Source organism: Haliotis rufescens, unplaced genomic scaffold (genome assembly GCF_023055435.1).
Source record: "Haliotis rufescens isolate VD_foot unplaced genomic scaffold, xgHalRufe1.0.p SCAF_19, whole genome shotgun sequence".
Taxonomy (NCBI): domain Eukaryota; kingdom Metazoa; phylum Mollusca; class Gastropoda; order Lepetellida; family Haliotidae; genus Haliotis; species Haliotis rufescens.
The window spans coordinates 9,528,689-9,662,771 of record NW_025963879.1 but is presented as its reverse complement, the minus strand read 5'-3'; the positions used below and the strand labels follow the sequence as shown (position 1 = coordinate 9,662,771).

The 134,083-nt window shown below is 40.8% G+C and overlaps 1 protein-coding gene and 1 long non-coding RNA gene across 6 annotated transcripts; one reads left to right on the top strand and one right to left on the bottom strand.

Annotated features, from left to right (window-relative positions):
• Nucleotides 1-19,076: 19,076 nt before the first annotated feature.
• LOC124113324 (ubiquinone biosynthesis protein COQ9, mitochondrial-like) lies at nt 19,077-89,801 on the bottom strand. Of its 5 annotated transcripts, none has more exons than XM_048398846.1 (9): nt 89,309-89,446; nt 79,840-79,930; nt 59,578-59,690; nt 49,637-49,787; nt 46,147-46,231; nt 26,890-26,994; nt 24,358-24,513; nt 20,724-20,777; nt 19,077-19,403 (listed from the first exon to the last, which is right to left on the bottom strand). In XM_048398846.1, exons 3-9 carry the CDS (start codon nt 59,651-59,653, stop codon nt 19,308-19,310), a joined length of 723 nt encoding a protein of 240 aa, XP_048254803.1. In that variant the 5' UTR covers nt 59,654-59,690; nt 79,840-79,930; nt 89,309-89,446; the 3' UTR covers nt 19,077-19,307. The 5 variants fall into 5 exon arrangements, with proteins under 5 accessions (XP_048254803.1, XP_048254802.1, XP_046329564.2 ...); XM_048398845.1 differs by having other exon boundaries at nt 19,077-19,408; nt 89,250-89,392; XM_046473608.2 differs by having other exon boundaries at nt 89,250-89,392.
• Nucleotides 89,802-91,655: 1,854 nt separating this feature from the next.
• Nucleotides 91,656-92,992, top strand: LOC124136406. The gene is made up of 3 exons (XR_006861353.2): nt 91,656-92,064; nt 92,168-92,270; nt 92,488-92,992. It is a non-coding gene; the product is annotated as an uncharacterized LOC124136406 (long non-coding RNA).
• Nucleotides 92,993-134,083: the final 41,091 nt, after the last annotated feature.

Below are 134,083 nucleotides of genomic sequence, written 5' to 3'. Positions count from 1 at the left end.
AAACAAACAAACAAATATACACCCCCCCCCACCACCCCCACCCCCACCCCCCCCACACACACATAATATGGTAACAACACATTTACACACATTGAATTAGACATTAGTCAACACACCACTGATTTTAAAGATTTGTTTTGGTGACTTGACTTCAATGCAAGAAAATGTTTCTGATATACCTCATATATGAAATCTAATATCGGAATACCGTCAGATGTACTAGAAAAAAATGAATGACACTGATAAGTTGAATTCCTTTAATTTAGAAGTAAACAGATCCTCAGAAGACAATGGTAACATAAACAACCATGGACACAGATTAATAATATTGATTTATGCAGAAACAATAATCAATAAACGGTCACTTTGGTGATGACACAGGTTTTGGTAAAGACATCAGTTTGGTTGACTATGCAGTAACCAGTATTGACAATGTTCCAGCTATCAACCTAACTTTGACCCAGTGTTATCAGAAGTTCACCTGACTGTCCAGCTGTGTGGATAGTACAACGAGCTGTCAATCATGTGAGCCTGCCACTGAAATGAACATCTCCACGTAACACACGTGCAGTGTGTGTCGATGGGACTCCCGACATGGCGATAGCTTCACTCATGCAATTGTCAAAAAGGCATGGACATTATAATGTCAGCACTCGAAATGGACACTGTCCCAAACTGTATTATGAAGACTGTTTATGACTCTGTTGACCAAATACATAACATATTTATTGAGGCTGCAAAAACAACTTACGACTTAAAACACAGCAGGTATCAAACTTACGGTCTGGACGACTGCTTTTCACAGGCATAAAGGTATCGGCAACAAACACAACTTATTAAATGCTAGCAAATCCTACAAGAAAACCTTAATCAAATATTTTAACCTGCATTCTTATAGTCCCCCAAATAACATCATTGTTAAAAATTCATGATTCAAAATCATTTTGGAATTTATTACGTTATAGAAAATGGAAATTCCGATCTGCCAAGTTTAGAAGCACTTTATTGTTATTTCAAAAATTTAAATGGCTATGTGCCTGCGTTTATTGATTTAGATCTTACTCACTGCAATGAAAGACTAAATAGAATGATTAATCAACAAGAAAGATAGTATATATAGGCCATAAAATCGCCGAAAATTGTAAAGGCTTCTGGGACAGATGATATCATAAATGAATATATACTCTTCAAACAAAGAAATGTTACATCAAGTTCCAAGGGGATATATTTTACTTTGAAAGGCAGCATCACAAAGAACAATAACAAATACATGGTCTGAGGTCATAAGCGAATCATGTCTCCAATAAGACTGATACCTTGATCACAAAATGAAACGGCAATGATAATGAACAGCACGAGGTGGTGTCAGATTGTTAACACCGGGTATGTCCACCATTAGCGTCTATCACTGCCTGACATCTCCTACCCATAGAAGCAATGAGATGTTGCACTGTGCGTTGTGGGATATTCTGCCATTCCTGGTGTAGGACCTGGAACAGTTCTTGGAGTATTCCTGGAGGTGGAAAACGTTGTCGAACTCGCCTGTCAAGAACATCCCACAAATGTTCAATCGGTGAGAGATCTGGTGATCGGGCAGGCCAGGGTAGCACATTGATGTTGTTTCTTTGCAGGTACTCCTGACACACACGTGCAATATGCGGTCTGGCATTATCATGTTCGAAAATCCCTCCATGACGGTGCAGAAATGGCACAACATGACGTTGCAAGATCTCATCCCTGTATCGTACGCCTGTCATTGCACCTGCAACTTGCACTAGATCTGTTCGGCCATTGTGAGTGATACCGGCCCAGACCATCACACTTCCGCCTCCAAAACGGTCGGCCTGTTGCACACAGTTAGCAGCGTAACGTTCATTACGCCTCCTGTAAACCCTGGCTCTTCCATCAGCCCTGTTAAGCATGAAACGGGACTCGTCACTGAAGAGAACTGTTCTCCACCATGTACGTGGTCGAACACGATGACGATTACTCCACTGAAGGCGTTCTGCGTAATGACGTGGGTGTCAAGACGTTGCGTCTAACAGGCCTACGTGCTCGGATTCCTGCTTCTCTCAATCGGTTGCGAACTGTCTGATCGGAGATGCGTCTCAACCCAGGTACGCTGTTTACTGTTTGTGAAGCTCTTCTAAAGCGATCGCGAAGATGCTGAAGTCGGATGTTCCTGGAGTGTCGTCCAGGTTGACGTCGAAGGCGCCGATCCATCTCATCCCACATGTGATCGATTGGTGAGAGATCAGGGAAGCGAGTCGGCCAGGGGATGACATTCACATTGTTTTGTTGAAGAGAATCCTGAACAATTCAAGCAATATGAGGCCGGGCGTTTTCATGTTGAAAGGTAATGCCTGGGCCATGTCGACGTAAATACGGTAGAACAACAGGGCTGATGATCTCGTCGCGGTAGCGCTGTCCATTGAGATTGCCCTCTACCACTACCAAACGGGTACTTTGTCTTGCTGTAATCCCACCCCATACTATAACGCTGCCGCCCCCGAACCGATCTTCTTCCACGACACAATGGTTGATGTAACGGTCACCTCGACGTCGGTACACTCGAATCCGTCCATCGCTGTGACTGAGGTGAAAACGAGACTCGCCAGTGAATAGAACTTATCCCCACTGTATGGCCGTCCTGTCAAAATGGGTCGCCTGGCGGGTCTTCTGGCGACAATCCCTGCACATCTGAGGCGACGACGTACGGTTTGTGAAGATATTCGTCGAAGGCCAGGGATGCTTCTTGCAGTCACTGTTGCTGGCTGGCCTCGATTTCATAGGTGTGTTGTTCGAATCCAGGTGTCTTGTCGATTATTTGTTACGGGTTGACTGCCACTCCGAGGATGGTCTGCAACTCGGAGGATGGTCTCTGACTGCATTCGTCTGTTGCCAACGTTGCAATAAACACCAAATGGTGTTTCTGTGGACGTTAAATTGTCTTGCAACATCACGTTGACTCGATCCTGCTTCAAGCACACCAATGACTCGCAGACGCTCATTTTCGCACAGGCGAAATGTTGAATAATTGCGTAATTTTGTTGTTTTTCTGAGTGGTTGTTGTCAGTACGATGCTAAACAATGCATATGGAATCCCGTTAATGCACATGTTTTTATACCCATTCTTGGGCTGTGAAATGCATTGGGCTTGCATAAAAGTCAACGTTTGCATGGAAAGCATGCTTTTCTGTGGCAGTTGCGTTTTTGTGACTTGATTCCATACAAGTACTACAATATTTACTTTACTTGTTTGAAAAATACACTTAAATATTGGTAACACAGGAACCTTTGTTGTTGAGTATAGATTTAGAAGAAGCTCCATACCAACGTTGTTAAGGACATCAAGCACATCCACAGCCAGAGATGATGACATGATAGTAGTACCAGATGGTCCTCATTTTACATGAAATTTCACCGCTTTGCTCGCTCCCAGAAATGGAATGAGGAGAATAAATTGGATATGCTGTGTCATTGTCTCATGGGGAAGGCATTTGACTTTTTCACCTTGTTGCTGGAGAGGGATGAGTATATCTCCTTCCAAGGAATGGTCAAGAAACCTGAAAGGCTTTTTGGGAGGCGGCCGACAGCAGAGAGCCCAGCTGCAGTTTCCAAACCTTCAACAGGCCCCCGATGAGTCATTGGAAGAATGGGCGGAGCGGGTACTCCAAGTAGCGATTGCAGCCTTCGTGGATTTGCCAGAAGATTTCATGGAGTTTTATTCCACTCTCAAGTTTCCTGACCACCAGAAAAGGACACACGACCTCAAGCCCTCGGGAAATGTAAACATCTTTATTCTACTTCGTCGTACATGCGGATCGTTATCATCAATCATTATCTATATCCGGCCTGTCTTTCGGAATTGCAAGTGTGGTACAATCAGAAGTTACCATGAAGGATAGCCATGCTAACAAATACGGTCAGGGAGTTGTGAAGTCTGCCTTTGTAATGAACTAGACCAGAGATTGTCAAACAACTATACATATCAGACTGAGTGAGCGAGATTGGTTTAACACCACTTTGAAAAAAGTATTCAGGTTAGTTATTCAGTCAGCATAATGTGGGAGAGGAAAGCCCTAAGTGATGCTTAAGGTGAAACCCACGGTTTGGTGCTGACAAACCTAGAAACATAGGGCTAACCAGGATTCGAACCTATGATCAAAGGATGCAACTCTGCTCTGCAAATTGTGGCACCTCAGATGACTGCTCTCTCGTTGATCAGACAACGACAGGTATTTGCTGTAGAATACGTAACTATAAAAAACAATGAATAATTGTGTCTTGATATGCTTTTGCAATATTGGCTTTCTTGGTTCCCTGAGCTACTCCACATACGTCTTCTATAGATTCCCGGCATATACCAGGGATAACTGTCGTACACCCTCTCAACCGCTGGTCTAGTTGTACACTTTCTCAACCACTGGACAAATTGTACACTCTCTCAACTTCTGGTCTAGTTGTACACACTCTAAACCACTGGTCTAGTTGTACACTCTCTCAACTACTGGTATAGTTGTACACACTCTCAACCACTGTTCTAGTTGTACACACTCTCAACCACTGGTCTAGTTGTACACACTCTCAACCACTGGTCTAGTTGTACACCCTCTCAACCACTGGACTAGTTGTACACCCTCTCAACCACTGGTCTAGTTGTACACTCTGTCAACCACTGGTCTAGTTGTACACACTCTCTCAAACACTGGGCTAGTTGTATACACTCTCAACCACTGGACTAGGTGTACACCCTCTCACCCACTAGACTAGTTGTACACCCTCTCAACCACTGGTCTAGTTGTACACACTCTCAAACACTTGTATAGTTGTACACTCTCTCAACGACTGGTCAAGATGTACACAATCTCAACCGCTGGTCTAGTTGTACACTCTCTCAAGCACTGGTCTAGTTGTACACTTTCTCAACCACTGGTCAAGATGTACACTGTCTCAACTCTCTCTTAACCACTGGTGAAGTTGTTAACTCTCTCATCAACTGGTTCAGTTGTACACACTCCCAACCACTGATCTAGGTGTACACTTTCTCAACTACTGGTCAAGATGTACACACTCTCCACCACTGGTCTAGTTGTACACTCTCTCAACCACTGGTCTAGTTGTATTCACTCTCAACCAAAGTTCTAGTTGTATACGCTCTCAACCACTGGTCAAGTTGTACAACTTCTCAACCACTGGTCTAGTTGTACACTCTGTCAACCAATGGTCAAGTTGTACGCTCTTACAAGAACTGGTCTAGTTGTACACTCTCTCAAAACTCTCTTAACCATTGGTCTAGTTGTACACACTCTCAACCACTGGACTAGTTGTACACCCTCTCAACCAATAGTCAAGTTGTACACACTCTCAACGGCTGGTCTAGCTGTACAGCCTCTCAACCACTGGTCAAGCGATTCACCCTGTCAACCACTGGCCTAGTTGTACAACCTCTCAGCAACTAGATTAGTTGTACACTCTCTCAACCACTGGGTTAGTTGTACACACTTTCAACCACTGGTCTAGTTGTAAACTCTCTCAACCCCTGGGTTAGATGTACACTCTCTCAACCACTGGTCAAGTTGTACACTCTTACAACAACTGGCCTAGTTGTACACTCTCTACCGCTGGTCTAGTTGTACACTCTCTCAACCACTGCTCCAGTTGTATATTCTCTCAACCACTGGTCTAGTTGCACACACGCTCAACCGCAGGTCAAGTTGTACACACTCTCTCAACCGCTGGTCTAGTTGTACACTCTCTCAACCACTGGTCTAGTTGTACACCCTCTGACCCACTGGTCTAGTTGGACACACTCTCTCAACCACTGATCTAGTTGTACACTCGCTCAAGCACTGGTCTAATTGTACGCTCTCTCAACACTCTTTTAACCATTGGTCTAGTTGTACACACCCTCTCAACCACTGGTCAAGTTGTACACTCTCTCAACAGCTGGTCTAGTTGTACATCCTCTCAACCACTGGTCAAGCGATTCACCCTGTCAACCACTGTTCTAGATGTACACCCTCTCAAAAACTGGACTAGTTGTACACTCTCTCAACCACTGGTCACGTTGCACACCCTCTCAACTATTGGTCAAGTTGTACACACTCCCAACAGCTGGTCTAGTTGTACACGCTCTCCACCGCTGGTCTAGTTGTACACACTCTCAACCACTGGACTAGTTGTACACACTCTCAGCCACTGGACTAGTTGTACACTCTCTCAACTACTGGTCAAGTTGTACACTGTCTCAACGACTGGTCAAGTTAAACACCCTCTCGACCACTGGTCAAGTTTTACACTGTCTCAACTCTCTCTTAACTCATCGACTGGTCAAGTTGTTCACACTCCAAACCACTGATCTAGGTGTACACTTTCTCAACTACTGGTCAGGTTGTACACACTCTCAACTACTGATCTAGGTGTACCTTTTCTCAACCACTGGTCAAGTAGTACACACTCTCAATCCCTGGTCAATATGTACACTCTCTCAACCACTGGTCTAGTTGTACACACTCTCTCCACCACCGGTCTAGTTCTACACTCTCTCAAGCACTGGTCAAGATGTACACTCTCTCAACTCTCTCTTAACCACTGGTGAAGTTGTTAACTCTCTCATCCACTGGTCAAGTTGTACACACTCCCAACCACTGGTCTAGTTGTACACTCTCTTAACCACTGGTCTAGTTGTAAACTCTCTCAACCTCTGGGTTAGTTCTACACTCTCTCAACCACTGGTCTAGTTGTACACTCTGTCAGCCACTGGTAGAGTTGTACACACTCTCAAACACTGGTCTAGTTGTACACTCTCTGAACCACTGGTAGAGTTGTACACAGTCTCTCAACCACTGGTCTAGTTGTACACGCTCTCAACCACGGGACTACATGTACACTCTCTCAACCACTGGTCTAGTTGTATTCACTCTCAACCAAAGTTCTAGTTGTATACACTCTCAACCACTGGTCAAGATGTACAACTTCTCAACCACTGGTCTAGTTGTACACTCTGTCAACCACTGGTCTAGTTGTACACCCTCTCTCAACCATTGATCTAGTTGTACACTCGCGCAAGGACTGGTCTAATTGTACTCTCTCTCTACACTCTCTTAACTATTGGTCTAGTTGTACACACTCTCAACTACTGATCTAGGTGTACCTTTTCTCAACCACTGGTCAAGTAGTACACACTCTCAACCCCTGGTCAATATGTACACTCTCTCAACCACTGGTCTGGTTGTACACACTCTCTCCACCACTGGTCTAGTTGTACAACCTCTCAACCACTGGGTTAGTTGTACATTCTCTCAACCACTGGTCAAGTTGTATACCCTCTCAACCACTGGTTAAGTTGTACACTCTTTCAACTACTGGGTTAGTTGTACACACTCTCAACCACTGGTCTAGTTGTAATCTCTCTCAACCACTGGGTTAGTTGTACACTCTCTCAACCACTTGACTAATTGTGCATACTCTCAACCACTGGTCAAGTTGTACACTCTTACAAGAACTGGTCTTGTTGTACACTCTCTACCGCTGGACTAGTTGTACACTCTTTCAACCACTGCTCAAGTTGTATATTCTCTCAACCACTGGTCTAGTTGCACACACTCTCTCAACCACTGGTCTAGTTGCACACACGCTCAACCGCAGGTCAAGTTGTACACACACTCCCAACCACTGATCTAGGTGTACCTTTTCTCATCTACTGGTCAAGTTGTACACTTTCTCAACTACTGGTCAAGTTGTACACACTCTCAACCACTGATCTAGGTGTACCTTTTCTCAACCACTGGTCTAGTTGTTCACTCTCTCAACCACTGGTCTAGTTGTACTCTCTCTCAACAACTGGTTTAGTTGTACACACTCTCTCCACCACTGGTCTAGTTGTACACTCTCTCAACCACAGGTCTAGTTGTACTCACTTTCAACCAATGTTCTAGTTGTATAAACTCTCAACCACTGGTCAAGTTGTACACATTCTCATCCACTGGTCAAGTTGTACACACTCCCAACCACGGGTCTAGTTGTACACTCTCTCAACCACTGGTCTAGTTGTACACTCTGTCAGCCACTGGTAGAGTTGTACACACTCTCAAACACTGGTCTAGTTGTACACTCTCTGAACCACTGGTAGAGTTGTACACAGTCTCACAACCACTGGTCTAGTTGTACACGCTCTCAACCACGGGACTACTTGTACACTCTCTCAACCACTGGTCTAGTTGTATTCACTCTCAACCAAAGTTCTAGTTGTATACACTCTCAACCACTGGTCAAGGTGTATAACTTCTCAACCACTGGTCTAGTTGTACACTTTGTCAACCACTGGTCTAGTTGTACACCCTCTCTCAACCACTGATCTAGTTGTACACTCGCGCAAGGACTGGACTAGTTGTACACTCTCTCAACCACTGGTCTAGTTGTAAAGTCGCTCAACCACTGGGTTAGTTGTACACTCTCTCAACCACTTGACTAATTGTGCATAATCTCAACCAATGGTCAAGTTGTACGCTCTTACAAGAACTGGTCTAGTTGTACACTCTCTACCCCTGGTCTAGTTGTACACTCTCTCAACCACTGCTCCAGTTGTATACTCTCTCAACCACTGGGTTAGTTGTACACTCTCTCAACCACAGGTCAAGTTGTACACCCTCTCAACCACTGGTTAAGTTGTACACTCTTTCAACCACTGGGTTAGTTGTACACACTCTCAACCACTGGTCTAGTTGTAAACTCTCTCAACCACTGGGTTAGTTGTACACTCTCTCAACCACTTGACTAATTGTGCAAACTCTCAACCAGTTGGTCAAGTTGTACACTCTTACAACAACTGGTCTAGTTGTACACTCTCTACCGCTGGTCTAGTTGTACACTCTCTCAACCACTGCTCCAGTTGTATATTCTCTCAACCACTGGTCTAGTTGCACACACTCTCTCAACCACTGGTCTAGTTGCACACACGCTCAACCGCAGGTCAAGTTGTACACACACTCTCAACCGCTGGTCTAGTTGTACACACTCTCAACCACTGGTCTAGTTGTACACCCTCTCAACCACTGGTTTAGTTGTACACTCTCTCAACCACTGTTCTAGTTGTACACCCTCTCAACCGCTGGTCTAGTTGTGCACACTCTCAACCACTGGTCTAGTTGTACACTCTCCCACTCACTGGTCAAGTTGTAAACTCTCTCAACCACTGGTCTAGTTGTAAACTCTCTCAACCACTGGGTTAGTTGTACACACTCTCAACCACTGGTCTAGTTGTACACCCTCTCAACCAATGGTCAAGTTGTACACACACTCTCAACCACTGGTCCAGTTGTACACTCTCTGAACCACTGGTCAAGCGATTCACCCTGTCAACCACTGGTCTAGTTGTACAACCTCTCAGCAACTGGATTGGTTGTACACTCTCTCAACCACTGGTCTAGTTGTAAACTCTCTCAACCACTGGGTTAGTTGTACACTCTCTCAACCACTGGTCAAGTTGTACACCCTCTCAACCACTGGTTAAGTTGTACACTATTTCAACCACTGGGTTAGTTGTACACTCTCTCAACCACTTGACTAATTGTGCATAATCTCAACAGGTTGGTCAAGTTGTACACTCTTACAAGAACTGGTCTAGTTGTACACTCTCTACCGCTGGTCTAGTTGTACACTCTCTCAACCACTGCTCCAGTTGTATACTCTCTCAACCACTGGTGTAGTTGCACACACTCTCTCAACCACTGGTCTAGATGTACACACGCTCAACTGCAGGTCAAGTTGTACACACACTCTCAACCGCTGGTCTAGTTGTACACTCTCTCAACCACTGGTCTAGTTAAACACCCTCTGAATCACTGGCCTAGTTGTGCACACTCTCAACCGCTGGTCAAGTTGTACACCGTCTCAACGACTGGTCAAGTTGCACAGCCTCTCAACCACTGCTCAAGTTGTACACACTCTCAACCGCTGGTCTAGTTGTACACTCTCTCAACCACTGGTCACGTTGCACACCCTTTCAACTATTGGTTAAGTTGTACACTCTTTCAACCAATGGGTTAGTTGTACACACTCTCAACCACTGGTCTAGTTGTAAAGTCGCTCAACCACTGGGTTAGTTGTACACTCTCTCAACCACTTGACTAACTGTGCATAATCTCAACCAATGGTCAAGTTGTACGCTCTTACAAGAACTGGTCTAGTTGTACACTCTCTACCCCTGGTCTAGTTGTACATTCTCTCAACCACTGCTCCAGTTGTATACTCTCTCAACCACTGGGTTAGTTGTACACTCTCTCAACCACAGGTCAAGTTGTACACCATCTCAACCACTGGTTAAGTTGTACACTCTTTCAACCACTGGGTTAGTTGTACACACTCTCAACCACTGGTCTAGTTGTAAACTCTCTCAACCACTGGGTTAGTTGTACACTCTCTCAACCACTTGACTAATTGTGCAAACTCTCAACCAGTTGGTCAAGTTGTACACTCTTACAAGAACTGGTCTAGTTGTACACTCTCTACCGCTGGTCTAGTTGTACACTCTCTCAACCACTGCTCCAGTTGTATATTCTCTCAACCACTGGTCTAGTTGCACACACTCTCTCAACCACTGGTCTAGTTGCACACACGCTCAACCGCAGGTCAAGTTGTACACACACTCTCAACCGCTGGTCTAGTTGTACACACTCTCAACCACTGGTCTAGTTGTACACCCTCTCAACCACTGGTTTAGTTGTACACTCTCTCAACCACTGTTCTAGTTGTACACTCTCTCAACCGCTGGTCTAGTTGTGCACTCTCTCAACCACTGGTCTAGTTGCACACACTCTCAACCACTGGTCTAGTTGTACACTCTCCCACTCACTGGTCAAGTTGTAATCTCTCTCAACCACTGGTCTAGTTGTAAACTCTCTCAACCACTGGGTTAGTTGTACACACTCTCAACCACTGGTCTAGTTGTACACCCTCTCAACCAATGGTCAAGTTGTACACACACTCTCAACCACTGGTCTAGTTGTACACTCTCTGAACCACTGGTCAAGCGATTCACCCTGTCAACCACTGGTCTAGTTGTACAACCTCTCAGCAACTGGATTGGTTGTACACTCTCTCAACCACTGGTCTAGTTGTAAACTCTCTCAACCACTGGGTTAGTTGTACACTCTCTCAACCACTGGTCAAGTTGTACACCCTCTCAACCACTGGTTAAGTTGTACACTCTTTCAACCACTGGGTTAGTTGTACACTCTCTCAACCACTTGACTAATTGTGCATAATCTCAACCAGTTGGTCAAGTTGTACACTCTTACAAGAACTGGTCAAGTTGTACACCCTCTCAACCACTGGTTAAGTTGTACACTCTTTCAACCAATGGGTTAGTTGTACACACTCTCAACCACTGGTCAAGTTGTAAACTCTCTCAACCACTGGGTTAGTTGTACACTCTCTCAACCACTTGACTAATTGTGCAAACTCTCAACCACAGGTCAAGTTGTACACTCTTACAACAACTTGGTTAGTTGTACACTCTCTCAACCACTTGACTAATTGTGCATAATCTCAACCAGTTGGTCAAGTTGTACACTCTTACAAGAACTGGTCTAGTTGTACACTCTCTACCGCTGGTCTAGTTGTACACTCTCTCAACCACTGCTCCAGTTGTATACTCTCTCAACCACTGGTCTAGTTGCACACACTCAACTGCAGGTCAAGTTGTACACACACTCTCAACCGCTGGTCTAGTTGTACACTCTCTCAACCACTGGTCTAGTTAAACACCCTCTGAACCACTGGCCTAGTTGTGCACACTATCAACCGCTGGTCAAGTTGTACACCGTCTCAACGACTGGTCAAGTTGCACAGCCTCTCAACCACTGCTCAAGTTGTACACACTCTCAACCGCTGGTCTAGTTGTACACTCTCTCAACCACTGGTCACGTTGCACACCCTTTCAACTATTGGTTAAGTTGTACACTCTTTCAACCAATGGGTTAGTTGTACACACTCTCAACCACTGGTCTAGTTGTAAAGTCGCTCAACCACTGGGTTAGTTGTACACTCTCTCAACCACTTGACTAACTGTGCATAATCTCAACCAATGGTCAAGTTGTACGCTCTTACAAGAACTGGTCTAGTTGTACACTCTCTACCCCTGGTCTAGTTGTACATTCTCTCAACCACTGCTCCAGTTGTATACTCTCTCAACCACTGGGTTAGTTGTACACTCTCTCAACCACAGGTCAAGTTGTACACCATCTCAACCACTGGTTAAGTTGTACACTCTTTCAACCACTGGGTTAGTTGTACACACTCTCAACCACTGGTCTAGTTGTAAACTCTCTCAACCACTGGGTTAGTTGTACACTCTCTCAACCACTTGACTAATTGTGCAAACTCTCAACCAGTTGGTCAAGTTGTACACTCTTACAAGAACTGGTCTAGTTGTACACTCTCTACCGCTGGTCTAGTTGTACACTCTCTCAACCACTGCTCCAGTTGTATATTCTCTCAACCACTGGTCTAGTTGCACACACTCTCTCAACCACTGGTCTAGTTGCACACACGCTCAACCGCAGGTCAAGTTGTACACACACTCTCAACCGCTGGTCTAGTTGTACACACTCTCAACCACTGGTCTAGTTGTACACCCTCTCAACCACTGGTTTAGTTGTACACTCTCTCAACCACTGTTCTAGTTGTACACTCTCTCAACCGCTGGTCTAGTTGTGCACTCTCTCAACCACTGGTCTAGTTGCACACACTCTCAACCACTGGTCTAGTTGTACACTCTCCCACTCACTGGTCAAGTTGTAATCTCTCTCAACCACTGGTCTAGTTGTAAACTCTCTCAACCACTGGGTTAGTTGTACACACTCTCAACCACTGGTCTAGTTGTACACCCTCTCAACCAATGGTCAAGTTGTACACACACTCTCAACCACTGGTCTAGTTGTACACTCTCTGAACCACTGGTCAAGCGATTCACCCTGTCAACCACTGGTCTAGTTGTACAACCTCTCAGCAACTGGATTGGTTGTATACTCTCTCAACCACTGGTCTAGTTGTAAACTCTCTCAACCACTGGGTTAGTTGTACACTCTCTCAACCACTGGTCAAGTTGTACACCCTCTCAACCACTGGTTAAGTTGTACACTCTTTCAACCACTGGGTTAGTTGTACACTCTCTCAACCACTTGACTAATTGTGCATAATCTCAACCAGTTGGTCAAGTTGTACACTCTTACAAGAACTGGTCAAGTTGTACACCCTCTCAACCACTGGTTAAGTTGTACACTCTTTCAACCAATGGGTTAGTTGTACACACTCTCAACCACTGGTCAAGTTGTAAACTCTCTCAACCACTGGGTTAGTTGTACACTCTCTCAACCACTTGACTAATTGTGCAAACTCTCAACCACAGGTCAAGTTGTACACTCTTACAACAACTTGGTTAGTTGTACACTCTCTCAACCACTTGACTAATTGTGCATAATCTCAACCAGTTGGTCAAGTTGTACACTCTTACAAGAACTGGTCTAGTTGTACACTCTCTACCGCTGGTCTAGTTGTACACTCTCTCAACCACTGCTCCAGTTGTATACTCTCTCAACCACTGGTCTAGTTGCACACACTCAACTGCAGGTCAAGTTGTACACACACTCTCAACCGCTGGTCTAGTTGTACACTCTCTCAACCACTGGTCTAGTTAAACACCCTCTGAACCACTGGCCTAGTTGTGCACACTATCAACCGCTGGTCAAGTTGTACACCGTCTCAACGACTGGTCAAGTTGCACAGCCTCTCAACCACTGCTCAAGTTGTACACACTCTCAACCGCTGGTCTAGTTGTACACTCTCTCAACCACTGGTCACGTTGCACACCCTTTCAACTATTGGTCAAGTTGTACACACTCCCAACAGCTGGTCTAGTTGTACACACTCTCTACCGCTGGTCTAGTTGTACACACTCTCAACCACTGGACTAGTTGTACACACTCTCAGCAACTGGATTGGTTGTACACTCTCTCAACCACTGGGTTAGTTGTACACACTTTCAACCACTGGTCTAGTTGTAAACTCTCTCAACCACTGGGTTAGTTGTACACTCTCTCAACCACTGTTCTAGTTGTACACCCTCTCAGCCGCAGGTCAAGTTGTACACCCTCTCAACCGCTGGTCTAGTTGTGCACTCTCTCAACCACTGGTCTAGTTGCACACACTCTCAACCACTGGTCTAGTTGTACACCCTCTCAACCACTGGTTTAGTTGTACACTCTCTCAACCACTGTTCTAGTTGTACACCCTCTCAACCACTTGACTAATTGTGCAAACTCTCAACCACTGGTCTAGTTGCACACACTCTCAACCACTGGTCTAGTTGTACACTCTCCCACTCACTGGTCAAGTTGTAAACTCTCTCAACCACTGGTCTAGTTGTAAACTCTCTCAACCACTGGGTTAGTTGTACACACTCTCAACCACTGGTCTAGTTGTACACCCTCTCAACCAATGGTCAAGTTGTACACACACTCTCAACCACTGGTCTAGTTGTACACTCTCTGAACCACTGGTCAAGCGATTCACCCTGTCAACCACTGGTCTAGTTGTACAACCTCTCAGCAACTGGAATGGTTGTACACTCTCTCAACCACTGGTCTAGTTGTAAACTCTCTCAACCACTGGGTTAGTTGTACACTCTCTCAACCACTGGTCAAGTTGTACACCCTCTCAACCACTGGTTAAGTTGTACACTCTTTCAACCACTGGGTTAGTTGTACACTCTCTCAACCACTTGACTAATTGTGCATAATCTCAACCAGTTGGTCAAGTTGTACACTCTTAGAAGAACTGGTCTAGTTGTACACTCTCTACCGCTGGTCTAGTTGTACACTCTCTCAACCACTGCTCCAGTTGTATTCTCTCTCAACCACTGGTGTAGTTGCACACACTCTCTCAACCACTGGTCTAGATGTACACACGCTCAACTGCAGGTCAAGTTGTACACACACTCTCAACCGCTGGTCTAGTTGTACACTCTCTCAACCACTGGTCTAGTTAAACACCCTCTGAATCACTGGCCTAGTTGTGCACACTCTCAACGGCTGGTCAAGTTGTACACCGTCTCAACGACTGGTCAAGTTGCACAGCCTCTCAACCACTGCTCAAGTTGTACACACTCTCAACCGCTGGTCTAGTTGTACACTCTCTCAACCACTGGTCACGTTGCACACCCTTTCAACTATTGGTTAAGTTGTACACTCTTTCAACCAATGGGTTAGTTGTACACACTCTCAACCACTGGTCTAGTTGTAAAGTCGCTCAACCACTGGGTTAGTTGTACACTCTCTCAACCACTTGACTAATTGTGCATAATCTCAAACAATGGTCAAGTTGTACGCTCTTACAAGAACTGGTCTAGTTGTACACTCTCTACCGCTGGTCTAGTTGTACACTCTCTCAACCACTGCTCCAGTTGTATACTCTCTCAACCACTGGGTTAGTTGTACACTCTCTCAACCACAGGTCAAGTTGTACACCCTCTCAACCACTGGTTAAGTTGTACACTCTTTCAACCAATGGGTTAGTTGTACACACTCTCAACCACTGGTCAAGTTGTAAACTCTCTCAACCACTGGGTTAGTTGTACACTCTCTCAACCACTTGACTAATTGTGCAAACTCTCAACCACAGGTCAAGTTGTACACTCTTACAACAACTTGGTTAGTTGTACACTCTCTCAACCACTTGACTAATTGTGCATAATCTCAACCAGTTGGTCAAGTTGTACACTCTTACAAGAACTGGTCTAGTTGTACACTCTCTACCGCTGGTCTAGTTGTACACTCTCTCAACCACTGCTCCAGTTGTATACTCTCTCAACCACTGGTCTAGTTGCACACACTCTCTCAACCACTGGTCTAGATGTACACACACTCAACTGCAGGTCAAGTTGTACACACACTCTCAACCGCTGGTCTAGTTGTACACTCTCTCAACCACTGGTCTAGTTAAACACCCTCTGAACCACTGGCCTAGTTGTGCACACTATCAACCGCTGGTCAAGTTGTACACCGTCTCAACGACTGGTCAAGTTGCACAGCCTCTCAACCACTGCTCAAGTTGTACACACTCTCAACCGCTGGTCTAGTTGTACACTCTCTCAACCACTGGTCACGTTGCACACCCTTTCAACTATTGGTCAAGTTGTACACACTCCCAACAGCTGGTCTAGTTGTACACACTCTCTACCGCTGGTCTAGTTGTACACACTCTCAACCACTGGACTAGTTGTACACACTCTCAGCAACTGGATTGGTTGTACACTCTCTCAACCACTGGGTTAGTTGTACACACTTTCAACCACTGGTCTAGTTGTAAACTCTCTCAACCACTGGGTTAGTTGTACACTCTCTCAACCACTGTTCTAGTTGTACACCCTCTCAGCCGCAGGTCAAGTTGTACACCCTCTCAACCGCTGGTCTAGTTGTGCACTCTCTCAACCACTGGTCTAGTTGCACACACTCTCAACCACTGGTCTAGTTGTACACTCTCTCACTCACTGGTCAAGCTGTAAACTCTCTCAACCACTGGTCTAGTTGTAAACTCTCTCAACCACCGGGTTAGTTGTACACACTCTCAACCACTGGTCTAGTTGTACACCCTCTCAACCAATGGTCAAGCTGTACACACACTCTCAACCACTGGTCTAGTTGTACACTCTCTGAACCACTGGTCAAGCAATTCACCTGTCAACCACTGGTCTAGTTGTACAACCTCTCAGCAACTGGATTGGTTGTACACTCTCTCAACCACTGGGCTAGTTGTACACACTTTCAACCACTGGTCTAGTTGTAAACTCTCTCAACCACTGGGTTAGTTGTACACTCTTTCAACCACTGGGTTAGTTGTACACACTCTCAACCACTGGTCTAGTTGTAAACTCTCTCAACCACTGGGTTAGTTGTACACTCTCTCAACCACTTGACTAATTGTGCAAACTCTCAACCACTGGTCAAGTTGTACACTCTTACAACAACTGGTCTAGTTGTACACTCTCTACCGCTGGTCTAGTTGTACACTCTCTCAACCACTGGTTAAGTTGTACAAACTCTCAACCACTGGTCTAGTTGTACACACGCTCAACCGCAGGTCAAGTTGTACACACACTCTCAACCGCTGGTCTAGTTGTACACACTCTCAACCACTGGTCTAGTTGTACACCCTCTCAACCACTGGTTTAGTTGTACACTCTCTCAACCACTGTTCTAGTTGTACACCCTCTCAGCCGCAGGTCAAGTTGTACACCCTCTCAACCGCTGGTCTAGTTGTGCACTCTCTCAACCACTGGTCTAGTTGCACACACTCTCAACCACTGGTCTAGTTGTACACTCTCTCACTCACTGGTCAAGTTGTAAACTCTGTCAACCACTGGTCTAGTTGTAAACTCTCTCAACCACTGGGTTAGTTGTACACACTCTCAACCACTGGTCTAGTTGTACACCCTCTCAACCAATGGTCAAGTTGTACACACACTCTCAACCACTGGTCTAGTTGTACACTCTCTGAACCACTGGTCAAGCGATTCACCCTGTCAACCACTGGTCTAGTTGTAGAACCTCTCAGCAACTGGATTGGTTGTACACTCTCTCAACCACTGGGTTAGTTGTACACACTTTCAACCACTGGTCTAGTTGTAAACTCTCTCAACCACTGGGTTAGTTGTACACTCTCTCAACCACTGGTCAAGTTGTACACCCTCTCAACCACTGGTTAAGTTGTACACTCTTTCAACCACTGGGTTAGTTGTACACTCTCTCAACCACTTGACTAATTGTGCATAATTTCAACCAGTTGGTCAAGTTGTACACTCTTACAAGAACTGGTCAAGTTGTACACCCTCTCAACCACTGGTTAAGTTGTACACTCTTTCAACCACTGGGTTAGTTGTACACCCTCTCAACCACTGGTTAAGTTGTACACTCTCTCAACCACTTGACTAATTGTGCATACTCTCAACCACTGGTCAAGTTGTACACTTTAACAACAACTGGTCTAGTTGTACACTCTCTACCGCTGGTCTAGTTGTACACTCTCTCAACCACTGCTCCAGTTGTATATTCTCTCAACCACTGGTCTAGTTGCACACACTCTCTCAACCACTGGTCTAGTTGCACACACGCTCAACCGCAGGTCAAGTTGTACACACACTCTCAACCACTGGTCTAGTTGTTTCACACTCTCAACCGCTGGTCTAATTGTACACCCTCTCAACGACTGGTCTAGTTGCACACACGCTCAACCGCAGGTCAAGTTGCACACACTCTCTCAACCACTGGTCTAGTTGCACACACGCTCAACCGCAGGTCAAGTTGTACACACACTCTCAACCACTGGTCTAGTTGCACACACTCTCTCAACCACTGGTCTAGTTGTACACACTGTCAACCACTGGTCTAGTTGTTCACACTCTCAACCACAGTTCTAGTGACACACTCTCAAACACTGGTCAAGTTGTACACACACTCAAGCACTGGTCTAGTTGTACACTCTCTCAAATACTAGTGTAGTTGTACACACTCTTAACCAGTGGTCAAGTTGTACAGTACAGTCTCTCAACGACTGGTCTAGTTGAACACATTCTCAACCAAATGTTTAGTTGTATATACTCACAAAACACACAGGGGGCACGGGTGGCCCAGTCGTCGTGATTCGCTGTGCAGAGTTGCGTCCCTTGTGCACGCCAGAAACTTTTGATTGTGGGTTGGAATCCTGGTTCGCCCCAATTCTGTTTCTAGGTTTGTCAGCATCATACCCGTGCTCGTGAGTTTCACCGAAGAGGTAAACATAAACTTTCCTCCCACATTAAGCTGACACGCCGTGATATAACAGGAATACTGTTAAAAGCGGCGATAAATCCAACTCACTTACTCACTCACAGCCATTGGATGCCAGGCCATTACAAATAGCTCAGCTGCTGAGCTGCGAAATAAGCAGATATACTGTTGGTTTTGTAATGCCTTGACGGCACTAGCAGAGTCACACTTCCTAAGTTGATTCCACATTCTTCTACATAACAAAATATGTCAAACATACCTGATTTGTTTATTAACTAATTCTGACTACATATACATCATTATATTCAAACACTTTAAATCCTGTACACCAAACATGGTTGCTCTTCACTACAAAACTAATCTTTTTCACAACAGACCATTAACAACTATGAAGACAACTTGCAGGTATTCAGACATCTTGTGATGAGACGGAACAGAAGATATTATTCATTTGATTCCAGAACCTGTATGTAGGTTTATGGATTAATCTATATATCCAAGATGGCTGGTGCTAGTCCATATGCCCTGTTCCTCTGCTGAGGGCATTACCTGTGTCTGGAGTTCAAGCCCAGTATGTTCCTACCCTGCAACATAGCCACAACATAGCAAACAACTAATACTCAATATCAATCAGGGTCCTCATTCGTTTTCACACTGTATTATTACTGATAGCTTCTGAGACTGTGGTTTGTCTAAGTTGTTTGGTCAGATTCAAATTCCATGAAAAATAGTGCCTTGGTACTGTAGCTCACCCGGGACTATAATCAACAGTCTAAAAAGTCAACAGACAGCAACTTAAAAATATTGCTGTCAGCACTGCTATTCAAAATATTTTCATAATGCAAATGTTAACAAATATGAAACACTGACTCGTTATTTGAGTGATTTGAGCCACTTTGACAGCATTCCAGTTATATCAAGACGTGTCAGCTTAATGTGGGAGGAAAGCCTTAGGTGATGTAGCTCTTGGACATTACCACTTTGGTGAAACCCACAAGCACGAATATGGTGCTGACAAACCTAGACACATAATCAGGGAGAACCGGGTTTCAGGTGCACTTATGAGACACAATTCTGCCACAGAATTTTAAAATTTGATTCACAAAAGTCACTGTAAAAAACAAATTGAACAAAATATGATGTCATCATAACCATGCCAAAGTACATTCTCAATATGGCTGCATTGTCAGTCATAACCAAGATTTGATTTAAACCTCTTCAACTAAATGGGGTGCCATCATTTCAGGGAAGAATTATGGTTCATTGGTACCCTTGGTTTCTGAGGAGAAACAATAGCACACAGTTGAGGCCGAACAAACAGGCCACAACATAGCCCACTTGACTTTCAGTCAGGGGAGCTAAAAATAAAAGGAAAAAATAAATAAAAAATGATTGCTGTGTTCCACAATGTTCAATCACATGTGCGATACTGTGCTTCTAGTATGTGTGGAGGATGTTAACTATAGACCTGAAGTTGACTAAAAAATCCCCATGTGGGGAAGCGACCAAGGTCTTTGCCGCTTTATCCACCATGCTATTCCCCCATTGCCCCCAACAATAATAACCTCACAGAGTGCTTATTTAATTAATAACATGGAATAGCTGTAGACAACGATACAAAATCAGTGACAACTTTAAGGGGAACAATACAACTCAAGCCCACCCACTGTATTATCTGCCAATCAGAAAACTGTAGTCCGCTAGAGGACAGGCCTAAGTATTATAAAGTTTATGGAAAAATAAACACAAAACAAATTGCTTGGTTCATCAATCAAATGCCATGGACTCACTTGCAAAGTACTAATTTTGTTAGTGGTAGGTAGTAGTAGGAATGTCAATGACAAAGGTAAAAATGATGTTTGTTGTGTATGAATATGAATGCATGAGAAACATGCTTACCACAATAAACATCCCGAGGAAGCCTTCAGACATCACTGAGCTGAGTTGTTCCATCTGTAACATAACAGAAGAAATGTATCTATTACACCCTGATAAGGAGACATGGTGCCATTACACCTCTACATGCTAACCACATCACTAACTGCACAACAGTGTACTTCACTTGCAGCACCTTCACTACACCTTTACATGCATCACTTCACTAACTGCACTACACCTCTACATGAAGCACCTTCATTAAGTGCACTCCACCTCTACATGCACCACTGCACTAACTGCACTACGCCTCTACATACAGCACCTACACTAACTGCACTCCACCTCTACATGCAACACCTTCACTACGCCTCTACATGCACCACTGCACTAACTGCACTACGCCTCTACATGCAGCACCTACACTAACTGCACTCCACCTCTACATGCAACACCTTCACTACGCCTCTACATGCACCACTTCACTAACTGCACTACACCTCTACATGAAGCACCTTCATTAAGCGCACTCCACCTCTACATGCACCACTTCATTAACTGCACTACGCCTCTACATGAAGCACCTTCACTAACTGCACTCCACCTCTACATGCAGCACTTCACTAACTGCACTACGCCTCTACATGCAGCACCTACACTAACTGCACTCCACCTCTACATGCACCACTTCACTTACTGCACTACGCCTCTACATGCACCACTTCACTAACTGCACTACACCTCTACATGAAGCACCTTCATTAAGCGCACTCCACCTCTACATGCACCACTTCACTAACTGCACTCCACCTCTACATGAAGCACCTTCACTAACTGCACTCCACCTCTACATGCAACACCTTCACTACGCCTCTACATGCAACACCTTCAATAACTGCACTCCACCTCTACATGCAACACCTTCACCATGTCTCTACATGCAACACCTTCACTAACTGAAATACACCTCTACATGAAGCACCTTCATTAAGTGCACTCCACCTCTACATGCAGCACCTTCACTAACTGCACTCAACCTCTACATGCAGCACCTTCACTACACCTCTACATGCAGCACCTGCACTAACTGCACTCTACCTCTACATGCAGCACCTTCATTACGCCTCTACATGCAGCACCTGCACTAACTGCACTCTACCTCTACATGCAGCAACTTTACTCAACCTCTACATGCAACACCTTCACTACGCCTCTACAAGCACCACTTCACTAACTGCACTACACCTCTACATAAAGCACCTTCATTAAGTGCACTCCACCTCTACATGCACCACTTCACTAACTGCACTACGCCTCTACATGCAGCACATACACTAACTGCACTCCACCTCTACATGCAGCACCTTCACTCCACCTCTATATGCAGCACCTTCACTCCACCTCTACATGCAGCACCTTCACTCCACGTCTACATGCAGCACCTTTACTCTACCTCTACATGCACCACTTCACTCCAACACTACATGCAGCACCTTTACTACACCACTACATGCAGCACCTTCACTCCACCTCTACATGCAGCACCTTCACTCTACCTCTACATGCACCACTTCACTCCACCACTACATGCAGCACCTTTACTACACCTCTACATGCACCACTTCACTCCACGTCTACATGCAGCACCTTCACTCCACGTCTACATGCAGCACCTTCACTCTACCTCTACATGCAGCACCTTCACTCCACCTCTACATGCAGCACCTTTACTACACCTCTACATGCACCACTTCACTCCACGTCTACATGCAGCACCTTCACTCCACGTCTACATGCAGCACCTTCACTCCACGTCTACATGCAGCACCTTCACTCTACCACTACATGCAGCACCTTCACTCTACCTCTACATGCACCACTTCACTCCACCACTACATGCAGCACCTTTACTACACCTCTACATGCACCACTTCACTCCACGTCTACATGCAGCACCTTCACTCTACCACTACATGCAGCACCTTCACTCCACGTCTACATGCAGCACCTTCACTCTACCACTACATGCAGCACCTTCACTCTACCTCTACATGCACCACTTCACTCTACCACTACATGCAGCACCTTCACTCTACCTCTACATGCACCACTTCACTCCACCACTACATGCAGCACCTTCACTCTACCACTACATGCACCACTTCACTCTACCACTACATGCAGCACCTTCACTCTACCTCTACATGCACCACTTCACTCCACCACTACATGCAGCACCTTCACTCTACCACTACATGCACCACTTCACTCTACCACTACATGCAGCACCTTCACTCTACCTCTACATGCACCACTTCACTCCACCATTACATGCACCACTTCACTCTACCACTACATGCACCACTTCACTCTACCACTGCATGCAGCACCTTCACTCCACGTCTACATGCAACACTTCACTCCACCACTACATGCACCACTTCACTCCACCACTACATGCAGCACCTTCACTCCACCACTACATGCAGCACCTTCACTCTACCACTACATGCAGCACCTTCACTCTACCTCTACATGCACCACTTCACTCCACCACTACATGCAGCACCTTCACTCCACCACTACATGCACCACTTCACTCCACCACTACATGCAGCACCTTCACTCTACCACTACATGCACCACTTCACTCTACCACTACATGCAGCACCTTCACTCTACCTCTACATGCACCACTTCACTCCACCACTACATGCACCACTTCACTCCACCACTACATGCACCACTTCACTCCACCACTACATGCAGCACCTTCACTCCACCACTACATGCACCACTTCACTCTACCACTACATGCAGCACCTTCACTCTACCTCTACATGCACCACTTCACTCTACCACTACATGCAGCACCTTCACTCTACCACTACATGCAGCACCTTCACTCTACCACTACATGCAGCACCTTCACTCCACCACTACATGCACCACTTCACTCCACCACTACATGCACCACTTCACTCCACCACTACATGCACCACTTCACTCCACCACTACATGCACCACTTCACTCCACCACTACATGCAGCACCTTCACTCCACGTCTACATGCAGCACCTTCACTCTACCACTACATGCAGCACCTTCACTCCACCACTACATGCACCACTTCACTCCACCACTACATGCAGCACCTTCACTCCACGTCTACATGCAGCACCTTCACTCTACCACTACATGCAGCACCTTCACTCCACGTCTACATGCACCACTTCACTCAACCACTACATGCAGCACCTTCACTCCACGTCTACATGCAGCACCTTCACTCTACCACTACATGCAGCACCTTCACTCCACGTCTACATGCACCACTTCACTCCACCACTACATGCAGCACCTTCACTCCACGTCTACATGCAGCACCTTCACTCTACCTCTACATGCACCACTTCACTCCACCACTACATGCACCACTTCACTCCACGTCTACATGCAGCACCTTCACTCCACCTCTACATGCAGCACCTTCACTCCACCTCTACATGCACCACTTCACTCCACCACTACATGCAGCACCTTCACTCCACCTCTACATGCACCACTTCACTCCACCACTACATGCAGCACCTTCAAACCATTTCATACTTTTAGCCATGCCCTCTTGTTCAGTAAAAATCAATCACCAATAACTCACACTTTTTACTGATTTGCTGAAGACTGCGATGTTATCGAGACGTCTGTCTAGGAAGACCCAGGTGTCTGTGAAGTCCTCAGATCGATCTTGGATCATGAAGATCTCTGTGGCCTTGTACACTACTGCCAGGGATGCCCGCTTTGTGTACCAGTTGAACTATAGTGAGAGAGAGTGAGACATTTCAGTTGGACTATAGTGTCAGAGAGGGAGACGTGGTGTCAGTTGAGCTATAGTGTCAGACTTACTCTACCACAGCCCTGACACAAGGCCTACTTACTCTACCACAGTCCTGATACAAGGCCTACTTACTCTACCGTACTCCTAACACAAGGCCTACTTACTCCACCACAGTCCTGACACAAGGCCTACTTACTCCACCACAGTCCTGACACAAGGCCTACTTACTCTACCACAGTTCTGACACAAGGCCCACTTACTCCACCACAGTCCTAACACAAGGACTACTTACTCAACCACAGTCCTGACACAAGGCCTACATACTCTACCACAGTCCTAACACAAGGCCTACTTACTCTACCACAGTCCTGACACAAGGACTACTTACTCTACCACAGTTCTGACACAAGGCCTACTTACTCCACCACAGTTCTGACACAAGGCCTACTTACTCTACCACAGTTCTGACACCAGGCCTGACACACGTCCTACTTACTCCACCACAGTCCTAACACAAGTCCTACTTACTCTACCACAGTTCTGACACCGGGCCTGACATAAGTCCTACTTACTCTACCACAGTTCAGACACAAGGCCTACTTACTCCACCACAGCCCTGACACAAGGCCTACTTACTCCACCACAGTTCTGACACAAGGCCTACTTACTCCACCACAGTTCTGACACAATGCCTACTTACTCAACCACAGTTTTGACACAAGGCCCACTTACTCTACCACAGTCCTTATACAAGACTTACTTACTCCATCAGTCCTAACACAAGGCCTACTTACTCCACCACAGTCCTGATACAAGGCCTACTTACTCCACCACAGTCCTAACACAAGTCCTACTTACTCTACCACAGTTCTGACACCAGGCCTGACACAAGGCCTACTTACTCTACCACAGTCCTGACACAAGGACTACTTACTCTACCACAGTTCTGACACAAGGCCTACTTACTCCACCACAGTTCTGACACAAGGCCTACTTACTCCACCACAGTTCTGACACAATGCCTACTTACTCAACCACAGTTTTGACACAAGGCCCACTTACTCTACCACAGTCCTAATACAAGACTTACTTACTCCATCAGTCCTAACACAAGGCCTACTTACTCTACCACAGTCCTGATACAAGGCCTACTTACTCCACCACAGTCCTAACACAAGTCCTACTTACTCTACCACAGTTCTGACACCAGGCCTGACACAAGTCCTACTTACTCCACCACAGTCCTGACACAAGTCCTACTTACTCTACCACAGTCCTGACGCAAGGCCTACTTACTCCACCACAGTCCTAACACAAGTCCTACTTACTCTACCACAGGCCTGACACAGAGCCTACTTACTCCACCACATTCCTGACGCAAGGCCTACTTACTCCACCACAGTCCTAACACAAGTCCTACTTACTCTACCACAGTTCTGACACCAGGCCTGACACAAGTCCTACTTACTCCACCACAGTCCTGACACAAGTCCTACTTACTCTACCACAGTCCTGACGCAAGGCCTACTTACTCCACCACAGTCCTAACACAAGTCCTACTTACTCTACCACAGGCCTGACACAGAGCCTACTTACTCCACCACATTCCTGACGCAAGGCCTACTTACTCCACCACAGTCCTAACACAAGTCCTACTTACTCTACCACAGTTCTGATACCGGGCCTGACACACGTCCTACTTACTCTACCACAGGCCTGACACAGAGCCTACTTACTCTACTACAGTCCTAACACAAGTCCTACTTACTCTACCACAGTTCTGACACCGGGCCTGACACAAGCACTACTTACTCTACCACAAGGCCTACTTACTCCAGACTGACTGCGTGGTCTAGTGGTAGAGCATCTGCCTGGACAGCGGAAGGTCCGGGGTTCGATCCCGGCCGCGTCATGCCAAAAGACGTCAAAAGATGGTACTTGTTGTTACCCTGTCTGGCGCTCAGAATAAAGGGGCTACTGGTCGACTTGGGAGTCAGTATACTGTGTCTGCGTGGGGCATTCATGTTAAACTACGGCATGGTATCTCAGTGAGCTAGCACTATAAATCGGCATTAGTCCGGACTAGTACAAGCAGCCAGACACACACACGTGCATGCACATCGCTATATAAGTGCAATAATCTTGGATGCAACGTTAAACCCAATTTCACCTCACCTCACCTCACCTCAGCTCACCTACTTACTCCACCACAGTCCTGACACAAGGTGTACTTACTCTACCACAGTCCTGACACAGGGCCTGCTGGGCCATCCATTATATTTGTCAGTTACCTTTCACAAAAAGCATGGGAAACTGAGGAATCAGTGAGAGTAAGAAACAAAGGATGGCTCTTACATCTGTGGATCTGTCTCCAACATGGTACCAGATGTCATCGGTGAGAGTTGCTAAGTTAGACCAGGACTCAGTTGCATTCTGGGGTAGAGCTTGAATAGCCATAGCCTAAAACAGGAACACAGCTCTTACCAAAGATGAACTTTGTACTCACCATACTATACTCAACAACAAAAGTTTCTGTGACACCAATATTTTAGTGTATTTTTCAAACAAGTAAAGTTTGGTTACCAATATTGTAGTACATGTATGGAATCAAGTCACAAAAACGCAACTGCTACAGAAAAGCATGCATTCCATGCAATAGTTGACTTTTATGCAAGCCCCATGCATTTCACTAACCAAGAATGGGTATAAAAACATGTGCATTGTATAAAAACATGTGCATTGTATAAAAACATGTGCATTGTTTACCATCGTGTTGACAACAAGCACTCAGAAAAACATTGGTATGCTTGAAGCAGTATCGAGTCAACATGATGTTGCAAGACAATTTAGACCATCCTCTGAGTGGCAGGCCACGCGTAACCAATAATCGACAAGACAACTGGATTCGAACAACACACCTACGAAATTGATTCCAGCCAGCAACAGTGACTGCAAGAAGCATCCCTGGCCTTTGACGAATATCTTCACAAACCGTACGTCGTCGCCTCAGATGTGCAGGGATTGTCGCCAGAAGACCCGCCAGGCGTCTATGCTGGACGGCCATACAGTGGGGATAAGTTCTATTCACTGACGAGTCTCATTTTTACCTCAGTCACAGCGATGGAAGGATTCGAGTGTGCTGACGTCGGTGAACGTCACATCAATCATTGTGTCATGGAAGAAGATCGGTTCGGGGTGGCAGCGTTATGGTATGGGGTGGGATTACAGCAAGACAGAGGACCTGTTTGATGGTGGTAGAGGGAAATCTCAATGGACAGTGCTACCACAACGAGATCATTGGCCCTGTTCTTCTACCGTTTTTACGTCGTCATGGCCCAGGCATTACCTTTCAACATGACGACGGCCGGCCACATATTGCTCGACTTGTTCAGGATTTTCTTCAACAAAACAACGTGAATGTCATCCCCTGGCCGGCTCGCTCACCTGATCTCTCACCAATCGAGCACATGTAGGATGAGATGGATCGGCGCCTTCGACGTCAAACACGTGTTCCACAGACACTCCAGGAACTTCAAAACATGCTCCAGCAGATATGGACAGATATTCCACAGGACTTTGTGAGACACCTGGTCCTTTCCATGAGAGGAAGATGTGTTGCTTGCATCGCAACCAGAGGTGGACACACACACTATTGATTTGTAAATTGACATTTTGGCATGTTGATGTTTTTTTAAGAAATCACACATTTTCTGAAGTCAGTCTGGCAAATTAAACCATTTGAACACTTACAGAAGTCTTTTATCTGTTGCAAACCGAAATTGTTTCTGATTTGGTAAAAAACATAACTTTGCATTAAATCTTATTCAATATCACAGGAACTTTTGTTGTTCAGTATAGTTTGACCTTGGTACTATCTCCCTCAGAGCATATAAACCATGCACAGCAATTATGGGAAATGCATCTCATCAGCGAGATGGCAGCACTCATTAGAGAGAAAATACAGAAGATGCAGGAGAATAAATTCAATAAAAATGGTTAATAAAAGAAAAACAAATGAAAAACTCCTAATTCAGTACGTCATTTTGGAAATATCAGATAAAGTATAACACTGGTAAATCTAAATGCCCTTAAAAGTGAGTGAGTGAGTATGGTTTTACGCTGCTTTTAGTTATATTCAAACAATATCACGGCGGGGGACACCAGAAATTAGCTTCACACATTGTACCCATCGAAGCCAGGTCTTCGGCGTGACGAGCGAACGCTTTAACCACCAGGCTACCCGACCGCCCTACCCTTAAAAGTCTCGAAAAAAGCAATTAAACACAAAACATTGTTTCTGCAATAAAATACTTAAGAAGAGTATTGTTGTAAGGTTAACAAAATGGGAGTTTATCACTCCACTCCTCCATTGTTGGCCTCTATTGCCACAAATACTGTGAACTTTGGGATGCACCACAGTGCCACTGTCAACCTCAGCTGACATACCTGCCCACTCTGGCTTGCCCGGCCTTTAACCCTGCCTATATTCAAAATCCGGATATGATCCGGGAAAAAACATAAACTATCACTAACAAAGAACATATTTCAACAAAAGAAAGTAGTTTTTCAAGCAGCCCACTGTACATGGAGTTTTCCTGAAGTGGAAGTGGCATCATATGACCAGACATACATATGACTGCATATGGCGAGGTCAAGTGTCACCAAATTGATCATAAGAAAAGTAATGGTGATACCTCACAGATCTGAGCAAATTCTAGGCAAGGTGGTCATTTGCCTGCCACCATTTTTTCATGTAAAGCAAACTAGTAAAATCATAGATATTTTTTATATTTTTTTGTACATTTATCCTGCATTACTCCTTAATGCATATTACTGCTTGTCCTTGACAGAGAAAAGGGCTGTGTGAAGGTCTTTGCTTGAAGAAGCTGAGAGACCAACCCATCACGCAGCTCCCACGTGACCAAAGGAAGTGACGTCACAGATCCTCACATTACTCTGGAGTCTGAAACATCGGAAGGCATCATGGGGAGGTAGATCTGCGATGGTTGGGTCCCTTTAGACACAGTAATGCAGGATAAGTATACAAATATCAAAAATATCTAGGATTTTACTAGATTTTTTTACTTATCCTGAATTACTCCTTAATGCATCTTTATCGGACGCAACCGGGGGAGGGCACACCCTCAGATGTGGACTTTCATCTTTATTTCCAGACTCTGTTCCCTAGCCAATCCTTGGCTGTGTGGTCGGCTTTGGGTGACCACTCCATGTATGGGAACCTCCAATTCCCTCAGCTCTCGGCTGTGTGGTCGGCATGAGGTGACCACTCCATGTACGGGAGGATAAGGTATGCGTTGTGGCCTGGTACTGTACAGCCTGACAATAACGCTCGGTTAGGTCGAGACTGGAGCATCGAGCCATATGCAAATGAGGCAACCTTCTAATCCAGGGCTTACGCCAGGGGAGGTTGAGGGACTTGGAGGCGTGGTCAATGACGTGTAGTAGTGGTGACCTGCTGGGCCACTACTTACGGACCAAAGCTGTGCGTGCCTTGCACATCCTCCAATGCGACGTCTCGCAGGTAGTGAGTGGTGAAGACCGTGTTGCCAGAAACATCCCTCCATGATGGCTCGTAGAGAGCAGTTGCTGTGTAGCGCCATGGTGGAGATGACTGCCCGTATCTCATGAGGGTTTTTGGAGCGTGGGGGGTCCAATACCACGGCCTCGTAGGCTTGGAGGATGGTGGCTCGTAGCCAGAGGGCGATCATGTTGCAGCTGACTTCCGCTCGCGAGGTCGCAGATACCGGTGTGAAGAGGCGTCGTCGTTGACTATGGTGTTCCTTGGATCGTCGGATGTAGCAACGAAGCGCTCTTACCGGACATAGACAGAGCTCTAGTTCATCTTCCTCGCCCACAATCGATGAAAGGGGAGTGATGAGGAACGATCTATCGGGCTGGCCTGGGAGCTGATTCTTTGCAATGAAGTCCCAGCACAGGCCCAGATGCACGGCTCCGTGTGCTCCCTCCTCAAAGTGGACCTATGTGACATCCTGGGCCTGTAGCTCACTGACATGGGCTGCTGTGGCGAGCACCAGTAGGAAGACCGTCTTTTTCGTCAGATTGTAGAATAACGACGTTTCGAGTGGCTCGAAAGGCGCGTCTCTCAGCGAGGTGAGAATGACGTTCAAGTCCCAAGCTGGGGGACGGAACTTCGCCTTTTAGTCTTCCAGCCTGAATGAGCAGAGCAGAGCATGGAGTTCCAGGATTTTCGTCATGGATGGAGTTGTGCGCCACAACATGATGGTACTGCCCTTGAACTTACCCTAATTATGCAGATGGAGCATGAACTCAGCCAGGAATTGAGGCAATCCAGATGTGGGGTCTTGTTGCTTGTCCTTGCAAAAGCTCTCGAAGGATTGCCATTTGTCATCATAGAGGCTCCTGGTGGTTGGGCGATTTGTGCCATCGTGATGGCCCTAGCCATTCTGACCAAGTAGCCTTTGGCGCTCAGTGCTCTCTGTAAATGGACCAGACGTGAAGACATGACCTGTCTGGTCCTGGGTGTGGCTGTCTACTGTGAGGGTGGATCAGCAGATTTGGCCAATCTGGGAGTGGCAGTGGGTTGGCATCGGACAGCTCTCTGAGGTCAATGAACCAAGCCCTTGCTGGCCACCAGGGTGCAAAGTCAGCTCAAGGTTCCATGTTGATCTGATCTTCTGGACGACTTTGGGAAGGAGTACAGGTGGTGAAAAAGTGTACGCTTTTAGTCCTTCCCAGGGGACGCTTAAAGTGTGGACTGCCCAAGCCAGTGGATCCGGGACCGGAGAGATGTAGGTCGGGATCTGGTAGTTCTGGCTGGTGGTGAATAGTTCTGGCTGGTGGTGAATAGGTCTATGTACGCGTCTACAAATAGGTGCAGAGAGGTCGTAAGCCCTGTCAAGGAGACACCGCCTAAGAAATTAGATTCCACCGTCCACCACCGGAGATGCTGCTTGAGATGGATATGGATGGGTCCTGGCGTCTGATGTAGGGAGCCAGGAACTTCTGAACTGGGCGCAGTTGGAGCCTTCCTCTGTAGGTCAAGTCCGACGCTGAGGTTAAGAGGCCCAGGAGTACTTGCCATTGGCGCAGAGTGTGTGGTAGGTTGAGAGCTGGAGTCAGGTGCGCCTGCATGCGCTCCCACGGGGCTCTGGGTACAGAGATGAGATCGAGGTCCATCTGGAAGAGGCCCCCAATGAACTGAAGGCGATTGGAGGGTGTCAACTCTGACTTCCTGAGGTTGATCTTCCAACCCAGCTGGTGTAGGAGCCGGAAGGTGAAGTCCCTGTGGCGGAGTAGAGTGATAGTGTCCCGATGGTTCAGTAGGCAGTCGTCTATGTACGCCTCGAACTGAATGTCCCGGAATGGAGGTACGAGGCTGTCGGCTTGGTAAGCCGTGTGAATAGCCACGGGGCTGAATAAATTCCAAATGGGAGGACCGCCCATTGATAATGGACTCCCATGAAGATGAAGCAGAGGAATTTCCGGTCATCGGGATGTAAAGGGACATGTAGGTAGGCGTCCTCGATATCCAGGCTGATGAGCGCCTCCTGTGCCTGGATCCGGGATCGCAGTAGCTTGAGTGTGGTCATCCTTAAATAAGGTGGACGCGCCATGTAGCGTTTGTTGAAAGTGGCGAGGTTGTGGAGCATCCTGAGTTTGTCCGAGTCCTTCTTGGGGACCAGGAGGACAGGTGAATAGAAGCCTGGTGTTATGGCTGGGGCGTGTACAACCTCTATGGCTTTATTGTCTAGCAGTGCCGTGTTTTTCCTGCTCAGTTGCTGCTGTTGGGTGGGGGGGTATGTGTCCACTATGGGGGACGACTTGAGTGGCGGATCTTCTATAAGCGTCAGCTTGTACCCATGTCGGATGATGTTGGTGACTCATTCTCCCACCTACTGGGGGGTTGACAACTTGGACGGCAGGGGGTGTGAGGTCCCAGTCGTGCCTGTCTGAAGATTCACTTGAGGTCCCTGCGGTCGGTGTTACCTCCCTTGGGGTGGCCGCGGCAGGACTGGTATACGATTTCCTTTCCCCTTGCCTCTGCCCCGAGAAGTTGAGGTGGAAGCCCAGCCCCTGAGTATGGAGGGTGTTGCCTCGTGGCTGGTAGGAGCCAGACTGTGACGCTTTAGCAAAGGCTGGCTGTGACACCCTGGCCAGGGCCTTGAGAGTGGTCTCATAATGGGCGAAGGCTGAGACCCGGGAGTATGTCTTGGATATCTGTCCATTAAAGAGGTCAGAGTTGGACCAAGGTTGACGCAAAAGGTCTCTCTTGAACTCTGGGTCCCAATTCGACAAGGCAAGGTACCCAAGGCATCTAGTGGTAGTGAGCTCGATCAGAGCGGCACCCATGTGAGAGCGCATCTGTTTCACTTTTTGTTGGAGGTGGCACTTTGAGCAGGAGGGCATGATATCTGCAATGAAGCAGTGTAAAATCACAATGCGTCCCCGCCCGATTATGTAGGCTATAATTTGTTTATCCCACTGTTTGGTTTTATGAAACAAATATTACGACAAACGTAAGACAACATACAACAAAACAAACAATACTTGCGAGGATACGCCAATCGTGGGGTACCAAGCAAAAAGAATATAGAATGCAAACCCGTACATTAACTGCTGGCCACGTAAAATATTCAAGATGGCTACTTGGAACAACAAGACACCTGGCATTATGGGTTTTTTTTGAGAAAACGCCAGTCACTGTCTAATAACCTTATGCACATGTTTATCAAACATAGAATGTACAAAATACAAACAAAAACAAACATTAACTCAAAGAGCAAACACAGGAGGGTTTGAATCAGTTTATACTACAGCAAAAAACAGGTCTTCACTCATCAAGGGACAAGAGTAATGTGAGGATCCGTGACGTCACTTCCTTTGGTCACGTGGGAGCTGCGTGATGGGTTGGCCTCTCAGCTAGTTGGAGCAACTTCTTCAAGCACGGACCTTCTCTGTCAAGAACAAGCAGTAATATGCATTAAGGAGTAATGCAGGTTAAGTAAAGAATAAAGCTGTTCTCATTTAAAAAGAAGGCTTTTGAAAAACCTAGGGCAGACGCAATGGTAAACCACAAAAGACCAAATAAGGTTTAAACAAGTGCAAAAGTGAGCGTGGCTCACTAATACCCCCGACCTGTCTAGTGTGTCAGTAGTTAAATAGCTAGGATAGGGTTAGGGAGGGTTCCCCCTAGACTCCAATATCTGAGAGTCACCTTGACTCAGCCTATGAATTTTTGGGAGTCAAAAATATTTTTTGAGAGTCAAATGTTTTATTGTATGATTAATGAAATTTAAAGTGTTCACTGTTAATGTTACACTTAAAGTTAAGTATCTTTTAAATTTTATATGTCTTTAGTTTAAGTTAACAAGTGTTAATTAATGTTCTCAGCTGATTGTACTACAGTGGAATAAAGGATATATGAATGAAAAACAAATTTTGTTGGTTTTATTTTTTCACAATCTTTAATTACTTCACAGCTCATGAAACAATTTACAGTGACACTAATACAGGATGAATAAATAACATTAGTCTCAACTGTGAGACATAATTTCTAATCATGGATGGATATTAAAATACATTTCATATATTATTACATATTAATATAATTTAATACCACTCATTTACATCTTTTATCTAGTTATCTTGTATTATCTATCAACAGTGAAGTTGAACTGAAGAATTGTGAACACTCGTAATATTTTCTGGTTGAATACAGTTTATTAGCAACAACAAACACGCCCAAAGCTTTACATTTCGTATATACCATATTTATATGCACCCCTAATTATGGGCAATTAAATCCTGAAAAAAGTATCTCTCGTGTATAATACGCACAGACTTTTCTTCAGTCTCATTTCAGGCTGTCATGATCCGTCGTCGGAAATAGCATAACAAATCCGAATTGAATTACCCAAGTTAATCCTGTTGTTACACTATCTGGTAATCAAAATGTGTTCTCTGTATATATGACCTTATGTTTGTCATCTATTTTATTCATTTTATTTGAACTCGAAGGAGGCATATGTCGTGCAACCAATCCGATTTGGTCCCTTAAGATATATAACATTAGTCGATTGGTTATGAAAGAAGGAGAACCTATTCTTTATTATCTTAAAGATGGACCGGGCAGGGCATTTGTACGAGAAGAGTTGCTCATAGTTCCCAACGATACAGTATTACCGCCCTAAATAACCATAAGCATAGGTAGTTACACCATCCTTATCAATCCATCTCTTTGTATCTAAGGGGGATAATGATGTCTTGTTCATTCTTAATCCATATATCCTATGATTATAACTTCTTAAAGAGTTCATCTCGTGTTTGAATGTTCTACCATTGAATAATGATTCTTTATACTGTTCATGTTTGATATGCTTTTTTACCACATACTTCTTAACACCCTTAGCTTTTCTTATCTCTCCATTATCAGATTTCTTTATAGAATACATCTTAGGTCTTAATCCGACATACTCCGCTATAGGAGTCCCAGCACATTCATCCTTCATCTTACCTAACACCTTTTTATTTACTACGCTGTGCAGTGGATTATCTTTGGGGTAATCGCTCGTGTCGTACATATCTTTTTTTTCTGCCATATCTTTATACACATCCTTGGTTTGTATTTCCATCAACAAAGAATCTGTGTCGGTATATAACACCTCGCATCTATCACCGTATTGCTTCTTAAGTTCGTTGTAATAAAAGTCATACATTAAGTGTTTTGACAAGTCGAGAATACTCATACCAACGTACACCGGTCTGTTGAATTTTATATGACTCTTCTGCATATGCAACGCGGCTAAGTCGTTATCGAATATCTTGCTTCTGTTAAAAGCCGGACTGGCTATAAGTTTCCTGAGTCTTTCTTCCTCATTAGATCTGACTAATTTAACATCACGTTTTTCTACGTTAGCTAACCTAGTATTACCCATCAAGGAGTGTTGATATTCCGACATCCAATCTTTATTCACCATTAATCTTTCAGGAGCTAGCGGATAACTGTTATGGTCTTAATGTAACAAATTTGGATATTCCAAGTCAACTTCTAGTATGTACCCTTTATTCGCATCATTCACATTGATATTATGGATATCATTCACTTTGATATCATCGACCCTCTCAAAACCACCCGTGGGTAAAGGTTGACTCATAGCCCATCCATACAAATTGTTGGCGTCGAGAGATAATATATGCGTGTCGGGTTTACTCGGATCATATCCTTCCACTAATTTATTATTAGCCTTAGAATACCTTTTCGCTACCATCGATATACCACCTCTTAATCCTTTCTCAATAAACAAGTGCATATCGTAATCGGTGAGTAGTTTTAGTTCTACACCGGTCTTCTTCAACAATGCATCCCATGGTAGTCCAGGACTGGAATAGTACCATGCCGGGTCCAAGCCGTATTGTTTTAAACATGTCTTTCTAAATATCTCGAATATATCGGCGAGTAACAGTACATCGGTTTTTAAGTACAGATCGTGATAATCACCTAAATTCTTACAACCTAATTTATCACACACCGTCAGAGCGTGTTCATAATCGGCATCTGTTATTTTAGATTCTGTTAAGTTACTATAGAATGATTCAAGAGGTGGTAATTTAATTTTGTTGAATCTAGACCAATCATCCATATATTCGTAAGGATATACACCTTTTCTCAGCAACAAATGACGAGTTAACCGATCGGTATATTGATTTGTTATCGCATAGTCATCGGGATTGTTCGCGGAAGCTAAATTGTCCAGGGAAGATAACAGAAAATGTACGGAGTCTATGAATCTAAGCCCATTACTTTGCTTTATTCTAGCTTTCCCATCCTTGTCCGTATAATGTATAGTTTTAGTCAACGAGAATGATATATATTTTTCCATATTATTAGGAATGCACGTTAAGCCACCGTCTGTCTTTGAGACAGCTTGCATAATGAGATGAGAATCGTATCCTCTAAGGTTATGAAACACAACGGGGATGGGTATTGTTTGAGAATTCATTTTTGGTTTCAAGTTACACTCGTTTTGCGAGGCTCCCTGATAATTACCCGTGACGTGGCAATGATCTCTTATGGAATCCCTATTCAGGGGTTTATTACAAACATGACAACTCGTTGACCTCTTATAGGCCCTCGTCATCCCTCGTCATACACATGGGTTTCTTACACGATAAATTTTCCCTGATTACTCTCTCTTCATTTTGTAGATATTCTAGGAACTTTCCCGCTGCATCGGGACCTCTATAAATCACAGGCGGGTTTGTTTTCCCATCATACCTTACAACTATATATCCTAACCCACAAGGAATATGTTCTTGAGTTTTGTATGTAAAACTACTATCAGTATTGCGCTCAGTATTTTCTATAGGTTTGATAAGCGCTTCGAAGTCGGCGTAAATTACGTATGGTACTGGCATTTAATTACAATAATGTTCAAATTTTAATATATTTTTCCCCTCTTTAGGCATATCAATCCAGATAGCATTCTGTCCAACACGTCTGCAGTCTGCTTTATGCGCTTCTTATAGATCTTGTCTGCTGTACCATGTAGGCATCTTTTGCAGAAATGTTTCTTTTCCTGCATGTTTTGTTTGATCGTATAATAGTCTGCTTAAACTCTTTATGCATGTATAATGATATTTACCATCTTTTTCGATCAGAAATGAATTGATTCTGGGAATATGAGTCCTGTGTACAACAATTCCTTTAGAAGAATGTCCGAAAACATTTATAGCTAAATTATTTTGCTTTTCCACCTTATCAATTTGTGAGATTGGTGTAGGTTCGTCTATACCATCAAGGTTGAGTCCGTCGTTTGGGGGATAGCTAGAAGGTCTATCCGGATGTTTGTCTATGGGGAACAATGCAGATCTTATGATCATTCTTAAACAGTCATCAGATTTATTTTTTACATTAATTATAGCTTTTTTCTTTTTATAATACGGGGGTAAATCTATATAAGATTCACCTTTGAAAGGCATATAATTTGCTATATCTAAATATAAACTATTGATTTTATCCACACCCCAACCCGAACCTCTATTAGTCCAGCGTTCTAAAGTTTCTTGTATCCTCTGAATTGATGTATCTAATGATGTGTTTATAATATCGGATTCGGTTATAACTTCTTGATTGCTACGGAAATATGGTTCAGTATATTCAGTGCTATCGTCTGCGCTACTTTTACTCAATGACATTTTAATCGTCAGTTGGTATTTTATACTATGTAAATCATCTAACTCCTTGTCAAATTTGCTGGATATGATGGGCTTAACATCATTAACATCCATGTTGGAATTAATATCCATCTTCCAACCTCTTAGATATTTACCAACGCCGGCTGTGGGTACAAATTTTAACTCATCAACGGTGGGTTTATCAACATCATCGGATTGATTATTATCTAGTAAAGCGATCAATTCAGCTTTTCTCATTCGAGAATAACCTCTCAGCCCACTGTTTTTTGCTTGAGCTTTGAGTTCTCTTACAGTCTGGGGTTTGTTGTCTTCCAAACCGAGTAAATCGATCAATTCAGCTTTTCTCATGCGAGAATATCCATGTAGACCACGTTGCTTTGCCAAAGCTTTCAGCTCTCTGACAACATAAGTCATTGTGATTTATAAATACATGTGAACTAATGTCTAATTGGTTTGAATTCTACCCAATCTATTTATCTCATTTCGGTAAGCCTTTTTCCTCTCATAAATAATTTGAAACCGTTTCTTGTCAGCACCGTCACTCTTACATGAACAGTAACTACCTTTTACCCCAATCCCACATACAGAACACGAATAATTAATGTGCCCTTTTCTAATGGAATGGATTCCACAAAAATCCGACATACAGCTCTTTCCACAAATTTGTGATTGGCCCATGCGTATGAATTTACATCTTGATTTGCCTCTCGCCATTGTGATAAATATACACTTCTAGTATCATTTGTCTAAATGCATGTTATCAGCTGAGTCCTGCCCAGCCTAACATAAAAGGTAAATCACATCTCCACTGGTTAGTCATAGCTGTCAGCACTATTTATAGATTAGCAGTCAGGGTGACATGGTTGATAAGACTCACCCTAACTAGGTCATGGTTTATGTGTAGTTATTGTGTAGCTAAAAATAGCAATGACTGATAACCCAAACACTATAAACGCTATCTCGCGGTCTTTTTGTTCCTCTGACGGTGTATAAAACTGACTTATTGTTGGTCTCTGTATTGGGTCAAGTTTTTTTCCATAAACGATGAAGTATTCGTGCATGGCAGATTCAACATCCTTAAACATTTGAATTGAATGTCCTTGTTTACGCAGTTCTTCATGAATAAAATCTAATCTCTCCATTCTGCGCCTGGTCCATTGTGACTGAGATGCTTCGAGTTGTTCTAATGCTTTATTATGTCGTTTAGGCTCCTCTTCAACTTCTTTAGCGTTTGATTCCCTCAGAGTAGAAAATAAATAATTACTCCCCGAAAAAGCTAGAGCATTACAAATAGCCCCACTGACCATCATCGCAATTGTTGCCATATTCAATAATATAAAATATTCAAATGTTTAATTACTACATTATGTCTTCTGGGATAAGCCCTTGTTTGATGAGCATATCTTTTGTAGCCATTGCTAATCCAATATCAAGAATGATCATACCGATATCATAACCATTAAAATCTAGCTTGGGTGGTGTGGCTTTAGTAATCATTTTAGCTATATGGGCATAGCCAATGGCCAAGCCGCTGACCACTGCTGAATGAAACGTTGCGTTTACCAACATTTTACCGTCTGTAACTGGAGTAGTCATGCTTCTTATAGCATTATATGGGGGCTAACCTCTAATTGAACTTGTGGTTGTGTAATCGGGGGTGACATTTTCTCTTCTCCGGTCTTATAAAACAACCATACCGCCGTTATAGCAACAACTCCTAGTGTCCAAGTTTTAATCGGACGACTATGCTCAATATTTGAATTATGCATTAGTTTTTGCCTTCCTTGCTAACGGAGATTTTTCTGGGGTTCTTAGTAACTCTGGCTTGTGATTTCGCAATTGCTGGTATTTCCTCATTCACAATCTGTTGTGATCGTGCAATCGGGGTTATTTCCTCGTTCACTTGTTGTTACGTCTCCACAATCTGTGGTGTCACTTGAGTCTCCATTATTATTAAGTTGGCACGTACGTTTAAATTGACAATACCTAGCCGTTATTAAAGCTGTGGTGAGTGGAGCTAAGAACATTCCGTATCTATGATAAAACTCACAGCTCACTACGCTTATAGCGTGTTCGATGAATGGGTCTTTCTCGAGAGATTCGCATAAATACATGTGATGTTCTGCTGGGATAAGAAGAAATGTACTAGCTACGACTGTGTATAGTTGTAACATAGCCGACCCTATTAATTTAGTCATGGTAGCTCCCATTTAGACTCGTAACGCGTGTACAGTTTTTTAATTTCTTCATCGGTCATGTTATCAATTTTTTCGATGGTATAATTTCCCCCCAAATATTGGAAACATTTTCCACCGGCTACCAAAGCTGCGAGTCTTTCTCTATGTTTATCTAAAGATTTATCTACATCTTGATCTGTATGTTGATCTGGTTCTTTGAGCATATTTTCGATGAGTTTGTCATATTCCATAATGTAATACCTAAGGAGATATCTAAGTCTAACATAATGGAATATGGCATATCCAATACAACCTGAAATAATAAACTGTTGCGAAAGAATAAGGATTTCAAGCCACATTATTACATAATAACCGCTAATGTTCAATATCGTATTTTTGCTACTTTTTGCTATAATTTTGCTATTTTTTTTGCTATAATTTTGCTCAGCAGTTGCTCCATTTGCTAAAATTTTGCTATTTATGCTATAATTTTGCTTAGCAGTTGCTATATCTTTGCTAAGCAATTGCATAAGCAGCAAGTTGATCGGTTTTTAATACGAGTTTACAGTGCTTTGTTGAAGCTAACAGTTTTCTGACTTTATCTCGTTCAAGCTTGGTATAAATAACAGTATTAGTTGTATTTTTGAGTAAGTACCCAAACGCTATGCTGAGTATGTTGACAGGAGCAGGAGGTGGCATACTGCCTAGTGATAAGGGTGGTTTAAAAGAGTGGATAAAAAAGCATTTAAAAGCATTAGGTTCAGTACTGGGAAAGCTCGTTGGGAAAGCCGCGTCTGCACTTCCTGGTATAATAGGGAGTATAGTTTCCTGGCTCTTGAATTCATTAGCTAAGACCACCACTTGGCTTAGTCAAAACTTGTGGGCACTGATCGTAGCAATTGCCGGTCTGTTGTACGTATCCGCTAAAGACTATTTAACCAAATCAGTTCATTAAGAACTATTTAACCAAATCATGAGTAAACCAGCCGCAACTCCACCTACTATAAGCGCTGTTTTTTCATCGATATGTTGTTGATTTTTAGCTGCAATATGTGGTGGCAATTGTGGTTGTGCATTATTAGATGGTTGTGAAACATGTGGTGGCTGTGGCTTGACTATTCCCGTTTCGCCTGTGTTTGTTTTCGTTAATAATTCGGTGTTAATATTTGAATTTATACCTGGTTTTTGTTGATCGGTAGCAATAACAATTTTATTATTATAACCGATCACTTGACTGATCTTAAGTTCCATATTATCTGGAGACATGTATAGTTCCGGCGCATAAACGTAGTCTACTTTGGATTGAGCGTACTGTAATACATCTTGATAACGTTTTATAGAAGATGGTATGTCAACTGATGAATTAATAGCATCCTCCACGTTTGCAACAAACTGTTTTTGTGCATCGAGCGCCGTCCCAGAACCAATAATGGACATTTGTGTTAGCGATTGTGCACCAAGAATTGCCCATACATAAGTTCTTATTGATTCATTAACTTTTACAACTCCTGGGTTAGTAAATTTATTTTCTGTTTTATCATTAAGAAATTCATTCCAAGCGTTTCCAGGTGGTTGCTCAACCTTTTGGACGGTGAAAGCAACACCACCCTTAAAGTTCATAAGATCGTCTCTCCACTCATTACTTGAGAGAGCAAAGCTCGGAAGAATCCGACCTCTTTTCAGTAAATCATCGCTGACTTCTTTAACAGAGTGTGCACCAGCGTACGGAATACCTAGGCCATGGTTAACTCCACTCAGACGCCAATCTTTACTCGTAGAAACATTTAATTCCTGACAAATACATTAGAATGCCCACCTATTGTACGGATTATTTGATGCATTCAATGCTCGATCCTGCGGTAATGGGAAACTAATTTCTTTAAGTATACGTCTAATCTGATAGTACACGTGATATGATAAAACAGACTTATTTAGTTCAAATCCTGGGACAAAAAGAGATACACCACATCCTGTTGTTGCACACCATACGGCAAAGTTTAACTGGTTCTGCCAAAATTGCATTGGATTGTGGAACCAATCGTGCACCATTTTATCGCTAGTTGCCGTGACCCTGTATTTTTCAAAGATATCAGGGAATTTAACAAAAAAATTAGCACCAGAGGTACTTACTAAAATCGACTGATTAGTAATATAAGTTGATTTCATATTTAAGTTATGATATAGTATCTTTGTATATTTAATATGTATGTTACACTCCCGGGAATAACAAATGGTCAGTCTATTCAACTGCTTCATACTATCGATAACTCGGCTGGACAACTTGAAGTCACTCTCTGTGATGTAACTTATTACCCACGGTGGACTAATATAAATGCTGTGAAAAGAAATAATAAGATGTTTATAATAGGTGAAAACAATGTTATTGACAAATACATTATTATACCTGATGGGTATTACAGTGTATGCTCACTCAATGAAGAAATTTTTAAGCCTAATGGAATTAGTCTCAAACAAAATGAGTCAAATGGGATGCTGATTTTAAGCGCTGAAGAAAAGGAAATATTTCTTGAAAAGAACTTAGCAATTACACTTGGATTTAGAGGAGAAATAACATTAGTCGAGACAACATTTGGGGGATATGAATTACCCTATTTAGTTCCCCATAAAGAGTTGTGCATCCATCTTGATCAAATAAGCACGACGGATAATATTCAACTAGAAAGTCCTTCAACTCTACTCAGAGATGTTCCAGTCAAAGATGAAAAATACAATAGCGGTAGAACGGAATCTTTCTCATCATTACAATATAAAAAATTAAAGCGTGGTATTATTTCAGACCTCAAAATTTCTGTATTAGATGTAAAACATCAACCTGTGCATATTGGATACTTGAGTGTAACACTCCATATTATAAATAATGGTTGATTCATCAGGCCCTGGAACACTCAGACAATGTAATACAATTGCGCTTTCCGATCTCGGAGACACAGAAGGATTCGGTAAACCCGGTACCGATGGTAAGTTATACGCTTTACACTTACAAGATAATGTATACAAGCGGAAAGAAGTTACATTCACAGGTAATCTAGGAGATTTAAGCGATGTCGACGTTAGTTGACTCCATTAAAACACTTCGTACAATCTTACTTGCAATGATGATAATAAATGGACTATGATCGAAGCAAAAATCGAGTGGCTACTGAATATCGTCATTACCCCACCTTATGCGATGATGGGTAAGGCACATAATTTAACTAAGATAATAAATAGTGGGGTCGTACTAGGGGCTTATATCCCATCAAAACGAAAAAGTGTGTTAGTCATCCCCCTGCCAGAAAACCCAGGTTATATGTTATTTAGTCGTCCGGCATAAAAATATGTTAGTTTAAATTTGGTTACTGAACTTTAATGATATTAAAGATAACTTGAGTGCAATACCTGATCTTTCTACACTTATTATTGAAGTCTTGTTCAGAGATGCACTGGAAGATGCCTTCGAAATATTACCAGGTCTATCGATTAAACGGCCCAAGAAACACCAAAGTCAACGTTGCAGTATTATTTATATGGGAGTATCACCCGTTGCAACCCTTTAGGGGGGTCAAATTATTAAAAGTGACAGCATTTCTCTTACTAAGATATTCATGCCGTATAATATACATTTAATAAGGTTGAAGCAAGACGAATTAAAGACTATTATATGATATAATAATAATATACACTATGGGTTTATATCCGGCGCTCGATGAAAAGATGGATACTGTTGATGGATTTCGATTACATCAAATAAGCGACATAAAACATCGAATTGAGAAGGAGAGGGAGTTGAGACTTGGATTGTATAAAAAGTATCGCAGAGCTGTGAATGCTCTCGAAGGAGTTGACACCGCGCTTGTAATGGCTAGCATGGGACTCGGTGTAGCCGGTGTTGGTTTATTATCAACTATAATCACCGCGCCTATCGTACTTGGCATGCAAATAGCGGCTGGAGTCTCAGGACTGGCAGGAATAGTGATAAAATTCATTTCTCGTAAGTTGCAAAAGAAAGCATTAAAACATGATAATATTCGGATACTCGCAGAAGCAAAGTTGAACAGCATTGAGGATCATATTTCAACAGCAATGGCTGATTGTAAAATATCCGAGGAGGAGTTTCGTTTAGTGTTGTCAGAACTTACCAAATACAACGTAATGAAGCAGGAGATTCGATCAAATTCTCGTAAAACCAGTGGTATTAGTGAAGACGAGGAAAAAAAGTTCATAGAACAGGGGAGACCAGAAACGTGTCAATTATTCCGTGCCAAAACCAAAGAACTTGTTGGAGATTAAAAATAGATTGCTTACTATCATTAGATCACATTTAAACGAATGCTTACATAAGTATATGATAATGGAGAATTACAAACCAACAAAGGAAAAACTCGAAAAAGCTATCGAAACATTTATGCTCAGGGACAAAATTATCAAATGGACAGAATTACCACGAGGTATATATTATATCAGTGATGTCAAACCAACCAAATACGGTCATCAATTGTTTCTTTCCAATTACTAAGAAGAGTATATAGTCTGGTCTCCTAGTAAAATGAACGAAGAACTTAGTAAAAATGTTGAGTATCACTTTGTTAAAAATAATGGTATACGTATGAATAAAAATAATAGAGAATATTTTCATTACAATTTAGTTTAATCTTATGACGATCGTTAAATCGCATCATCATTTACACATAAAAAATTCCCCCTGTAGTGGTGGTATAAATCCTGCTCCAGTGGAAGTGGTCCAGAACCCCCATTACCTATACTACTCCCCTTGTAATCAACTAAACGTGAAATCCCCTTGTAATCAATGAACAATGAAAATGTGATAAGATCAAATGAAATGGATTTGAAACTTAAAGTGAAGTTGCCGTATGGTAAAAATGTAAATGGGTAACTCTCTGAACTATTTCTCTTCTATTTCTGTACTATTCTAATTCACTATTTGGTAACTTAGAGAGAGATATCCATGTACTACTTGCCCATATGAATGCCAAAAGCCAGCTGAAATAAACTGTGTCTAGAGCATGTGAATTTGGCGCTCATTCAGCAAGAAGCACGTGCTGCATGCCAACTTTAACGCTTTCCGCGAAGCTGTTGTGTACCCATGAATCAACCACAGATTTCAGGAACATGACACTTGTTCCCGGACACTTCAGAACAAGGCTGGTATTATGGAGTTAGATTTTGGCTGGACTAACGAGTCTATGCATAGTCCAATCAAAATCGCGCACCGAAATCGAAATCTGGTTCGTAAAGTGTCATGCAGATTTCTGTTGACTGCAGGATTTGCAAAGCATGTATCCACTAGCTCGTTGTCAACAGATATTTTCTAAATCTTTTCATGTTTTTAATCAAGGTGCTCACGTGATTTGATGCACTTCGCGATGTAAGACCCGTTTTGTCACAATATAGATCTTGATTATCGATCAGATCGTCTTGATTGGGCGCCACCGTTTTGTTTGAAGCAAATGCAAGTGATACGAGAGGTGGAATCTGACTGGTCCATAGGAGAGGCAGAGAAGGGACATAACTCGTAATAGCCACTGGTGGTGCTACGATCGAGCCCAGGAATTCCAGCCTAGTTCGGCAAGGGTGGAAACTTGACTTTTAAAGTCAGTTAACTCCCTTGCCTCGGGAAGATGGAACTTGCCTTGAAACGAACATTAGTTGTTAGAGATACAAAATCTTCGGTCTTCCCATCTCTATATTGAAATTTCATTTTTAGTTGTGATTTTGTCCATGACAAAGTATTTTTAAACAAAATCACTCATAGATCATGGAGAAAATGTGTGAAAAGCTCATTGATATTTCCGGCTTATTTTATAAGACAAATACACATGTAATCTTAATTTCTGTGTACGAAATATTGTCCAGCATACAGTACACAAATACCACTGTAGTCGTAAATCATCATGTCTAGTGATGTTTAATCGTGTTTCATGTTTTCATTTACCAAATTTGCAAACGGCAAAACAAGCACACAAACTCCAATTGCCACCATGACCATAAAACAAAACGTTGCAGTAAAGCAAGGGAAGTAACTGCACGCTATATTGGATAACACTGGAGTCATGTATTTGAGATGCAGAATATTTGAGGTCTTTTTTATTTTTGAAAATGGAAAGAAAATGAAATGTATGGCGGACTTTGTGATGATGCGGAGATGCCTGAGAACCAAGACTTTTTTTAGCCTAATGCAGTGCTGTTAACTGAAGGCGTGCACTGCTCCAGCTGTCACCTGCGGCCAGTGTTCGATGTAGGGGAGTAGCATCCTTAGCCTGCTCTGGACAGCCTTTGCAATGAAAGGTCTTGTTTGGGGTTTCCTGTGAAAGAAACATTTCACAATGAGATATTTTTGCAGACAAAGCTCCTCATAATTTTTTCACGGTTTACAGATCCGCTGACCCTAAAAATCTGCTTAAAGCTAAACATAAGTTGAAAGCATTTTCATTGCTGTTGAGCCCTATCATCACATACAAAAAAAGAGAGTACAAATTGTTTCCCTGATTGTCATGGGCAGCGAAAAGAGGTGTAGTATCTCATAACACTCCATAAATTCATTCACAAATATCTTGTGCTAGAAGTCTGCAGTTCACCTGGATATATAGACAATATATAGCATACTTTCAACACCAATACTTAGGACACACAAATATCCTATTGATCCTATTGATTTGAACAACAAAATATGATGCCATCAATATGATCAAAGAATAAAAATACAGGGCAAAAATGGATTTTGAGAGAATTAAGGATCATGGTCAAAACGCAAACCTGAAAACTTAAAATATTGTTAAACATTGAACATGTATTGAATCCCTCTACCCAACTTAACATATACTGAACCAAATTAAAAACATCACAATCCTAAAATTTGAACATTTTGATCAGTTATCATTGTGGGCCCTTATTGTGTATTTAAACAGTAATGGCCACGTATTGTCTTCAGATAACACCTGTTTTTGTGCAGGTGAATCGATCAAAATCATGTGCACAGCACTATAGTGGCAAAAGTGGTTTTTCACGTGCAACTGGTCACGTGGCCATAATACTGCACGTTTTCAGCCATACTTATTAGCAGTCATTTACGGCCATTTGTCATGCCACGCCTTTCAAATGTGCAGACGGGAACATCCGTAGCTGAAGTCGCAAGGACGATGGGTTGTAGTCGACAGACTGTTTATGATTTTCAGACGCGTCCACCGCAAACGGGTACCACTGCTGATCGCCCTCAGCCAGGTCGACCACGTGTGACGTCACATGCAGAGGATCGTCAGATTGTCTTAGGTCACCTCCGTAACCGATTTTTGATGGCTACATCAACCAGAAATGAACTGTTTAGGGGTAGACTGAGTGCACAAACTGTTCGAAACAGTCTGAGAACTGCTCACCTTCAAGCACGACGGCCATACTGCGGGCCGATTCTGACTCAATTACACAGACGTCAACGTCAATTGTGGGCACAGCGACACTTAGGATGGACTCAGAGGAATTGGAATCAAGTCGTCTTCAGTGATGAATCCCGATTTAATCTTCGATTTGCTGATGGTAGGGGGAGGGTGTGGAGGCGCCGTCATGAACGTTGCGCCCAGTGTTGTGTACAGGAAGTTGACAGATTTCGAGGCGGATGTGTCATGGTGTTGGGTGCTTTCTGTGGCAATGCACGTTCCAGGCTTCTTGTCATCCGTGGCAACCTCAAGGCTGCTGCTTACCGCGACCAGGTACTGGCACCAGAACTTCTGCCTTTTATGGCAGCACATGGACCCGGTTTGATCTTCCAACACGACAATGCCAGACCCCACACAGCAATTTTGACATGGAATTTCCTTCAGAATGCGGGAGTCAACGTCATGGACTGGCCGTCAAGGTCTCCCGACCTCAATTCCATCGAACACGTCTGGGATGCTCTTGGCAGAAGTCTGCGCACTCTCCAGAACCAACCACAGAATTTGCAAGATCTTGGCACCATTTTGCAGCAACAATGGCGTCGTCTTCCCAATCATGTGTTCACAAGCATCACAAGGCCCATGCGGAGGCGTTGTGTGGCAGTTGTCAACGCACATGGTGGCCATACACGCTACTGAACTTGTGTGCCATCAGATTCTCGTGCATGGGACTTATGATTTAAACTGTTGATGTTATTACCGAATACCCTAGGTGCTTGGAACAAATTATGGTTACCACCGTTAATTAAAATCCTTCTTTGGACATTAATGATTAAAAATTACCTTCTCTGATACATTTGTCCGTTGTATATCATATATGGGAATACTTTTAAAAATGTGAAGTTTTTAATTTGACTCAGTATATTTCAAATTTCATTAAAGTTTTCATGGTTGTGACAGGCAATCGTTTTATCTAACATTGAAATCTATGCATTAGTTTTACACTAACACTGTATATTTATAGTTATGGTTGCTTATTTGATACTCCAGGATTTGATTTGTCTACATATTTAAGGTTATTTCATAAATATTTTATGCAGCTTATCTAGAGCTCTGATCATCATAATATTGTCTTTTTTTAAAAATCAAAGCTGCTAAATGTGGCTTGGGAGACAAGAAGGAATAGTTCAATCCTACCACCATGATTGTAAGGGAGAAATCCTTTTCTCTATATTTCTGACACACCTTATTGATATTGATTCAGATGAAGTATATATGTGGTGATCCATTTGTGCAAAACATTTAGATTTTGTCTTAGTTTCAGTTTAAGCTTGAGTTACTTCTATCTAATGTGAAAGCTGAGCCATGACATCGTACAGTCCTCATATCCTTAACAAAATCAGTACTGAAATCACCGCGAATATGAAAACCTTCTGAGGAATGATGGTGTTGACAACTGTCGTCTATCTAGTTGGCATATTGGTGTTGACAAATTGTCGGTCTATCTAGTGGGCATGTTGGTGTCAACAAACTGTTGGTCTCTCTAGTGGGCATGTTGGTGTTGACAAACTGTCGGTCTATCTAGTGGGCATGTTGGTGTCGACAAACTGTCGGTCTATCTAGTGGGCATGTTGGTGCCCTATGCTTCACATGCCGTCTTACTGGTGGATGTTGGTGCCAAATAACACAATCCTGCAGCCCTATGCTTCACATGTCATCTTGCGGGGGATTTTGATGCCAAGGTAACACAGTCCTGCAGCCCCATGCTTCACATGTCATCTTGCTGGGGATGTTGGTGCCAAGGTAACACAGTCCACCAGCCCTATGCTTCTCATGTCATCTTGCTTGGGATGTTGGAGCCAAAGTAACACAATCCTGCAGCCCTATATTTCACATGTCATGTTGCTGGGGATGTTGGTGCCAAGGTAACACAGTCCTGCAGCCCTATATTTCACATGCCATCTTGCTGGCGATGTCGGAGCCAAGGTAACACAGTCCTGCAGCCGTTGTATACGGGCCTGTGGCCTTTCATACAATAAAGAATTGAATTGAATTGAAGTGTTCAAGATAAAAGAAGAAGTAAAAATGCTGTATATTTCAGAAAATCAAAATATTGAAATCAAACTTCCCACTGCACCTTTCCTTTCAGAGAAGAAAAGTTTGAAAAGAATCTAAACAGTTGTTTTCAAAGTATAGGTCACAAACAAAAATGTCCTTGGAAGGATTGACAGACGAACAGAATTCCTTATAACATATACTCCATCCCTTTTATACATATATACTAAAGCTGATTCAGACAACCTAGGGCCAACAATCATACAACAGTGGCCCGGAAATTCTTACTCTGCTCCTTGGGTGTAAAGTTCCTCAACTTCTGCAGCAAGTGCATCTGCAAGCTGCCGGTTAGACCGTGTGTACAAGTAATGAACCAGCTCTGCCCCTCCTCTGGGGAACATACCATGAGCCACTGGTGGCAAACCCTCCATCTCTGCACCTGCAGTAATCAATAAGAAACAAAAGTATTGTAGCTAAGTGACTGCGATATCATGAGAAGAAAGTTGCAGCTTAGTGACTGTAATATCGTCAGATTTTGAAGCTTGGTGACTGTGATATGAGAAGTTGCAGCTAAGTGACTGTGATATCATGAGAAGAAAGTTGTAGCTCAGTGACTGCGATATCATGAGAAGAAAGTTGCAGCTTAGTGACTGTGATATCATGAGAAGTTGAAGCTTGGTGACTGTGATATGAGAAGTTGCAGCTAAGTGACTGTGATATCATGAGAAGAAAGTTGCAACTTAGTGACTGTGATATCATGACAAGTAAGTTGTAGCTCAGTGATTGTGATATCATGAGAAGTCAGTTGTAATTTAGTGACTGATATCATGAGAAGTAAGTTGTAGCTTAGAGACTGTGTTGTAGGAATTATGTTGTAGCTAACTGCCTGTGTTGTGAGAAGTAAGATGTAGCTAAATGACTGATATGAGAAGCAGTTGCTATCTGACTGTGTTGTGAGAAGAAAGATGTAGCTAAATGACTGATATGAGAAGCAGTTGCTAACTGACTGTGTTGTGAGAAGTAACATGTAGCTAAATGACTGATATGAGAAGCAGTTGCTAACTGACTGTGTTGTGAGAAGTAAGATGTAGCTAAATGACTGATATGAGAAGCAGTTGCTATCTGACTGTGTTGTGAGAAGAAAGATGTAGCTAAATGACTGATATGAGAAGCAGTTGCTAACTGACTCTGTTGTGGGAAGTAAGATGTAGCTAAATGACTGATATGAGAAGCAGTTGCTAACTGACTGTGTTGTGAGAAGTAAGATGTAGCTAAATGACTGATATGAGAAGCAGTTGCTAACTGACTGTGTTGTGAGAAGTAAGATGTAGCTTAATGACTGATATGAGAAGCAGTTGCTAACTGACTGTGTTGTGAGAAGTAACATGTAGCTAAATGACTGATATGAGAAGCAGTTGCTAACTGACTGTGTTGTGAGAAGTAAGATGTAGCTAAATGACTGATATGAGAAGCAGTTGCTATCTGACTGTGTTGTGAGAAGAAAGATGTAGCTAAATGACTGATATGAGAAGCAGTTGCTAACTGACTCTGTTGTGGGAAGTAAGATGTAGCTAAATGACTGATATGAGAAGCAGTTGCTAACTGACTGTGTTGTGAGAAGTAAGATGTAGCTAAATGACTGATATGAGAAGCAGTTGCTAACTGACTGTGTTGTGAGAAGTAAGATGTAGCTTAATGACTGATATGAGAAGCAGTAGCTATCTGATTGTGTTGTGAGAAGTAAGATGTAGCAAATGACTGATATGAGAAGTAGTTGCTAACTGACTGTGTTGTGAGAAGTAAGATGTAGCTAAATGACTGATATGAGAAGCAGTTGCTATCTGACTGTGTTGTGAGAAGTAAGATGTAGCTAAATGACTGATATGAGAAGCAGTTGCTAACTGACTGTGTTGTGGGAAGTAAGATGAAGCAAATGACTGATATGAGAAGCAGTTGCTAACTGACTGTGTTGTGAGAAGTAAGATGTAGCTAAATGACTGATATGAGAAGCAGTTGCTAACTGACTGTGTTGTGAGAAGTAAGATGTAGCTAAATGACTGATATGAGAAGCAGTTGCTATCTGACTGTGTTGTTAGCAGTAAGATGTAGCTAAATGACTGATATGAGAAGTAGTTGCTAACTGGCTGTGTTGTGAGAAGTAAGATGTAGCTAAATGACTGATATGAGAAGAAGTTGCTATCTGACTGTGTTTTGAGAAGAAAGATGTAGCTAAATGATTAATATGAGAAGCAGTTGCTAACTGGCTGTGTTGTGAGAAGTAAGATGTAGCTAAATGACTGATATGAGAAGAAGTTGCTATCTGACTGTGTTGTTAGCAGTAAGATGTAGCTAAATGACTGATATGAGAAGTAGTTGCTAACTGGCTGTGTTGTGAGAAGTAAGATGTAGCTAAATGACTGATATGAGAAGAAGTTGCTATCTGACTGTGTTTTGAGAAGAAAGATGTAGCTAAATGATTAATATGAGAAGCAGTTGCTAACTGGCTGTGTTGTGAGAAGTAAGATGTAGCTAACTGACTGATATGAGAAGCAGTTGCTAACTGACTGTGTTGTGGGAAGTAAGATGTGACTGATTGACTGATATGAGAAGCAGTTGCTATCTGACTGTGTTGTGAGAAGTAAGATGTAGCTAACTGACTGATATGAGAAGCAGTTGCTAACTGACTGTGTTGTGGGAAGTAAGATGTGACTGATTGACTGATATGAGAAGCAGTTGCTATCTGACTGTGTTGTGAGAAGTAAGATGTAGATAAAAGACTGATATGAGAAGCAGTTGCTAACTGACTGTGTTGTGAGAAGTAAGATGTGACTGAGTGACTGATATGAGAGGCAGTTGCTAACTGACTGTGTTGTGAGAAGTAAGATGTAGCTAAATGACTGATATGAGAAGCAGTTGCTAACTGACTGTGTTGTGAGAAGTAAGATGTGACTTAGTGACTGATATGAGAAGCAATTGCTATCTGACTGTGTTGTGAGAAGTAAGATGTAGCTAAATGACTGATATGAGAAGCAGTTGCTAACTGACTGTGTTGTTAGAAGTAAGATGTAGCTAAATGACTGATATGAGAAGCAGTTGCTAACTGACTGTGTTGTGAGAAGTAAGATGTAGCTTAATGACTGATAAGAGAAGCAGTAGCTATCTGACTGTGTTGTGAGAAGTAAGATGTAGCAAATGACTGATATGAGAAGCAGTTGCTAACTGACTGTGTTGCGGGAAGTAAGATGTGACTGAGTGATTGATATGAGAAGCAGTTGCTAACTGACTGTGTTGTGAGAAGTAAGATGTAGCTAAATGACTGATATGAGAAGCAGTTGCTAACTGACTGTGTTGTGAGAAGTAAGATGTAGCTAAATGACTGATATGAGAAGCAGTTGCTAACTGACTGTGTTGTGGGAAGTAAGATGTAGCTAAATGACTGATATGAGAAGCAGTTGCTAACTGACTGTGTTGTGGGAAGTAAGATGTGACTGAGTGATTGATATGAGAAGCAGTTGCTATCTGACTGTGTTGTGAGAAGTAAGATGTAGCTAAATGACTGATATGAGAAGTAGTTGCTAACTGACTGTGTTGTTAGAAGTAAGATGTAGCTAAATGACTGATATGAGAAGCAGTTGTTAACTGACTGTGTTGTGAGAAGAAAGATGTAGCTAAATGACTGATATGAGAAGCAGTTGCTAACTGACTGTGTTGTGAGAAGTAAGATGTGACTGAGTGACTGATATGAGAGGCAGTTGCTAACTGACTGTGTTGTGAGAAGTAAGATGTAGCTAAATGACTGATATGAAAAGCAGTTGCTAACTGACTGTGTTGTGAGAAGTAAGATGTAGCTAAATGACTGATATGAGAAGCAGTTGCTAACTGACTGTGTTGTGGGAAGTAAGATGTAGATAAATGACTGATATGAGAAGCAGTTGCTAACTGACTGTGTTGTGGGAAGTAAGATGTGACTGAGTGATTGATATGAGAAGTAGTTGCTAACTGGCTGTGTTGTGAGAAGTAAGATGTAGCTAAATGACTGATATGAGAAGCAGTTGCTAACTGACTGTGTTGTGAGAAGTAAGATGTAACTAAATGACTGATATGAGAAGCAGTTGCTATCTGACTGTGTTGTGAGAAGTAAGATGTAGATAAATGACTGATATGAGAAGCAGTTGCTAACTGACTGTGTTGTGAGAAGTAAGATGTGACTGAGTGACTGATATGAGAAGCAGTTGCTAACTGACTGTGTTGTGAGAAGTAAGATGTAGCTAAATGACTGATATGAGAAGCAGTTGCTATCTGACTGTGTTGTGAGAAGTAAGATGTGACTGAGTGATTGATATGAGAAGTAGTTGCTAACTGGCTGTGTTGTGAGAAGTAAGATGTAGCTAAATGACTGATATGAGAAGAAGTTGCTATCTGACTGTGTTGTGTGAAGTAAGATGTAGCTAAATGACTGATATGAGAAGCAGTTGCTAACTGACTGTGTTGTGAGAAGAAAGATGTAGCTAAATGACTGATATGAGAAGCAGTTGCTAACTGACTGTGTTGTGGGAAGTAAGATGTAGCAAGTGACTGATATGAGAAGCAGTTGCTAACTGACTGTTGTGAGAAGAAAGATGTGACTGAGTGACTGATATGAGAAGCAGTTGCTAACTGACTGTGTTGTGAGAAGTAAGATGTAGCTTAAAGACTGATATGAGAAGCAGTTGCTAACTGACTGTGTTGTGAGAAGTAAGATGTGACTGAGTGATTGATATGAGAAGTAGTTGCTAACTGACTGTGTTGTGAGAAGTAAGATGTAACTTAATGACTGATATGAGAAGCAGTTGCTATATGACTGTGTTGTGAGAAGTAAGATGTAGCAAATGACTGATATGAGAAGCAGTTGCCAACTGACTGTGTTGTGAGAAGTAAGATGTGACTGAGTGACTGATATGAGAAGCAGTTGCTAACTGACTGTGTTGTGAGAAGTAAGATGTAGCTAAATGACTGATATGAGAAGCAGTTGCTAACTGACTGTGTTGTGAGAAGTAAGATGTAACTTAATGACTGATATGAGAAGCAGTTGCTAACTGGCTGTGTTGTGAGAAGTAAGATGTAGCAAATGACTGATATGAGAAGCAGTTGCTAACTGACTGTGTTGTGAGAAGTAAGATGTGACTGAGTGACTGATATGAGAAGTAGTTGCTAACTGACTATGTTGTGAGAAGTAAGATGTAGCTAAATGACTGATATGAGAAGCAGTTGCTAACTGACTGTGTTGTGGGAAGTAAGATGTAGCAAATGACTGATATGAGAAGCAGTTGCTAACTGACTGTGTTGTGAGAAGTAAGATGTGACTGAGTGACTGATATGAGAAGCAGTTGCTAACTGACTATGTTGTGAGAAGTAAGATGTAGCTAAATGACTGATATGAGAAGCAGTTGCTAACTGACTGTGTTGTGGGAAGTAAGATGAAGCTAAATGACTGATATGAGAAGTAGTTGCTAACTGACTGTGTTGTGAGAAGTAAGATGTAGCTAAATGACTGATATGAGAAGCAGTTGCTATCTGACTGTGTTGTGAGAAGTAAGATGTAGCTAAATGACTGATATGAGAAGCAGTTGCTAACTGACTGTGTTGTGGGAAGTAAGATGTAGATAAATGACTGATATGAGAAGCAGTTGCTAACTGACTGTGTTGTGAGAAGTAAGATGTGACTGAGTGACTGATATGAGAAGCAGTTGCTAACTGACTGTGTTGTGAGAAGTAAGATGTAGCTAAATGACTGATATGAGAAGCAGTTGCTATCTGACTGTGTTGTGAGAAGTAAGATGTGACTGAGTGACTGATATGAGAAGCAGTTGCTATCTGACGCTGTCGTGAGAAGTAAGATGTAGCTACATGACTGATATCATGAGAAGTATGCTGTAGCTAAATCACTGATGCGAGAATTAAATTGTAGCTAAGTGACTGTTATGTGATGAGCAGATGCAGCTGAGTGAGTCAGTGTATCTATGTGAGAGTGACATGAGGAAGTAAGATGTAGCAAATGACTGATAAGAAAAGCAGTTGCTAACTGACTGTGTTGTGAGAAGTAAGATGTGACTGAGTGACTGATATGAGAAGCAGTTGCTAACTGACTGTGTTGTGAGAAGTAAGATGTAGCTAAATGACTGACATGAGAGGCAGTTGCTATCTGACTGTGTTGTGAGAAGTAAGATGTAGCTAAATGACTGATATGAGAAGCAGTTGCTAACTGACTGTGTTGTGAGAAGAAAGATGTGACTGAGTGACTGATATGAGAAGCAGTTGCTATCTGACGCTGTCGTGAGAAGTAAGATGTAGCTACATGACTGATATCATGAGAAGTATGCTGTAGCTAAATCACTGATGCGAGAATTAAATTGTAGCTAAGTGACTGTTATGTGATGAGCAGATGCAGCTGAGTGAGTCAGTGTATCTATGTGAGAGTGACATGAGGAGATATAGAAGAAGAGCGATATCACAATGAGAGTGCTGTAACCAAGTAACTGTGATATCATAATATATAAGCAGTAGGTGTCATGATGGAAGACTGCTGTAGGCAGGAGACTGTAGTGTCATGATGGAAGACTGATGTAGGCAAGCGGCTGTATAGTGTAATGATGGAAGACTGATGTAGGCGAGTAACTAATATCATGATGGAAGACTGCTGTCAGCAAGTGACTAAGTGTCATGATGGAAGACTGCTGTAGGCTAGTGACAGTGTAGTCATGATGGAAGACTGCTGAAGGCTTGTGACTGTAGTGTCATGATGGAAGACTGCTGTAGGCGAGTGACTGTAGTGTCATGATGGAAGACTGCTGTAGGCTTGTGACTGTGTAGTGTCATGATGGAAGACTGCTGTAGGCGAGTGACTGTAGTGTCGTGATGGAAGACTGCTGTAGGCAAGAGACCGTAGTGTCATGATGGAAGACTGCTGTAGGCAAGTGACTGTAGTGTCATGATGGAAGACTGCTGTAGGCATGAGACTGCAGTGTTATGAAGGAAGACTGCTATAGGCAAGTGACTGTAGTGTCATGATGGAAGACTGCTGTAGCAAGTGACTTTAGTGTCGTGATGGAAGACTGCTGTAGGCAAGAGACTGTAGTGTCATGATGGAAGACTGCTGTAGGTGAGTGACTGTAGTGTCATGATGGAAGACTGCTGTAGGCAAGAGACTGTGTAGTGTCATGATGGAAGACTGCTGTAGGCAAGTGACTGTAGTGTCGTGATGGAAGACTGCTGTAGGCATGAGACTGCAGTGTTATGAAGGAAGACTGCTATAGGCAAGTGACTGTAGTGTCATGATGGAAGACTGCTGTAGGCGAGTGACTTTAGTGTCGTGATGGAAGACTGCTGTAGGCAAGAGACTGTAGTGTCATGATGGACGACTGCTGTAGGTGAGTGACTGTAGTGTCATGATGGAAGAATGCTGTTGGCTAGTGACAGTGTAGTGTCATGATGGAAGACTGCTGTAGGCAAGTGACTGTAGTGTCGTGATGGAAGACTGCTATAGGCAAGAGACTGTGTAGTGTCATGATGGAAGACTGATGTAGGCAAGCGGCTGTATAGTGTTATGATGTAAGACTGCTTTAGGCAAGTGACTGTAGTGTCATGATGGAAGACTGCTGTAGGTGAGTGACTGTAGTGTCATGATGGAAGAATGCTGTTGGCTAGTGACAGTGTAGTGTCATGATGGAAGACTGGTGTAGGCAAGTGACTGTAGTGTTGTGATGGAAGATTGCTGTAGGCAAGAGACTGTGTAGTGTCATGATGAAAGATTGATGTAGGCAAGCGGCTGTATAGTGTCATGATGGAAGACTGCTGTAGGTGAGTGACTGTAGTGTCATGATGGAAGACTGCTGTAGGCAAGTGACTGTAGTGTCATGATGGAAGACTGCTGTAGGCAAGAGACTAGTGTCATGATGGAAGACTGCTGTAGGCAAGTGACTGCAGTGTCATGATGGAAGACTGCTGTAGGTGAGTGACTGTAGTGTCATGATGGAAGACTGCTGTAGGTGAGTGACTGTAGTGTCATGATGGAATACTGCTGTAGGCAAGAGACTGTAGTGTCATGATGGAAGACTGCTGTAGGCAAGTGACTGTAGTGTCGTGATGGAAGACTGCAGTAGGCAAGAGACTGTGTAGTGTCATGATGGAAGACTGATGTAGGCAAGCGGCTGTATAGTGTTATGATGTAAGACTGCTGTAGGCAAGAGACTGTAGTGCCATGATGGAAGAATGCTGTCGGCTAGTGACAGTGTAGTGTCATGATGGAAGACTGCTGTAGGCTAGTGACTTTAGTGTTGTGATGGAAGACTGCTGTAGTGAAGAGACTGTAGTGTCATGATGGAAGACTGCTGTAGGTGAGTGACTTAAGTGTCGTGACTGAAGACTGCTGTAGGCAAGAGACTGTAGTGTCATGATGGAAGACTGCTGTAGGTGAGTGTGTGTAGTGTCATGATGGAAGAATGCTGTCGGCTAGTGACAGTGTAGTGTCATGATGGAAGACTGCTGTAGGCGAGTGACTTTAGTGTCGTGATGGAAGACTGCTGTAGGCAAGAGACTGTAGTATCATGATGGAAGACTATTGTAGGCGAGTAACTAGTGTCATGAAGGAACACTGCTGTAGGCAAGTAACTGTCGTGTCATGATGGAAGAATGCTGTAGGTGAGTGACTGTAGTGTCATGATGGAAGACTGCTCTAGGCAAGTGACTGTAGTGTCGTGATGGAAGACTGCTGTAGGCAGAGACTGTATAGTGTAATGATGGAAGACTGCTGTAGGTGAGTGACTGTAGTGTAATGATGGAAGACTGCTCTAGGCAAGTGACTGTAGTGTCATGATGGAAGACTGCTGTAGGTGAGTGACTGTAGTGTCATGATGGAAGACTGCTCTAGGCAAGTGACTGCAGTGTCATGATGGAAGACTGCTGTAGGCGAGTAACTAGTGTCATGAAGGAACACTGCTGTAGGCAAGTGACTGATGTGTCATGATGGAAGACTACTGTAGGCAAGTGACTGTAGTGTCATGATGGAAGACTGCTGTAGGCGAGTAACTAGTGTCATGAAGGAACACTGCTGTAGGCAAGTGACTGCAGTGTCATGATGGAAGACTGCTGTAGGCGAGTAACTAATGTCATGAAGGAACACTGCTGTAGGCAAGTGACTGTTGTGTCATGATGGAAGACTGCTGTAGGCGAGTGACTGTAGTGTCATGATTGAAGACTGCTGTAGGCTAGTGACTGTTGTGTCATGATGGAATACTGCTGTAGGTGAGTGACTGTAGTGTCATGATGGAAGACTGATGTAGGCAAGCGGCTGTAAAGTGTAATGATAGAAGACTGCTGTAGGCAAGTGACTGTAGTGTCATGATGGAAGACTGCTGTAGGCAAGTGACTGTAGTGTCATGATGGAAGACTGCTGTAGGCAAGTGACTGTAGTGTCATGATGGAAGACTGCTGTATGCTATTGACTGTTTAATATCAGGATGGAAGACTGCTGTAGGCAAGTGACTGTAGTGTCATGATGGAAGACTGCTGTAGGTGAGTGACTGTAGTGTCATGATGGAAGACTGCTGTAGGCAAGTGACTGTAGTGTCATGATGGAAGACTGCTGTAGGTGGTCTACTGTAGTGTCATGATGGAAGACTGCTGTAGGCTAGTGACTGTAGTGTCATGATGGAAGACTGCTGTAGGCATGAGACTGCAGTGTCATGATGGAAGGCTGCTGTAGGCGAGTAACTAGTGTCATGAAGGAACACTGCTGTAGGCAAGTGACTGTTGTGTCATGATGGAAGACTGCTGTAGGCGAGTGACTAAGTGTCATGATGGAAGAATGCTGTAGGCTAGTGACTGTTGTGTCATGATGGAAGACTGCTGTAGGCGAGTGACTTTAGTGTCGTGATGGAAGACTGCTGTAGGCGAGAGACTGTGTAGTGTCATGATGGAAGACTGATGTAGGCAAGCGGCTGTATAGTGTCATGATGGAAGACTGCTGTAGGCTAGTGACAGTGCAGTGTCATGATGGAAGACTGCTGTATTCTAGTGACTGTTTAATATCATGATGGAAGACTGCTGTAGGCAAGTGACTGTAGTGTCATGATGGAAGACTTCTGTGGCGAGTGACTGTAGTGTCATGATGGAAGACTGCTGTAGGCAAGTGACTGTAGTGTCATGATGGAAGACTGCTGTAGGCAAGTGACTGTGTGTAACTGTGACCACACCTGCAGCCAGTGTCTTCCTGCTCCAGCCATGCTGTGGGACAAAGGCAAGGGCAGCTCTGAGGATCCTCTGCTTCATCTCATGATCCTCCTCCTCATACTGGTCGGTCTTAATGCTTCAAATATAACAACAGTTTCAGATTTGTTAACTTTCCAGGAAGTCCTAACCCAAATCTCTGCTTCAGTTAATAAACACAAAGTGAATATATTAGTGTTCAATGTTTAAAAAAACTGTTCTGTCACAGCTAATGTCTGTATAATGTTCAGAAGATATGAGGGTGGCTGAAAAGTTCTGATCCCAACTGTATAAGATGCATAGTACGGGGACTTCCCAGGATGCCCGCTTCTATTGTTTAAGCTTAATTGTTAATGAAGTGTATAAGCAGAGTTAGCTCCCCTTGGTGGCTAGCCTGTCTTTGGAGGATCGCTCGGGTTTGGCGCTCCTTTCGAGGGTTACCAATAAATGTCATCAAGTGTTTACCTGTATCCTGTCGATGTGTGACAAGTGTATAGTTCCAGTAGTATAGGTAAATGGGGGTTCTGGCTCACTTCAACTGGAGCCAGATTTATATACCTATACTGCTACTACAGATGGAATTTTTTATGTGTAAATGATGATGCAATTTAATGATCGTCATAAGTCGTATTAAAAGAAACATCAATATTTATTAATAATGAATAAAATTTACTATAGCCCATGAGGATATTGGAAAGGTATAGGAGCAATACAAAAATTAGCCACCGCGGCTAAGGTAAAGATGTGGCCAAGGATTGGTTAAAGAAACAAGCGATGTGGCAAATATACTTACCAGCACCGCGTTATATACCGAGGAAGAAGTTTGATATTTTTACAACGAATGAAGTTCATCAGGCTGACCACTTGTTTCTACCCCATGATAAGGTAAGACGCAAAACGTATAAATATGCTTTAACCGTAGTGGATGTGGCTAGTCGATACAAAGAGGCTGAGCCATTAACCTCGAAAGATTCAACAGAAGTAGCTAATGCACTGATTGCACATATAAACGCGGACCACTAAAATGGCCTCAGCTATTTCAAGTAGATCCTGGTCGCGAGTTTATGGGATCAATAACTAAACTGTTAACAAAGCACGATGTCAAAATCAGCCGTGGTGAAAAAGAGGCCCACCGTAGTCAAGCTATCGTCAAAAGATTTAACCGGACATTAGCGCAACGTTTGTTTGGCTATCAGTATGGGATCGAAATGAAATTGGAACAATTGAGATCAACCGAATGGGTGACACGATTATCAGCTGTTGTATTAGCGCTGAATAATAAGTAACGAGATTAATCGGGAAGAAACCATCCAATGCGATTAAAATGAAATCCGTGATTTCCGAATCTTCAGCACCGAGGAGAGGCTAAGAACGAAAACTTCCGGATAGAGTAAGTGTAAGATATTTATATCAGCCCGGTGAACTCGAAGGAGGCCTACGTCGCGCAACTGATCCGATTTGGTCTCTTAAGATATATAACATTAGTCGGTTGGTTATGAAAGGAGAGCCTATTCTTTATTATCTTAAAGATGGACCGGGCAGGGCATTTGTACGAGAAGAGTTGCTCATAGTTCCCAACGATACAGTATTACCATCATAACCATAAGCATAGGTAGTTACACCATCCTTATCAATCTATCTCTTTGTATCTAAGGGGGATAATGATGTCTTGTTCATTCTTAATCCATATATCCTATGATTGTAACTTCTTAAAGAGTTAATCTCGTGTTTGAATGTTCTACCCTTGAATAATGCTTCTTTGTACTGTTCATGTTTGATATGCTTTTTTACCACATACTTCTTAACACCCTTAGCTTTTCTTATCTCTCCATTATCGGACTTCTTTATAGAATACATCTTAGGTCTTAATCCGACATACTCCGCTATAGGAGTCCCAGCACATTCATCCTTCATCTTACCTAACACCTTTTTATTTACTACGCTGTGCAGTGGATTATCTTTAGGGTAATCGCTCATGTCGTACATATCTATTTTTTCTGCCATATCTTTATACACATCCTCGGTTTGTATTTCCATCAACAAAGAATCTGTGTCGGTATATAACACCTCACATTTATCACCGTATTGCTTCTTAAGTTTGTTGTAATAAAAGTCATACATTAAGTGTTTTGACAAGTCGAGAATACTCATACCGACGTACACCGGTCTGTTGAATTTTATATTACTCTTCTGCATATGCAACGCGGCTAAGTCGTTATCGAATATCTTGCTTCTGTTAAAAGCTGGACTGGCTATAAGTTTCCTGAGTCTTTCTTCCTCATTAGATCTGACTAATTTAACATTAACACGCTTCCTCAGATTCTCCATAGTTTTACCAAATACTGAGTTATTCATGAGCTTATATAGATTCTGTTCAAAATCGCTGGTAGCCATCTTTCTTAAATCTGTGTTCAGCCTTATATAGGGCTCCATCCAAGGGCTTTGATCAAACTTTGGAACTCTGTGTATTTTCTTTAGTTTCATACCTAACGATAGATATAACTGGAGATTTCTGTAGTGAACTATATATTTTGTCTTATCCATCAAATTTGGTACGGGTTTTTCTACGTTAGCTAACCTAGTATTACCCATCAAGGAGTGTTGATATTCATCGAATCTTTATTCACCCTTAATCTTTCGGGAGCTAGTGGATAACTGTTATGGTCTTTATGTAACGAATTTGGATATTCCAAGTCAACTTCTAGTATGTACCCTTTATTCTCATTGATATTATAGATATCATTCACTTCGACCCACTCAAAACCACCCGTCGAATCTAGACCAATCATCCATATATTCGTAAGGATATACACCTTTTCTCAGCAACAAATGACGGCACTGATCAGTTATGATTTGTTATTGCAAAGTCATCGGGATTGTTCGCATTAGCTAAATTGTCCAGGGAAGATAACAGAAACTGTTCGGAGTCTATGAATCTAAGTCCATTACTTTGCTTTATTCTAGCTTTCCCATCCTTGTCCGTATAATGTATAGTTTTAGTCAACGAGACCGATATATATTTTTCCGTATTATTAGGAATACACGTTAAGCCACCGTCGGTCTTTGAGACAGCTTGCATAATGAGATGAGAATCGTATCCTCTAAGGTTATGAAACACAACGGGAATGGGTATTGTTTGAGAATTCATTTTTAGTTTCAAGTTACACTCGTTATGCGCGGCTCCCCGATAATTACCCGTGACGTGGCAATGATCTCTTACAGAATCCCCATTCAGGGGTTCATTACAAACATGACAACTCGTTGACTTCTTATAGGCCCTCAAATCATCCCTCGTCATACACATGGGTTTCTTACGCGATAAATTTTCCCTGATTATTCTCTCTTCGTTTTGTAGATATTCTAGGAACTTTCCCGCTGCATCGGGACCTCTGTAAATCACGGGCGGGTTTGTTTTCCCATCATGCCTTACAACTATATATCCAAACCCACAAGGAATATGTTCTTGAGTTTTGTACGTAAAACTATCTTGATTATTGCGTTTGGTATTTTCTATAGGTTTGATAAGCGCTTCGAAGTCGGCGTAAATTACGTACGGTACTGGCATTTGATTAAAATAATGTTCAAATTTTAATATATTTTTCCCCTCTTTAGGCATATCCATCCTGATAGCATTCTGTCCAACACCTCTGCAGTCTTCTTTATGCGCTTCTAATAGATCTTGTCTGCTGTACCCATGAAGGCATCTTTCGCAGAAATGTTTCTTTTCCTTATTGGTTGTTTGATCGTATAATAGTCTGCTTAAACTCTTTATCCATGTATAATGATATTTCGATCAGAAATGAATTGATTCTGGGAATATGTTCTGGAGCGGAGCTTATCCTGTGTACAACAATTCCTTTAGAAGAATGTCCGAAAACATTTATAGCTAAATTATTTTGCTTTTCCACCTTATCAATTTGTGATATTGGTGTAGGTTCGTCTATACCATCAAGATTTAGTCCATCGTTTTGGGGATAGCTCGAAGGTCTATCCGGATTTTTGTCTACAGGGAACAATGCAGATCTTATCATCATTCGGAAACAGTCATCGGATTTATTTTTTACATTAATTATGGCTTTTTTCATTTTATAATACGGGGGTAAATCTATATAAGATCCACCTTTGAAGGGCATATAATTTGCTATATCTAAATATAAACTATCGATTTTATCCACATCCAAACCCGAACCTCTATTAGTCCAGCATTCTAAAGTTTCCTGTATCCTCTGAATTGATGTATCTAATGATGTGTTTATAGTATCGGATTCAGTTATAACTTCTTAATTGCTCCGGAAATATGGTTCGGTATATTCAGTGCTATCGTCTGTGCTACTTTTACTCAATGACATTTTAATCGTCAGCTGGTATTTTATACTATGTAAATCATCTAATTCCTCATTAATTTTGCTCGATACGATGGGCTTAACATCATTAACATCCATGTTGGAATTAATATCCATCTTCCAACCTCTTAGATATTTACCAATGCCGGCGGATGTGGGTACAAATTTTAATTCTTGTTGTTTTTTATCATCGGATTGATTATTATCTAGTAAAGCGATCAATTCAGCTTTTCTCATTCGAGAATAACCTCTCAGCCCACTGTTTTTTGCTTGAGCTTTGAGTTCTCTTACAGTCTGGGGTTTGTTGTATTCCAAACCGAGTAAATTGATCAATTCAGCTTTTCTCATTCGAGAATATCCATGTAGACCACGTTGTTTTGCTAAAGCCTTCAACTCTCTCACAAAAACCATTGTGGTTTAATGGTATATGCAAAATGAGTCAAATGTCTAATTGGTTGTTTTTCATATATCTAAATACGTATTCTCCCCAACCTATTCCTCTCATTGATGTAATCTCTCTTCCTAGCGTAAATAATCTGGTTCCTGACCCCATCAGCACCGTGTTTCTTACATAAACAATAACGACCTTTGACCCCTATCCCACATACAGAACATGTATAGTTAATGTTTCCCCGCCTGATGTAATAAGAGTGGATGCCACAGTAAATACCAACAGAACGTCGGTTGCATTGAGTCGGCTTCCCCATGAGTGTAAATCTGCACAGATTCATGGTTATACATCTGTCATATCATTTGTCTAAATGCAAATCACATCTCAACTGGTGAGTCAGGGTGACATGGCTAATAAGACTCGCCCGCCCTACCTAGGTCATGCGTAGTTATTGTGTAGCTATAAATAGCGATGACTGATAACCCAAACATTATGAATACTATCTCGCGGTCTTTTTGTTCCTCTGACGGTGTATAAAACTGACTTATTGTTGGTCTCGGCATTGGGTCAAGTTCTTTTTCCATAAACGAGGAAGTATTCGTGCATTGCAGATTCAACATCCTTAAACATTTGAATTGAATGTCCTTGCTTACGCAGTTCTTCATTAATAAAATCTAATCTTAATATCCTCTGTCTGGTCTATTGTGACTGGGCTGCTTCAAGTTGTTCTAATGATTTATTATGTCGTTTACTCTTCTCTCCTCTCATACTAGAAAATAAAAAATTACTCCCCAAAAAAGCTAGAGCATTAACAACAGCCCCACCGACCATCATCGCGATTGGTGCCATGTTTATATGAATATAATATATTCAAATGTTTAATTACTTCATTATGTCTTCTGGGATAAGCCCTTGTTTGATGAGCATATCTTTTGTTGCCATAGCCAATCCAATATCAAGAATGACCATACCGATATCATAACCATTAAAATCTAGCTTGGGTGGTGTGGCTTTAGTAATCATTTTAGCTATACGGGCATAGCCAATGGCCTAGCCGCTGACCACCGCTGAAAGATACGTTGCATTTACCAACATTTTACCGTCTGTAACTGGAGTAGTCATGCTTCTTATAGCATTATAAGGGGGCTAACCTCTAATTGAACTTGTTGTGTAATTGGGGGTGATGTTTTCTCTTCTCCGGTCTTATAAAACAACCATACCACCGCTATAGCAACAACTGCTACTAGTGCCCAAGTTTTAATCGGACGACTATGTTCAATATTTGAATTATGCATTATTTTCGCCTTCCTCGCCAGCCCGCCTTTCTTACCAGACGCGATTTTTCTGGGGTTCTTCTTAGTAACTCTGACTTGTGATATTTCCTCATTCGCAATCTTTTGTGATTGTGCAATCGCTGGTATTTCCTCGTTCACTTGTTGTTGTGTCTCCACAATCTGTGGTGTCACTTGAGTCTCCATTATTATTAAGTTGGCACGTACGTTTAAATTGACAATACCTAGCCGTTATTAAAGCGGTGGTCACCGGCGCTAAAAACATTCCGTATCTATGATAAAACTCACAGCTCACTGAGCTTATAGGGTGTTCGATGAATGGGTCTTTCTCGAGAGATTCGCATAAATACGGGCGATGTTCTGCCGGGATAGGGAGAAACGTACTAGCTACAACTGTGTATAGTTGTAACATAGCCGAACCTATTGTTTTAGTCATGGTAGCTCCCAGTCTAGACTTGAACGCGCGTACAGTTTTTTAATTTCTTCATCGGTCATGTTATCAATTTTTTCGATGGTATAATTTTCCCCCAAATATTCGGAACATTTTCCACTGGCTGCCAAAGCGGCGAGTCTTTCTCTATGTTTATCTGAAGATTTATCTACATCTTGATCTGGTTCTTTGAGCATTTGTTCGATGAGTTGCATCCATAATGTAATACCTAAGGAGATATTTAAGTCTAACATAATATAATATGACATATCCAATACAGCCCTTAATAATAAACTGTTGCGAAAGAATGAGGATTTCAAGCCACATTAGGTCATAATAACTGCTAATGTTCAATTTATCGTATTTTTTGCTATGTTTGCTATATTTGCTAAATTTTTGCTATATTTTCTATATTTTTGCCATATTCTTTTGCTTAACAGTTGCTATTTTTGCTATAATTTTGCTCAGCAGTTGCCCCATTTGCCATATTTTTTTGCTTAACAGTTGCTATTTTTGCTATAATTTTGCTTAGCAGTCGCTTTAATTTTGCTACATTTTGCTTAGCAATTGCATAAGCAGCTGGTTGATCGGTTTTTAATACGAGTTCACAGTGCTTTCGTTGAAGCTAACAGTTTTCTGACTTTACCTCGTTCGGACTTGGTATAAATAACATCATTTTCGCGTAGACATTCCTCAAATGAATCTAGGTCTTTGCAATGAAACAGGGCTACCCATTTGGTCTGCTCTCTAAGATCTTTCAGGACAGAGTCGTATTTTTGAGAAAGTACCCAAACGCTATGCTGAGTTTGCCGTCCAGAGAATGCTAAATATGAAAGCATATCTTTCTTTCTGGTGAGTTCTTTACTTGCACTGCAATCGTCTATTATGAAAAGGGTTGATTCTCCTTTGTATTTTTCGTGACATACTCGTAAACAGTCTTGTAAACGATCGCCCGGATCAACTTTGTACACCCCATTGTCATTCATTACCCAATCTCTCGATAGGTATGTTTTATTAACGCTTATAGTCGGGCACAGAATAATAATATGATCGAAAACGTCCCGATAATGACTTTCTAAAATATCTAGAATAAAAGCTGTTTTTCCACAACCCGTTTGCCCGCAGATGATAGTGCAGTGCGGTTCTTTAGGTCAAAGATTATCAATAGATTGATTGCACGAATCTTCCATTCTGTATATTAAGTTGCGCATCCATAATCACATACAAATATATGTTTAATTTACCAGCCGATTCCTGGAGCTTCGTTATCTGTATAGTGACACCCTCACTGGCATTTTCTATTCTCCACCCACTGCCATGTAGTTGGTCATCGTCCGTTGTTCGCATGTCGAGCCATAGCGCGTACTTCGTGGTGAGGTATTCACCCATCGATAAACCCCCGAGAGACAGATTTTGCGACCACGTTAACTTCTGGGCTTCGTTTTATGGAAGGAAGTTTTTTAATCTCATCCCATTGTTGATACGCTAGCATTCCTTGACTATATAGTTGATTAGGAACGCCCTCGATAGTCAATTCCACTTTTGTAATCTTGGGATTGTATAACTTCTCGGTATTTCTTTTAAATGCATCGGAGGGGTCCTCGAACAACATTAAAATACCCTTCAACGATCTCGTGGGGATGTTTAGATTGATATTCCACGTCGTATCTCTTTTGTTCCTTGTGATCTTTCGATGTCGAAGCACACGATCGTACAAAATAGCTAAACTTCCTGTATACTGGTTACGAATTTGTCTGGCTAATTCAGGATCTGTTATCATATCATACTCCAGTGAGATATTGTCAATGGAATAGCTAGCATCTTCAGCAGCTCTGATTACTCTACCGTAGTCATTAAAAGTGAGTTCGTATTCTAACCTATCGCCTAGGGAAGCTTGATGTGGATGTGGGAATCTAGTAATTCAAAGTCGAGCGGAATATAGAAACGGTTACCTAATGCGCTGGCAACAGCGAGATCTTTTACGACGGTTTTATCACCATCTTCGGCACCCACACGCAGTCTCAATGTGTTCCGATTACAAATACCTTGGTACTGCTTGCTACTACTGTTTTCCCGCTCTTTATCCGTTCTCCAGAGATCCATGTAACAATAGTATACATCGCTATCGTCAATACTCAAAACCTTATTACCACTAATTTTAATCGCGATTTTCTTAACAATAGCATGACCTATGTTCTGAAGGTCGGCAGAAGTCAAACTAATCGTAAATGCTAGTCGGACAGTTCCCGGAACTAACACATCGTGTGCGCCGAGATTAGAAAGCATACCAGAAGCGTTTGATTCTGATCGATGGTACTAGGGTCATTAGTTATAGTTACAGACTGACGAATTGCTTTGACTCCTAATGGATCTCTAAGTCTACCTTGTGGGTTTAACTTGCGTCCGTATTGCGAAGACATTGTTATATTGAAATTATGTAACCTTATGTTTAATATAAAAATGGATGATTTTAATCTAGATGACTTTGATAACCCTAGTACAATCGAAGAGGGTACTGATGAAACCAGCTTTACGAATCTTAACGATGAACTTTTACAATCAACTGTTAATGATTATTACGATACCTTTAAAGATGTTAGACCAATTGGTCGTGACTATTCAAAGTTTACGATAGATAGTAAAGGAATATTGCGACTACGCGGTGAACCTGATATTGACCTTCTGCATTATCGTACTCGTAAGCCCCTAGCTTTGTCTACGATAGCCGCTAAACATGGCATCAACTTTGTTCGTAATGAATTAGGTTTTGTAGACTAATCATGACGAGAAAAACTTTCCGCATAGACTACTAAGATTCTTCGGACTGTGCGTGATGAACTCGGTAACATAGATAATTTGTAAGAAAGCTTGAAGCTGGCCTCGGACGGACTCGGAGAAATCTTGGATACATACTACGATAATTCCACGTTACAGGTACCATCTTCGGAGTTCAGTATTAGGGAATTACGAGGTCTTGACAAGGCAATGCAAACAATGCGGGGAGAACTCATCAATAATATAGCCAAGCTATCCGAACTCGACAAGTATATAGCATATGAGAAAAGAAAACTTGAACAGGCAGGTGATGAGTTCAGTAGATGTCGCGTTGCAGAAAGATTGCATAACTTAGAAGACGAAAGATCGGACCGCCTCGAAGCGGCTTCTAGTAATAGAAAGGCACTTCGTTCACAAATCAGTCGAATTCGAGAAACTATCGATCAAGTCCTCAACGATGACACTACACTGGCCGATAAAATTAAAACATCGTTCAGAGAACAGGGGATAACCATTGCCAATATTTTAACCGCATTGGGATTTATTATATCGACTTTGACTCTCGCGTTAACCGGTGGAACAGGAGGTGGCATACTGCCTAGTGATAAGGGTGGTTTAAAAGAGTGGATAAAAAAGCATTTAAAAGCATTAGGTTCAGCACTGGGAAAGCCACATCTGCACTTCCCGGTATAATAGGGAGTATTGTTTCCTGGCTCTTGAATTTATTAGCTAAGACCACCACTTGGCTTAGTCAAAACTTGTGGGCACTGATCGTAGCAATTGCAGGGCTGTTGTACGTATCCGCTAAGAACTATTTATCCAAATCACGAGTAAACCAGTCGCGACTCCACCTACTATAAGCGCTGTTTTTTCATCGATATGTTGTTGATTTTTAACTGCAATATGGGGTGGCACTTGTGGTTGTGTGTTAGTAGATGGTTGTGGTGACTGTGGCTTGACTATTCCCGTTTCGCCTGTGTTAATTCGGTATTAATATCTGAATTTATACCTGGTTTTTGTTGATCGGTAGCAATAACAATTTTATTATTATAACCGATCACTTGACCGATCTTTAGTTCCATATTACTCGGAGACATGTATAGTCCCGGCGCATAAACATGGTCTACTTTGGATTGAGCGTACTGTAATACATCTTGATAACGTTTTATAGAAGATGGTATGTCAACTGGTGAATTAAAAGCATCCTCCACGTTTGCAACAAACTGTTTATGTGCATCGAGCGCTGTCCCAGAACCAATAATGGACCTTCATGTTTGCGATTGTGCACCGAGAATTGCCCATACATAAGTTCTTATTGATTCATTAACTCTTACAACTCCTGGGTTAGTAAAATTATTTTCTGTTTTATAATATTGAAATTCATTCCAAGCGTTTGCGGTATCGTTCAGTTGCACAAATTTTGTAACAATATAAGGTAGACCACTCTTAAAAATCATAAGATCTCCTCTCCAATCATTACTCGAAAGTTCCCAGCCATGATTAAGATTATGTAATCTTACAAAAAGATTGTTTTTCTGTAACAACTTAAATGGATTGAATGGTTGATTAGTTTTTTTAACTAAATCATCGCTTTCTTCTTTAACTGTTTTTTGTCCGCTGTACGGAACACCTGGACCATGGTTAAGTCCTTTAATACGCCAATCTTTACTCATAGCAATATTAAATTCCTGACAAATATGTTCATACGCGAACCTATTGTATGGATTATTTGAGGAATTCCATGCCCGATCCTGCGGTAATGGGGCACTAATTTCTTTATACGTCTAAACTGATAGTACACGTGAAATGATAAAACAGACTTATTTAGTTCAAATCCTGGGGCATAAAGAGATACACCACATCCTGTTGTGGCACAAAATTGCCAAAATTGCATTGGATTGTGGAACCAATCGTGAACCATCTTATCGCTACTTGCCGTGACCCTGTATTTTTCAATGATGAATTTTTTAAGCCTTTGGGAGTTAGTCTCACACAAAATGAGCCGAATGGGATGCTGAAATTAAGCGTTGGAGAAGATAATTTAATTCTTGCTGAGATGTTAGCAGAAACACTTGGACTTGCACGCGGAGGATTAATACCACCCATCAAAACAGTGTATGGAGATAAATTACCTGATTTAGTTCCCTATAAAGAGTTGTGCATCCATCTCGATCAGATAAGCACGACGGATAATATTCAACTCGAAATACCTTCAACTCTACACAGAGCTGTTCCAGTCAAAGATGAAAAATACAATAGCGGTAGAACGGAATCTTTCTCATCATTACAATATAAAAAGTTAAAGCGGGGTATTATTTCAGACCTCAAAATTTCTGTATTAGATGTAAAACATCAACCTGTACATATAGGATACTTGAGTGTAACATTTCATATTATAAATCATGGTTGATTCATCAGGCCCTGGAACACTCAGACAATGTAATACAATTGCGCTTTCCGATCTCGGAGACACAGAAGGATTCGGTAAACCCGGTACCAATGGTAAGTTATGAGCTTTACACTTACAAGATAATGTATACAAGCGGAAAGAAGTTACATTCACAGGTAATCTAGGAGATTTAAGCGATGTTGACGTTAGTAGACTCCATAAAAACACTTCATATAATCTTACTCTCAATGATGATAATAAATGGACTATGGTCGAAGCAAACATCGAGTGGCTACTGAATATCGTCATTACCCCACTGTATGTGATGATGGGTAAGGCACATAATTAAACTAAGATAATAAATAGTGGGATCGTACTCGGGGCTTATATCCCGTCAAAACGAAAAAGTGTGTTAGTCGCCCCCCTGCCAGAAAACCCAGGTTATATGTTATATAGTCGTCCGGCATAAAAAAATGTTAGTTTAAATTTGGTTACTGAATTCAATGATATTAAACAGAACTTGAGTGCAATACCTAATCTTTCTACGCTTATTATTGAAGTCTTGTTCAGAGATGCACCGGAAGATGCCTTCGAAATATTACCAGGTCTATCGATTAAATGGCTAAAGAAACACCAACGTCAAAGTTGTAGTATTATTCATATTGGAGCATCACCCGTTGCAACCCTTGAGGGGGTCCAAATTATTAAAAGTGACAGCATTTCTCTTACTAAGATATTCATGCCGTATAATATACATTTGATAAGGTTGATGTATACTCTCAAAACATTTAAGCAAGACCAATTAAAGACTATTATATGATATAATAATATAAACTATGGGTTTATATCCTGCGCTCGATGAGTTATCTGAAAAGATGGATACTGTTGATGGATTTCGATTACATCAAATAAGCGACATAAAACATTGAATAGAGAAGGAGAGGGAGTTGAGACTTGGATTGTATAAAAAGTATCGCAGAGCCGTGAATGCTCTCGACGGAGTTGACACCGCGCTTGTAACGGCTAGCATGGGACTCGGTGTAGCTGATGTCGGTTCATTATCAACTATAATCGCTGCGCCTATCGTACTTGGCATTGAAATAGCGGCTGGAGTCTCAGGACTGGCAGGAACAGCGATAAAATTCATTTCTCCTAGGTTGCAAAAGAAAGCATTAAAACACGATATAATCGGATACTCACCGAAGCAAAGTTGAACAGCATTGAGGATCATATTTCAACAGCAATGGCTGATTGTAAGATATCCGAGGAGGAGTTTCGTTTAGTGTTGTCAGAACTCACCAAATACAACGTACTGAAGCAGGAGATTCGATCAAAATCTCGTAAGACCAGTGGTATTAGCGAAGACGAGAAAAAAAGTTCATAGAACAGGGGAGACAACAAGCGCGTCAATTATTCCGTGCCAAGACCAAAGAACTGGTTAGAGATTAAAAATAGATTGCTTACTATCATAAGATCAGACCGCATATAATCATACATTCATTTAGAAGAATGCTTACGTAAATATATAATAATGGAGACTAACAAACCAACAAAGGATGAACTCGAAAAAGCTATCGAAACATTTATGCTCAAGGACAAAATTATCAAATGGAGAGAATTACCACAATGTATATATTATATCAGTGATGTCAAACCAACCAAATACGGTCATCAATTGTTTCTTTCCAATTACCAAGAAGAGTATATATATAGTCTGGTCTCCTAGTAAAATGAACGAAGAACTTAGTATAAATGTTGAATATCACTTCGTTAAAAATAATGGTATACGTATTAGTAAAAATAATAGAGAATATTTTCATTACAATTTAGTTTAATCTTATGACTATCGTAAAATCGCATCAGCGTTTACACATAAAAAAATTCCCCTGTAGTAGCAGTAAAGGTATATAAATCTGACTCCAGTTGAAGTGAGCCAGAACCCCCATTACCTATACTACTGTTCCTCCTAACCTAACTGGCGTGGTGGCAGCGGGTTTGAACACACGTCTAACGAAGCAGGCGGCACAAAGAACTGTAGTACTTGCATACTTTCACTGAATGTGATCAACTGGTCAGGCGGTAGAGTGCCTGGATAATGCAGAGTAAACAAGACTGTCATTATGGCCAACGCTCAACGTGCCCCAAAGCAATGGTGCCTCGGTAAGATTGAGACTGTAAATTCATTCGAGAACTGGAGGCAAAATCTCCTTTATACATTATCTTTGGACACAAATTTTACCCCATTTCTTGCCGACGGCATAAGTCTGGCATAAGAAAACTAGGGCCACACCACACAGGGGTATGACTGACGATGGTGAAGACGTCCGTGAAGCTATTAGAAGAACTGCAAGACAAAAGGTTTGCAGTTTGGAGCTCATGCTTGGCCAGATTGCCAATTATTGTCCGATAATTTCCCGGAACACCATAATAAAATCATCATCATCTTTAGATGCCATATGCCTACATTTCGGGTTCCAAGCAACTGGCGCTCATTTCATTGACTTTGCCGAAATCAAACTTGAACCTGACGAGAGACCGTGAGATTTGTATCAGAGACTAATGGCTTTTTTGGAGGACAATTTACTCCGCCGTGAAGGAGGAATAACCCACCATGGCAATGCACCTGAAGAGGACGAGGAACTGTCACCATCGATAGAAAATTTTGTTGTGCTCACATGGCTGAGGCTAATACATGTTGAACTTCCAAAGCTCGTCAAACAACGTTATGGGACAGATCTTCGCTCACGAACAATTTCCTCTTTGAAACCTGAAATCTCACAGGCTCTTGATTCGCTTTTAGATGAAATCTGCAAAGCAGAGGATGCTAAGGTTATGAGGACAAATACTTCACAAGGGCACTCGTCATTCTCACGTTTTGCTAAAGCACAACAAACGGGTAGAAAGTTTCCAAAATCATGTCCACTGTGTAAAGCTGCAGGACGTAGTGATCATGTTCACTATCTCAGTGAGTGCAAGTTCCTTCCGGATCATGACCGGAGATACATGGCAAGACAAATTGCCAGTATACTTGATGATTCTGCTGACGATGCTAGTGATACGGTTGAAAATGTGTGTGCAGAGCCATCCACCGAACCTGTCTCCACTCTTCGTGTGCAAGTCCGACAGTCGCCCTATATTTATTGTTTCTGTGGCCACCAGACGGCGTGAGTCACTGTAGATAGTGGAGCTACTGGTAATATGATCCGCCTCTCAACAGCAAAAGGCCTCGACAGGTTGGACGCAGGTTGAGAAGTGACTTACCGTTGCAAAATGAAATGCTCAGACCTGAAGTTGTTGACTGTGATGCAGTGAAACAAGCAATCTCACAGTCACGAGAGACCCAGAAAGTCTACTATGATCAGAGTGCTCATCCAAGACCACCAATACAGGTGAATGACAGTGTGCGATTGAGGCAAGGGAAGGACTGGATCCCAGCTAAAGTTGTGAAATCTGCAAGCACTCCATGTTCTTTGGTAGTAAGAACTCAAGGTGGCTCAGAATACCGACGGAACAAGCATGACCTGATTCCAACAAAGAAAAATCTTCCTCACGACTGCTGTACTATCCAAAGTCCTGATGGAACCACTCAAGGAGCAACTAATGCTACTCCAGAGAATGTTCCTGTACAGTCTCCAGACACTCCGCCAGACATGAATGTGTCGCAAAGCCTTGCTCCATCGAGGAACCCCATTGCATTCTCATCCAGTGGTCGACCAATCTTCAGACCACAGCGATTCTCTGAGTGACTCTAAAATTGCAATAATGGTTTTGTTTGTGTTAAAGTCTGTTGTGCTCAGAGAGACACATTTCATTTAACAGGGTGACACTTATTGTTATCTTTATTTTTAGCTTATGGAAAAAAGGGGATGTAATGGATCCTGTTTCGTTTACAGATTCAAGTTTTTTATGTATTGTTGATTGGAGATTGCCGGACCAAGTTTATGTACTTATCGTCACATGGCCGAAGTAAAGTTGGCTCGTATTGAGCTCGAGTTTTGTCATTAATACAAAGGTATTACATCGCCCCAGCTAGCAGGATTCTTCAGTGCCAAACTTCGGCGACAACAGGTCGCATGGTTACCATGTGAAGTGGAAGCCCTTTCAATTGCTATCGCTACCAAGCATTTAAGTCCTTTCATTATCCAGTCAAAACACAAAGCATGTATCCTTACCAACAGTAGACCATGTGTTTTGGCATTTGAGAAGTTATGCCGTGGGGAGTTCTCTGCTAGTCCTCGGGTGTCTACCTTCTTATCGACAGTTAGCCGCTACCAAGCAACGATACAACACCTTGCTGGTTCTGCAAATGTGCCATCCGATTTTGCAAGCAGAAATGCACCAGAATGTGACAATCCATCTTGCCAAATCTGCTCCTTCATTGAGCGCACAGAAAGCTTTGTTGTTCAACAACTGTCTATAGAGGACATCATGAATGGAACTACCCGCCTTCCTTTCACAAGCAGATCTGCTTGGTGTCCCTTGCAAGAGGATTGCCAGGACACATACAACTGGATCACCCATCTTCACACCAACTCAAGCAAGTATGCCATAGATACTTCTTTGCTTTAGACCTTGACAGATCCATAGACAGTGTCTCAAAATCTTGTCACCAGTGCGCCTCCTTGCGTAAGACACCTCATGTTGTTGTAGACCAAAGTACCAGTGATCCACCTGAAACTGTTGGGTTTGCATTTGCGTCAGATGTTATGCGCAGGGAACGACAACTCATCCTTGTTCTACATGAATATGTCACATCCTACACTGCAGCGTGCATCATTACCGATGAGCATGGCTCCACCCTGTGTGAGGCATTGATTTGTCTTTGCATTGAATTCCGTCCACTTGATGGTCCTCACGCTGTTATCCGCACTGACCCAGCTCCAGGCTTTATCAGTCTAGTCATGGATGAACGTCTCCAGCAACATAGACTTACCCTAGAAATAGGCAGTGTGAAGAATGTGAACAAGAACCAAGTTGCTGAAAAGGCCATACAAGAATTAGAGGACGAGCTTGTGCGCCAAGACCCTGTACGCCAAGACCCTGTACGGGGCCCCACTACACCAACAGCTCTTGCCATTGCTGTCGCCCGCCTAAACACACGCATTCGTTCACGAGGCCTGTCTTCTCGAGAGATGTGGACCCAGAGAGACCAATTCACAAACTGTCAGTTGCCTCTGTCCGACAAGCAGTTGATCACAAAGCAACATGTTAATCGCCAAACAAACCACGGTCACAGTGAAAAATCCAAGGCTCCTCGGAGTCAACAACCTGTAATTGATCAAATTGAGATTGGCGACCTGGTGTACCTTCTTAACGATCGCAATAAAACATGTGCACGGAATCGTTACCTAGTAGTCACCAAGGATGGCCTTTGGTGCAATGTTCGCAAGTTCGTTGGGACCTAACTGCGGTACACTTCATACAGAGTTAAGCTCTCAGAATGTTTTAAAGTCCCCCTTTGGAACAAGATGTGTGCATGAAGCGAACAGTGAGGACACATCTGACATCGATGATGACCCACCTGAGAAACTTCACCAGACACCGGAGACTCCACACATTCCTCTGGAAATATCTACTCCTCCTCTGCCACCGCTTAAGGATGCCGTGTTTGATGACAATCACCCAACCGACATCAGTTCTGCATCAGATCAATCTGATCCCATATTTAACCCAGGTATACAGTCACCTTCAACTTCAAGGCCATCGCGTCAACGTCAACAACCAAAGCGATTTGATGAATATGTTTTGGACTATTGTGTTTGTTTATTTAATGTTATGTTTGTGAGGGGCAGAATAATCCCCATTTACCAGAAGGCAGTTTACCCTATGATGGTTTACTTACCAATTGATTTCATGGTTAACCAGTAATTGGATCTTTATTACATCATTGTTTACTCTCATCTTGACTGTTTGGGTCAAGAGAACTTATGCCAAGGAGCCAAGTTGTTTTTTACGCCTGTTTCCTTTATTATGGTTTGTTTAGGTAACTTTTATCATAAAGAAAAAAAAGACAGTCACGCCAACGCAGGTTTGCTTGGCATGTATTAATGTAAGCAGAGTTAGCTCCCCTTGGTGGCTCGCCTGTCTTTGGAGGCTCACTCGGGTTTGGCGCTCGTTTCGAGGGTTACCAATAAATGTCATTTAGTGTGTACCTGTATCCTGTCGATGTGTGACAAGTGTATAGTTCCTCCTAACCTAACTGGCGCTTGACATTTAGAATTTGTCTTCATATTCATCTAAATGTGTATTTCGAAAAGACGCTGTGCCCGTGGTGAAACTTAGTCTTTGAAGGATACAAGTATTGTAGCCTGAACAGTCGCACAAGCAGTATCCACTGTAGAGGTATATTAATGAAAAAGACAACATCTGTCCCTGTTAATTCTTATTTGAAATATTGTTTGCACTTCATGTTTCTATGACACAATCCCAATACTTATAACAATAGTGGCATGGTTAAGCTACCAATGTATAAGTACTTTGCATGTATTAAGTGCTATACTTTCCATGCTTACAGGCTTCAGGCAGCATACTTCTGTAGTCATCAAAGTGATTACCTATTTTCTGTTGATCAAAATGGACAAAATTGGCTACTGCGCTGTAACCATGTTAGGGGATGATACTCTTTCCTTTGCCACTGTTAAGAGGTGCGAGCTGAGTTCAAAAGGGGCAGTAAGAGTCTCAAAAATGATTCAAGATCAGGAAGACCTTCAAGAGCCACCACTAAAACGTTGATAAATTACGTAGGATTTTGGCTCAAAACCCGTCACACATCAATACAGTAGGCATCTCTCATGTTCATAACATTCTGAGGAATGAACAAGAAGTGACAAACATTTCAGCACGCTGCCTTCCAAGCATGATCAGGTTCATTATCTTTCGTAAGAACTGACATCCTTTCCAAGCAGTCCCGACTGATTTGGTTGAGTGATTTGTAAGCATAGATCAGTCAGTCAGTCAGTCAGTCAAAGCAGAGGACACATCTAATATCTCTGATCCAACCAAGACGGCAAAGTCTGTACCATCAGCTGGTAAGCTCCATCAATGCAGTCCATCATGGTTAGGCTCAGATGTTTTCGCCCACCTCTCACAAATATATATATACTCAACAACAAAAGTTCCTGTGACACCAATATTTTAGTGTATTTTTCAAACAAGTAAAGTTTGGTTTTCAATATTGTAGTACATATATGGAATCAAGTCAGAAAAACGCAACTGCTACAGAAAGCATGCATTCCATGCAAAAGTTGACTTTTATGCAAGCCCCATGCATTCACTACCCAAGAATGGGTATTAAAACATGTGAGTTAACGGGATTCCATTTGCATTGTTTAGCATCGTGCTGACAACAACCACTCAGAAAAACAACAAAATTACGCAATTATTCAACATTACGAAATGCCACGCCTTTCAGAAAATGAGCGTCTGCGAGCCATTGGTATGCTTGAAGCAGGATCGAGTCAACGTGATGTTGCAAGACAATTTAACGTCCACAGAAACACCATTTATGTTTATGGCAACGTTGGCAACAGACCAATGCACTCAGAGACCATCCTCGGAGTGGCAGGCCACGCATAACCAATAATCGACAAGACAACTGGATTCGAACAACACACCTTACGATTCCAGCAAGCAACAGTGATTGCAAGAAGCATCCCTGGCCTTTGACAAATATCTTCACAAACCATATGTCGTCGCCTCAGATGTGCAGGGATTGTCGCCAGAAGACCCGCCAGACGTCCCATTTCGAAAGGAAACCACTGTCAAGCACAGTGGTGCGGACAGCGTCCATGCTGGACGGCCATGCAGTGGGGACAAGTTCTATTCACTGACGTGTCTCGTTTTCACCTCAGCCATAGCGATGGACGGATTCAAGTGTACCGACGTCGAGGTGAACGTTACGTCAATCATTGTGTCATGGAAGAAGATCGGTTTTGGGGCGGTAGCGTTATGGTGGGGTGGGATTACAGCAAGACAGAGGACCCGTTTGATAGTGGTAAAGGGAAATCTCAGTGGACAGCCAATGGACAGCGCTACCACAACGAGATCATCGGCCCTGTTGTTCTACCATTTTTGCGTCGTCATGGCCCAGGCATTACCTTTCAACATGACAACGCCCAGCCTCATATTGCTCGACTTGTTCAGGATTATCTTCAACAAAACAACATGAATGTCATCCCCTGGCCGGCTTGCTCCCCTGATCTCTCACCAATCAAGCACATGTGGGATGAGATGGATCGGTGCCTTCGACGTCAACCACGTGTTCCACAGACATTCCAGGAACTTCGAAACATGCTTCAGCAGATAAAGACAGATATCCCACAGGACTTTGTGTGACGCCTGGTCCATTCCATGAGACGAAGATGTCACCAGAGGTGGACACACATGCTATTGATTTGTAAATTGACATTTTGGCATGTTCATGGTTTTTTTATGAAATCACACATTTTTTGAAGCCAGTATGGCAAATTAAACCATTTGAACACTTACAGGAGTCTTTTATCTATAGCAAACCGAAATTGTTTGAGATTTAGTACAAAAACATAACTTTGCATTAAATGTCAATGTCACAGAAACTTTTGTTGTTCTGTATATTTAGCATGCTCAAAGCTTTTCTCATTTTTGTATGTACCTGTCACCATTGTGTTGGTGGTTGGTTGTCTCCCCTTGACCTTGGTTGTGACTTACATTTCTACTGGAGAGAATCCACAGACTTTTTCGAGCTGCAATATCAAACGGAATACTTTGAAACTGTCAACATCTTTATTTGTAATGGTCACTACCAAAAATTAATAGATTAAAGGAAATGATAGATGAAAAAAAATGTTCCAACTCAACGTTAACTGTTAACATGTAAACAAGCCAAATGTTTTGTTTCTTCTTGCTTTTTGTGTTTTCAGTCAGCACTATCAAAGCTATCATATCAAAGGTTAAAAGCATTATGGTAGTATCAATACTGTGGATATGGTAGCACCAACTAAATACTCTGGATGTTGTAGCATCAGTACTGTGGATATGGCATCACAAACTGAATACTGTGGATGTGGTAGCATCTATACTGTGGATATGGTAGCATCAGTACTGTGGATATGGTAGCACCAACTGAATACTCTGGATGTTGTAGCATCAATACTGTGGATATGGCATCACAAACTGAATACTGTGGATGTGGTAGCATCAATACTGTGGATATGGTAGCATCAATACTGTGGATATGGTAGCATCAATACTGTGGATATGGTACTGTGGATGCGCTCTCTCTCTCTTTCTCTCTCGCAGCATTTAGTTACAAACCTTCTATTATAGCCACTATCATATAGCTGTAATATTGCTGAGTGCAGCACTTTTCAATTATGGCCAGCATCATATAGCTGTAATATTGCTGAGTGCAGTATTCAGTTACAAACCTATTATAACCACCATCATATAGATGTAATATTGCTGAGCGCAACATTTAGTAACCAACCTTCTATTATAGCTCACTGAGTTCGTAATATATATTTGATGACTCACTACTGCTGTTGTGACACAATGCCAACCTGTCTATCATGGCATATGCATTTAACTCCAAATAGTATGACTTTTTGTCCTGACTTTAAGCACTGCATACAACTTCAGCCTATTCTTTACAAATAATAATGTACTAATAACAATGTTCAGGGAATTGTGTGCAACATAAATATACTCAAAGAAGGCTATATTCTCAGTGCTTGAATCTCATTAAAGTAAAACATTAATTGAAACGAATACCACAACTGATATGCTTCTCTTGGCAAATAGCAACATTACTGTATCTCACATAGCAAAACAACATGATATAAGGAAGCTTCCAACTTAGCTTGAAAACCAATTGACATGTATGGAAATTACTAGGGTTGGTCAAAACAAACAAACTTTTCACAGGGAACATCATATTTATTTTTAAGCCACAGTATGTTGAATGGTTACAATTACAATACTATCAGTAATATTTACTAGAATACACAATGACAACACAACAAAAGAATGCTATTTGCCATATGCTGCCTTCTGTTGGTCCCGCAGTTCAAGGAGTCTCACCATTAGGCTCTCAATCATATCAAATGTAATCAGGGCTGACTGCAACACACTGATTCGCTGCCCCTTAGGCATAGCAGACAGAGACTCTCCTCCCACACATACACTGAAGTCCAGGTCCTCTGGAATAGCCCGTTGGTCTCCCTTAGCTTCCAGGAGGTTGGTGAGCTCAAGTTTATAGTGAGCTGTTGACATGTCCAAGCCCATTCTTAAGGCATCAATAAATTGTGTTTCATATCTCGGGAAGCTGGTCCATATTCCTGTCACGTTCTGATTTGGTTTGTCTCGAATGATAAGGAATCTCAGAAGGTTCAACACAGAGATTATTCTATCAGAATTCTCCAACAGATCAGTTGCCGGACCATCAGGCAGTTTCACCAACAACTTCAAAATCTTGTCAAGAGAGTTTCCAATGAAAAATCTTTTTGGAAGTTCACACTGGAGGTTATCACTGATCTGTTCCTTGAGTATCTGTGTGACAAAGCCTTGGACACCAGAGTGTTCACACGATGCAATAATCATATGAAGGAGCTTGTATTGCCCTTCACTACTGAAACATTTGATGAATACTGGTAAAAGTTGTACACACATCTGTCTCAGTTTCCTTGCAGGACAGTGGATCACGATTGCTAGCACATCAGAGGTCATGGTCATGTAAGCACTGTTATCTAATACATCAGCTGAAAGTGAACCAAGCTTAAGCACATCCAAGAAGCTGTTCAACAAGAGCAACCCTTTGTGAACAATAAGGAATTCCTGTCTCTGAAGACAGAGGGAGATAAAGGGCAGGTTGAACTCCAGAAGAAAGTCCCAGCTGTAAATGGTTGGTAGTCTGTTAAGGCCAAGATGCTCCACATACATCAAGTATGACAAACAAGCTTGGGCAAGCTTAGGGACTGACTTCACATACTTCCAGTTCTCCATCTTGTCATTATCATCTCTCTCAAAAGCACTTCGCTTCTGACCATCAAGACGCCTCTCGTTTTCCTCATTCTCTCTCACCATAGCATCTGTATCTTCTGCTTCCTCCAAATCATCTACACATGCTCCACCACAGCGTGCCAGCTCCAGGTACTTATGAAAGTTTCTTTCCACATGTACAAGAAGATCAAGAGTTCTTTCAGCTAGGCACCTGCTTGTTGTCTTAGCCTTTTCTTCTTTTCTATCATATTCCAAATCTAAGTAGGCCAAAGGGTGCTCCAGGAGAAAAAGAAGATGTTTCTTCAGGGTTAAGACCTGGGGATTATTCTTCCCTGTTCTACATGCCTTGAACAAGGATACTTCTTCTACAAATGGTCTTAAGAAGTTGAGGTAAGCAGAAACCACATCCTCAATTCTGTGGACATTGATATCAGTGTCATGCAGTTGTCGTTCTTCATCTTCAAAATCTGCAAATTGAGGAACTTGTAGAGATTTAACATGAGCCGACAGTGTTTCCAAAGCAATGTCCAAAGAATGAAATCTTTTAGAGGGCAATTTCAGAAGGGTTGCTTGCACTAATTTTAAGAGTGTCCTGTACTTAACATCATCATTGAAACAGTCAGCCTGTTCCAAGAGTGCCAGAATCATCTCTTTGGGGTTACCATTGCGGACAAGATAAGACAAGCATCTTTCACATGCTTCAAAGAAATTAGGATTCTTATCAAGAATATCTTCAGTAACATATTGTGTCAGCTCGGAGGTCAGTTCCCAGAACACACTCTGGTCAGACAACTTGTGTTCAAGGATGTACGTTTTGAGTCCTTTGGCATCTCTGAACTCCACACATTCCCTTATCTGAGTAATTAACAGCTGACCATCTGTGATTCTTTCCATGAGCACAGACTCAACACTTCCATCCATCTCAAGCTGCAGTTTAACAGTAACACTTTGTGTTGCTATCCATAAAAAGTGTCATGTATTCAATTTCTCCATCCACACCATAAATATCACAACATATCTGAAAAGAAAAAAAGAGGCAAAGTTAGATGCTGGCTTTCATCCAAAATACTTCTAAAAGGATTCCATGGAAATAATTACAACTTAGTAAAATCTAAATATTTTTTACATTTGTACACTTATCCTGCATTACTCCTTAATGCATTCACTGCTTACATTACGACAACAAGAAGACAGCACAACGGCAATGGTCTTGGGTGAAGAAATAAAGATGTTGTTGATTTAAAGTCCCACTTTTATACAGACCACCGCGGCTGTCATGTGTCCTTGATGACAAGTATCTGTAAGGTAAAAAACTGTAAAAACATACTTTTGAGGTTTCTGTAGCCAAAGTGGGGAGGCAAGTTTGCGACAGGTCCTTTAACGTAGCAATGCAGAATAAGTATACAAATGTAAAAAAGTTTAGATTTTACCTTTTTTTTTCCTTATCCTGCATTACTCCTTAATGCATCTGTATCGGACAGTTTGGAGGTGGGTAAATCTTCAGAAATACAGAAACCTCAATAATTCACACCATGGAAACATGACACAAGTTGGTCGATAAACCGTGAAGCGGAAAAGTTCATATAACGCCATAACGGTAGGGTTGTTCAAATATCAAACAGATTGAACATAAGAACGAAAGAGTAGTTCCCTATACTTATTCAGTAATAAAGAAAATAATAGTTAGCCAGCTTTTTCTGTACTTACTATGTCATAGAGCCGAGGTCTGACAAAAAAGATTGTCTAATATTCTTCCACTGACTGAAATCTCAGCGATATGCACAGGGCAGTAGACTGGCTCTGTATAGGGCCTGTTCATTATTTGTGTTTGGGGTTGGTAACCTGCTGGGCTACAACCAGAGGGCCAAAACTTTGCACGCTTCGACATCCACTAGCGCCACACCGCGATGATAATGACCAGCGAAAACTGTGTCGAACCTAAATAAACATCCTTCCATGATTGTTCTAATAGAACAGTTGCTGTGTAAAGCCATGGCAGAGGCTAGCGCCCTAATCTCCTGAGGATTATTCGCTTTCGGGGGATACAGTCTGGCGATCTCATAAGCCTGAAGGATGACTGCACGTAAACATAGGGATATACGGTAGTGTTGCAACTAACTTCAGACGTGGACGTTGGAGACCCTGGTATAAATAACCGCTTCCTCGAACCACACCTAGTCTTGGAGCCGCGGATGAAAACTCAAAGTTCACCCTCATCTTTGGCTCCAACAATAGTCGATATTGTTGGGATGGTAAAGGAACTATCGGGTTGGCCTGGTAGTTGATTTTTTGCAATGAAATCCCAGCACAACCCGAGATGTACCGCTCCGTGCGTCCCATGCTCAAAGCGTACCCAGTTGATGTTGATCACATGTAGCTCGCTCACCTGTGCCTCCTGGGCTAAAGCCAAGAAAAATATTGTTTACTTGGTGAGGTCATAAAATGAGGCTGCACAGAGGGGCTCGAGGGGGGGCCAAGCAGGTTGGCGGAACTTAGCCTGATCCTCAAGCCTGAATGAGCGTAGTAGGGCCTGTAGTTCTGGGACCTTAGTCATCTTGCAATTTTCTGGAACAGCCAACACTGAGTTAAGTGCAACCAAATACATAGTAATGGTGCTACCTTTCAAGTGTCTATTGGTATGCAGATGTAGGAGGCAGGGATCCGGAAACGGTCATATGCGCCGGACATGTTCGATTGGGAATCTCATATGTCCGGCTTAAAATATTGCTTACCGGACATTTAAATTTTTCTGTCCGGACATTTTAAAAAACAAACAACGCTACATGGGGTCCAAATAATTGATGAGCGTTATCGTATCTCTTCAGCGAATTCAGGTGAATAAACAGGTATAACAAACTTGGTCAATAAAAGTATGAAATTTGATATAAAACATCACTAGTTATGATGATTTACCATTTAAAATGTATTTCCTGCTCTCCAAGGCATTGTTTTATATGCAGAGATTACTGTGTGTATTTTCTTGTAAACTAAGCCGGAAATAGCATTCAGCTGTGCACACGTTTCCTCCCAATCTACCAGTGATTCAGTTAAAACGTACCCAATGATACAACTTCAAAGAATTTTGATGCAATGGTCGGAAGAAATTGTATCTGAAATCATTTTTTTATCCGGAATAATAAATTCCAATATCGTGCTATTTTAGTATATATATTTTAAAATTATAAGAACCATAAGCATAGCACTTGGTACAGAAGGTATGCAGGATATTTTTTGACGTATGTAACGAATTTGACCAGTCACCGTATGGACTTCCCGCGCAACATGTATTTCGATTATGAAAACGTTATGTTGACATTTAATGGTCCAACTGCCTCAAATATGACTTTTAGCAAGTCATGGTACGGCATTTATGATATGCGTATCCATTCTCTTGCAACAAAAGTTTGTTTCAAGGCATCAATAGCGATAATCTGATCGTGGTTGCTGTAAATAACGTTGAGTTGTGCGATCTACCAATCACTTCGCATACGATTTCGCCGAAATTATTGTAAACATCATTATAATTATTGAATGAAATATTGAATACAATTAATCAAATATATCGCAAACTCTAGTCCAGATAAACAATGAACAATTTTTTTATCACCAGATATTATAATGATAGGATTAAATTGCGTACTTCAGTTGTTGAATGGTATTTCCGGTGTTAGGTGATCGTGGTGATTAGCTGATAATGTTTTCTGAGATGGGGGAAAACATTGTGTCATTTGAAAACTTGAGTTTATTAAAAATGTTAGTAAATTTTGGGAGCTATGCTTTACCTCGCGTTATAACAGAAGCACTCGATAACGAGGGAACACTGTACATAACAACTTTTAATGTGTGTGAAAAATCATACAAAAATACGCTAGGATTTGTGATTACGCAGTAGTAGGGTCTTGATTTTTTGCCTTGCAAAAAGTCTCAAATGATCCCCACTTATCATCGTATAGTCCTCTGGTAGACACTGATTGGATCATGGCTTGCACCTGTGCTACTCGCATCTGAGCGTCTTGTGCCGGCGTCACAGATCTAGCAGAGTTGGATGTCTCAGGTGGCTGGTCCGTAAAATAGTTGGACTTGAAATCAACAATATCTTTATTTCTTCACTGAAGACTATCACCGTTGCACTGTCTTCTTGTTGCCGTAAGGTAAGCAGTAAAAGCATTAAGGAGTAATGCAGGATAAGTAAAAAATTTAGAATATAGATCATGTAGATATTTTAAAGAGACCCACCTAGAAACATTTAAATATTGATGATCATGAAATATATCCAGACAGCTGTAAGATAAAAACCAGCATAACAACTTAATCTCTGGCATGAATGCACTCAACATTTTATTACAAAAACAGTACTTGACATGCTTGAAGAAACCCGACTCTAACAAAAAAACATCAGCTATGAATTGTTCTTTGTTTGTTGCTTAACACCACACTCAGCAATATTCTTGCTATATGACGGTGGTCAGTAAATAATAGAGGCTGGACCAGACAATTGAGTCTGGACCAAACATTCGAATGATTAACATCATGAGCATAGATCTATGCATTTGGGATACAATGACAATATAATTGACATGCATCAACCAAGTCAGCGAGTCTGACCACCCAATTCCGTTAGTCGCCTCTTACATCAAGCATAGTCGCATTTTACAGCAAGCATGGGTTACTAAAGACCTATTCTAACCTGGATTTTCACTGATATGAATTAAAGCAAATAACTCACAATATGTTTCAGGATGGAACCTAATTGTTAAAACCCTAAAATATCATAAATTCCATAATTCAACTGTGCAGCTCTCACACCACTGTGTCACTTCTGACAACATACCCGCCATTGTATACAGTGCCAAACAACAAAATGTTTACAAATGGAATGATCAACAATAATGTGGATGTGGATCAAGAATAACAACATGTTTTTTCGTGCTTATCTATTATCTCTCTGCATAATGATCTGGTAAACTTCAAAGCAGGTCACCTCAGATGAACTCTGATCAATGTTTCACTACCCATTCTAAATGAAGTTTTGAATACACAATGCCATTTAGAAAGTGGTCAAATGTAACTATTGTCATTTTTTTGGATAGCACTTTCTTTGTAAAGTACAGATTCTAGTACTTTTTAGGGTTGAGTCCCATCTGGGTTTCTAACCCACACTCCCCCAGTGGGGCACCTAATCAGCAGCATACAAGGAAAGTGCTATCCCAAACATTACATTTGTTACATTTGACCAATTTCTCAATGGCATTGTGTATTTATAGCTTTTTAAAGGTTTCCTTCCATGGGCGCCATGCCAATTTACATTTTAAACCAACCCAACACAAAGAATTACCAGAATCTGTACTTTACTAAGAATGCGTTATCCCAAACATAACATTTGTAATAAATGAAATTCACATTGGTTCTTGAGCCAATGAATTCTGCTTCCTTTCTTTACCAACTTGATTCAGAAAGCAAGCTCACACAGAACATTAATATTCCCTCGATGGCCATCTTCCCGAGGCAAGAGAGTTAACTGACTTTAAAAGTCCAGTTTCCACCCTTGCCGAACTAGGCTGGAATAACTGGGCTCGATCGTAGGGCCACCAGTGTCTATTAACAGTCATGTCCCTTCTAAGCCTCTCCTATGGACCAATCAGATTCCACCTCTCTGTCACTTGCGTTTGCTTCACACAAAATGGTGACGCCCGGTCAGTTAGATCCGATCGACAATCAAGATCTATATTGTGATAAAACGGGTCTTACATCGCGAAATGCATCAAATCACGTGGGCGCCTTGATTAAAAACATGAAAAGATTTGGAAAATATCTGCTGACAACGAGTTGGTGGTGAACATTCTTTGCAAATCCTGCAATCGACCGAAATCTGTATGACAGTGTACGAACCGGATTTCGATTTCAGTGCGCGATTTTGATTGGACTATGCATAAACTCGTTAGTCCAGCCAAAATGTAACTCCATAATACTAGCCTAGTTCGGCAAGGGTGGAAACTGGACTTTTATGGTCAGTTAACTCATTTGCCTCGGGAAGATGCTTGATGGCAAGGTGCTCAGAAAAAAATGGGCGTACAATATATCCACAATAATATAATGGCACTGATCTTTTTATTTAGATTCAGAGCTGGCCATTTAACCTAGTTTTCAAGATATGGAAATCCTATTGGTGGTTCTGAATAAATCGCTCTATAATGCTAAGAATTTAAAAGCCTCTGCACCTATAAGAAAATCTGAACTGAAGTGACCTCCTTTGGAGGGGTTGACATATATACATGCAGAAATTTATCATAGCCAAATAATGATTTCATTTGAATGAGATTGACATATTGGGTGATATACAGGGTGATCATAGCTTATAATTTTGTTGGCCGTGAATCTATGTCTTATCTAAAAGTCAGAATACGATGAAAATATCACCTTGTCTCAGCTATCGGACAGGGAAGTGAAATTTACAATACATTTACATAGAGTTTTGGTGCAATTTGCTTTTGTGTAATCAGTTTAACTTGAAAAATGAAAACTGGTGATTTCATGTATAAAATACAGATAGTCTAGATGTATGATTCTTACAGGGATTAACTAGGCCTGCTCAGCAGCAAATGTTAGTGCGAATTCCCAAATGGGATTATATACTTCTGAGTTCCTGTTATTGTCATGACTAATGCCACGGCTTTCGAGGAGACTTGTATTGCACTGATATCAGGAACAACAAAGAGGAAGCCTTAATGATTTGCAATAGCTTAAAACTTGCATTTTTTGCATTAGGTCTGATGTGAATTGTTACAATACCTAAACTGTAAAACAAATACCATTTTTAACAAAATAATGGCTTTGTCCCAATTTACCTGCAAAAGGCAGTTAGTTTGGTGTTCTAGATAACTGTACCACTACATATATCAACAACATTTCACAAGGCTACTTGGCTACGCGAAGCATTAATATGAAATCAGTTGGTGACTGACAATATTCACTAATTTACGTTGCCTTTACGTCGATTTTCGGGGGCAGGAATTTATGGTAGTCATGTATCGCAAACGACTTAAATATCTTGTTGATAACACTCACCAATGCGTGAATAACTGTCGAGTTTCCGAAAAAAAGGAACGCACGCCATTCTGACTTACGGAAGTACTAAACTGGTTCCTGGGTCCTCCACTTTGTAAAGCTGGTTCCCGGCTCCCTATGCGCGTCGTAAACTTGCGCCAAGCTAGGAGCTGGTATAAAGCTGGGCCCCCACTAGACTGGTTCCCGGATCCTCCGCTTGGTGTCGCTGCACTTGTTCCGCTTTCCAATCTGTAAGCTGGGCCCCGTCTCCAATATCACAATATAGGAGCCGGCACAGGCCAATGAGACGATGGCTGTGAGCGCCTTCGAAATATTAAACATACACTATGTTTTGTAATTTTTCATTGGTCGCTATTTTTAGACGACGCACTACCCTTCTTCAAAAGCCTCCACTGACAACCGTCGCTTTCAAACAACAAACTAAATAACTTAACCATCCTTCTCGCATACATGCTAAGGGAAATAAATCCAAACGCTAGCACTAAAGCTTTCTACACCGTAGCAAATAAACTTAAACTGACAACCCTTACCTACGAATTCTTCAGCATCGGCCTTACATCATTAAGCCCTACCTCAACCAAGTAAAAACCCCAAACCTAAATCAAACCTAACCTCCAACCACTAAAAGCCCAAATAATGGAAGGCCTAAACATATTTCAGTGGATGCCAACGGACTTAATTCCCACGGCCACGAACTAAAAGCTAAATTTAAACAAGATAAGGGTCCGCACATTGCCTGCATCCAAGAAACCAAATTCTCAAAAAAATCTAAATTTACTCTGCCAAACTACAACTCAGTTAGAACAGACCGAGCCAAACCGCTAGAGCCGCAGGAGGATTAATAATACTAATTAGAGAAGACATTAACTACGAAGAAATCAAAATAAACACACCAAACCTAGAAGCAAACGGCATCCAAATAAGTCTCAAAAACCAAAAAATAAACATCATAAACATATACCACTGGGCAGAACAAAGAATTCATGCTGAGGACCTAAACAAATTACTCCAAATAAGCAATAAATCAACTATATTCCTAGGAGACTTTAACGCTCACCACCCTACCTGGAGCATAGATGAAAAATAGATAATCATGGCAAACTAATCTCTGAATGGACAGAAACAAATCACCTTGTACTCCTAAACAATAACCAACCAACTAGATACGATAAGAGTAACCATAAAATGTCGGCTATCGACCTAACCATATGCATCCCAGATCTGGCCCAAAGTACACAATGGGAAGTTCACGACGCCCCACTAGGTAGTGGCCACTTCCCCATAAACATTACCATAGGCAATACAAACGTTCCTACCCAAACAGCAAACTAGAACCAAAATTCAGCTATAACCAAGCTAACTGGGACAAATTTCAAGAGATCTGCAACCAAGCCAACCTAACCAAACTAGAAAATAAGGACCCAGAAATCTACTGTAAAAACCTAACAGACTACATAATTAACGCAGCCAAAGCATCAATCCCTTATAAAACAAATAAAGTAGGCAAACCCTCGGTACCATGGTGGAACGAGGAAATAGAACAAACTAGACGCAAACGTAAAACAGCCTTCAATAGAGCCAAACGCGACCATAACCATATAACGGTAGCTCACGAACTGAACCACAAGGTCCAAAAACTACACTCTAAATCTATGTGTTCTAATATAGAACACTGGACGCGTCCATACGTTCTGCCACAGAATACGAATGTTCTAATTCGTGCAGCACGTGTTCTATTGCTGAACGCCTGTGATCTGATGTAGAACGCGTGTGTTCTCTCCTGGGAGAAGTCCATGCACATTAGCAGAGTTAATGTGCTGAATGCTGTTAGACAAATTTAAATTCGACCATCATATTTGTGTTTTCGGAATATTTATTTTTGAGAAGAAGAGAGGCTGGTAGATTGGTATGTCAAACAGAAAATGTGTATAAGAAGGGTTATATTTTGAGTTTGATGAATAATAAATAGTTTATAAACATGGCATACTTTGTGTTAATAATAACTCATATGTAGCCTGAATAAATACAACAAGAAACATTACTGAAATACAACTCATTGCTAATACATGGAAATAACTTGCTTGCATTGGGGACATTTACGTGTATCAGAACACTGGCATTCTGATGGCTAATTTTAGCTGGATCTTTAATGGGTGCTCTGGAACATATACGGTCTATTTGCTGAGCGCCTGCGTTCTCTCCTAGAACGCGTGTGTTCTGCTGTGTTCTATAATGTTATATGCGAGAACACGTGTTCCATTAATAGAACATCGGTGTTCTGTTTTTCTAACAAGCATTCAAAGCTGTCCATGCTCTGTGATTCACATCCGTTATGTGAGAAACTGGCGTGACGTCGCATGTATTTGGCGCTACAATTTCCTATGATCTGAGGTGTCTGTCGTAAGTATCCATCTAGGAATACTTTTGTTTCATATTTAATACGTACCTAAAATAATGTAATATTTCGGCGATATATTCATATGCTGATCCCAACGAAGTAAAACCGGCCCCTTACAAAACGCATAGCAGACGACATATTACTCGCCATTTTGACCGTCATTTCTGCCATTGTTCCACACGCTTTATTTATAAATTATGAGATGAAATTCCAATCCAAATTGCAAGTGTCACTATTTGAACGTTTCCGTTTATTTGAATGATGTTCAAATAAAATGAATATATATTTCAGGTTCTATATGAATCGCCTGAAAGTGCGAAGCGGGCTACGTGCAACAAATCTCTGAACATCTAAATTTGGGATCCGAGGGCATGATCAGCAAGCATCGACAATGCATCGAAATCAGCAGAGAGTAGTGTAAGTATGTAATGAACAAAAAGAACTAAACCTTCACAGGACATGTTTTTGGCTATTTTATGTGAAATATTTTAGAGAATCAGTCTTGTTGTTTCTATTTCAGGGTGCATTGCAGATAATCAGTACCATCCATGGAAATTATTGCACAGGGCACACGTCTACACAAAGGAGGAAAAGACACAAGGTTTTGCAGATCAAATAAGAAGGTACTTGTGTATATTTTGCTCTAACCTTTATCCAAGTAAGTGGTAACTTTGTTAGTCAAATGACATTTTTGGCAAAACATTTTGCAACCTATAAATAATGAAACAAATGTCACGGTAATCTTGGGTTTACTAACGAACATTTGTTAGAATGTCCTATGTAATATGTACGAGTTTGATAACTATATGACTATGATCAAATAAATGTTTTGTGTTGTAGGATGTTGGGGAGTCATATTTGACATGAAGTTTCCTGAAGCCTGCGATGGTCATGTCGCTGTTACGAACATCGTCCTTTGGGGATATTTACCCACAAGAAACATCTGCGAAGTACATGCGCTTGAAACTTAAGTTATCTTAAGTATGGAAGTATGCTTCAATTTGCTACACAACAGTTTGTAATGTTTCATGAAGAACTCTGACTCATAAGTGACTTGAATATCCATGATCATCCCAAACAAATATAATAAAGAATTCATGGTTGCAGTTCAGAATTTCGTCCGTGTGATTTTATGCCAGAGAATATGCATGGGTGTATGGTTTAAATTCTTACACCTTGAAAAACATCGGGTAAATTGTATTCGACACACACGATGAGTTGTCGTTTCAGTAATGTGGAAGTACGTGTCCGAGAACGTGTAGTGTTCTGAATCTCGGTCCAGAACACTTTACAGGCGTTCTAAAAGCGTTACATCGTCAGAACACGTTGAAGCGTTCTAAATATGTTTGTAGAACACTCCTGTTCTGGGTCGAGAACATCAACGTTCAGAATATTTTCAGAACACATGGACGCGTTCTAAAAGTGTTACATCCATGTGTTCTGTCTAGTGTTCAGAAGTGGAACACTTGGGTTTAGAGTGTAGTCAAAATAGCTAAAACCAGAGATTGGAATTTTTTTTGTGAAGGAGTAAATAACCGCACAGATGCCAGAACAGTCTGGCGAAAAATCCACGCCATTAGAGGCTTAAAACGTCACAAAAAAACACCCAACATAAACAACTCAACCAACCCTACCGAAAAGGCAAATAACCTAGCAAACCACTTCTCGGCCATAAGCAGCAACAATAACTTCAGCGAAAAATTCCAACAAAAACTTAAAGCAGAAGCCAAACCTACCAAAGAACCAAATAATGATAACCACGAAATAAACCAACCTTACTCAATGGAAGAACTCCTGTACGTACTCCAAAATAGGAAAAAGGGAACTGCCCCAGGAATAGACCTAACACCCAACCAAAAAATAACCCCCCCCCCCCCCCCCACACACATACACTACTCCAGGCACTACTTAAATTATATAACCTAATCTATCAAAACGGACAGGTACCAACTCCCTGGAAACAGGCACTTGTCATCCCAATCCCTAAATCCGATAAACCAACTAATCAGGCTAATTCTTATAGACCAATATCCCTAACCTCAAACCTATGTAACGTAATGGAATCTATGGCCAAAAATAGACTACAACACTACTTAACTCAAAATAACATCATAAACCCAGACCAAAGCGGCTTCACTCCTGGCCGCTCAACCTTAGATAATCTCGCCCGACTAGAACAGGACATTAAGACAGGACAACTCAACAAACAATACACAACAGGCATCTTTCTGGACTTCTCCAAAGCATTCGACATGGTTTGGCACAACGGGCTAATACAAAAACTTAAAGAAATAGGACTAAAAGGACAAATAATAAACTACATCCAGGACTTTCTAAACGATCGTAAAATAACAGTGGGTATAGACCATGCACTATCGGACCAGTGTCCCCTAGAAAATGGCACTCCCCAGGGCAGTATCCTCAGCCCCACACTCTTTAATATAATGATAAATGATCTCTTCGAGGGCCTATCCCCTAAAATAAACACATCCAAATTCGCAGATGACGGAGCCCTCTGGATCCGCACTAAAAGTATCAAAATATCCCAAAATCTATTCCAAAAATCCCTAAACAAAATACAGCAACGGGCTGACAAATGGGACTTCTCCCTAAACTCGGAAAAAACAACAGGAATAGTATTCAAACACAAAAACATGAAACCGGCCACCCCTAATCTTCAGCTAATCAACAAACCAATCAAATTCCAAAAACAAACTAAATTCCTAGGCCTAATTTTTCGATCAACATCTCTCATGGGATGCTCACGTAAAATACCAAACTACTAAATGCAGCAAAGACTTAAACACACTAAGATGTCTCATTGGCTCCAACTGGGGGGCCTCTAAAGATACCCTTTTCTCACTAAGATACATTTCACTAATTAGATCTAAACTAGACTAAGGCTTTGCCATCTACGATACTCTAAACCAAACTCTAACCCAAAAACTAGACTCAATACAATATCAGGCTCTTAGATTAGTCACACGTACCCAACATGGCACCTTTCTCACTTCACTCCAGGCCCTTACAGGAGAAATGCCACTAAATCTACGCAGACAACACTTAACCTTAAACTTCTGGGCCGCGTCTCAATCAAACCCCCTCATCCAAAACCTAATAAACCAAAATATCCGACCTCAAAACCAAGCTCTAACTAGGAAACACCCTCTACTTACACCAATATCCCAACGAATAACCAACTACCTAAACGAACACCAAATAAACAACCTAAAACAAAACTGCAAACAATCAAATATATTTACCCCAAAACTCAAAATCCCCAAAATAGACATATCTCTAGCCAACTCAATAAATAAACAAACCGACCCAAACATAGCTAAATCCACTACACTAGCATACATAAACGAAAATTGGCCAAATTGGTGTCACATCTACACAGACGGATCCTCTGATCCGATCTCCAACCACACAGGTTTCGGAGTCCACATCGCACAACCAACTAGAAATACACAATCCTTTCGACTCCCAAACAACCAATCTATCTTTACAGCAGAGCTAATGGGCATAGCCTCAGCCCTCCATAACCAGCAATCTAAAAAACATAAAAAAAATCCTAATACTCACAGACTCACTAAGTGGACTGCAGGCCCTCCAAAATAAAAACACCAAAAACCGCCAAAAACTCATAAACCAAATACTAAAAAGCGCAAACAACTTAACAGAGGCAGGCAAACAAATAGTATTCATCAGGATCCCCGCCCACGTAGGAATATACGGCAACGAAAACGCCGACAAAGCCGCTAAACTATCCCTCAAAATCCCTGAAATAAGCTTAAAGCAACCCATATCCAAATCAGAGATCAAAAGTTTCAACAAACGAAAAATCACCAAAAAATGGCATAACCTCTATCTAAAATCAAATAGCCAAATTAAAAAAGTTCTCAAAAACCCTTAACCAAACCAAAAACCCTTCATCCATCCCAAAAATCGATAGAATAATCACTTAACTCCAAACAGGACACACCAACCTAAATAGCCACCTCAAAAAAATTAAAAAACACGCAACAGGAAAGTGCCCACACTGCAAACACCTAGAAACCCCAGAGCACGCACTCATACACTGGCCCCACTACCAAACACACCGAGCTACACTACAAACAACCCTCAATCTAGATAAGGCTCTTACTCTAGAAGCAATCCTAAACCCACAAAATAAAATACAAAAATTTAAAGCCTCAGGCGTATACTTAATTAAAACAGACCTAATGAAGCGCATCTAATATCCAACAAACTACCAAACAAACCACATAAACCAACAATCACACCTTAATCAACTCCCTTAGTCCGCCCACTATACCCCCTTGGCATCTATTCCAAATCTCAAAAATTTCAAATTTTTCTACATAAGCAACCACTAAATTCCCCCACTGGGTTGCCAATTTTCTTTCCCTTTTCGGAAATACACTAAATGGCCCGTGTGCGAAATACGCTAGAGTCGGAAAGCGCACGTAAAATCTCCAATGTAAGTAGGTAAGTAACCGTCGCTTTCACCCTTTTAGCAATACACTAAATGGCCCGGCCAGGCCCGTGTGCGAAATACGCTACAGTCGGAAAGCGCACGTTTAATCTCCTATATCAGTCAGTCAGACGTCGCCGTGTGCGACATACGCTTGCAGTCGGAAAGCGCACGTTAAATCTCCAATATAAGTAAGTAACGTCACAAATGTGTGTAGCGACCAGAACTGGGATAAACACCGTAGAGAATTATGTCTCTGGCATGCAACTATGTGTTTAATTGACAAACATTTAATAAAAGAGCAAAATCATCTGCACTTCTTGTATTTTTTATTTTTACTACGTTCTGCAAAGTGCGCCAATGGCAATGCTACTGACTCGATATCAACCATTTACAGCTAAATATAGCAGCGTATAAAAGTGGTAATGCGGAACTAAAGCGGAATACAATTTCTTCTTTTTATCCATATCGCTCATGAAAAAATGCAATTCCTATAACAATGGTCGTGTTGCTTATTATCTGTAATTAATGCCCATTGCCATGTTTAATTTCTAACCATGATATCACTCCCAAATGTATTATTTAATTGTCTATCATATCATAACCTTTGTGAGGTGGTGACATGTTTAATTTTCTGTAACAGAGTAAATTTTCTGTTAAATAGCTATCTTGGCCACTTCTGAACACAGTGTTTCTCTACAAAATAGCAAAAGCCAAATGAAAATACAATTATTCTCTAATTTATGTATTTTAAAGATGTTATGCCACTCATTGGTGGGGATACAGGCGTAATAATTCAAGTTCCTAGGATGTTTATGTTATGCTATTTTTCAAGAGTTATGAGAGTTGGACATATTTCTTCTCATACACAGTAACACAGCAGGTAAATGTCTAGGAATAAATACTCATGACATTGTACAATAGGCGATGATGTTCACAAAATATATGTGGGAGGGTATGTACATCAATATAATAATATTAATTATTTTGAATATATAACAATGATTACTCGACATGTCAGAGTTGAAAGGGGTACAGTTAAATTTGTACTTTTCAATGGATTTCTAAGCCCCAACACCTCACAGCCCTCTGGCAACTGATGCGTGTATTTTTGTTTGTATTCTCTAGTTCCAAAGTCATTTTTTGTAAATATTACTATCATTATCATGTTAGATTTTAGTGGTAACAATTATTCAAAATCACTCCATTTGATTATTGTGTACATGATGATAAAAAGCAACTATTTTTTTATATTAATAGTGGAGGCGCATGTAACTGCTTCCAGGCATAGCAGATGCAGGATGTGAGAGAGTTTGTGCTTCATCTTAGAAGTCTAACTTAAGAAATATAAGAAACTAATTACGAATAGAAATATTAGAGTTGAAAAAGATTTCCCTTGTTGAAAAATATTTCTTTAATGTTCCTTTGATTCACCCACCACCCTATTCTTTTTCTCATTGTTTTAAAAGAAAATATACAAAATGTAATACCCGGCATGACAAAATCTCACCAAATGACAAATAAGCACCAAAAGTTAACCAAAAAGGGAAGGAAATGATGAGTATTTTCATTTCATGTCTTTCCCATAACGCTATGATTCAATGGAACAGATGCAAAATAGTTATTTCAAGTTCCAAGTTTATGTGCCAATTCATGAACAGAAAATTGTGTGAACATTCAGCTTCATGAAGGGACCATTAATTAGTCAATATAATTTTTTATCTAATGATTTGTCTTTCCTGTAACAGTCTTTCCTGTAACACTAAATTTTGTTACAGCTAAGACAGATTTTGTTATGGTAATGACTTTCTTCACTTAATAAGCTATAAAGTAAGAAAACTATTACTTTCTGTTCTTTTTCAACATTCCAACTGAATATTTTAATTCAGCAGTTTGAAAGACAAAGTTATATTTTATTATTTCCCATAACGCTATGATTCAATGGAACAGAGGCAAAATAGTTATTTCAAGTTCCAAGTTTATGTGCCAATTCATGAACAGAAAATTGTGTGAACATTCAGCTTCATGAAGGGACCATTAATTAGTCAATATAATTTTTTATCTAATGATTTGTCTTTCCTGTAACACTAAATTTTGTTACAGCTAAGACAGATTTTGTTATGGTAATGACTTTCTTCACTTAATAAGCTATAAAGTAAGAAAACTATTACTTTCTGTTCTTTTTCAACATTCCAACTGAATATTTTAATTCAGCAGTTTGAAAGACAAAGTTATATTTTATTATTTTGAGCAACATTGTCAGAACATATGGTTTTTATAAGAAATGTGTTACAGTAAAGACATATTTTGTTATTGTAATGACATTTTGCAATTGAAAAGTTATAAAGTAAATTACTCTCTGTTCTTTTTCAATATTCTAATTAATTATTTCAATCAAGCAGTTTGTTGGATAAACTTGCACTTCATCATTTTATGCAAAAATTATTGAAACACCTAATTGTTATAAGAAATGTGTTACGGCAAAGACAGTTTTGCTTCAGTAATGACATTCTACATTTCCATAAGACAATCAGAATCAAAGTAACTACTCTCTGTTATGTTTGAAGTTTGATGATATATTGTACTAAAGGGATCAATGAGATTTTAGTTACTTGTTCCTAAGCTTGCTAAAATAAGTGTTTATGATTTCGGAGTTAATATGGTACCATGGTTATAGAAAAGACAAACTTTACATTTAATATAGAATCATGGCAGTGATCATGAAGTACCTTATAGCTTATGGGTATTTTCTATTTTAAAAGGTCAAACAAGTTTTAGAATACGAGTTTTGGAGAAAAACATTTCTTCACTGCACTAAAATTCAACCCTCCACGCTTCTTTATTTTCTGAAAAGGTCTTTGTTGGCAAAGACAAACACTCAAGTATGATAATGTATAGATTTCATTACATCATCAAAATAATTTGAAATTCACTAATGCTGATTTCATGAAGGTTTACTGAATAGCAATGTGTGCTTGACTGGACTACAAAGCAACTCCAAAGTGGAATTTCATAGTGGAACTGTACAACTTAATTAACCATGGCAATGGCAAATGGTGAGCTGTATCCTTGTACTGTGTTATCAAATGGTAACTGCTCACCATCATGTGGCAGTGTACTTGCTTTTGGGACAATTGACAGAGCAGCAGAAATGACAGTGAGAGTAGTCTCTGAACTTGTTGCCAATGAAGCCAAAGATCTTGATGGAAATTTCCCGTCTCAAGGCATAAATGAAGGATGTCAGTGTAAAGAGACATAACTTGCCACGTCATTATGCTCAGTATTCTGACATATATGTTCCAGGAACTTGTCTCACAGACAACATAGTCCAAAGCATATTTCGACTCAAAACCCTCAAAGTGAAGAGGGACAAGTCTTTTATGGGAATCTGGCAAATTCACACTTTGGCCAATGTTTTGAACAGACCACTATACACAATCTACCCCAAACGTGGTTAGTGAATGGGAGAAGGTGAAGGCTGAAGATGCTGTTAGAGATAGAGAGAAAGTGAAGAGTGAAGATGAAGAAGCTAGTGATGGAGAGAAGTCGAAGGCTGAAGATGAGGAGGCTAGTGATTGAGAGAAGGTGAAGGCTGAAGATTAGGCTAGTGATGGAGAAAAGGTGAAGGCTGAAGATGAGGCTAGTGATGGAGAGAAGGTGAAGGCTGAAGATGAGGAAACTATAGTGATGGAAAGAAGATGAAGCCTGAAGATGGGGAGGCTAGTACTGGAAAGAAGGTGAAGGCTGAAGATGAGGAGGCTAGTGATGGAGAGAAAGTGTAGGCTGAAGATGAGGAGGCTCGTGATGGAGAGAAAGTGTAGGTTGAATAGAGGCTAGTGAAAGAGAGAAGGTGAAGGCTGAAGATGAGGCTAGTGATGGAAAGAAGGTGAAGGCTGAAGATAAGGGGGCTAGTGATGGAGAGAAGTTGAAGGCTGAAGATGAGGCTAGTGAAGGAGAGAAGGTGAAGGCTGAAGATGAGGGGGCTAGTGATGGAGAGAAGGTGAAGGCTGAAGATGAGGGGGCTAGTGATGGAGAGAAGGGGAAGGCTGAAGATGAGGGGGCTAGTGATTGAGAAGGTGAAGGCTGAAGATGAGGGGGCTAGTGATGGAGAGAAGGTGAAGGCTGAAGATGAGGAGGCTAGTGATGGAGAGAAGGTGAAGGCTGAAGATGAGGGGGCTAGTGAAGGAGAAAAGGTGAAGGCTGAAGATGGAGGAGGCTAGTGATGGAGAAAAGGTGAAGGCTGAAGATGAGGCTAGTGATGGAGAGAAGGTGAAGGCTGAAGATGAGGAAACTAGTGATGGAAAGAAGGTGAAGCCTGAAGATTTGGAGGCTAGTGATGGAGAGAAGGTGAAGGCTGAAGATGAGCGGGCTAGTGATGGAGAGAAGGTGAAGGCTGAAGATGAGGAGGCTAGTGAAGGAGAAGGTGAAGGCTGAAGATGAGGGGGTTAGTGATGGAGAGAAGGTGAAGGCTGAAGATGAGGCTAATGAAGGAGAGAAGGTGAAGGCTGAAGATGAGGGGGCTAGTGATGGAGAAGGTGAAGGCTGGTGATGAGGGGGCTAGTGATGGAGAGAAGGTGAAGGCGGAAGATGATGAGGCTAGTGAAGGAGAGAAGGTGAAGGCTGAAGATAGGGGGGCTAGTGATGGAGAGAAGGTGAAGGCTGAAGATGAGGGGGCTAGTGATGAAGAGAAAGTGAAGGCTGAAGATGAGGGGGCTAGTGATGGAGAGAAGGTGAAGGCTGAAGATGAGGAGGCTAGTGAAGGAGAAAAGGTGAAGGCTGAAGAAGAGGAGGCTAGTGATGGAGACAATCATCCCAAAGTTACAGAAGACTCCAGAATCCTTTCATTGTGAGGTTGACAATAACATTTGGTCTACAGTTAAAAGCCTCTATGAAGGGGTATAATGTCTTGGGAAGACAGCTATAATCTTTCAACTTTCTTCTTAGATGGCTTGATGTTTCAAGTGTTGCATTCCAGGTTGTAGTTTAGATTCTTACTTGCAGTTGAAAGTTGTGTTCTAATTGTAGGTCATTTTTTTTCTGACATTTTCTGAATTGTTCATTCTACAAGTTGACCAAGTCTTTATTGTCTCAAGTATACCACGATTCGTTTACCAAATAATTTCAGTGTTTCACAATATAAGTAAAATTAATACTCTACCTCAAAAACTTTGGATTTGATTGTTGATCATAGAAACCATAAAAAGACATGAAACTATTCTCTAAATGTCTTTCATGTAACAAAATGTTGTCTTCACCATAACTGTCTTCTATCACATCAATCTGGGGATTTCACAATGAGATGGAAATATAACTACAACTACATCTAGTGGTACCCCTGTTTGGTAAACCTTTGTTTACTTATGATAGTGAACTAACTAGGCTGACCAAAACTTCGTTTCACATTGTTAGTTCTGTAACGTCTTAGGTCTTTCCTGTAACAGTTATAATGTAACACATTTTCTATTACAGTAAAAATGTGGAAACTGCTTTGTGATCTAAAATGTCATTGTATGGTAATTTGTTCTGTCATGTAACAAACTTCTGTCCTTACTGTAGCAGATTTTAGAATTTATCCATTAAAAAGTTGGAATGAATTATCAATATCACTGAAAAAGATAATGACTGGTATTACTTTTGCAACCATTATTATATACATAAGAAACATTTAAGATAATCTTTACCACTCTTTTCATACTGATGATATGAATTTGCAATGTCTTTTCTGTAACAAAAATAGTCAATCCTGTAACATGCATGTCTTTCCTATAACACACTCATTTAAAAAATATATATATCCTAATATGTCTTAAGTTTCCGCAATGAGACATAAGTTGATCACAGTTTATCTTTGTTTATCAAATAAAAAACCTCCAAGAAATCTTGAAAATTTAGAAATCATAATATTTATGTTGAAGGGGTAACAGTATTTCAAAGAAATGACACTGAGTACATATTGGTCATTAAGAGACTAAATAAATGCCCTTCATCCTCACTTCAAGTTTAATATACAAAAATATGAAGAAATAAATATGTTTCGTATGTGCTTTTTGCATTTTCATGAATTTCAAACCAAAATAATTCACACAAAAATTGTTATGGGAAAGACAAGCCAAGTTTCAGTTGCCATGGTAACTGGTTATTCCTCTTTCTTAAAAGCACCATTAAGACTTTCATTTGATGTTACTGACAGCTTCAGATATTTGTTACTCCATTTAAACCAAAAAAAAGATATTATATCAACCATTGGATTTTGTAATTTTGGAAACTCAAAAAGTGACATCTTTTGAAAATGACTCATATACGTGCTTTCATAACCGTTTAGCCAGCAAAATGTCCTCATATTTCTGGGGAGACCATATGGAATCTAAATGATATTATTTAATATGATTGAAATATTTAGAAAGGTTTCAAAATTACCATCTTAGAAGATGAAGGCTGAAGATGAGGAGGCTAGTGAAGGAGAGAAGGTGAAGGCTGAAGAAGAGGAGGCTAGTGATGGAGACAATCATCCCAAAGTTACAGAAGACTCCAGAATCCTTTCATTGTGAGGTTGACAATAACATTTGGTCTACAGTTAAAAGCCTCTATGAAGGGGTATAATGTCTTGGGAAGACAGCTATAATCTTTCAACTTTCTTCTTAGATGGCTTGATGTTTCAAGTGTTGCATTCCAGGTTGTAGTTTAGATTCTTACTTGCAGTTGAAAGTTGTGTTCTAATTGTAGGTCATTTTTTTTCTGACATTTTCTGAATTGTTCATTCTACAAGTTGACCAAGTCTTTATTGTCTCAAGTATACCACGATTCGTTTACCAAATAATTTCAGTGTTTCACAATATTAGTAAAATTAATACTCTACCTCAAAAACTTTGGATTTGATTGTTGATCATAGAAACCATAAAAAGACATGAAACTATTCTCTAAATGTCTTTCATGTAACAAAATGTTGTCTTCACCATAACTGTCTTCTATCACATCAATCTGGGGATTTCACAATGAGATATTTAGAAAGGTTTCAAAATTACCATCTTAAGACAGATAACATATATTTAATAAACCCATTACTAATAGAGAACTGAACTTGTTATCTCATGCTCTGTCATCATTGACATTATTATTTGCAAGACAAAGCAACAGTAAGAGTTATACTCCCTTCACAACTTGATCAAAATGGTCGTCTGGTCCTTGCTGTTGAAGGCCAAGTGGCTGAAGTTTCTAAGATAATATTTCTTTGAAAGACGAGAATGTGTAGGTAAGTCATTATACCTTTACTTTTTACTTTTTTCTGTGGTTTCTATCAAGGCAGGTACAGACCTAGCACAATGTCATACATTGTGCAGTCAGTCCCTCCATGATGATCAGTTAGCCTATTACAGCTGTGAAGGGGACAAAGCTTTTTTTAAAACTATGTAGTTTCATATGCAGAGCTTATTGTCAAAGTACATGTTTCTCAAAGGTTGTAAATGTGAATGACAATGTTCAGAAAACAAAACTCTCAAGATTCCTTTCGTTCTTGTAAGCATTACATTTATGCCACTTCTGGTCGAGGGGATGTGAGTAATAATATAGTCAACAATCTCTTAACATTAGAAATATTGACCCATAGCATTCAGATTCTGCTCACAAGTTTGAAATGTTATATACTATGACCATTGAAGAAGAAATCTTAAGATTACCTTTATTGTAGAGTTTATAGGTGTTATCCCATTTCTGGTCAAGGTTATATGAAAAATAATATAGTAGAAAATCTCTTAAAATTAGAAATCTTGACTCATAGCATTCAGGCTTTGCTCACAGGTTTGAAATGTTATTTACTATCATCAGCCAAGAAGAAATCTTAAGATTCCATTAAGTGTAGATTTTATAGGTGTTATCCCATTTCTGGTCAAGGGCAGATGAGTGATGATATAGTCAAAAATCTCTTAAAATTAGAGGGGGCACGGGTTGCCCAGTCGTCTGAGGCGCCGCGATTCAGTGTGCAGAGTTGCGTCCTTTGGACCCGCCAGCAACCTATGATCACGAATCCCGATTCGCCCCAATTATGCTTCTAGGTTTGTCAGCATCATCACTTCGGGCTTTCCTCCCACATTAAGCTGACACACCGTGATATAACTGGAATAATGTTAAAAGCGGCGTTAAACCCAACTCACTTAAAAGTTAGAAATATTGACCTATTGCATTCAGATTCTGCTCACAAGATAGAAATGTGCTTTGCTATCAGCAGCCAAGAGAAAATCTTAAGATTCCATTATTTGTCAAGTTTATAGGTGTTATCCCATTTCTGGTTTGATTTAAACATATTTTATTCAGATTGAAATGGATTGGGAACAAGTTATCCAACTTAGGACTCCCTCTCCATGGTATTTACAAAGCTTGTACAGTAAATCATATACAAGAAAAACAGAAAAGAAGATGAGTGTAAAGATAACAAGAAAGAGAGACTAGTATATGTACATTAAAGTGTTACCCAAATCTCTTTGTATGACTTATAAACATTTGCACTGCTTTAAAGATGTGTTGATTTTCGATAATGAACAAACATTCATTTCCGTTTAACATCAAATTTAAATCTAATTTAGAATTTTTGTTCACGGCGTTCTGTAAAATGTCCCGAATTATTATTAACATAGTTTTTCTTTGGTGGACGTACAATGGACACTTTAATAAATAATGATATGCGTTTTCACATGGATCACCACATTGACATATTGGATCACATTTTACCTCTATTCTGTATAAATCATAATTTAACTGGCTTTTCATGTATCTTAATCGAGTATGATAAATGTTCAACTTTCTAACACCATAGGAAAAATATGGAGGTGCAATGACTTGCTCTTTTGTATGTATGTCTTGAATTGGGATGTAGATGTACAATTTCTACCTGCTGCAGGAATAGTGTTCCATAACCTTACAGTTGATGGAATAAAAGAACACGTTGAGTGTTTTAATCTTGTATATGGAATCCCAATATTGTCTGAATTTCTTAAATTATATGATATAGTTGAACCTACAGTGGTTGGTACAATGTCTTTAAGGTAAGTTGGGGCAATATTACTTTGTATTTTGTAGAACAAACATAGCTTGCGTTTCCTTCTTCGTTCTATTAACGTTTCCCATCCTGTTTCATAATACAGATGTGTGTGCGAAGTATACTTTGGGAGCCCAGTAACTACTCTGGCAGCTTTTAGTTGGAGATTTTCTAACTGAGTTGATAATTCTATATTACACCCATCCCACACTTCACACGCATATTCGAAATGGGGTCTTATGAAGATTGTATATACTTTATTTAGTGTATTTCTGTTCAATATGAATTTTAATTTTCTCATTGAATTTATCATTTTTGATGTTGACTTAATTATGTTATCTACGTGACAGGACCTTTTTCCGTTTGATGCAAACGTTATACCCAAATGTTTATGATTTTGAACATTCTTAACTTTACATTCATCAAAGTACAAGGTAATGAGGTCTGATTCATCTTTTTAAGGAAAATATAACCGCTTCTGTTTTATCTGGGTTGTATTTAATTAACCAGCGTTTTGCCCAGTTACACAGCTTGCTCAGATTTAAATTTAGAGTGGATTCAACAAGTTGATTGTCTGGTGAAGAAAAGCCGAGTGCTGTATCGTCAGCAAAGAGTCTTGTTATGCAATCTAATTCATCAGCAATGTCGTTAACAAACACAATGAATAAAAAGGGACCTAACATCGACCCCTGTGGAACGCCAGCCTTCAAAATCCTTGGCTTGGATAGAGCCCCGCTTACAAACACTGATTGAGTACGATTGCTTATGTAACTGGACAGCCATTCAAGTAAATTCCCTTTTATACCATACATTTCTAATTTGTACATAAGCCCTCTATGCCAGACACGATCAAATGCTTTTGACACATCGCAAAAAAACATGCAATATTTTTCTCTATTATCTAAAGATATACAAATTTGATTATACAATTCAATTAATTGATGGACAGTGGAATGGCCTTTTTGAAAGCCCGACTGGTATTTATATAACAATTTATTGTCATGAAAGTAGTTATAAAGATGCTTAAATACAACTCTTTCAAATACTTTACCAATACAACTAATGAGTGATATTGGTCTGTAATTTGTCACAACTGAATGATCTCATTTCTTATACAATGGCATGACATGCGCTCTTTTCCATTCTGTTGGATATGCATTTAAAGCCAATGAATGATGGAATAACATACATAAAACAATACTAATGCTGTTTACTGTTTTCTTTAATAGGTTGTTACTTATTCTGTCTGGACCAGATGCCTTGTTAATTTGAAGACATGTTATAACGTCAGATATTTCATTTTCTGAGACAGTTAATTTGTCAAAAATACTCTTAGTGCGTTGATTGAAATATGGTAATCCTTCCCGTTCTTCTGTTGGGGTAGATATGGATTGGAAATATTCATTTAATCTCTCTGATTTTTCTAAATCTGAAAATATAGTGGGACAGTCATCGGTATCTTGTTTTCTTAACGGGGGGATTTAATTTTTGACGACATATCTTAGTAATTTCCAATATGATTGTTTATTTACTATATATAGTTCCGAAAGAAATTCATCGATGTTAGAATAGAACTTTTCTTTCGCATAACTTTTCATGTTGTTGACTTTATTGCGTTGTTTTTTGTATGCTATAATATCTGTCTCCTTATTACTCCTTTTTGATTTCTTTCGTAACCTATTACGTATCCTACACTCCTTTCTTAAATGTGAATCAAACCATGGTTTGTCATTTGGTCGAATAGTGACAATTTTAGATGGAATACATTGTGTTACAAAATCATTCAATCTTTCATACAACACTTCACACATATCATCACCATTTGTACATTCATTAAATAATACAGACCAATTGGTAGTGTTTATGAGATCATTCAATTTAACAAAGTCTCCTTTGTTATAACATAAAACCTTGCGTTTATAAGCTATCTTGGTGCATATTTGTGTGTCCATTTCCATATAAGTACCTCTGTGATCAGATATTGTAAATGTGAATGACAATGTTCAGAAAACAAAACTCTCAAGATTCCTTTCGTTCTTGTAAGCATTACATTTATGCCATTTCTGGTCAAGGTTATATGAATAATAATATGGTAGAAAATCTCTTAAAATTAGAAATATTGCCCCATTGCATTCAGATTCTGCTCACAAGTTTCAAATGTTATTTACTATCAGTAGTCATGAAGAAATCTTAAGATTCCATTAATTGTAGATTTTAAAGGCGTTATCCCTTTTCTGGTCGAGGGGATATGAGTAATCAAATAGTAAAAAATCTCTTAAAATTAGAAATATTAACCCATAGCATTCAGATTCTGCTCACAAGCTAGAAATGTGATTTACTATCCGCAGCCAAAAGAAAATCTTCAGATTCCGTTAACTGTAGATTTTATAGGTGTTATCTCATTTCTTGTCGAGGGTATATGAGTAATAAAATAGCAAAAAATATGCCAAAAATATGCCAATAGCATTCAGATTCTATGGCAAGGTTATGTTTTAACTTTTTTAATGTCCGCTTGTCTGGAGCGTATGTCCAAAGTAACAGATAACCTATGAGTATCACTAACACTGACCTTTCTCATTGATAATGTTGTAGCAAGCCTATGATGCAGCTTACCAAACAAAAACATATTCAAGTATGGTAGTATGGCAAGAAGCAGTATTTGACAAATTGTTATAACGAGCAACACTGTTTTGTACTGTGTGCTCAATCACAACAACTGCGCAAAATTCTGTTTAGAGTCTGGCTGTAAAAAGAATATTCATATCATTATTTTCAAGAAGTTACATGCATACAGTCTTTAAGTTGATATCTTCAAAACTTATATACTAAGCGACAATGAGAATAACTGCCTTTCAAAATAAGGCATGTTTTCTTTTTGTCCCACATTTTATTGCAGGATTCAAATTAGCTTACCATATTGCTGCCATACAGTCATGACTACTTGGTGCAGACAGAACTAAATGACAACACAATAATAATAATAATAATAATATTATCTTAAAGAACCATACTGTTACGCCTTCATCATTTACGAACTAACCATTTACATTTTCTCTATGCTGATAGATATGATTATGATGTGAAGGTCATTGGCCAAGAAAAGAAGTTCAACAATAGATCATCAGATACAGGCATATGGAAAGCTGTAGATATGGAGACCTGTTACATGTGATCCAACCAAAAAACAACACATTATAACCTCAGGACACCTTCTTCAAAGTAAGGGTATACTTTGACTAGTAGCTCAGATTCTCAAAAGTTTTTAGGGGTTCCAGAAGCACATATGGCCCAGTCTAGACAAACACCTTGTCTCTGAAATGAACATATTTTACAGATCAAAACAGTTGTTATATTATAGTTATAAAAATATAAAAAAAGGAGAGACTCTTTTGGATATAATTGTTTCAGGGTCTGTATGACAGACTAGACCCAGTCATCCAAGGCATGCAATTATCTGTTCAGAGTCGTGTCCATTATACATGCCAGAATACTATGATTGTGGGTTCAAGTCATAGAATTGTCCAGGTTATGTTTCTTGGTTTGGCAGCAGAATACCTGTCTTCTTGATTTTCATCAGAGTAGTAAACGTCTTTGACTTGCATCATGTTCGGCATTTATCTTCCATTAATCTGACATGCCATGATATGCCTGAAATACTGTTCCAAGTAATGTGTCACTAAACGAAGCAGATTATTTGTTTCTTGTTTGACACTACACTTGTCAATATTCCAGCTGCATGATTGTGGCCTGTGAATAATCGAGTCTTGACCAAACAATACAGGGATTCATACATGTGACACATGGATATAATACAGCTAAGTAAGATATATGAAAACAACAACAAGTGTAACATATGTTTTACCACCTTTTTTTTAAATACCATCCCATCCATAAAGCTATAATATTATCAAATATATCATTCTGTCAAGAAGTGGCATAACCTTTTTAAAATGTATCAACTGTTGAATTTGCTTTTGTTTGAGGATAGTCATTTCCATTACAATCTTCCTTTCAAGGCAAAAGGACAAGAATTTTTGTTTGAGAAGAAATTGACTATATTATGTATAGTATATTATTTGCTCACCAAAGGGTCCATGTAAGATGATGGTAGCAATTTTGTATTCTTTCTAAGATAGCAAAATGGTACAGATGAAATAAGAAATTTCACAATAAGTAGTTTGACTCCTATTTGAATTTCCTCCTGAATCTGTTGTGATTGTGATTGGCTTAACACTTGGTTTTACTGGTTTCAGGATTAGAACTGATAGAGAAACCAGTTATGGGCCGGAAACACCACATTTGAACAGCAGATAGCCCTGCGAATGCAGAACACAGAGTTTTACAGTTGGTACCGCGAGTGTCACATCCTTGGATTAGCCGTGAATGGGTACAGAAAGCGCTTAAGAAGATAAAAACTGCTGAAGAGTTCTTGACTGTGTTTACAGTTACAATGAGTCTACTCACGAAGCAGATAGTTTTACAAAGCGCTTGTTTCAGAACACATGAAATATTGGAAACCTTTCATATGTCGAATCATAATATCATCAATATGACACTGAGTAAAAATGCATGCTTAAGAAGTCTTTTCATCCAAAATAATACAACCAAGATGGCAAATGTGCAACTGAGAGTGACTTTTAAAGAGAGTGTGAGAGGCAGACAGCAGCTGCATGAGACTTTTATTATGAGTATTTAAAAAATATATATATCAAATATAATGAAACGGTAGACATTGACCAAGAAGGTTACTTATAGGCCTTGGACGAGTCCAAATTAACTACCCGGGTACCCACCCCACTATTACCCGACCCTACTCGGGTACCTGCTGTTGGTCCCAAGAGATAAGTACAAATGTGGAACGGGAATAGTTTTACTGTAGCCCTGGCAAAATGTATGTAGATACTCATAGAAAACGATCTGGTCATGCATACACTGAAGTTGACTGAAGTTTTACCTCTATTCAAACATATAAAGTCAGAAGGAATGTGTGCATAGTCACTTATAGTGTAACCGTGGAAGTACTAGATATTTTTGTCATTAAACAATATATCACGTGACTAACCAAGAGTCTGGGTTGTCCTGAGGGCATCCGGTCCTACTCAGTACCCGAGTTCCCCGTCCCAGCCCTAGTTAGTTAGTACAAGTTTACAATCCACCAATGATGTTCTTTATTGTAATTGAACCAAAGATGAAATACACATACACAGGTCATACACAATCTTAAGACACCTAAAGTTACTGGAGTTGATTGCAAATGAGTATTTAAAATTTGCTGAGGGAAAGCTACTCCCTGGTATGGAAAAGTTATTAATTTTCAATAGCGGAATAATACCTGAATATTGGCTGAATGGTATTATCTAATCTAATCATGAAAATATTTACTCCTACCAGGGTAATATAAACTGTGTTGGGAAATTCTTTACTGCTGTATTAAGAACAAGAATTGCACAATGCCTTAAACAGAGTGAAATACTGTCAGAAAACGATGGTGGCTTTTGCGGAGGTTGTAAAATATTTAATGATGTCTGTACAACCGGGGTATTTTGGAAATTCCAGATAACAACAGGTCACCTGAATTTAGTTCAAACATAAAATGACCTGCACCATTTGGAACAAGTCCAATTTCACAAACTTCATGAACCAAGTCCATATCAGTCAGGATTTTGAAATGATCTTTGAGCTGGTAGATTGTGGCATTTTATAAGCATATGATTTGGAGTGCAAAGTTCATATTGATCACTTGTGAATTCCAAAAACGTCTCGTCAACTTTAGAATTGGCAATATATGGTATTGTCTCCCCAACCACTGTGGCATCACCAGAAGTGTGATTTAGAGGAATTGGGAATGACTTAACTTGATAAAGTTGTGTTTCCCTATCTTTGGATGTTACTGGTAACATCATAGTGACATAAACAGTACTGTCATGTCTTATGTAATGTACCTTGGTAGCTGTGTAATAGTATGGCAAATTCTTATGAACCAGATGGAAATTTGGATATTTATCCTTCAATGCTCTCCTTTTTTTTGATGGAGCACGCCTTAAATGTCGGAAAGGTATCAACTCAGGTGATCGTGCATTTTGTAACAACTTATATAATCCTGTGCTCAACCGATTAATCTTCCTTTCAACCATAGTAGCAAAATGTAACTCCTTTGCAACAAGTTGTATCCAATGTGCATACATGGCCTGAAACCATCGTATCTTATCATCCTCTACCTTTATCAGTTCAGTCAATTCAATATGATTTGCAAGTATACCTTGCTTTAAACAATCCATTCGTCATTGGCCTTAGACATGTACGAACCCATGTAATCCTGTGACACATTAAAAGCTGCTTCTTCAGCTCTCATTCTGTATGATAAGATATTGATATGTTGACATATTATATTCACGTCACTGTCAGGGCGGCACCAAATAAATTGTGTGAGAATTCACCAATAAAAGGTAGCAATGCACTCTTGGAGCGAGTCTGAGAACCAACAATTTGACCTTGAAGAATAATGTTTCTGATCAAAGTAACCCCTTCTAACATGTCTTTGAAAGTGTCGTCATGTACGCGATAAGTAAAATTCAATATAATCCTCATATTTTCATCACAGGACATATGATTCGCCTGAAGACTAATTCTTACTAAAGTACTCATGGAAATGAAAAAAACCCTGTTTTGCTGGATTTAATAATCGAAACAAAGCATTACGTAGATGTAAATACGAAATAACAAAACAACTGGAAAAGTACTAGTCTGGATTTGCTAGTTTTATCTCAGTGCTCAATACAAAATGTACTTTACAGGAGGTAATTTGTAGGCACTTTCAACATTCAAAAATAAAACTAAGTCCAAATTGACATGGCAGAAACAGGCTATAGGCATTATGCAAATTAGCCTGGAAAAAAGTTATCAAAACAACAATAAAAATAACAGCTACGTTTATGTACATAATAATAATGACATGTAAGTTGTTGTTTGAGAAGGGAATATGTTACTTTTACGTTCTGATATTTTGATGATGGTTCACTATCCCACAATGCCACTCACAAATCACTAACCACTGACAAATCACATGCATGTTGGTTTCAAGCACCTGTCGTCAAGGTGTCATAGGTCATGGACATTCACCTTGATCTACTAACACCTGGGTATGCTCAGTTTCACAATAGTCTGTTTTGTTCATATTTTTACACACTTTTACGTGTAAAAAAACATAAAAACCTTTGATTCGCTGTATTTGTGCCAAGGCCAATTAGTACTAATTGAGTTGTTTGAATAGTTATATATTTTGTATATTTACTGCATTTATTTAAAATCTGAGATCGAAAAAACAGGTTTTTTTCATTTCCGTGAGTACTTTTATACTTTGTACACCATGTCAGAACTCCTGAAGCAAAGACAAAAAGAAACTATTCTGCCTGACATAGATTATCAATATGTACATTTTACCTCAACATTCAAGTAGATTTCTATACATTAACTATGGTAATAAGCAGTACTTCTTTTTTCTCGTTTTATTTGCCAGGTACTATACTCAACAAATAAGTTCCTGTGACACCAATATTTTACTGTATTTTTCAAACAAGTAAAGTTTGGTTTTCAATATTGTAGTACATGTATGGAATCAAGTCACAAAAACGCAATTGCTACAGAAAAGCATGCATTCCATGCAAAAGTTGACTTTTTGCAAGCCCCATGCATTTCACTATCCAAGAATGGGTAAAAACATGTGCGGTAACGGGATTCCATATGCATTGTTTAGCATCGTGCTGACAACAACTACTCAGAAAAACAACAAAATTACGCAATTATTCAACATTACGAAATGCAACGCTTGTCCGAAAATGAGCGCCTGTGAGCCATTTGGTGTTTATGGCAACGTTGGCAACAGATAAATGCAGTCAGAGACCATCCTCGGAGTGGCAGGCCACGCGTAATCAATAATCGACAAGACAACTTGATTCGAACAATACACCTACGAAATCGATTCCAGCAAGCAACAGTGACTGCAAGAAGCATCCCTGGCCTTTGACGAATATCTTCACAAACCGTACGTCACCACCTCAGATGTGCAGGGATTGTCGCCAGAAGACCTGCCAGACGTCCCATTTTGACAGGAAACCACCGTCAAGCATGTCTACACTGGTGTAGACAGCGTCTACGCTGGACGGCCATGCAGTGGGGACAAGTTCTATTCACTGGCGAGTCTCGTTTTCACCTCAGCCACAGCGATGGACGGATTCGTGTGTACCTACGTCGAGGTGAACGCTACGTCAATTGTTGTGTCATGGAAGAAGATTGGTTCGGGGGCGGCAGCATTATGGTATGGGATGGGATTACAGCAAGACAGAGGACCCGTTTGATAGTGGAAGAGGGAAATCTCAATCGACAGCGCTACCGCGACGAGATCATTGGCCCTGTTGTTCTACCGTTTTTGCGTCGTCATGGCCCAGGCATTACCTTTCAACATGACAACGCCCGGCCTCATATTGCTGGACTTGTTCAGGATTCTCTTCAACGAAACATTGTGAATGTCATCCCCTGGCTGGCTCGCTCCCCTGATCTCTCGCCAATCGAGCACGTGGGATGAGATAGATTGGCGCCTTCGATGTCAACCACTTGTTCCACAGACACAGCAGGAACTTCAAACATGCTCCAGCAGATATGGACAGATATCCCACAGGACTTTGTGTGACGCCTGGTCTATTCCATGAGACGAAGGTGTATTGCTTGCATTGCAGCCAGAGGTGGACACACACGCTATTGATTTATAAATTGACATTTTGGTATGTTCATGTTTTTTTTTATGAAATCACGCATTTTCTGAAGTCAGTATGGCAAATTAAACCATTTGAACACTAACAGGGGTCTTTTATCTGTTGCAAACCGAAATTGTTTCAGATTTGGTAAAAAACATAGCTTTGCATTAAATCTTATTCAATGTCACAGGAACTTTTGTTGTTCAGTTAATATTATTACTTATATGGCCTCGACCAGAAAAAGTGAGAACACCTGTAAAATCAACAGTTAATGGAATCTTAACATTTTCTTTCAGCTGATGATAGTAAATAACATTTCAAATGGGTCAATATTTCTAATTTTAAGAGATTTTTTGACTCTATTATGACTCATATCACCTTGACAGGAGTGGGATAATGCCTTTAAAATCTACAATTAAAGGAATCTTAAGATTTCTTGTCGGTTGATGATAGTAAATAATATTTCACACTTGTGGACAGAATCTTTATGTAATAGGACAATATTTATAATTTAAAGAGATTTTTGACTATATTATGACTCATATCACCTTGACCAGAAGTGGGATAATGCCTTTAAAATCTACAATAAATTGAATCTTAAGATTTCTTCTTGGCTGCAGATAGCAAATAACATTTTGCACTTATGGACAGAATCTTAATGTAATGGGTCAATATTTCTAATTTTAAGAGAATTTTGACTATATTATGACTCATATTACCTTGACCAGAAGTGGGATAATGCCTTTAAAATCTACAATTAATGGAATCTTAAGATTTCTTCTTTGCTGCAGATAGTAAATAACATTTCAATCCTTTGAACAAAGGTCTAAATGTAATGGGTCAATATTTCTAATTTTAAGAGATTTTTGACTATATTATGACTCATATCAGCTTGACCAGAAGTGGGATAATGCCTTTAAAATCTACAATTAATGGAATCTTAAGATTTCTTCTTAGCTGCAGACAGTAAATAACATTTCGCACTTGTGGACAGAATCTTAATGTAATGGGTCAATACTGCTATTTTTAAGAGATCTTTTACTATATTATCCCTCATGTCCCTTTGACCAGGAATGGGATAGCCCTTTCACATGTGCAATTAATGGAATACATGTAGCTGATTTTTATTAATTATTGATTAGATATTTACCCTTGTATTACTGGTAATCAAACCGTGCAGAAGCGGCATAACGACTTTAAAATTTATTAACTGTTGAATATTTATAATTAATTTTAGCTTTTGAAAGTGATTAGGACCAAAAACTTAGCAAATATTGAGAGGTCATGATTGGTACTTTTATAGCGAGTAATATAACAGTAAGTGTGTCACACAAGGAGTGTCAGAATTCAGAAATTCTTGTATTTACCAAGTGAGGGTGAAGGTAATACATGGATTCTTACATGAGTTTTGTAAAACAGAATATGTACTGTGTACAGTTCTTTTATTCACGTAATGACAACCGCCAAGCACGGGTACTATCTTATTCCGTGTATTTTACCTTCCGCTGTCCGGGGTGCGATTGGTTAGCTATCGGTCAAAGCGTTCGCTCGTCACGTCGAAGGCCCGGGTTCGATTCCCATCATGTGTTCTAATGAGTAAACCCCATTTGTGGTGTCCCGTGCCATGATACTCCAGGAATGCTGCTAAAAGCAGTGTAAATACATATTCACCCACTTACTCACTCCTTCTGCAGACGTCTATCCACTAGACCACTCAGGCAGTTGATTTCGTGTAGAAGTGGTCCCCAGCAACACATGCTTAATTTGCTCTCAGCCCATGTGGACCAACAGCAAAGATGAGCATGCAGGTAATATTCCCTTGATCGGATGGGGAGTCCGGCTTAGAATCGTATAATGAGAGGCGACTAACGAGCCTCGGGTAGTCAGGTTCGTTATTTGGTTGATTGCGAGACATCGTACATGTCGGCGTGGGACGTTGTTCATACTTAAACCAATCGTTTATTTACGTGTATTTATATCGGGGTACATGACACACAATTAACGAAGTCACTATACAAGCATGCCCACCCGGTCCATCGATTGTGGTGCCCGTGAAGATCCGGGGTAGAATAGGTCTTTTCAGCAATCCATGCTTGCCCCAAAAGGCGACTATGCTTCTCGTAAAAGGCGACTAACGGGATCGGGTGGTCTGGCTCACTGACTTGATTGATGCATGTCATCGTATCCCAATTGCATGGATCGATGCTCATGATGTCTATCACTGGATTGTCTGGTCCAGACTCGAAGTTAAATAGGGCCACGAACACGGATACGGAAAGTTGTTTACAGTTATAAACAAAACAAAAACTAAATGGAATGCATAATGTGTCGAGGCTCTTTTATTCTACGGCCACAATCCGAAATATTCCAGAAACCTCTCGAGTTACCGCTTTTACTTTTGTAATATGGACGATTCCATTACATTCTATACACTACTGTGACCACAATGTGATGTAGAAACACATCCTTGATTTAAATTATTGATCTAATTATAACATAATTTGTTAAAAGAAATATCGTACAGACACAGTGACATTTGTGCATAAATGTGAATTGCCGCACAGAAAGGCGTGTGAATATTTGTCAGGTACAAAATAACAAAATAATAATAATAACTGGAGATGTTTCCAATTTATAGTGAAGAATTTAATGTGGGTTATTTATTTTGAATGGCACATGGAAATATACAAAAGATCATATTCAGTATGGTTCCCCCCAAAATATAAACTAAATTATATTCCGCATATATATCGCCATGCGTTTTAGAGCTAACCGAAAGCATTACCGCAGTAAATGGGGTTTTGCGAAATTGTGGACTGTTTATCCCAGTTCTGGTCGTATCCAAGTTCTGGTCGCTACAAACGTGTGCGACATACGCTTGCAGTCGGAAAGCCCACGTTAAATCTCCAATATAAGTAAATAAGTAACGTCACAAAACTACTTTAAGTCATTTTGTTAGATGTGCCACCATCTGGTGCAGGAAAATCCTTCAAACTTTAAATTGTACTTAATTGTAGGAAGTTAAATTTCCAAAATTATTGTCTTCATACATTTTACTAACATGATATTAATATGTAAGAGAAATGATAGTAAACATAGTCTTGCGTATTCTTTGCATGAACATTTCGCAGGTTTTCGAATACACCCCCAAACTGTGAGAAAAATATTTATTATACACTTGTCAGAAATCTTTGAGCGAATAAAATATTCTCAGGTATTTGAACGAGATCTCCGTGTAGGAAGTTTATATATGTCGACATATGTAGAGCCACGCATACAATATAAATGTCGCATTGAAAATATTCCTAACTTTGTCTTTTCATTCAATGACGTCAAAAATGTTTATGTTTAGAGTGGGTTGGTGTTCCATTTAAGGAATAAGGAACAACTCGTAATATATATGTGACGTGACTATTCTGAAAAAATAGAAATGTGTTGTACGACTCGTATATGGCTGCAATATATTTATTGGATGATTACGTTTAAAATGATGAAACCTCTGTTGAAAACATTGAAATTGGAAAAGAATAGCAATAAACCATTGCCGATGTTGATATTTTTTTAGATTTATATTTTTAAACAATATTCAAATGCAATACAGTTATTAATACCAACGAAATAAGTCAATGTCCGTTACTCAACAAATGGGCAGAATCGTAATGGATGGTTTCTATTCATTCACCCAGCCATCACTTCTAACATTGTACAACATTGTAGCTGAGTGACAGCAGTATGAAGGTGACATTCCTTTTCAAAGTGTTACAAATCATACTACGGTAGTCTAAGATTGCACCTGGGTGAGGTCAGGTGTCGATTTTCTTTTAAACATGGATGATATTTAGTAACTATTTACATAAATCAAACCTGTGTTAAGTGATTATGTTGAAAGATGGTATGGGGTCTTAAACTGCTTTCCATCATACTGAACATGACATACATGGGCATCCTCCTCAAAAGGAGTATCTCTGTGGCATCGAACCTTTTATTAATGCATTACAAATGTCCCCAAACAATCAGAGAGAAGAGGTTCTCTTACCTCGTCTCGGGCATTGTTGTCTTGCATATCTCAATATTTAGCATAATAAAAACATTTCTGCACATTGTACAGTTCATTATTAACTGCATTGTCAAAAATATGTGACTCAACGTAAGGTAATGACACATGTCCAAATTAAAAACAAATGTCGTATACGACACTATAAACTTATCAATTTCTTACGCAAACAATGTTCAAACAAACAAATATCCAAAGTGAAATTAAATGTGTGAAAAGATGTATGAAAGATATGCACGATCCGGAGTGACTGTGGCTTAATAAAGGGAATACTAATAAATCCGCTCTACTCAGCTGAAGCAGCCTTGGTTGTAAACTGAGAGAGAAATCCTTCTTACACAGGACGACTCTAGTGCCCCAACTCTATGACTAGAATTTAGATTTTATTGCCTTCTCCACTTAATTGAGGAAGATATATAAATGAAACAGTATAAATGTATGACATTGAGAAGGTTGCTGCAAATGCTGCTACTGATCAGTGGCCGTGTCTCCCATACAGTGTATACTGACGGAGATGCTCCACTGTTGGATGTTTGGAAATAAGAGCCTTTGAATGTGAGAGACTATGAGACTATGATCTAGGATAAACTTATATGTCATATTTGTGGTCACATTAATATTTACATATTTATGTCTTTGAATTAATAATGCTATTGTTGTACATTTATATATCATGTAATAACTATCAAAGTTTGCTATTGTCTTCAAACATGTAATTTGCCCTTTAAATTGATTTTGAACCTGATCCCCCTCAGATGAGAATAAAATGACTTAGCCAACTTAACAACCCCTTCTCACAAGATCTAATAACTCGACGTCACTATGCGTGATTTCCCACGTGACCTACTTGACTTTGGATACCTTGGGTTTAAAAATTAGATCAAGTGGGATGACACCATCTGGTGTGCAGTCCTCATGCAGTGTGGTGCAACTAGTTTGTAACATGGCGAATGGCATGACATGGGACCAATCACCTGAGAAGCTAGGTCTGGGTTATTGTGAATACATCAAAGAAAATGACATAAAAATAGATCAACACAAATAATCTCAATACCCTTAAACCTATAATGAACCAGTCCTGTGACACAGAACTGCAGTGAACACAAAAACAAAAGGCAGCAACTCTAATCGTGCGTGCGTGCATGCGTGCGTCGTCTTCTGCCAGTACACTCAAACCTGAAATAAGGTTAAAATGATTAGTTACAATATAGTATACTACACAATATAAAATCTCTGAATCAATACATGTTACAGTCGCGAACTAGACGAAATTTCTGTGATATCACCCGGGTAACCATGGGAAAAAATCACAATAACAAAGGCAATAGCCACTCCCGGAACCTCCCAGGAAAAACTACTCTGAGTGACGTCACAAGCTACTTTCAGCCGTCTGTCATCAAGTGCTCGAAAGACTTCAAAAGTGAAAATGTTCCTATTCATAGAAAGTTAAATTTCCTGAGGAACTGGTAATTTATTATGGGGATGGGGCGATGGGATTTGTCTTAGGAATGTATTATAATTTGTCAACCCTACCCATATAATGTAATATTTCTTCATGTCAAGTGATATGCAAATTAGCTTGTGGTAACTAGTGTTCTCTCCGAAACAAAGTTCCTTGCGACCAGCGTGGTATATCCGCTACATCATGTACAGTTCGTCCAACAAATTACATTATGTGTTTCATCTATTTCGTTTTTAAAATCTGTACATTAAGATACACATACGACATAAAGTGGCTAACTTTCATTGAGAAAATATCTTGAAAGTGAAGGACTATATACCATTTGCGTATTTAACCTTTGTTTACAATGGCTGTACGGCTTCAAGTGCAGTCACCAAATACATGAGGGTCACTGGAAATAATGTCACTTTGATGAGTAAATTAAGACATATTGTCATGACCTTCGGTGTCGCAGGTGTGCTGACATATCTTTATAGGTATGCAAGGCTTTCATTAGGCACTGAAAGGCTTTCACTAGACCAGAAACCATAATTTCAGAATTTGTTCACAAATAAGAGAAAACGTCCATCATGTGTGCAGACGTGGTGCGTCCATTGGGCACGCCAGAAGCCTGTGATTGTGTCTTCGAATCCCGGTTCGCCCCGACTATAAGCTGTGGCAGTGGTGTAATACCGAGTCATCATAGCGCCGGAGTATAGACGTTTCGCTCCGCAACCTGGTTTTCCGCCCTCTATGCTCGTGAAAAGAGAGACGGGGCCCAGCTTACTTGCCCTCATTTCCGAAGAAAGTATATATATATATACTAGACTGGTTCCCGGGTCCTCCGTTTGATGTTGCTGTTCTTGCTCTGCCTTCCAGTTTGTCGCAGGAACAGACGGCTGCTTCTTAGCGCTAGACTAACAATGAGCCCCAGAAATATATATCTACAAAATAAAAAAATAAAAATAATTCATATGGAGCCCAAAAATGATTAATTTAAGAGATGAGGCATTCTATACTCACACGCAAAAGAAACGCAAGTGGTTTTAAGCAAATAGGTAACAAACACGGAACCATAAATTTATACGAGTTTTAGCATGTAGTGAAGCCTGATGGTGTTATCAATATTTTTGGTTGCATTTTTGAAGCCCCGAGTAAAAACGCAACATAAAAAACGAATCGCCAAAACGCACAATTTCAATGAATATGTGGGTATCATGCACCCATTTCTCGCGAAATCAAAAATGCACGAACTGTCACGAACTGTAGTGGGTATAAAACTGTGGCCGATTCTTGGACCTACCACTCCTTGGTCAACAATGCCACGCCTAACTCAAATTCAGGGAAACCAGGCTATCGGACGTTTGGAAGCTGGAGAGTCTGTCCAAGATGTTGCCCGTCATTTCAACATTAACATAACCACAATTTACTGTCTCCTGCATCGATACAATGCTACACAGACCACAGATGACCTTCCAAGGAGCGGTCGTCCTAGGGTCACAACACCTCGACAAGACATCCGTTCCTAACTGCAAGTGAAAGTGCTCGACAGACCACAGGAACACATAATCGACACATTAGCCGGGACACTGTGATCCGACGTCTCCGTTCCAACAACCTCAGATGTCGCCGACCAGCACGTCGTCCTGTTCTCCAACCACGGCATCGACAAGCACGACTTCAGTGGGCACAGGGTCATCACAATTGGCGTCATCGTGAGTGGAGTCATCTTCTCTGATGAAAGTCGCTTTTGTGTCTCCCATGCAGACGGAAGAGTCAGAATTTGGCGGCGTCCAGGTGATCGTTTCGCTGACAGAAATGTTGTGGAAAGGGATCCATGAGCTGGACCCAGCGTCATGATATGCGCAGGGATTGGACTTAATGCGAGACTTGGACCCATGTGCTTTCTGAATGTTGGTCAAGGTCGGGGACACGGCGTCACTGCTCAGCGGTATATCGACCAAGTGATCAGACCCCACGTTGTTCCATTATTTGCATAACATCAACAACACATTTTCCAGCAGGACAACGCTCGTCCCCATGTTGCCAGAGCTACCATGGCCTTTCTGCAACAACACAACATCCATGTTCTACCGTGGGCAGCCCTCAGCCGTGATCTGAACCCAATCGAACATTTGTGGGATGAGGCGTCAAAGGCGTCTGCACAATGTGCCCAGTCCCTACAACTGCCGATGAACTACGCACAGCTGCTCTGGATGTGTGCAGGAGGATCCCTAGGGCCTTTACAAATCGTCTGATCCACTTAATGTGCAGGAGATGTGTGGCAGTGATCAATGCTAATGGTGGTCACCACAGGTATTGACTGACATTTTGGGTATTGACCCGAAACTGTGTAAGCCCTTAACATTTGAAAAAAACAATTATGTCATCTGCCTTTTAATCCATTAAACTGTCTTCAGCCAAAGTTTTGTCAATCTTGCCCTATTAGTATTTCTTGTCTTTACTGTTGAAAATTAATAACATGTACACTGCATACTCGACTTGCGTTTCCTTTGCGTGTGAGTATATACATCCCTCCCACTGAAGCACACCTCATCCAAACCAAACACACAGGCCCACGCCCAGCCGAAATGCTCCCTCCCGGTCCCTCAACTACAAATCCCCATGCCATCACGCCCATCAAGACAAACTCCGATCTCAAATGGAAATCTTCTTTGCCAACAAAGTACAAACACTCCAAACATCCCCCTCAGGTACATTCCCACCACCAAAGTGTCGCTGCCTCATATGTAGTTATGAACACAATATATACACTGCAATTCAAAACATCGACAACAACAACTACGAGCATGTCATGAAATAGATGGGAATGTTAAAAGAGTAAAAACCGTGGTATGATTAATCAGCACAACACAGTGCCGTGTCACTCTCTGTGGACTACTCTGGCTGGCGTGGGAGGGAAGGATATCGTTTCTATGACGTATATCATTAAAGATTTAGCGTCAGAACGAGTGATGGACTTAATCTGATCACATCTTGTGTTCACCTACATAGTCTTACCTTGATTGATCACACTTGTTCTGTTCATAACAGACTCGAGTTGAGAAAGTTATCACTAGATTAATACAGTGATCTGACGGTTTAACGTATAAATATTTATGGAAGAGGCGAAATACAAAATGTTCGAAAACTTCGGGAACTTGCTGGGTACACGTTTTCACTCTTGTTTTATAAAGTTACAGTTTCAGCAACCGATTCATTGAAGGCTGTACATATACCGACAAGACTTTGTGTTGAATAAATGGCATTGTTTACGTGTAATACAGGTTGTATCTGTTTTTGTGTTTGTGTTATTGATGAGGTCCAAAATGAAATGTCGTCAGCGAATTTAGCTGTTGAAACATGTTTGAGGGAATTTGGAAAGATAGCATCGATCATGAGGTTAAAAGGTTTATGTAAATTTTGTGGCATAGGCTTTTTTAATTGTAATTTATTCGCTGGGTTTTGGGAAATGAAGTTGGGTCGAAGGTTACCAGATAGAAATGTAATTTCTATTGGGCAGTGTCGCTGTCTCATGTATAGTTATGAACATTCCAGCTATGCGGTTATGATAGATTAGTTGTAAAAGAAAGGTCCACTCCTGTTGAATTTTGGAATGGTGGGTTGGTTAGCATTTAAACAAGTGAGGTTATTACTGTCAAGCAAGTCTATTATTAGTTCGCAAGACTTGGCAGTGTCATTTTTTGTGCCCCAGAGTGGGTGATGTGCATTGAGGTCTCCTATGAGAAGGGGTTTTTAATGTGATTTTCAAAGGGCTGTAAAGGGTTTAGTTTTAGTATGCTGGAAGTTTGAGGACATTTTGGGGAGTCCATTACAATTCCACAATTCCAAAAGCACCTTGATAAAAATAAGAATACAATTAAAGTTTGGATACAAATAGTAAATAGAAAGGTCTGGTAGAAGGTGGAGGAGGGTGGGCTGCTCGACTTTAGTTTGTATATGGCCATAATTTAGATGATAAGGCAGCTGGGATAAATTCTATAAGTTTGTGGAGGTTGTGCTGAGTTCTTCTTCTTTGTGGCATGCTTCTGATTAGTCGAACAATGTCAGCTTGACATCTGTTGTTCCTCTCATCACTTAGAGCAAAACCAATGTTCATTGAGAGTGATGGGTGTTTTTGATGTTGACGTACACGTTTGCCAATGACTCCCCAGACGTGTTCGGTGTGAGAAAGGTCAGGGTACGAAACTAGTCTATATCGTGCCAACTGCGGTTGTGCGGTTGTGACATCGTACTAAACTCGTGTTAAATTCGTTGAAAGTTAATGATGTGCTCGTAGTACAACCTGCTAGTGCCGTGTTTACTTCCTCCACTTACAAGACTTTACACCCAGTACGAGATTTCATACATCGTCATATATCGTAGTCAACATCGCGAAAGTGGGTGGGTAGCTTCACTGACCTGACGACATTAAAATCGTCTGCATGCAACTGATCTGCATGCTCAGCGACGATGTGTTGCTGGCGATCACGTCAATGGTGTTTAGACCGTGGAAACTGGGGACATCGCCGATGGTCTCTTGTAATGTTTTCAGATGAGTCAAGATTCACTGACGTCTTTGGATACGTCCTACCGAAAGTCATACGAATGTAAGCGCATGGATTTCGTAAAGACAACGTGACAGCTTTGGCGCTGGGTCTGTTATGATATGGGACGGCATCACTATGGCTGTCAAAACGCCACTGCATATTGTCTAGAGAAGAGTCATTGGACAGTCGTACCGACGTAACATACTAGCGCTAAAAGTTGTGCCGTTTACACGCCGTACTGGTCCAGGTCCAACGCTCTTGCCAGCCTCCAGCATCAAAACATCCCGAGAATGCAGTGGCCAGTTATGATTGCAGACATTTCCCCAAATAGAGCACGAACGGGAGACGTATGCTCCGACTTCAAAGGCGACCCGTTACGTTAGCCGAAATGGGCCAACGCTTATTTCATCATCTCAAACACACCCTTGTCATCTTTCTTTGTTGTTTGTCACCCTTACAATACACCGTCAAAGTGTTTTGTTGATTTTCTTGTCAGACACAGTCCTTCCTTTTTTTCTTATCAAGTCGTTTTTATGTAATTATCAGTTATTTTCGTACATCTTTATTTTTGTACAACACGTGAGAAAACAATATGTCCACTCATTAGAAAGGCAGATTGTCAACGATGAGACTTGCGACTTTGTCTAATAGTTACTTACCGACCTCATCTGTTCACTGTAATAGGTTTTCGACATTATCTGCTCACACGATTATTAACCGATTTGTATATCTATTACAAAATGGCAGTTTGGCATATTTCACAACCAAGTTAAAACATTTTCGCAGAAGCTGAATTCCACTAATGTAACTAGCTTCCATGGCTGACAGGCTGCAACTTGATGTGATGTCATGATAAGATAAACGATAAACGTGCGTATTCCCAGTGAATTATTGTTTACGATATAAACTATAACTATTGCTGGAACAGTACTCAAATTAAACTGAGTGACATATCCTTTAAATATCACCTAGTTTCCCAATACTTAAAAATTACGGAAGCCCGTCCGTCCGGTCCTGACAGTGCAGCACTCACTAACGAAATAGGTGGTCACTACAGAACATGACAAAACGGGTTCAAAACAACTTGACCCTTTTTTACAGCTTTTTGTATATCTTTGTTATTTCGAAAAGAAAATCCCAGCAGTTCGTCAGAATTTTATTCTTGAAACTATGTTTGTTTAGTCCGTGTTATGGTGTTGTCATTTCACATTTTGGTACAGTACTAAAAGTAAAAGTATTTCACACTTTGATGTATCTACTTAAACGTTCCTTTTCATTCCTTGTTTTACATCTAACACCATGTTTTTGCTACTATGCGATTAGGTACCTACTGATTTTGATAAGGACGGTCTTTCCATCGTGAGTGAGTGAGTGAGTGAGTGAGTGAGTGAGTATTTATTGTCACATCGGAAATACTTCAGCCATACAATGACTACAACAAGTAATACAGTAACAATACATACATATAGATTATAAAACCTGTCGACAAAGGACAGTAAAACAACTAGATTATCACAGCTCTACATTTTAAAACTAGTATGGAACTATAAAAAGATATCACGATTAAGAACAATACATGATAAAAACGGGCTATAGATCACCAGCAACCAAAGTTAAGTCACCACACTAGGGACCGTGGGGACTTATGATACTTCTGCTACCTACACGGTTCCCCAGCAGGATTTACACCAAACCTCCAGCTGCTGGCGATTATCAGCAAGAGTAGCCAAAGTTAAAACAAACAATTATTCTACGACTAAAAAGGTAGTAGGAATAAACATACTTTGAATGATGTGGTCTCAGATCCCCTCTCAGGGGGAAAATAATTCGTTACTGTACATCACCCCCGTTTGAGGATACAGCCACTAACAATCTCAGATACAAGTTAAACAGTACTGATGCAGGAAAATGGTAACTATGTACACACATTTATCAATCAGTTCAATTTCTTTTAAAAAACTGATTATTAAATGAGACGGAACATTATTAAAAAGATCCCTTGTTGATGTTGCGCTGAAATATTGATCCCTTGTGATGGCAAAAACAACACAGTCAAACAGGACATGCTTGATCGCGATTCTCTCATCACAAGGTTTACAATAAGCAGGATCCTCGCCTTCCAATAAATACTCATGTGTATTCCTCGAATGGGGCACTGCGACATCATCTTAAAGTGAACTCTTCAAATCTGGATTTACAACCCAAGTAGGTGTAACCGATTGTTGGTTTAATTTGGTACAATTTGTTAATATCTACTTGGGTGTCCCACTTCCTTTGCATTAGATCTCTGGTGTAACATCTAATGACAGCTTTAAGATCACTGTATGGAATTAGAAGTGGTGATACAGATTTGTGAGTGCTGTTTTAGAAGCAGCATCAGCCATTTTGTTACCAATGAGTTCAATATGGCTTGGTGGCCAACAAAAGACGATGTATCGTATTGGCTAGTTGCAAGATCATTATGTAATTCTAAAATTTCACGTAAAAGAAGATGTTGATAGGAAATTTTATTTTAATGGTCTGAAGACAGAAACGAGAATCAGAAAGTAGTATGAACTGTTTATGTTTGGACTGAGTATTTACATATTTTAGAGCTATTAAGATTGCGTTTGATTCTGCTGTGGATATTGAACTGTCATTTGGTAATCCTGAAGGTACTGGTCTTGATCCAATGACAGTGGCGATAGGATCTGAAGTGAGCGAGTGAGTAAGTTAAGATTAATAGTCGCATCGGCAGTATTTCAGCCATATCGTGACCATAACAATTTAAACATGCATACGAAATATGTGTAAACTTTCTAATATACCTGACAGCAAAGGACAATAAAAATAACTATAGTACCACAGACATATTTAAAACTAATATGAAACGATAAAACGATATTACTATTCAAAACAAAACGTGATAAAAACAGGCTAGAGATCGCAGCAACCAAAGTTGCCACCATACCAGGGACCATGAGGACTTACGATACTTCGGCTTCCTGCACGGTTCCCCAGCAGGATTTACACCATATCTTCAGAGTCAATTGTAGCTATCAATTAAAACTAACAAATATACTGCGATTAAAAAATGGGTTAGACCCAAATGTACTTTGAATGATGTGGAACTTACGTACTCTTTCAGGGGGACAATAATTTTACTTTAACCCCCTTCAAGAATACAGCCACTAACAATCTCACTTTGCAAACTAAATCTACCAATTTAAAAACGACATATTTTCAACACATATTGATCGAAATTTATCAAACAATTCAATTTCCTTTAAAAAACTAATAATAAATGAGAACTTTTACAATTAAAAAGATCCTTGACAGTTGATGATTTGAAATATGTATCCCTTGTGATGGAAAAATCAACACAGTCATGCAGCACATGCTTAACGGTGATTCTCTCATCACAAGGGATACAAAATGGAGGACCCTCACCTTTCAATAAATACTCATGTGGATATCTGCTGAGGCCAATACGACATCATCGCATAAGGACCTCTTCAAATATGGACTCACAACCCAAGTAAGTGTAACCGTTAGTTGGTTTAATTTCATGTTATTTATTGATACCTACTTGGGTGTCCCACTTCTTTTGCATAAGATCATTGATGTAAGATCTAATAACAGGTTTAATATCACTGAATTGGATTTGAAATGGTGTCAGAGATTTGGTGAGTGCTGCTTTTGCAGCAACATCAGCCATTGTGTTACCAACGATTCCAACATGGCTGGGTAACCAACAGAAAACGATATCATATTGGCCAGTAGCGAGATCATTTTATAATTCAGCAATTTCGATTAAAAGTGGATGGGTACTTGATGTATTTTGAAAAGCCTGAAGACACGAAAGAGAGTCTGAAAATATTATGAACTGCCTATGCCTAGACTGAATATATTTAAGAGCTGTCAAAATGGCATTTGATTCTGCCGTGAAAACTGAACTGTCTAATGGTAACCCGGGCTATATGGTTCTGGATCCAATGATAGTAGCGTTAGCAACTGCGTCACCATCCTTGGATCCATCTGTAAATATAGATTTGTAGGCATCATATTTATTTCTTAGTTGATTGTATTCCTGTTGATAGATTAGTTTCGGATTTCTTTATTTTTGTTAATGTAAATTCTACATTTGCCTCATCTAAACCTCCACTCCGATGTTGAAGTATCCAGCTTTCAATGATTTTGGTATTTTAGGCTGAGAAAAGGTAAACAGGTGTGTGCGTTTTAACAATGTTGCCCTCTTGTGTTTTACTAGTAAATCGTTTGACATTGATGACTCCTTGGTATTTTAGTTCAGCAGCAATATCTTCCTCATTGATGTCAAGACAGATAACCAGCTAGGTCCCTCACAAAACCTCTGCTCGAGTTAAGTGTCTTGTGAACTGGGATAACAACTGGGAGTATTACCAAACTGTTGTAAACCCAACAGATGGACAGATTGTTGCCTCCGTGCACATTCCACAAGGAGGGACCCTTCAACACAGACACCTTTGATGCCCATGGAGATAGCGAACGGATTATGCGTTAAGGGATTTCCATCGGCAGAAGCAGTTACATAAATCGTGGCCAAGAATCTTTTATCTCAGAAGTGACCTCCCCATCAGACGAAAGTCCACCTACATGCCTGCGTTTACTTGTCTTTGAAGAACCAGGTGGAATTTTGAGACATGGTGTGAGATTATGATTCGGCAAGTAGAGTTTGGTTTTCAATATTGTAGTACATGTATGGAATCAAGTCACAAAAACGCAACTGCTACAGAAAAGCATGCATTCCATGCAAAGTTGACTTTTATGCAAGCCCCATGCATTTCACTGCCGAAGAATGGGTATAAAAACATGTGCGTTAACGGGATTCCATATTAATTGTTTAGCATCGTGCTGACAACAACCAATCAGAAAAACAACAAAATTACGCAATTATTCAACATTACGAAATGCCACGCCTGTCAGAAAATGAGCGTCTGCGAGCCATTGTTATGCTTGAAGCAGGATCGAGTCAACGTGATTTTGCAAGACAGTTTAACATCATTTGGTGTTTATGGCAACGTTGGCAACAGACGAATGCAGTCAGGGACAATCCTAGGAGTGACAGGCCACGCGTAACCAATAATCGACAAGACAACTGGATTCGAACAACACAGCCTACGAAATCGATTCCATCCAGCAACAGTGACTGCAAGAAGCATCCCTGGCCTTCGACGAATATCTTCACAAACCGTACGTCGTCGCCGCAGATGTGCAGGGATTGTCGCCAGAAGACCTGCCAGACGTCCCATTTTGACAGGAAACCACCGTCAAGCACGTCTACACTGGTACAGACAGCGTCTCCGCTGGACGGCCATGCAGTGGGGACAAGTTCTTTTTACTGACCTGTCTCGTTTTCACCTCAGCCACAGCGATGGACGGATTCGAGTGTACTCGGGGGCGGCAGCGTTATGGTATGGGGTGGGATTACAGCAAGACAGAGGACCCGTTTGATAGTGGTAGAGGGAAATCTCAATTGACAGCGCTACCGCGACGAGATCATTGGCCCTGTTGTTCTACCGTTTTTGCGTCGTCATGGCCCAAGCATTACCTTTCAACATGACAACGCCCGGCCTCATATTGCTGGACTTGTTCAGGAGTCTCTTCAACAAAACAACGTGAATGTCATCCCCTGGCCGGCTCGCTCACCTGATCTCTCACCAATAGAGCACATGTGGGATGAGATGGATCGGCGTCCGACGTCAACCACGTGTTCCACAGACGCTCCAGGAACTTTGAAACATGCTCCAGCAGATATGGACAGATATCCCACAGGACTTTGTGCGACGCCTGGTCCATTCCATGAGACGTAGATGTGTTGCTTGCATCGCAACCAGAGGTGGACACACACGCTATTGATTTGTAAATTGAAATTTTGGCATGTTCATGTTTGTTTGTGAAATCGCGCATTTTCTGAAGTCAAAATGGCCAATTAAACCATTTGAACACTCACAGGAGTATTTTATCTGTTGCAAACCGAAATTGTTTCAGATTTGGTAAAAAACATAACTTTGCATTAAATCTTATTCAATGTCACAGGAACTTTTGTTGTTCAGTATATATATTTGCACCAATGACATTATCAAGTTTTCCATGCACAGGGCAGGACATGACCAGCCGATTGATAGAATCGGGCGAATTCTACCATCCGTCTAGGTGAAGTAAGGGTCAAAGTGGTGTGTTTGGCAAAAGGAACACCTGTTCCTGGTTACAGTGCCCTCCTCAACCACCAGACTCACGTCCTCCACCGAGATATGGGCGCAACCCACGGCAAACAGGTTGCCGAATTTAGTCGCCTCATACGACCAGCAATGGGGTGCTGAGGACACATTCTTATCTACCTCGGGGCCCTACGGGGGAGGTCTGCATTTATTGTAGGTATTTCGTTGTTTGTTTGTGTGTTGTTTAACGCCGCACTCAGCAATATTCCAGCTATATGACGGCGGTCTGTAAATAATCGAGTCTGGACCAGACAATCCAGTGATAGGCATCATGAGCATTGATCCACGCAATTAGGATCAACGATATGCATCAACCAAGTCAGCGAGCCTGACCACCCGATCCCGTTAGTCGCCTCTTACGACAAGCGTAGTTGCCTTTTATTGTAAGATCCGGATCTTCACAGGTACTTCGTGGCTGATTATATTCTTGCCGATGCATTAGTTTCTGATTTCTTTAGTTTTGTTAATTCAAGATCCACCTGTGGCTTTTCCATCTGCCACAGAGGAGACGACAGCATTTGTGTGGGAGACATGTTATTGAGGTAAGTTGTTGCAGCTGAAATTTCAGGTTTTATTATACAGATCTTCACACAGAGGATTTAAAACGCAGTCATAAGCTGTTTTTCATTACATCTAATCCCTCCCCACTTTGAATTGTAGACAACTTTTAATAAATCTTCAGAAATTTATTTTTCGGCAGAAAGGTCAAATGGTGATAAATACCTCAGAATTTGGCTTCTTTTACAACATTAATAGGGGTGTTATCCAATATTAGTTCAGGGTCTTTGTGTTTATACAGTTTGTTTTAGATTTTGAGAATTAGATCCATTTTCTCAAGATCATTTACAGATCTACGTTGCCCGTTCAATAGTATTCATGTTTTTGCCACTTCAAGAAACATTACAATCATCCACAAAGAGAGATCCATCAATCGAATCATTTAAAACTTTCTGCTGCTGTTAGTCTTAATACTAAACAATGTGACAGACAAGATGCTGCGGGGTCGTCCCACGTGGCCGGTTCTTTGATTTGCCGACAGATTATCCGCTCGTTGTGATAACATTTCTTCTTTGATGTAGCGACTTTAGAGTGTATGTGGAATGGCTTGATCTCAGACGGGGAACACCTCACTTTGCCCTCAACTATTGTTATAGGGTACAGGTGTAGTCAGCCGTGGTTAAGTGATTGTTCATTCTTGATAATGTCAATAAATTTAAAGATGTTTGGATGACTTGGGCCCGATTTCTTCTGCTTGGAGTGCCAGCCTTCTAAGTGATTGGTTGTCCTGGAAACCAGGGTCCCATAATGGTTCCACACGTCTCTCCTGTCAGCTTCCACCCACCCACTGTTCTGTCACATAATCCGCAAACTTAAGGATTCTTGCATCTTCAAGATCAGCATCTTCTAATGCATTCAGCCAAACGTCGTCTATGTCACAAGGTCGGACTTGTGGTAGAGTAGAGCTCGAAGCTCGTTGAACGAAGAGCTTGGTTCTCGGGTCTCTCTGTCACTGAACAGAGTTCACCCTCAGATGAGGGTTCACTTTAATGACACAGACTATACCAAGCGATTAAGTGATCTGTGCCTCTTAATCCCCTATAATCCACTATAACAACATTTGGGGTGAGGGCACAGTGAGGTTAAACCCTCAGACGACAGCGCCAGTGGATTCTGTCTCCGTTTAAAACTAAATCTGTAGGCGAAGTACACCAAATAGTGTCCTCCACGATTGTTTGTAATATAGAGAGGCACCTGTGCGTTTGCCATATTGCTATGCTATGCAATAGTCTACATTGTTCTTACACTCAAATTAGATAAGTTCGCTCACTAAAAATAAGTTAATCTATTATCAGTATAAAATGTGTTCACTCAGCTTATCAGTGACCGTGTTTGATCAGAATTAGATTATAGTCGGCCGACTACCCATGTGCTTCCGTTAATCCGGATTATTTCGGATTACCCGACCGGTTGGACTAACCCGATACTGCCTTGTGGGACATCCTGATCCTGACAAATGAGTATTAGCGAAATAAATTATCTCTGGTACTTCTGTTTTCTTTCGGAAACCACATTGTATATAAGTAAGAAGATTTTTGTTTCTAAGTACCAAACTAGTAGATTACTTATCATGCGTTCTATTGTTTTGCAAACGTAGCTTGTCAGTGAAATTGGACCGTAATTTGAAGGATCAGTATGACCTCGCCTGGGGTTTGGGCATTGGGACAACTATGGCATCACGCCATGAAGGAGCACATTTCCCTTACGTCCAAATTTTATAAAAATTCAATAGTGTTTCTAAAGATGATTCTGGTAAGTGTTTCGGGAGTTGATAATGTATGTTATCAGCTCCTGTAGCAGCATCGTGAGCTTGTTCAGTGGTAGTATGGAGCTCACGAATAGAAATTTATTTTGAAATTGATTTTGAACCTGAACCAGGCGTTGACTGGGAAGACGTCGGCACCTCAAGGTGTTTTTTCATTTTTTTTTGCATGTTTTTCGATAAATGTAAATCTGCATCTGCTGATCACTAACCCAAGAGATGGTTGTTTGGCATCCTGTAGACGCCGCAGCAACTTTGACACTAGGAGTGGAAGTTGTTGCTGCTGAGTAGGTTTTAGTAGAAGTATTTGTTTAGCATCATGAAAGGAGACATTGTTCCTGTGCTTTATATTAAGTATTTTTGATTGAAGGACAAAATCTGGACAAAATGGTTAGATGCATCAGATGAACCAGAGATAATGGACTAGAGATAGTGTGGTTCTGCACCCCTGCTCCCCCACCCTACCCGCCACCCAGTGTCAACAAGGACGGTGTCTTACTTCATTTGATATTCAAAATGCAACACACCTTCTTCCACCCGTCTCGGTGAAGATAGGGTCCTAGTACTGTGTTGGGCAAAGGAACACAGTTCCTGGAACCAGTGCCCCCCTCAAACACCAGAACCCCTTCCTCATCGACACAGGTGCGCAGCCCAGGCAAATGGTTTGCCTTATTTTGTCGCCTTTCACGACGAGCAATGGGGTGTTGAAGACAAATTCTACTCTGGGTCCCCACGGGGATCCACCGTAAAAGAACGTAGTAGCCGAAACTAGGTCAAGCCACATTGCGCTTGGTTGTAGTGATTTAAAATCACATTTATTTAACAGATTTCTGATTGATAATCCCATCTGTCCATGTGGCCTAAACAGAGAAGATTGCTTTCAAGCGCAGCATACATACTATACTCGACGGCAATGAAGATTCATCTTCCTCAGACAATGAACACATTATAAAATCAGTTCACAATTACATCATTGAAACAAACCGCTTTACGTAAGTTATGTGTCAACTTAAGAATATAAAATGCATTTGGTATCTTGCTTTCCATTTTATTTCATTTTGTGTTACTCATTCATGTCTGCTCTATAGACTTCATTACAATCTACATTTATGATGTACAATATTAGGAGAAGCATTAATATAGGCCTTTTGGGCCTGTTTGCTAATCCTTTTTCCATTTTGTAACGCTATATAATGTAAAATCTGAACATTAATGGAAATAAAATACTGTTTAAATCATTATTGCGGCAAACGTTCCAAGACATGTCATGCATTTCAGGTTTTAATTAAAACTGAATCTGAACAACTAACAACGTATCGGGAATTTGGGGAACAAATGGACCGAATATGACGCATGCCACGGTAAAAATATGTTGCCCAATTCGGTAGCCTTTTACAACAAGCAATGGGGTGCTGGGGACACATACTACCCCGGGTCCCCAGGGGGATCTACCGTAGAAAGCCGCAACTAGGTCAAGCCAACAGTATCGGGAATTTTAAGATCAAGTTGACCAAATATAACATATTATAAACAAGTGTTTAAAAAATATAAATGTATGTACTTTTTTCTATATTGTA

What these genes read in the sequence shown, in the direction of transcription:
- LOC124113324 (XM_046473607.2), bottom strand. Translation starts at nt 83,105, where the DNA reads ATGGATGGAAGTGTTGAGTCTGTGCTCATGGAAAGAATCACAGATGGT.